The 126451-nt window shown below is 37.9% G+C and overlaps 6 protein-coding genes and 2 long non-coding RNA genes across 31 annotated transcripts in view; 5 read left to right on the top strand and 3 right to left on the bottom strand.

The window, feature by feature from the left end:
* The window catches only part of LOC122061065 (desiccation protectant protein Lea14 homolog), a 1099-nt gene extending 464 nt beyond the window's left edge, over nucleotides 1–635 (bottom strand). Inside the window, exon 1 of the mRNA XM_042624232.1 lies at nucleotides 74–635. Coding sequence (XP_042480166.1) covers nucleotides 74–279 — 206 coding nt within the window. The 5' untranslated portion in view covers nucleotides 280–635. The remainder of the gene's footprint in view (nucleotides 1–73) is intronic.
* Nucleotides 636–8881: 8246 nt separating this feature from the next.
* On the bottom strand, nucleotides 8882–12177 carry LOC122061141 (wall-associated receptor kinase-like 1). 2 transcript variants are annotated; one of them, XM_042624339.1, is made up of 3 exons: nucleotides 11335–12177; nucleotides 10295–11170; nucleotides 8882–10167 (listed from the first exon to the last, which is right to left on the bottom strand). In XM_042624339.1, the coding sequence occupies exons 1-3, from the start codon at nucleotides 11645–11647 to the stop codon at nucleotides 9104–9106; spliced, it is 2253 nt and encodes a 750-aa protein (XP_042480273.1). In that variant the 5' UTR covers nucleotides 11648–12177; the 3' UTR covers nucleotides 8882–9103. The 2 variants fall into 2 exon arrangements, with proteins under 2 accessions (XP_042480273.1, XP_042480274.1); XM_042624340.1 differs by having other exon boundaries at nucleotides 10295–11164.
* A 4313-nt stretch (nucleotides 12178–16490) lies between these two features.
* Nucleotides 16491–75927, top strand: LOC122060946 (suppressor of mec-8 and unc-52 protein homolog 1-like). Of its 11 annotated transcripts, none has more exons than XM_042624066.1 (14): nucleotides 16491–16789; nucleotides 20500–20710; nucleotides 22011–22163; nucleotides 23334–23382; nucleotides 23528–23598; nucleotides 23687–23801; nucleotides 24618–24701; nucleotides 24803–24828; nucleotides 25223–25309; nucleotides 29711–29764; nucleotides 36722–36767; nucleotides 74371–74467; nucleotides 75354–75413; nucleotides 75839–75927. In XM_042624066.1, the coding sequence occupies exons 6-12, from the start codon at nucleotides 23738–23740 to the stop codon at nucleotides 74412–74414; spliced, it is 405 nt and encodes a 134-aa protein (XP_042480000.1). In that variant the 5' UTR covers nucleotides 16491–16789; nucleotides 20500–20710; nucleotides 22011–22163; nucleotides 23334–23382; nucleotides 23528–23598; nucleotides 23687–23737; the 3' UTR covers nucleotides 74415–74467; nucleotides 75354–75413; nucleotides 75839–75927. The 11 variants fall into 11 exon arrangements, with proteins under 11 accessions (XP_042480000.1, XP_042480003.1, XP_042480002.1 ...); XM_042624069.1 differs by having other exon boundaries at nucleotides 16492–16789; nucleotides 74383–74467; XM_042624068.1 differs by having other exon boundaries at nucleotides 16492–16789; nucleotides 74383–74509.
* An 852-nt stretch (nucleotides 75928–76779) lies between these two features.
* LOC122060947 lies at nucleotides 76780–78646 on the top strand. Its single transcript, XR_006134512.1, has 2 exons — nucleotides 76780–76876; nucleotides 78371–78646. It is a non-coding gene; the product is annotated as an uncharacterized LOC122060947 (long non-coding RNA).
* A 5576-nt stretch (nucleotides 78647–84222) lies between these two features.
* LOC122061041 (RING-H2 finger protein ATL39-like) lies at nucleotides 84223–86949 on the top strand. Its single transcript, XM_042624209.1, has 3 exons — nucleotides 84223–84852; nucleotides 85721–85815; nucleotides 86272–86949. Exons 1-3 carry the CDS (start codon nucleotides 84694–84696, stop codon nucleotides 86615–86617), a joined length of 600 nt encoding a protein of 199 aa, XP_042480143.1. The 5' UTR covers nucleotides 84223–84693; the 3' UTR covers nucleotides 86618–86949.
* A 1778-nt stretch (nucleotides 86950–88727) lies between these two features.
* Nucleotides 88728–93068, top strand: LOC122061309 (protein-ribulosamine 3-kinase, chloroplastic). Its single transcript, XM_042624536.1, has 9 exons — nucleotides 88728–89021; nucleotides 89164–89317; nucleotides 89688–89778; nucleotides 89881–89955; nucleotides 90034–90122; nucleotides 90389–90507; nucleotides 91252–91392; nucleotides 92240–92316; nucleotides 92826–93068. Exons 1-9 carry the CDS (start codon nucleotides 88916–88918, stop codon nucleotides 92970–92972), a joined length of 999 nt encoding a protein of 332 aa, XP_042480470.1. The 5' UTR covers nucleotides 88728–88915; the 3' UTR covers nucleotides 92973–93068.
* Nucleotides 93069–93858: 790 nt separating this feature from the next.
* LOC122061179 lies at nucleotides 93859–99712 on the top strand. 6 transcript variants are annotated; one of them, XR_006134581.1, is made up of 6 exons: nucleotides 93859–94124; nucleotides 94224–94290; nucleotides 94380–94462; nucleotides 94583–94653; nucleotides 97388–97513; nucleotides 97615–99712. It is a non-coding gene; the product is annotated as an uncharacterized LOC122061179 (long non-coding RNA). The 6 variants fall into 6 exon arrangements; XR_006134580.1 differs by having other exon boundaries at nucleotides 93863–94124; nucleotides 97388–99050; XR_006134579.1 differs by lacking the exon at nucleotides 97388–97513 and having other exon boundaries at nucleotides 93872–94118; nucleotides 97615–99050.
* An 853-nt stretch (nucleotides 99713–100565) lies between these two features.
* Nucleotides 100566–126451, bottom strand: part of LOC122061177 (beta-ureidopropionase-like) — a 31488-nt gene continuing 5602 nt past the window's right edge. Inside the window, exons 3-10 of one of the 8 annotated variants that reach the window (XM_042624384.1) lie at nucleotides 116980–117045; nucleotides 116813–116872; nucleotides 104642–104752; nucleotides 104440–104551; nucleotides 104275–104315; nucleotides 101753–101843; nucleotides 101439–101663; nucleotides 100566–101100 (exon numbers count right to left, since the gene is read on the bottom strand). In XM_042624384.1, the coding sequence (XP_042480318.1) occupies nucleotides 100972–101100; nucleotides 101439–101663; nucleotides 101753–101843; nucleotides 104275–104315; nucleotides 104440–104551; nucleotides 104642–104736 (693 nt within the window). In that variant the 5' untranslated portion in view covers nucleotides 104737–104752; nucleotides 116813–116872; nucleotides 116980–117045 and the 3' untranslated portion in view covers nucleotides 100566–100971. Of the gene's footprint in view, nucleotides 101101–101438; nucleotides 101664–101752; nucleotides 101852–104274; nucleotides 104316–104439; nucleotides 104552–104641; nucleotides 104753–116812; nucleotides 116873–116979; nucleotides 117046–126451 lie in introns of all 8 variants that reach the window. The other 7 variants (XM_042624385.1, XM_042624386.1, XM_042624383.1 and 4 more) reach the window with 7 other exon arrangements.

Here is a 126451-nt window from a genome sequence, read left to right as displayed (position 1 = left end):
AAAAAAAAAAAAAAAATTGAAAATAGATCGGAATTGAAACATTTTTTGTTGATTAATTAATAATAAGAACTACCTGGTTGCGCTCTTGAGGGAATAAGAGATCTCGCAGATAGGTATTGAGGTACTGTAAGGGTTCATGATGGAGACCTTGGCATTGAATGTGACGGAATCACGGCTGACGTTCTTGAAATCGACGTCGGTGACGGTTGCTTCTGGTTTTTTAATGTTCGCGATCTTCTCTGCTACGAAGTTCTTTGCCTTGTCCAACAGCTCTGCCATTTTGCAGATCTTCTCCTTCTTCTCCTTAAAGCTTCAGACTCTCTCTCTCTCTCCCTAGACGATGATCCAACACTTCGGATCTTATAATCGTATATATATATGATTCCGAGTCCTCTCGAGGTCTATGTTTTTTGGATCGTTAAACGTGGGTTTGTTCTTACTCCACTACGACAAGGATCCTATCCCCACGGTGACGCGAAACGTTTTCACCAATGGGCTGGGTTTGAGAGGGATTTTTAAAATCAAAGGTCTCTTAAATGAGCCCAGGCCCAGCCTGGGGCTGGGATTTGAGGATGTCTCTCCTTTTAGAAAACAGAAAAATGGGTTCTTGAGCATATAGGCTGTGGCTGGTAATCAAGAGAAGAACGAAAAGAAAAGAAAAGTAAAAAGAATCTAGAAAAGAAAGAAAAAAGAAAAGAGAAAAAAAGAAATGAAATAATGAGAAAATAAAAAAAAATATGTATGTTTGGTTATCATTAGAGGAGAAGAAAAAAAAAAAGAAAAGATAATATTTTGTAAAAAATATATATGTTTGATTATCATTAGAAGAAAAGAAAAGAAAAGAAAATATTTTGTATTTTCTCATGTTTTATTATGTTTTTGACAAGATTTTTTTTTTTTTTAATAAAAGAAAACTTCACAACTTTCAAGGGGAATTTTGAAATTCAAAAACTGAATTTTCTCTTGGATCAACATGCCAAGCACAAAGGTTGTGTTTGGTAGCCAATAGAAAAAGAAAAAAGTAAAGAAAAAAGTACACTTTTTCCTTGGGTTAATAATTTTTCTTTGTACTTGGTATGTCTTCACCCTAAAGAAGATTCCCCTTTTCAAATTCAAAATTTCCCTTGGTAATTGTGAAATTTTCTTGTTTCTCCAAAAATTTTCTTGTAAAAAACACAAGAAAATATAAGAAAATATGAAAACAAAATAAGACAAAAAATGAATGATTACACAATGATTTCCCATGTGTCTATCTCTCTCTTAAAATTCAATTTTTTTGAATTTATTCTTTTCTTCTCTTGGTAACCAAACATACATATTCTTTTTATTTTCTCACCATTTCTTTTCTTTTCTTCTCTTTTCTTTTCTAGATTCTTTTTTCTTTTCTTTTCTTCTCTTGGCTACCAAACATAGCCAAAGAGAAATTCTTAACCCAAGAAAAAAGTACAATTTTCTTTTTTGGTCATTTACATCAACATCCCTTCGCATTTGCCTATATTACATCCTCCCCCATCAAATTTTGTTTATGACATTTAAATTCAAAATTTTAACACAGTAAGAGAGGTGTTAGTTTGATATTACAAAAAGACATATTTACCCTCCTCCTCCTCCTTCTTCTAAGATCTTGAATCATCAATCGGCAGATCAGTCTGACCCTAGACTAGTAATGCCTGAATTGGGTAGCGATTTCAATCCCTCTATCTATGAACAACTACCACCGCCACTGCCATCAAATTCTGATATTGCTAGCAGAGTCGTCTTCGAACCAAGATCTGGAATCACAAAGAAACACATCCAAGGACTACTGTCTATTTGTTTGTTCTCCATCCTACTTAGATGAAGGCTGACGATCATTCGCTTTCTCATCAACCATAATCTTTGGTTTGCATTCCAAAACCTTGTTCAACCCACTTCATTTCTTTTCTTCATACTCGCCTGTCCCTCCCACATAATGAGAAGCCCAATTGGAACACAAGGCACACCTTCGTTCTAAAACACCCCCTTCTCGCTCTACTGGAGAAATGCAGATCAATGAAGTCGTTGAAGAAAATGACGAGATAATAGATGTTGGCGTGATTCATGGAGAAGGAGATCAAGCCGTTGCACCAAATCTTCCCAATATTGAAGGGATCTCTCTCAATATAGTAGGGAATCATATTGGTATGATTCATGGAGAAAGAAATCAAACCAATGCACCCAATCTTCTCCATATTGAAGGGAATCCTCCTAATATAGTAGAGAATCAGGCACTTACTTGTGATAGCCGTATTTGGAGAGATACAAACTATACACATTGCTGCCCTCCCGATTTATTCTTATCTCAACCATTGTACAAAGCTCTATTTAAGGATAAAGAGTCGTCCTCAAACAAGTTAAGTTGAGAAGAGGAATTTCCCCATGGATTAGGCTTCCTTCTCTGGGAAGACCGAACCATGTATTTCTAAGTCTCTATGTGTGTGTGCTTGTGTCTACTTCTTGTGTGAGTGAATGTGAGATTGAACATGGTATCAGAGCAAGATCATCCTGGTTTATGATTTGTGACCAGAAGAGTGAAGTGAACCTGCTACGATCCAGTGCTTCGTCTAATCTCAGTTAAGTCTCCTTCTTCTTTTCTTTTTTTGTTCTCATGGCTGATTTATCGGAAAAATCAGAAAAGTTCCCTAAGTCAGTTGACGGTACTAAAGCTCCAACTGAGACCAATAATCGGCTCACTTCCATTACCCTTAATGGTCGAAATTATTTGCCTTGGGCTCGGGCTGTAACAATAGCCCTTATTGGCCGGTCAAAACTTGGCTATGTTAATGGCAAGATTACATCGCCTGATCCCTCTGACCCAAAATTTGCTGAATGGGAAGTCAGTGATAACCTCGTTATGAGTTGGATTTTTAACTCCATGGAACCCCAAGTATATGAAATTTTTGCGTACTCTGAAACGTCAAAAATATTATGGGATTCCTTGAAGGAGATGTATGGTCATGTCGAGAATGCTTCTCGAGTTTTTGAATTGCAACAAGATATTTCCAAAATGGAACAAGCTTCTGAACAATCTTTTACCGATCATCTCGGTAATCTCAAACGCAAGTGGGACGAGTTGAGGCAATATCGTCCGCTTGCAGCTACTATCGATGTGTACACCAAACGTGAGGAACAAGACCATATTTTCCAACTTTTAGCTAGTCTTCGATCTGAATATGAAGACTTAAAAAGGCAAATTTTGATGACTAGCACTCTACCCTCATTCGCATCCGTTTGCTCCATCATTCAACGTGAAGAAACACGGCGTTGTGTTATGAACTCCAGTCCTAAAACTGGAGCAGATTTTTCTGAAAATTCTGCTAACCTTGGATTTTCTCAAGGAAAGAAAGGAGGGCGTGGTGGTAAGAAAGGAGGATCTCGTTACCATTGTGAGCACTGTGCTCGAGATGGTCATACGAAAGATCGGTGTTGGGTCCTTAATCCTCACCTCCGTCCCAATAAAGAGAAAAATCTTGAAGCCAAAGAGGGAGTTGAAGCCAATATGGCATCTCATGCTGTGTCACCAGAACTACTTGGACAGTTGGCTCTGCAGTTACAGACCTTCCTTAAGACAAGTAATGGATCAGCTACAACACATGTTGGTTCTACCCCTTCAAACTCTGGTAATGTTCTTACCTTCAATGCAAAATCTAAAGATTTCTTTATAGTTGATTCAGGGGCCACACATCATATGTGTTGTACCTCACATGCTTTATCCCACATAAGTAATAACCATGGATACTCTCCCATTACTGTGGCCAATGGAACCCACGTTCCAGTTCAGGGCTTGGGTAAGATTAATGTATTCTCTACATTAAGTGATGGATTGCTTGTGCCTGCACTATCTTCTAATCTTTTGTCTGTGAGCAGATTGACTAAAGACTTGAACTGTGATGTAATATTTTCTTCCCAAAAGGTGACCTTTCAGGACAGAGTATCAAAGAAGAAGATTGGTGAAGGTCGCTGTCAAAATGGGTTATATATTCTTGATTTTCCTGGAACAGCTCTTGTGGCAAGACAAAATAAAGAAACCACGGCAAGACTCTGGCATTGGAGATTGGGTCATCCATCCGACCGTGTTTTACACTCCTTGAATTCTTCCCTTTCCCTTAATTCCAATAATTGTGATATCTGTCATTATTCAAAGTAAAGTAGATTGCCTTTCTTTTATAGTTCTATCATTTCTGATAAGTTGTTTGGTTTAGTTCATTCGGATGTATGGGGGAGGGCTCCAGGGGATTCTCATGACGGGTTTAAATACTTTGTCACATTTATTGAGGATAAAACCCGGACAACATGGTTATATCTGCTTACTTCTAAAAGTGAAGTCTTCCATGTTTTCAAAGAATTCGGATGTATGGGGGAGGGCTCCAGGGGATTCTCATGACGGGTTTAAATACTTTGTCACATTTATTGAGGATAAAACCCGGACAACATGGTTATATCTGCTTACTTCTAAAAGTGAAGTCTTCCATGTTTTCAAAGAATTCGGATGTATGGGGGAGGGCTCCAGGGGATTCTCATGACGGGTTTAAATACTTTGTCACATTTATTGAGGATAAAACCCGGACAACATGGTTATATCTGCTTACTTCTAAAAGTGAAGTCTTCCATGTTTTCAAAGAATTTTATCATATGGTACACACACAATATGATACTCACATTCAAGTGCTTCGCACTGATAATGGAACAGAGTATACCAATGGACCATTTGAGGCCTTCCTTAAAGACCAAGGTATTATTCACCAAACCTCTTGTGTTGGAACCCCTCAGCAAAATGGCATAGCTGAAAGAAAAAATCGCAATTTGCTTGAGGTTACTCGGGCTCTCTTGTTCCATGCCAATGCTCCAAATAATTACTGGTCTGATGCAATACTTACAAGCTGTTATCTGATTAACAGGCTTCCTAGCAAAGTTCTCAATTTTAAATCTCCTATGGAAGTTCTTCTAGGCCGGCAGATTAACATTTCTCATCTTCGAATTTTTGGTAGTATATGCTACGTACATTCTCAAAATGGTGGGAAATTGGATCGTCGTGCTCACAAATGCATTTTTTTGGGATACTCTTCTCTTAAGAAGGGATATAAATATTTTGATCCTACCACTCAAAAAGTGTTCATCTCTCGTGATGTTCAGTTTGATGAAACCACTATGTTTTTTCCTGACAGGGATCAATTTCAGGGGGAGAATAGTGATTAGGACTACAACCAATTAGATGTGGAATTTGCTCCTGTGCCAGTTGCAATAGAACAACCCGATACTCCTCCAAGGGATGCAACACATGAAATTATTGCACCTACTAATCAAGGCACTATGGAAATCGAGGAAGAAATAACTATCTCTCCAGCATCTATGGCTCTTGTTCGAAGATCCACTCGGGTGCTAAGGCCATCTGTTAGACTGCAAGATTTCTCTACCTATCATACCGCCTATTACCCAATACAGGCGTCCCTTTGCTATGATAATATAGCACCCGAATTCAGAGCATTTCTAACTAAAGTTGATGCTCACAAGGAACCTAGTAGCTTTGTTGAAGCTAAAACCTCACCTGCATGGGTCATGGCTATGGATGAGGAGCTCAAAGCTTTTGATCAAAATCATACTTGGAACATTGTTCGTCTTCCCAAGGGAAAGCGCTCTGTAGGGTGTCGATGGGTATATAAAATCAAACATAAAAGTGATGGAACAGTAGAGAGATACAAGGAGAGGTTGGTCGCCAAAGGATATACCCAAACCTATGGGATTGACTACACGGAAACATTTGCTCCTGTAGTCAAAATGAACACCGGTCGTGTTCTAATGTCCGTCACTGTTAATTATGGTTGGACTCTTTTCCAAATGGACGATAAAAATGCGTTCTTACAAGGTGACCTGGAAGAAGAAGTTTACATGGATATTCCTCCAGGTCATGCTCTTGAGAATCAAGAAGGATTGGCTTGTAAGCTTAACAAAGCCATCTATGGCCTTAAGCAATCCCCTCGTGCCTGGTATGGGAAACTAAGCTCAGCTCTCATAACTAATGGTTTTAAAAAGGGTGAATCTGACTCCAACTTATTTGTTAAGAGGAATGAAAAAGGAACTGTTGTTGTTCTTGTGTACGTCGATGACATTGTCATCACTGGTAGCAACCTTCAAGGAATAGCCCAACTCAAGCAGGATTTAAATAAAAAATTTGACATTAAGGATTTGGGAAGACTTAGATACTTCCTTGGCATTGAAATTGCCCAATCAAGTAAGGGGCTATTTATGTCTCAAAGGAAGTATACCTTAGATCTTCTAAAAGAAACCGGAAAACTTGGAGCTAAACCGGTTAACTCTCCCATGAATTACAATAGCAAATTTGACAACAAAGATACCCCTCTCTCTGATAGTGGTCGTTTTCAAAGGCTTGTAGGTCGGTTAATTTACCTAACTATTACCAGGCCTGATATTACATATGTTGTGAGCTATGCAAGTCAATTTATGCACTCTCCCACTGAGGGACATATGGATCTTGTTGATGGCATCTTACGATATTTGAAATCATGTCCTGGCAGAGGAATATGGATGAAAGAAAATGGACATAGTGAAATTATTGGGTATGCTGATGCAGACTGGGCAGGGTGTCATATGGATAGAAGATCGACCACTGGTTTTTGTACATTTGTTGGAGGCAATCTTGTTACGTGGAAAAGTAAAAAGCAGACTGTGGTAGCTCGCTCAAGTGTTGAAGCCGAATATAGAGCAATGGCATCTACCGCTAGTGAACTGGTTTGGTTACGTCTTTTAATTCAAGAGCTTGGTCTAAATGGTGTTCAAAAACCTATGAAGTTATTCTGTGATAATCAAGCGGCCATACACATCGCTTCCAACCCAGTCTTTCATGAAAGAACAAAGCACATAGAAGTTGATTGTTATTTTGTGCGGGAAAAGGTTCAAGCTAAGATAATCGAGACTCCATACATTTCAAGTAAAAATCAGCTCGCAGATATGTTCACCAAAGCTCTATTTGGTGGATTATTTCAAGACATGTTATCCAAGTTGACCTTAGAAGACATCTTCGCCCCAACTTGGAGTGGGAGTGTTGGCGTGATTCATGGAGAAGGAGATCAAGCCGTTGCACCAAATCTTCCCAATATTAAAAGGAATTCTCTCAATATAGTAGGGAATCATGTTGGTATGATTCATGTTGGTATGATTCATGGAGAAAGAAATCAAACTGATGCACCCAATCTTCTCAATATTGAAGGGAATCCTCCCAATATAGTAGAGAATCAGGCGTTTACTTGTGATAGCTGTATTTGGAGAGATATAAACTGTACACATTACCGTCCTCCCGATTTATCCTTATCTCAACCATTGTACAAAGCCCTATTTAAGGATAAAGAGTCCTCCTCAAACAAGTTAAGTTGAGAAGAGGAATTTCCCCATGGATTAGGCTTCCTTCTCTGGGAAGACCGAACCATGTATTTCTAAGTCTCTATGTGTGTGTGCTTGTGTTTACCTCTTGTGTGAGTGAATGTGAGATTGAACATTCTCGATGGTCTTCTGCTCGCCGCCACCCGGGCGGGAGTAATCGGGTATCCGACTAACATGACAGTGAATCAGTTTGTCCAGCTCTGCACTTGGATGAAGTCGCCCGCAGGACAGCTCGCTCTGGCAAATGTTCACCGCCAGATTAAAGCTCAGAAGAGGGCCACTGTTGCTCAGACTCCAGAAGATGCTACTTTAGCACAGGTAGCGAGTCTTATGTTGCAGGTCTTATGTTGCAGGACTATGCCACAGAGGTCAAGGTGAACATGATTATCTTCGAGAACCGCATTGCAGATCCCAGGGCTCGAATTTGTCGGGTGGAACTGGAGCGAGATCAGGTGCTCCGTGATGTTGCTGCTGAGTATATTCCTGTGTCTGACTTTGAAGAGCCTGTCGTGACTCAGATTGGCAACTTAGCGTACCAGATGTATGTTGAGGACGCTCAGGCGAAGAACCAAATTCCCGCTCCTAAGGAGTATGGTCTCCAGTTCACGTGCGAGAAATTCAGTGGCCTGGTGCGTGAACACGCGCTTCTCAATTTCTGTCAAGTGCAACAGAATAGAAATCTCCTACTGCAATACCTCCGTCATAAGATTATGCACTTTGATCAGACAATGAACCGTAGGCAGGCCCAGACTTTTCGGAACTACTTGGTGGCCCTTGGTGGTGAGCCGGTTGCGTATGTTTCCCATCCAGCAGAGGATGAAGATGATGGAGATAATCCCGGTGGGGAGACCACACAGACCGGGGATGACGTCCAGGACATTACCACTCTTGTCAATCCTCCCCCCCCCCTTGCCCCTGCAGGAGAAACAGCAGTTGGGGATCAAGGTCAAGAGGGGGCTGTCCCGCAACGTGGAACTCGCAGTGGGCGTGGGAAGCGATCAGCTCCTGTCCCTCAGAATCTCAATGTTCGTAACCTTCGGTCCCGAAAAGGTAAGGGCCTTGCCGGTGGCCCGCAACAAGTTTGAGGCTGGTGTCCGGAGAATCATTGGAGGCGGGAAAATTAAAGGATGGGCTGAAGCTTCCCTTATTTACAGAGGTGGTGGAAACTCCAGTGATGCTCTCCGGTTGCTGTCTCAGGCGAGATGCGATATGCCTGGTAGATTCCTGTCTGATTGTGGGATTTTTTAGCGTAACTACTAAAAATGAGGAAGTGGTTCAAAATTACAAATCTACCATTTGATGGAATTTTGTGGTAATTCTTAGTAGTACTTTAAAACCTTGAGCCACTTTCGTTACTGTGCGGATAGCTTCAGTCTTCAGCCACTTACCAACTCATTGTAGCTTGTGAATAGATAACATTCACCAGAAATCGTGACAAGATAATAGATCATTAGTTTTTGGATGGAAATACAGAGAAATAACAGTGTTGAATAGAAATAATCATATTATCAAATACTAATTTGAAAATGGAATTCCTTGAAAGGAAAGAAGACTAATAAGGATTGTCATGAACACCAGCAGTTGCTAAACCAGTAATTATTCCAAGAATCATAAATGAATCCTGTTTCATCAACTGGGTAGCTAAATGCATCTTCTTCAAAGATCAAGCACCTGTCCTGGTTTACAAATTTCACCGATCTGGATGTCCGTGAAAGCTTCTTAATCCTTCAAGAACTGCAGCTGCTTCTTTCATGCCCGGCCTTTTCTTTCCATTCACTTTCACACATTTCTTTGCAAGTTTGGAAACAGCCAAAAGCTGTTCCATGTGCCCTTCCTGGATAACTCTGGCTTCCAAAACTTCAAATAAACGATTCTCCTTCATTGATGATACGAAATGCATAATTAAACTTCTCTCTTCTTGGTCACCATTAAAAAAAATGGCCTTTTGTGCAGTCAAGATCTCCAGAAGAACCACTCCAAAGCTATAAACATCGCTTTTCTCTGTAAATTGCCCAGTATGAAAATACTCTGGATCCAAGTAGCCAAAGGTCCCTTGCACAAGTGTAGTTAAATGAGTTTTTTCAAAGGGTACTGTCCTTGAAATTCCAAAGTCAGCAACTTTAGCCCTATAGTTTCCATCGAGGAGGATATTGGTAGACTTGATGTCTCGATGATAGATAGGATTAGAAGCAGCAGAGTGCAAGTAGGCAAGTGCTCCAGCAATTTCTGTAGCAATTCTTAAGCGATTCTCCCATGAAAGAGACGATGCTTGACCTTCGTCATGGAGATGGTAGGAGAGGGTTCCATTTAAGACAAACTCATAAACTAGTAAAGGTACTTGGGTCTCTAGGCAACAGCCAAACAACTTCACTATGTTTCTATGGTTGATTTGTGAAAGAATGACAACTTCATTAATGAATTGATCAATTTGGCTATCATCCACTATTTTGGACTTTTTTATGGCTACTATCTTCCCATCTGATAGCATCCCTTTGTAAACTGTACCAAAGCCACCATTGCCAAGGATTCGACTTTGATTGAAGTTATCTGTTGCCCTTTCTAGTTCTTCAATAGGAAAGATTTTGATATTTTCAACACTATAGTCATGTGAAGAGATCTCTTGCTGTAATAGTAAACCACCATTTTTCTTGAAAAACTTCTGCTTTAGTCGGATTTGCTGTCTTTTCACAAATTGGGTGTACGACCAGAGACTGATAGCAATCAGAGTTATCAAAGTCAATGCTATTCCAATACCTGCAGCAAGAGTCACAAAAAACCACAATTATTCATAGAAGAAAAGGTATGTCTTCCTATCATAAGCACAATCTTTGATGCCTAGAATGTATAATTCTGCAAATGTTTATTAGGTTAGAATCCATACCTGAAATTAGAATCACAACAACAGAAGTCCCTGGTTTACTTCCTTTGCATCCATTATGCAGGTAAGGATTCCCTTGGAAGCCTTCTGAGCAATGACATTTGAATCCGTGGCCATCATCGGAGTCAACACAGTTGGTGTTCTTGCCACATCCATCACCCAAAGCTCTTCCTTTGCGAGCTTCTTCACATGTGACATTTTCTATCACCCAATCCAGCACTGCTGGAATACGGTAGCTAGCAGAATTGAGCTCCTTCATATTACTGGATAGGTCAAACTGATTGTACTCAGAGAAGTTTCTATCTGCAAGAAAAGCTATGCTGCAGGAATTGGATGCCCCAGAGGTGTCCAAGTGTAAGACTTTTACATCATACATATTAAGTCTGCTTGGAATGGGTTTTTTGCAGCATGTGTGACCTGCACAATAAGTACTAGGACTCATAGGATCCAGGGTTCTGTTGCAAAGCAACATACAGCCGTCTGTGTCTGTGTCTGTGTCATTTTTGCCATTGCGGCGGGCAAAGGAGGCAGAGATATCACATCCGACAGCAGTGAAATAGTTGTAGGTGGTGGAGAAGGTAAAGGGGAAATCTACACTGATGGATAAGTCTTTGTTACTATGCCCGCGGCATGTTGAAGCCACCGAATTATAGACCACACGGACACTGAAATCAGGCAAGAATTCCAGAACTTTGAGATCTAAGTATTGCAGGAAGGGCACCGCAGGATTAGAATTAGAATGGTTGCATAGGATACTGTACGTCTTGTTATAATAACAATAATCCCCGATGCCAAACGGGTACGGTATGCTGACGTTCCCACACCTCTCCTGGCAGCCTGGTTTTGCCATTGATGTAGATCCTATGCTTATGCCTGGAGCTTATAATCCAAGAACAATTCAAACTTATCATTGGGTACAAGAACACAATGGATCCTTAACATCTTTTTAACTAATTTACAATATAATGCCCTATGAACACTAGTATCAATCAACAACTAGCGAAATGAAGGATGAAACACATTCTGCAATTTTAAAGGATTACCTTCACTGGCAGGGACAAAGGATGGATTCGGAGACTTGTTTGTTGCAGGCTCAGTTTTAAGAGGAACCATAATGGGCGTTAAGGAGAATATCGTTTGGTCAGCCATCAAGTCGTTCGCCGCATTTATGCTCTGTTCATCAGTGCCGAACATCTTAGCAATGGAAGAAACAGAGTCACCCCATGTAATCAGATAAGTGAGCAAGAACTTCACACCACTGGAAGTCTGGTTCCTGGTGGGGCAGGCACATCTCAATGGGACTAATAGTGATAATCCCACCGAAAGATTTCGACTGTCGTAAGGATTCTGATTCATCAGGGCTTGGCAAGTGGTGAGGGCGTTGTAAGTGTTGTTAGCCACGGTAAAATATGTCTCAAGCTTATCTTCCAACCTGTAGGAGGCGTTATGCTGATAGAACTCACCTGAACATGAACAATTTGCAGGAACTATAATGAGGGTGTCTGTAGGGATCTTGTATACCTCAGAGATGTTATTACTTTGGGCAATCAGTGTTGGATCAGCATTCAAGAGGTAGGCGATGGAGTTGCAGTATCATAAGGATAGAGTGACCGGAAGGTGAGATAGGAGATGCAAGATCTTTGAGGACCATTACAGAGATTCCCACCGGTAACAGAGTCATTGTTGTAGTTGTAGCAGTCCAATTGTTTGTTATTAAGGTAACTTTGTTGAGCTCGAGAGAGAAGAACTAGCGACAATAATAACAAAAAGAAGTAAGAGAAACTAGAGAGTAAAGGGAGCTCCATGGATTTGGAACTTGAGCTTCTTCTGCAGATGGACTATAGAAGAATCATGTTCTCTCTCTCTCTCTCTCTCTCTCTCTTTGTACTGCGTTTTGATACATGGAATTGAGGATTGGGTATATGGAAGATGGGTCCATCGTTGCTTGGTTAAAACAATGAAATATTTCTTGAAATTGCCATTCTGGGATGCTTTTACACTGATTTGAACCCTACACTGACCACGCGCTTTTTCAGGTAAAGGAATACGTGTTTTAAACTCTAGCTGAAGGAAAAGACAAACAAAAATTTCAATACAAAAACTGATCACAACACGTTTTCTTCGAAATTTTTCCTTTCCGAAGCCGACATTCATTCAGAACTGGGAAGGATCGTGGAAGGAAGAAAGGCTACGGATAACCATCATTGATGAGATCCCTCTATTCTCTGGTCAAGTATCAATACCACGTGTTTGTTTAGGTAGAAAAATACATGTTTTAAACTCTAGCTGAAGAAAAAAACGAAAGAAAAATTTCAATACAAAGATTGGTCATAGCATGTTTTCTTTGAAATCTTTCATGTCCGAATCAAACATTCATGGAAAAAAATCGTATGTTTTTCTTCATTCCTATTTTTCTTGTTATGCTACCTACTGAAGACGACATGTGGTATTACTTTAAGCGAACGGTCAAGATTGTAATAACCCTCACCCTATCGAATTAATCTGGACCGTTGATGATAAATTGAACACGTGTCATCTTTTGCAATTAGCAAAACACAATAAAAACAGGGATGAGAAAAACAGACGATTTTTATCAGACATTCATTCGGAACTGAGAAGGATCATGGAAGGAAGAAATGCTACGGATAACCATCAATGATGAGATCCCTCCATTCTCTGGTCAAGTATCAATACCACGCGTTTTTTCAGGTAGAGAAATACGTGTTTTAAACTCTAGCTGAAGGAAAAAACAAAAGAAAAATTTCAATACAAAGACTGATCATAACACGTTTTCTTCGAAGTCTTTCCTGTCCAAACCAAACATTCATTCAGAACTGAGAAGGATCGTGGAAGGAAGAAAGGCTACGGATAACCATCATTGATGAGATCCCTCCATTCTCTGGTCAATTATCAATATAGAGAAGATTAAGTTTTGCTAAAATCACAAAAGTTCAACCGACACCTCACAGCGGCCGATTGACTGCATGAAGTGAGGTTTAGGCTGCGTTTGGCAGTCATCCAAAAAAACGTTTCTGGTAATTTTTTGTTTTATCGGAACAAGAAAATGGAATCTTCTGTTTAGTACTCATGATTCGTTTTCTTGTTTTTTTTTAAACAAATCGGGTAAAAAAAATGGTAGAAATGAGAAATGTATCATGTTCCAACATTTGAGTTTCGTTTCAACAACGGATTTTTGACACAAAAATGGAAAATTCTAATTTTGACACAAAATGTTGTTTCTATAACATACTGACTATCAAACACAGCTTTAACAAATTTTTTTTTTTCATCTAGTGTAAAAGAAGTTAGTAATTGGATAAAGTAAAAAATTAGAGAACATTATCTGATATTGTTGCATACACCAGACACATGGGAAAGTAGAATAAGGGCATTAGCGTCTTTTCACAGTCTAGTTCCATTTTCTCATGTATCTAACACAACACTGTCAGGTAGCCTTTTATTTTTTTCCTAAAATTAAAATAGTGATTAATATTGAAGTAATTGTAAATTAGTCGTGACGATTCAAGGTTTTTATTTTATTTTTTTAAGGGAGGGGAGGCTCGCAAATATTACAGTTAGAATAAAAAACCAATTAGATAATCCTTGAAAATGAAAGAAATAATGGCTGAAATCAATTCAACATATTGAATCCGATTTTTTAAACCTTTATCAACTTGGCCAAATTCCCATGTGAAGGAGTTAGCTGGTAGAATGTAAACCCTTGTTTCTGAAACCCACCCCCACCCCCACCCCCAAAAAAAAGAGGAAAAGAAAAAATGTAAACCCTATTTATTTACCATCGAGTGAATGTTAATTTTTACCCCAAAGAAAAGAGTGAATGTTACTTATGTTTTACTGTCCAGCTCCAACAATTTTCTTTTTGCAAATATCAATTTATTCAAAATGTCGAGCCAAAAAGGCTAATACAAAATTCCAAAGGTCCTCAGTAAAGGATGACTTCACAAACACCCTTTTGGGGAAAAGAGGGTGCCCATTTAGCAATAGTGTGAGCCATCCCATTTTCATCCATACCAATAAACACAAAAGTTACAAAAAGAAAAAGAAATTTAAAAAAGCAAAATGTCCTCGACAGTAGTAGAGATATTAAGGGGGGTGTAGAAGGAGAGGAGATACAATTGATCAACACCTAACACTCGGAGTAGATCACCACACTAGGGAGCCCAATTTGGATGGCCGAAGAGAGAGCAAAACGAACAACCAAAGCTTCAACCACTATTGGCGGCATAAGCACAAAATGGTTTGAGGTCATGAGATAAACCTGCTTTAGTGGACCCGAGATAATAATTCTCACACCCAACGCTTTAGGCTGGTTACTAGTAGCTACATCCGAGAAAATAGAAAGGCACCAGATCCAACGTCTCATGCCCACCTTAATTTAAGGGAAAAAAAAAAAAGGGTGGAGGGTGGAGGGTGGGGGGTGGGGGGAGGTGTTGGAAATATGTCCACTAAAACATATGAAAAAAACAAGGTACATATGGCGTAGTAAACATCCAGAGATAGGGATGCGCATAAAAGACTAAACTAACCCCCACACCTAGGGCGTTGAAGATGTTGGCACGTGCCCTCTTATTGGTCTTACACACTAGTGTTTCCTACGCCATCATGATAATGTTCTTTTGCCCCATTAGTAGTGATTAAATATAATAATTTGCATGATTTTATTATCGGGCCTTTGTAGCCTTTAGGCTTTAGTCTAACATTGTTCATAACAAGAGACAATATTAGAAAGTTTATTCATATGATTGTCTCATTGTGTACCAATGAATGAGATTATAGGACACTGGTGTGAGAGTACAATTGGTGTGTATATACATTGAACCAAATCATATGAGATTTTTACATGTGTTACTATCTGTTGATTTTGAATGAAAATTTCATATGTAATTATGGTCGTTCCCTAACCTGAGATGTATTTATTGATGCTGATATGCATTATGAATTTTGATGCATCAATGGTTGATGTCTCGTTGATTATATATATCCCTATATTAGATTCACAATGTTTGATCATAATCGAAAGAGATACCTAATGTGGAATCCACTGTCCTAATTTAGATAATATCAAAGAGAGTAATATTTCGTAATTGATTAGATACAACTCCTGTATTAGTGGCATCTTGATAAAATTATTTGTAATTTATTGAAAATTAATTAATTTTTTTTTACAAACATTTTTTAGAACGTTTAAAAAGTTCAATCAGCATTTCAAAAATCTATGAAATTAAATTTACGGTAGATTTCTACCCAAGAAAAAAATAGCTTTGTAGTAATTCACACGTGTTCTATTGTCTATCATGTGACATTGCATCACAGAGACCGATGCGTAATTAATTACTTACTTTGAAAAAACGAAAAAATGGTTAATATCTAAGGACCGCAAAGTGTGAGAAGGGCTCCGTGTTGATACTGATATGATACGGTCAATTTGATACCGATACTAGAACCATGACTCCGAGTCTCCGACACTGCGGTACCAATCATAGTTTGGAGTTTGGGCTTTGGGGGAGTTAAATGAACCCATACTTGGGCTGGGCCACTATGCCTTCTTCTCATCATAATAACGGCATTCGAGAAAAACCAAGTCGAAGCAGACCCTGGAAATTAAGGATGTCAATATATAATCAAAACCGTTTATTGGAATCGAAATCGATCGATTATAATAGAATCGAACTGCACTGTAGTAAATTGATTTGATTTTGGCTTTATAGGCCATAATTCTGGTTCGGAACCAAACCAAACAAAAAAACCGATGATTAACCGGCACCTAGTATTAAAGATTTAAAGTGTTTTGGATTTCGATGGGTGTCCACAAAAAAAATGGGAGAAAAAAAGAACCAAAGTATTAACGAGAAGGGAGCTTCACTTTCACACAATGACACTTGTTGATTTTCTAATTTATATGATCATAGTTAATTAATTATAATATACGTAATCTTTTATATAGAAAATATATTGTCTTTTGTAAAATAAATGTATATTGTCTTAGCTCTTTAGGAAATTGAATATATATAGGATTCACACTATTTGTAGGATGCAAACCATTTTCTAAAATAACTCTATTAACTCAATGTAAATCGGTTGTGAACCGAATAATGAAAACTGATTAAAAATTGCTAAAATCAAAACCAAATGAAAACGATTCTGATTTCACTTTATTCTTATCCGGTGCGATCTTGATTTCACCTTATCGAAATGTAAATCCAACCGCGACAGAATCGAATAACCAAAACCGCACCGTTTGACACCCTACTGCAAATGGAAATAGCTTTCGGATAGCGGCTCCTGCATTAGGTCGCCCTCGGACTGTAAACCTTGCAGTTTAAGCTCCAAATCTACATTCATTATCTATTTCAGTTGTGTTAGGGTTTAGTTAATGGAAAAATGGAGCTGCTGAGGTTCTTGAGGGCTTGCGGGTGGTCTTCTTCTTGAATTCTCAGCAACAGCGACGATGTCTACCCTAGAAATCGAAGCTCGAGAGTACGCTTTCTGCTTAAACCCTAAACCCTCTACCAAATGAGTCCTTTTCCCATTTACTTTGTAGCTAATGCTTTGGGAAGTTATGCAGAATTGCATTATGTTACAGAGCTTTTACTTGTAAAACTAGCGAACTATTTTCCCATTGGTTAATTTTTCTGCGTGAATTGAATTGAATTGAATTCAGTATAGTTGCAATAATTGAATCATGGCTATCGTGGATGAGGTGAATTCAATTTTAAAGAAACAGAACGAGGAAAAAAATACTCTCCCACACGCCGTTGTGAGGAGTTAATTGATGTACTTTAGAGTATGTAGGTTATATTGTTAGGATTACGATGCATTGCTTGGTTAAGCTTACATCAAGTTTGATAATCAAAATGCATATATACACTAAGTTGAACGCGCAGCTCCTCTCCAGTCACATGAAAGCAGGGATTAGGATTTAGTTCTCGGGAAGTGGATATGATACTGATCCTGATTGGCCTGTGTCGGTCGATTTTACCCTTAATTTTCATAAAAATTGGGTGTTTATACTTATTTACCCTTGATCTGATACCGATACCAATACCTGATCCAGGATCAGCCAATACGGATGCAATCCGGCAGATACCACTAAACTGATACCGATACTTGGAACCCTGCCCTGAACTGATACTTAGAACCCTGCTTGAAAGTCCCGTGAAACAAAACAGCTGTGGCTGGAGCTGCTTGCTTTGGTTAACAAGTTCTTTCAAGTGATCAGAGAGGATCCATGGCCCTAAGTTGAAGGCTAATTCTTAATGCACCCTGTCATTCAATCCTTATCAGTAAGAATATTTATTGGATGTCTTCTAGTGACGCTGAGATACATACATGAAACTAGTATTTCTGTGGCTAAAAAAATTCAAAGAAGATAAGAGAGGTTCTTGAATATTTCAAAAGAGGTTTGGTTCATTTAGCTGTTGTTGGTTATGCTTCATTGTCTACTATTTGTTTTTGTTTCTGAATTTGCTTGTGTTCACACATTCAATGAACCCAACTTCGCAAGCACTAATTGAACCTTTATTTTCACTTCATTGCATTTGACCTTAGACATGGCTTCACCATTTCCCATATCTAATAATGGCTCCGATTATAAGTGGTGGTCTTGAGTACTTCGTTAGTCATAAACATTCTTTTAGCTTAAGGTAATATTTTTACTATTTTAGTGAGTGGTTGAGCCTGGAGCCCGATTTTAAATATTTACACTCTCGTTTAGTTATGAATCATGGATTGGAGTATATACAAGCCTAGATGTTATTAGAGTAATAGACATACATTCACTGCCACATGGCAAGACATACTTTTTGAGTAACCTTTCTCTTATGTTTTTATGAATTGGTCATACAGTGGTCAAATTCTTTGTTGTAATGCGCCTCCCACATGCTTTTTAAATGAAAATAGTATGATAAAGGGTGCTCATATTTCTGACGTCATTGAGTAGGCTTCATTTATGAATTCTTGGGGTGGGGGCCTATAGATTTGATGGCCTACCACATCTTCTTTGTTTGTACCGCTGGTGGGATTTAGATGTCTAGATTCACTATGAACTATATTGATATAGCCATCTGGGAGAAAGAAAGTATCCTCCCCTCCCCTCCGCCCATGCACACACAAAAAGAGAGAGATTTTACCTAGTTGCTTTTCTCTACACTTGTAATATATTTCAATGATGTTTACTTTACTTCAATCAACTGATTTCTAAAAGGCTGCGTTTGGTAACATTTCTGTTCCAGAAACGACGTTTCATGTCAAAACTAGAATTTTCCGTTTCTGTGTTAAAAAATCGTTTTTTGCCTGAAAAATGGTGTTTGGTAAACATGTTTCAGAAACGGTTTTACCGAGACATGGATGAGGGAGAGAGAGGGAATCAAATATAATTGTCACGACGCCAAGGCGAACCAAGGCGGTGGAGGGCTATCTAAGCGCTTAGGTGAGAAGGCGCCCGCTTTAAGGCGAACAAGGCAACTAAGTATTATTTTTCATTTTTCCTATTTTCTAACATTATTTAGTAAGCTGTGTATACCTTGTATCATAAAAAATTAACATTAAGCCACATCAAGTCATTAAAAATCAACATTTAGCCATATTAAATCATAAAAAATAATACTAAGTCACATTAAGTTATAAAAAATAACATTTAGAGAAATGCTCTTGTTTTATAATAGGTTTGACTAGTCAAATGATTTTATTTTTATATGAGACTTTTTATATTAGGTATAATATAAAACTAGCTTTCCAACAACTCTAAGATTATTTAATCTGAGTTGTAATGATGAAGTTATGCTCTGGTCAAACTTATTTTAAGTGTGCGAATGCTGTTAAAATTGTCTAAATGAAAATAATTTTATGGACATAAAAAAAAAATATTATTTTATTAGACTTTTGGTTTTTAGCAATGTTTTAACATTATAGGATTTATAAAATTTTCATAATTTAGAAAACCCTCAGCATTTAAAAGTTGAAAATCACCCATATAACCAAAATCCAAATTTTGTTCTTGGATTGGGGGGTTGACTTTTCTATCATTTTGGAATTTGATTTTTAAACTATTTTTATTGGATTCAAATAGGGGGTATTTGCTTATTTATGAATAGTATCTTAAGTTTCATTTACTTAAATGATATTTGGCATAAATAAGTGCCAAAACACAAGGCGACATGCAGTGCAACAAGGCGACTATCGCCTAGGCCCCAGGCAAACTGCCTAGATGCCAAGTTGTCGCCTTGACAACTATGGAATCAAATGATTTTTTTTTCACAGAAAGAGTTTCTCAGTCCGATCTCATATAGACATGGATGAGGGAGACTAGTGATCAACAATGTTGAGAGAGAGCAGGGATAGAGCGAGAGTTCTTCACGGATTCTTCACCACTCAAGATCTTCAGTGTTTCAAGGAGACAGAGAAGGTTTTGGTTCTTCAGGGTTTCAAGGAGACAAAGAAAGTTTTGGGCTTGGGGAAATTATTGAGGACAGATGAAGTTTTCCAAATGGAATGTTTCTCATTTCCCATTTTTCCTTTTCTCTTACCCGGTTCGTTAAAAAAAAAAAAAAAAAAAAGAAAAAATGAACCGTGGACACCAAACGGAAGATTCCATTTTCTTGTTCCCGTTAAACGAAAAAACGCTAGAAATGTTTCTTTGGATGACTACCAAACACAGTCTAAGAATCAACCTTTATAGCTATAGGTGTATCTTTCAGTTGGTCATGCGTGTAGGAGTTACTAATTCTCTCTTTCTCTCTCTTTTTTGGTGGGGGGGGGGGAGGGTTCACAGCCGACAAAATAATTGTAGAGATCTTGCTAATCATCATTGCAAAGTCATTTTTTTGGTAGTTGATCAACACATGACTATGGATTGCAACTTCATTACAAATATGAATTTCGGGAGGAGGAACGCTAGATAGCGTTCCCCACGCCTTCACACAGCCCCTGTTTTCAGGGGGCAGGGGGCATCTTTTCACAGCCCCTCTGAAGACAAGGGCTGTGTGTGGGTGTGGGTACACTAGATGGACAGAGTTCTTTCTCCCATGAACTTCGATAATTGTCGCGAGATTTCGTTTTTTCCTTTATACAGTTGACTCTGTTGTACATCATTCACTACTGAGGTGTGAGTACCTTGTCAATTTGTATCTAAGTTCAATACTGTTGGGGTGGCAAAAACATATTGTTTGATCCATAATATTTTGTTGCAGTGTGATTAAGATCGTGCTTCAGTTTTGCAAAGAAAACTCTCTGCACCAGACTTTTCAGACACTGCAGAATGAATGCCAGGTTTCTTTGAATACAGTTGACAGCCTAGAAACATTTGTTGCTGACATCAATAGTGGAAGATGGGATGCAATACTGCCTCAGGTGGCACAGCTTAAGCTTCCTAGGAAGAAACTTGAGGACTTGTATGAGCAGGTACTGACTTTATTGCTTAACAACATAAAGTTAATGTTTTGGTGCTATAGAGCAGTTGGTACTTAATAGTTAATGTCCTAACCGGTATGACAAGTAGGCAGTACTTTTAAATGGCCAACACAAAAATTTATTGAAAGTTGAAGTATTCAAAATATGGCACCAAATTGGAGTTCCCAAATATTGAATTGTGCAAGAGTTTTTAATTATTGTGTTATACAGTCTAATTTCTGCTAATGATGTGGTTGGGATCAATAAGTCCATGACACATATTCCTCTTGAATTGCTCTTGATAATTATATGATTCCATCTTGGTAGACATAGGCTCTCACACTAAAAATATTTAACTGGTTTACATTGCTCTCAGTTCTTAGTTATATTTATGGATCTTATCGGGTACTTGTAACTCTGCTAACTGTCAGGGTTAAGTTTTGGAACATGTCAACATTTATATTGTACACAATTTGAAATCTGAAATAGTTAAGGCTGCGTTTGGTAACGTTTCTGTTCCAGAAACAACGCTTTGTGTCAAAAACGGAAATTTCAGTTTCTGTGTCAAAATGTCGTTTTTTGTCGTTCCGTCAATTCTTGTTTCTAGTTTTTTTTTTTCCAGAAACAACGCTTTGTGTCAAAAACGGAAATTTCAATTTCTGTGTCAAAATGTCGTTTTTTGTCATTCCGTCAATTCTTGTTTCTAGTTTTTTTTTTCTTCACTTTTTGTTAAAAAAAAAAAAAAAAAAAAAAAAAAAAAAAAAACATATTATAAATGCACCAAACACTTTATTCAGTTTTTTCGTTCCCATAGAAAGAAAAAGCTCCAGAAATGTTTTTCTGGAACATTACCAAACGCAGCCTAATTGGGTGCTTGAAAAAACCTTGTTGGAGTTACGGAATAGATTTTATGCTTTTATAATGGTAGATTCTTAACAAGTTATGCTTAAATTTAGAAATTAGTATTACAGAACGTGCCTCTTTGTTCACAAAATGAACTAAATTCCACCCAACCAAAATTTATTATTTTTTGTTGCTTTATAAGTTCTATTGAAATTATTTTGTAAGAATAGGGATATAAATCCTGAATTGATTTCGATGACTTGTGAGCCTTAAGGTTTTCCGGCTCAGGATTTTTCTTTTGTGTGTGAATCTATATGCTTTCTAGTTTCTACCTTTCCCTTTACAGGCTTTGTTACTTATTAAACAACAGAAAGAAGAGAAAGTATAGGAAGAAATTTTTATGGATAGAGTTTTATTTGCTGTGCTATTTATTTGGGATGGTCTTTATACCAACCCTTCGGTTCTGCAGATTGTTTTGGAAATGATTGAGCTTCGGGAGTTGGATACTGCTCGTGCAATATTGAGACAAACTCAGGCGATGGGTGTAATGAAACAGGAGCAGCCTGAAAGATATTTGAGACTTGAGCATCTCTTAGTTCGTACATATTTTGATCTACATGAGGTCGGTGAGCTTATTTCAATTATAATATTTTTGCATATTTCATTCTTTTAAATTATCTTCTTTTTCTTATGAATAACAAAATATTTTTGCTAAAAAAGAACCATAAACACAAACCTTTTCTTGCAAGAGTGGCACCCACAAGGCCACAACTATGTCTGAAAACAGAAAATACAATAAAAGGAAATGAACACCAGACTATTGGCAATCTGGGCATGAAAGTCCAATAATAAATTCTCTACCCAACTGTCATTTTTTATTGAGATTGTTGGCCAACTACTAACTGACTAAGCCATCGAATTACATCTTCAAGTTAGAACCCATGGTTGTAATGTCCTGATGAGATGTGAGAATTTTCAAGGTTCATTGAGATGCCTTAATTCATTTCAAATACACGGGATGCCTCCCTGTCAATCATTTACTTGATCAAAGCCCTAGTCGTATGATCCCTCATGATGCTGGTAAAAGCTTGGCTCTAGTAGAATCCTCATTCCTTCTGTGCATGAGTATGCATCCTACGACCTACCCATTTAATTCTCTTTATCTGCGCTTCTTGTCCCCAATGGCCCTGGGTTACTTTATGAGCATCCATCAAATTCAATTTAACCATATCAACTAAGGGCCATCTATTGTGGCAATAATAGTAAAAACTTGGGCTGCCAACATGAAAATGCATGTTTTGAGTCTTTGGGCAGCCAATTTGTGTATAAAATGCTGAAGATTAGGAGTGACTCCGGTCCACTACTGAGTCTCTGGGAAACTGGGACTTGCACTGGGTTGCAGCCCATTAAGTGGGGGCGTGGGACAAAATCTTCTGTGCTGCAGGTCATGAGATGCTGGTGCTGGTGATGGCAGTGTGAGTCTTGGAAATTTCTCTTGCCATGATTTTATTAAGCTAAAAAATAAAAAATAAAAAAAAATCATAAACGAATGCATATTGTGCCAGGCCTAGTGCAGCATGTGCCTTTTTTTTTTTTTTTTTTGGCCATGTCGAGGGGTCATGTGGCTGATCTCAACTGTTGGTTAGATGAGGTGCAACCCCGATTGGCTACATGTCCAATTTGGTGGTCCTATTTGACCATGTGAGCCAATAACTTTGAATTCAACTTTTAGAATTGCGTGTAGGGTTAAGGATTATCTGCTTCGTATTGAAACATATTCATTTTGTGACAGGCTTATCAAGATTCAACCAAGGAGAAGCACTGTGCGCAAATTGCTCAAGGTTTTCTTAACAGGGCCCTTTGTGTTGGTTTTGCCTTTTTCTCTGTCGATGATTATTGTTTGATGATATGAAACTGTGATAGATTTCTTACAATCATAAGGACATGTTCTTGACTGTTGGAATTTGTCATGATTTGCCACATCAGCAAATACAGGTAAGTCCATGTGGTAGAGGAATCCATACCGCTCTCACCGGTCAAGTCCCTGACTAAAACAGGTAGAGGAAGTACCTAAAATGCAGTCTTGTAATTTATTACACTTTGAAGTCACATATCAATTATTCCCAGTGCCTGTGTTTGTTTCAGGATGAAATTTGACCAGTTGGATGTGAGCCTCTTTTACATGGACCCTCCCACATGCATCCTATCTGTCAATTGGCAATATATCATAACCTTGTGACAAATCAAATGTCACCAACAGGTTTTTACATTTATATTTAGCTGTTTCTTACAGTATCAATTCCTAATATAGATTCCCCCCCCCCTCTCTTGAATTCTGGGTTTAATAGCAAATTTATGTGAGTGCATTTACTATTCTTGTTTTAAATTTGCAGCCAGGTTTTCTCTCCCCTTCAATGGCCCATCTTTTACTTTACTTTGTCGAGACCTTTTTGTTAGTGATAATACATTAGCTTGAGCCTCGTGCACTGGGTACGCCCTAGTGATCATAATGCAGTGATGAGATTTGTGTTCTCATCTGTTTGTTTCCCCCTACATTTTTTCTGTTCCCTTTTCCATGAGTACCTGATGATTTCTTTATTAGTAGGCATTACTGTGTGTACTTCATACTGGTGCAAATGCAGTGTGGTTAGGCCAAAAGGTTCCACCACTAGATCCCCATAGCAAATGTTGGCGGTATATTGGTAACTGTCTATTCTGTTGTAAATTTTAATAGTCACAAAATGTTTGATAAATAGTCCAGGGAAATATATTTAATTGGATTTTTGCAATGACCTCAGCTGGTCTACTTACGGCCTACCACTATCCTTGGGAATTCTAATGATAGACTCCACTGTTGGAGCATGTATTATGTTACTGGAAACAGGGGTCATTTAGGGGATGTCTCTCATAATTTTAGAAATATTTATCTTTTACCACTGACCTTAAGGCTGGTGCATTGTTTCAGAGACAGTTCAAATAATTAAGCATTAATCTTAATGGTTATGTTGTATGTTGATCATGTATGCATTTTTATGTATAGTTTTGTAAATGAATTGTGGTTCTTTGCATTTTCCAGCTTTTGCAGCTGAAGTTACTGTTGTGCCACCTTCGCGATTAATGGCTCTTAATAGTCAGGCTCTGAAGTGGCAGCAGCACCAAGGTTACTGCTTTTTACGTGGACCAGGATATCTCTGGTAGATACGTTGGCGAACACTCAAAACACATTTGCTTATATTGATGTATCTTATTATGGTTTTTCAGGTCTGCTGCCCCCAGGAACTATCAAGGCATGTTCTAGATTTATCTTCCGTTGCTTCAAAATCGTTGCATCTGTCGACCTTGGCATACTAACCCGTCATATGGATGGACCACATGATCCAAATATGTTTGCATATTAAATTTGTTTCTGGTTGATCTGATTGACCAATTTGGATGGTTCCATTCTGGTCCTTGTAATTATATCAGTTAATTTCTTTATTTCTTATTATACTATTGGTTTAGTGTATAATAAAGGATTAAAGGCTTAACATCCATGTACTCTTTACTTTGTTCATTATCTGTGAACCTTAATCTTGTTTCTTTCTGCACTGTTGGATCACATATACTTGGTGGTGATGAGCTTTCATTAGAGTACATTTTTATTTATTTTTATTTTTTTATTTATATTTGTTTCCTTTGCAGTTTGGAAAGAAAAGTCATCCAGAATGTGCTCGTTTCTCTCCTGATGGGCAATGTCTTGTTTCTTGCTCAGTTGATGGATTTATTGAGGTATTATTATTGATGGAGCTAATACACTCTCTTTTTCTATTGATTTGGGGATTTGGATTTGGATTTGGATTTGGATTTGGGAATTAAAATTCAGAATCAGGTGTTGAAGTTGGAAATGGAAATTGAAATAGGTGTTTTGTTGACTGTTATGTAGTCTGAAGAGGGAATTGGCTAATCTTAATCAACAAAGGATGATAACAATAATAAGGAAGAATGCTCCTTTCTTCAGCATGCTGGGGAAGTTTTTGCCTGTTCAGGGATGATTAATTTATTTAGACTGTTGTATTGATAGGTTAGTCTTTGGATTGACTGACATATCAAATTTAGGGGTCTGACTTTGTTGTATGCCCTGCCATATATTGAATTCTACCCCTTGTATTTTTAGCAGTCCAATTTTTTTCCCGAAGTTTATTTTTCAACCAATTTACAGAACTTTTCTAACACATGAAAAAGAGTCCAATCAGGCTGAAACGTGGCGAACGACCAGAAGAGGTTATATGCATAGTTGTCACAGCGTCTAGGCGACCCAAGGTGGTAGAGGGGGCTTGGATGCCAGGCAACACCAACAAGGTGCCCGCCTAGGTGACTAAGGCAACCAAGGCACCTGGACGCCTAGGCGTCATTTTGACAACTATGGTTACATGGACAAGTTGTCAATTAATTTTTGAATGTCGACCAAAATAAAGGCATCTATCCGCACTTGACAAAGGAAAAATTCTCAAGTAGTAGTAGTAGTAGTAGTAAATAATGATAATAATTATAAATTATAATTCAGTTCAAGGTTCTAGAAGCAAAAAACTAAAACTGTCCAGGATTGATGTGGAATTGATAAGATACATTAGTTGGACAGAATAGAGGTATAATAAGTACTAGAGAAGAAACATAGTGAATGCAGTTAAGGGTGTCCAATCGGGCCTATTGGGCTTCTGAAGACTTTATTTTGGCCCATGGTTGGGTTCTATGGGTCTTGAGACTTTTTATTTTTGGGTTTACTGACATAGTAGCTTAAGTTATAAGCCCATAAAGTGGGGGTAAAGTTACTACTTAGTACATGAAATTATTAGTTATTGCTCGAGTTAGTTTAGGATACTTATAACTTAATATCTTTAAAGAGTTATGTTTTAAGTCTATATACTTTAAGTTGGTACAAGAGAGTGATTAAGAGTCCTCTTATGAGTTAATTTAGGTATTTTAGGTCTTTATATATGTATTACCCCCATCAATTGCAGATGATTCAAGTTTAAGAATTTGAGTTTTATTTAGAGTTTTGGAGATGTTGAGCTTGGTATACAAGATTGGTATCCCAGGCCTGATTTCTTCTCTTCTTCTCCTCTGTTGATTACAAGGTTAGTTTCTGCAATTCTCTTCTCTCTTCATATCAATTTCTAGTTCTCATTCTATTATTAGCTTAAAAAATCCTATCTTTTACTGGTTTCTTGAATTCCTTTGCCAACTAGGAATTTTTTAACTACAAATCTAACCATATGGATTTCAAGTTTGCTTGCAAATTTTGCAATTGGTTTCTATTCAGAACCTTATGATTTCAAAATTCAAACTTGAAATTAATTTCTTGTTTTCCTATTACAAGTCTGATTTCAGTTTAATCGATTTTCAAATCCCATCTTTGATCTCAGATTCCAACTATCATCAAGCTTATTATTTGGTACTGAAATCAATCTCTAATCTGTCTTGTCTGAACCTTTTACCAATTCTCAGATTGGGAATTCCTTCTTCAAGTAGGAATATTCAGATCCTGAGAATTTTTTATCATTTGGATCAAGTCTGAATTGTGATATTATATTCTCCCATCCAATTAGAGCCTTTTGACCTCAAGTTTTGCTGAATCTGATCCCTTGATTCTCTGTTATTAAAATTCTTTGTAAATCTGGCTTTATTCCTTACATGTGATCCTGTCGCAAGCTGATCTATTGGATCTCACTGTTTCAAGATCAGCACTGCATTACATAGCACATAGATGGAAGGAATAAGAAGCAAATTAAAAAATTTGTGAGTTGAGGTAAGAATAAGGAGAATAAAGAAGAAGAGAGAGCAAAGATCACACTTGAGAAGAGATGATAACGCAGTTTTGGTACAACAATAGGACCCGTTTTGATAGTACATGTTATGGGCTTGTGTTTTAAATGTTTTTATTTGGAATGGGTTCAACTATAAGGCCCAAAAATTAGGTCCATAGGGGGTAAACGAAATTATTATTTTAATTCGGTAGTTAGTATTAGTAGTGGGGCTCAATAGTTATTAGTTAGGAAGTTATCTTGTTAGATAAAGTTTATTCTATTGGTGAGACCCAATTTGGAGGAGATAAAGTTATTTTGAGTCATCTTAGGACTATTTCCAAAGCATATACATATGGAAGAGTTTCCTGTTCAGTTGGATCTTATATTTCTTTTGTTGTTAGTTATTTGGTTAGTCAGGGACTCTTCCAACAACGCCAACAATTGGGGAGAGAGAAAGTTAAGAGTCCGTCTTTGAAATGGAAGGAGATGGAGAAGAAAGAAGAGAACCATAAAGATCAATCGTGGTAGGGTTATTTCTCTTTCTTATGCCCATCACCAGCAGATCTCTTACCAGTTGACGAATGAGACAATGACAGACAAAATAGTCGAAAATAGCTCATGGAAGATAATTGTACTAATTGCAGCCTTTCGTTCACTCCACTTTCAGACAGTTCTTTTTGAAGTAAACTGAATGACTGTCTCAGATCTGCATCAACTAGTGGGGTATTCAGATCTCAGGTTGGAGCAAGAGAAGAAGGAGAAGGATAAGGAGAAGGAGAAGGAGAAGAAAGAAGAGAACTAGAAAGTTCAATCATGGGGAGGAGAGAGAGAGAGAGAGGGGCAAAACCTCACTTCAAAACAAAATAAATCAATCCCATTAATCAAGTCATGGGGGCTGTCTAAGCATTGCATCTATTTATATCTGTAAATATAATAGAAAAAAAAGGACGTTGACTCTCTCTCCAATCATTGCTCACTGTTGGAGGAGTCCCCAACTGACCAAATAACTTGATAAAAAAAGAAATAGAAGACCTAACTGAACAACAAACTCTTCACGCTAATGCTTTGGGGGAAGTCCTAAGCTGGTTCAAAACTAATCTTATCTCCTTCAAACCGTGTCTCATAAAATATGATATACTTTATCTAACAAGATAACTTCCTAACTAATAGCTATTGGGCCCTATTGTAATATTGACTACTGCATTAAAACAATAGATTTCGTGTATCCCTATGGACCTAAATTTTGGGCCTTATAATTGAGTCTATTACAAATACAAACATTTACAAGCCCATTACAAAGTACTATCAGAACGGGCTTCAATGTTGCACTGCATTAGATGAGCAAAGCTATAAGAGGGACAAGGAGGAGGGAGATCAAATCTGGGATACTGAAAATCCTGTGTGTCTCAGCTTGACAACTTTAAAACTCTTGAGAAAACTTTGATTTCTTTTATCAAATCATGGGGGTGTGTACAAATAGACATATGTATAACCTGTAGATTCCCAACTAGATCCATAAAAGGACTCATAATCACTTTATTATACTGAGTCACTAACTTAATTTGGTAGACCCAAACAGAACTCCATACTCGCTAATGAGTATTATATCTAACCTAAACTCTAAGTAACCCCTAATCTCCTGAATTGACTTCATCCCTACTTTAAAGGCATATAATTAAGACCCAATACAACAAATAACCCATAATCAAGTATCCCAAGATCCATAGAACCCATCCATGGCCCAAAATAAGGTCTTTGTAGGCCCAAGTGGGTGATCTAGACTGCACCAAGTAATAGTGATAATGAAAAAAAAAAAGGGCGTATCTGGTGCACTAGGCTCCAACATGTGCAAGGCCCTAGGAGAGGGGGGGGCCAAGAACTACGCAACCTTACACCGAGAATGTCGAGAAGCTGTTTTGACCGCTTGACCACCAGGTCACAGCATTTGTACCTTTCTGTTGGACCAAGCGTGCCCCTTACCAAATAATAGCGGTAATAAAGAATAATAATTACTTATTATATGATGTTATTAGTTTTTTATTGTCCTATTAGGCTTTTACTAGTTTATAATGTTATTTTTAGCTTATAAAACATGTCATTATAGTTATTTATATCATTTACATTCTGCAAGCCAAGGAATTCCATAAATGCCTCCCCACATGTGTTTCCTTTTTCCAGAATCCTAATTTTTTCTTACAATCCAATTACTGGTATTCTGATGGAAGTCCAAATCCATTCCATGCCTGACAAACAGAGGAATCTTAGACATGGAATTGAATCTCCCATTTTCGTTCCCTAGTTTTGCTGAAGCAAATTACAGCCTTGTTGTCAATTGATTATTTATTGATTATCATTTTATGCCCATTTGTTTTTGTATGCACTCCAGGTTTGGGACCCTATTAGTGGGAAGCTCAAGAAGGATCTTCAATACCTGGCTGATGTGAGTCTTCCTTTAAGCTTGTGGTATCCTATATCAAGATTCCTCACAAGTTAAAGTTATAGAAATTCTCATCAGTGTCAAATTAATAATAAAATCATCACTCATAATTTTCCTTTGCGAACAATTTTACCACTTTGGGCATGAACCTTCTGGATTTTTTGTTTGAAGATAAATTATAATGTAACATTGTAATGTTGCAAAATTGTATGCTTAGTGATAGATTGTTGCCTTACTCATCAGGTTGGGAGGAAGCTATAATTTCTTTGTGGTTGTGTGTTTCAAGCATTGTCATACCTCTAGGCCAAATTTGATTGGGTGTTCTCGAATTTCCTGTAGTTCTAGTGAAGGAAATTTCAAGCCTCATAAACTTGTTAGTAGATGTGTATTGTTTAATTCTCTACACACACACATACGCTTTGAACGATGGTTTATTACTTTCATTAATTGTTGTTCTCGAACAACTTGGATATATTTGATACGTCATAAAAGTGAGGCTTTTCAATGCTTTTAGTTTTTTCACAGCGTGGTTCAGACATATTTTCAAGTAACAGTTAAGGTCCTTTGAAGTGATAATGATAGGGAATATATTGATGGTGCCTTTCAAGCGTATCTTGGTGATAAGGGAATCCTACACTAGACTAGTTGTAATGTAGGATTAGATTGGACACCCAACTAGACCCAAATCTGCAGGAACTTTTAGACCAGAGAACAACCAAAACCAGTAGCAAACTTATAGCAGAAAATCAGACTTTGACCGCAAACCAGAATTGATAAACGATCTCAATGAACAGTAACCAGAAGCGAAATAAATCAGCAGCAGTCTTAGGATTAAACCAGAAATTTTAATAACAATATAACATCTCCAGTAGGTTCAGATCACAGATGCTAATAGTCCAAAATGACACAGTAACACAGAACAGAAAACAGAATCTAAATCTGGGCAGATTTGACAATCGGCCAGAACTGCTTGACAGTTCACTTCAGCAGATCCAGTGGTCTGATTGACCCCAAAATTGGATCGATCCTCCCTCTGGATAGGATTATCCTTCGATCAGAATATGGAGGCCATCGGATGGCTGGTTCTCCAAAAACAGGTAGGCCGATAGGAAGGAAAACAGAGAAGTTTAACCCAGAAATCTGCAGAGAAGTTAGATCACTTACCTGAACTGCTGGAGAAGAGATTTAATAAGAAAACCAGATAATAAAAAACCCACTTGGACTTCTCGCCGCAGAGTGTTGATCAGATCACACACCAATCCCTAACCCTTGATCAAACACAAAGGTACAACCATGGAACAACCCAACGGCAGTAGCATGAGAACTTTTTTTTAATTGTCAAAATCGTGGCTCATAAAAGAGCCCTCTTCTTTATTTATAATGATGGGGAGGGTTTATAAATAATAGCAACTCAAAGTTACTAAATCTGAGTTATTAAGAACTGATTATAAGAAGTTACTAAAAATTGGAAATTGGAATCTAATGAAAATAGAAACTAACCTTAAATAGAAATTAGAAACTAACAATGACTTGAAATTAGAAACTAACTTAGGACTTCAAATTAGAAACTAAATAAGAAACTATTAAGCTACTAATAATCCTCATCAGCAGCCCAAATCGTGGGCTGACTTGGACCAGATTTGGGTTGACCCAGTCAGCCACTTGGGTCGACCTTGGTCTTGGTTCTTCTTGTGTAAACCCTTGTCGGTACTGCATCAAGTTGTGTTGACACACCTAATCAGAATGGTTTGGTTGAACGAAAGAATCACCATATCTTGAAAGCCTGCTCCCTGATGTTTGAGATGCAAGTTTCTCCTCACTATTGGAGTGAGGCGGTCCGCACTACTGCCTACTTGATCAATCGGATGCTTTCTCAAGTGTTGTAGTTTCGGTCTACCCTCACCGTTCTTCAGGGCAACTTTGCATTTATTGTGCCTCCCAAGGTGTTTGATTGTGTATGTTATGCGCGCAAGCACTGCCCACATGGGAAATTTGATTCTTGAAGTCTAATGTGCATCTTCTTGGGTACTCTGCCATTCAGAAGGGATACAGGTGCTATCATCCACTGACTCGTCGCTGGTTTGTGATTATGGATGTGATATTCCAAGAGTCTGCTGCTTATTATGATGCGCCACCTCTTTAAGGGGACAGTCGGATCATTGGGATGATGTGCCGCCTGTTGTTCCGTGGTTCAGGGGGAGGAGCCTACATTTACTCAGGAGAAGTCTGGTGATGGGGATATGTTGTCGACTTTAAAGTTTATACTCGTCGCGAGCAACGCAAGCAACAACAACCCGCCACAGTACCAACTCTACTTGGCCAACCATTGAATGCCCTTGATTCTGGTCCCTCTGTCAGTTCCTTCTGGTAATGATCCATCTCTTAACTTACCTATGGCTGTTCGTAAAGAACCTAGAACTTGTGCTCAACATCCTACTTCTAAGTTTGTTTCTTACTCTTCTTTGTCTTCTTCCTATTGTACCTTTGTGTCTACGTTGTCTTTTGTGTCTCTTCCTCAGAATGGTAGGAAGCTTTGGTTGATGCAAGATGGAAAGCTGCTATAGTTGAAGAAATGCAGACACTTAGAAAAATGGTACATTAGACCTTGTTAGTCTTCCTCATAAGAAGACTGTTGGTTGCAAATGGGTCTTTGTTGTGAAGTAGAAGACTGATGGTACAATAGATCGTTACAAAGCTAGACTTGTTGCCAGAGGCTTTAGTTAGACATACGGGATAGATTATTAGAAGACCTTTGCTCCTGTAGCAAAGATGAATATTGTTCAAATTATACTCTCTTGTGTTGCAAACATTGGATGGGAATTGCAACAGCTCGATATGAAGAACGCCTTTCTTCACTAAAATAAAAGAAGAGTACATGGACCATGGTTTAAAGTATCAGTACGTATCGTACTGTATCGACCGATACATATCTGTATCTGCCCTTCCTTACTGAACGTATCCGTATCGGCTCTTACCGATACGATACATGGAATTTTTATAATCCTTTTGTATTGATATGTATCCTACGATACTACCAATACACATCGATACTGTATAAAAAATTAAAAATCGAGGTGAAATGTACGTTTCGGTATGTATCGGTGCATATTGGTATGTATCGGTACGTATCGGTGTGTATTGATATGTATCAACTGATACGGTGTGTTATGGTCATATAATGAGCAACATGGGTCATTTAAAAAAAAAAACATAATTTTTTGAGGGGTTTTTGTTCCAAAGTTGCTACCAGCCATTTCTTTCTAACTAAAGTGGAAATCAGGGTTGGGAACAAGGATTTTACATTTCTAGGACAACTACAAATCTTGGATTTTTAGTGCGATACTTTCAATTTAGTGTTTATGCATAATACATGTTATATATAGCTTTTTTTAACTTTTTTTTATGCAAAAGTGTATAAAAAAGTATTTCCAATCCATTTGTGTGTATCCTTAGTGTATCTTTACGTATCTCTGATACGATACCCTCCGATACGTATAAAATTTTGGCCGACCGATGCTGATACTTTAGTCTTTGACATGGTCATCCCTCTTGGATTTGGTTTTAGTCAAACAAAGGGTAAGATTTGTAAACTCAAGAGAGCTTTGTATGGTCTCATATAGTCTCCTTGGGCCTGGTTTGGTCGCTTCCACAAGGCCATGATATTTGTGGGGTATACTCACAGCAATGCTAATCACATCTTCAAGAAATTTGGTGACAAGATTGCAATTCTTATTTTGTATGTGGATGACATAGTTGTAATAGGGGATGACCAAATGAAATTTCTCGTCTCAAGAAGTTTCTGGACACCGAATTTGAGATTAAAGACTTAAGTAGCTTCGTTATTTTCTTGGTGAAGAAGTGGCTCGGCCTAACCAAAGGTATTTTTCTCTGTCAATGGAAGTACACTCAAGATTTATAATCTAGAGTTGGCATGGTATAGTGGAAACCTTCTGAAACACTTGTGGAGGCTAATACTCACCTTTACAGTAAAGTGGGTGATCCAGTTGATTAGGGTAGTTATCAACACCTGGTTGGGTGTCTTTTTTATCTCGACCACACTCGACTAGACATTGACATTGTTGTTAGTCTGGTGAGCCAATTAATGCATGATCCTTATTCCTCTCATATTGGATGCAGTCCACCCAAGGTTCGAAATCTCGTTTTGTTTCGACGGTTCTGAAACCACCAAAATACTGAAATCTCGGCGAGTTGGGTATTTTTTTTTTACTCGGTTCACTATTTTGGTGGTCAAACGGTCATATTATGACCTAAAACATGGTGGGGAGCTTGTTTAAAGGTTAATAAACATGCTTAGAACTTAAATTTACAAAAATATTAGAACATGACGGTGTTTTAGAGTTGCACCCTTGTTTGGCAGCAACCGTCAAACTGTTCTGGAGATTTTATGAAATATTGCTAGAATAAGATATATTATGATTGTAAAACAAGTAAATAATGCATCTAAGCCATGATCAAAAAATACCTCAACATTAATTAACTAATATCTAGATTACTAGAGTAATATACTATGCTACTCCCTAACTTCCAATTCTCAACTAAAGTCATCCACTGAGCATCTTACTCTTAAATCTCAAAGTCCCAAATGGCAATATCCCAAGTTCCAAACATATTAGTTATACAACACTATTCATAATGACTGTCTACTGGAAAAAACTATGACGACCTGGCTGGATTACACACCCAGTACGATGGAGTCGACGTGGATTACATAAAATTATATTTTAATTTTAGAAAATATTTTAATGACATAATACAATAAAATCAGATATGGTATACCATAACAAGCATCATGTACGCTTCGAAACTCTTTAATGTTAATCTCATATTATAACATAACAAACATCATGTACGCTTCAAAACACTTTAATATTAATCTCATATGTTTCTTTTATTTTTAAAATCAAAAACAGAATATTTTTCCCTATTTTTTAAAATTATTTTTTAATTATTAATCTATTTTTCATATTTTTCAAAAATTAAAATAAATATTTATTGACTGGAAAAAATTTCACTCCAATAGAGTCGTAGATCAGCCATTGGTGAGTAACATAGATATAATTGAGTTCCATCAAAGCTATATTAACCATACAAAAATACATTTTATGTTGATAAAAGATTTATTTTTTAAACCAGAAAAATAAAAAATATTTATGAACTATGGAAAAAATATTGACTCTGTGAGGTCAAAGATCGACCTCTAGTGTTTGACATGTAAAAAATCTAGCACTATCCAACATGTATTTATGCTACTAGTTAAAAATGGTTTTGGGAAAAGTGGTTTATCTTTTCAAAGCTTGAAATGTGTAGATCTTTAACTTGGAGTGATCTTCAAGACAATAGATGTGATGATGTGGCAAATTAGTGGACAATGGAGTGATTTTATGTTCAAATGTGAGGAGCTGAAATTTCGCCGAGACAGTCGAGTTGGAGTCTAAATTTCGACTTCTAACGAGATTGAGTATTTATAAGCCTTGGTTGGTATCATTTCGATATCTCTCTGAAATGGTACCGAAATTTTGGCCAAGATACCGAAATTTTGATCGAGATGATTACCTTTGTGTAATTTGTAGCACATCTCGACTTGGTAAAAAAAAAAAAAACAGTGATTTTATGTTCAAATGCGAGGAGCTGAAATTTCGCCGAGATAGTCGAGTTGGAGTCTAAATTTCGACTTCTAACGAGATTGAGTATTTATAAGCCTTGGTTGGTATCATTTCGATATCTCTCCGAAATGGTACCGAAATTTTGGCCAAGATACCGAAATTTTGATCGAAATGATTACCTTTGTGTAATTTGTAGCACATCTTGACTTGGTAAAAAAAAAACCCCCCCCCCTAAAATTTCCAAGATCTGAGATTTTGAACCATGAGTCCACCACATTCTTCGCTGCTTGAAATCCTCTCTAGGAAAGGGATCTCATTTGCTCCTTATGGTCATCTTTAGGTTGAGGCTTTGACAAAAGGTGATTGGGCTGGCTCTCCTGATGATCGTAGGTCTGCCACTGGTTATGATACTTTTGTTAGGGGGAACTTAGTCACATGGTGTAGCAAGAAGTAATTTGTGGTGGCTAGGTCAAGTGTTGAAGCTGGGTTCGGAGCAATGGGTCTGGGAATTTGTTAGCTACTGTGGGCCTATGGCTCAAGAGTCTTCTTGGAGATCTTGGTGTGCCGATCACTCTTCCAATGAAGCTCTATTGTGATAGCAAATATGCTATTATCATCGTTCACAACCCTGTTCAACATGATTGTACTAAACATGTTGAAATTGATCGGCATTTCATTAAGGAGAAGCTTGAGCCCAGACTTTTTTGTGTCCCATTTGTGAAATATACAGACAAGTTGGCTGACGTTTTTACAAAGGGTCTTAGTAGGAAACTTTTTCATTTTCTTGTGTCCAAGTTGGGCATGTGCGACATCACAACATCAACTTGAGGGGGAGTGTTGCAATATGGGTGTAACTGTATAAGGGTAATCTTGTCTTTGTACTCATACTTTTTATAAATAAGGCTAGGCCTGTGTGAGATCAGAACCCTAGAGCCACCACCGCCTTCCCCCTATCCATGGTACCAATGAAAGAAAAAACCCAAGAGAAAAAAAAGGGATACATGTTTTCGGCACATAACCAAACAGGTTGTGCCAATTATTATTTGGTCCTACGGAATGAACGGTTTAATGTCTTGTTTGCCAATAATTTATAAGCACAAGAACAACTACAAAAAAATGTCCTATAAGTAAATCCATTTTGTGAATTTGCAGTATAATTAGAATTGAGCACTTGTGCATTTACTTATACACTCCTAACTTATGAAGGATTCTTTTATGATGCATGATGAAGCTGTCCTTTGTGTTGACTTTAGTATGCATTTACTTATATACTCCTAACTTATGCAGGATTCTTTATAATGTATGATGAAGCTGTCCTTTGTGTTGACTTTAGTAGGGATTAGGAAATGCTTGCCTCTGGATCACAAGATGGAAAGATGAAGGTAAGTTCTAATTTTCCAATCTTGATTGTAAAGTAGGTCTTATATCTGTATTTATGCATTAAACCATGATTTTTTTTGTTGTCATTAATACATCCACATGCCATTGTCAGAAGTAAAATGGTGTGCTAAACTTTCTCATTCTCTCGAAATATCCATCTGAATGTTTCATGGTTCTCTGTTATATAAATGTTCACTTGCAATTTCTATTTTTTTAGCCAAATTATCTGATTGTGCATGTAATGGATTCCCCATAGGGATAGTTGTTTACAACAGTGTTACCAGACTGTCTAAATGATTTTAGCTGATGGACTTGGCTAATTGCTTAGGCTCTCCTTATTTATCACTGAATGATCTTTCTATGCTGAAAATTTAAGTGTAGCAATAAATAGGAATTTCTTTTCGAATCATATTAGAAAACATGATCAACCATTTGCTAGGATAGGGATTTGAATTAATTAAATTCCATCTCATGGAGTGGGAGAATTATTACCTCAAGTGTCACAAGTGCAACACCTCCTTGGGATGGTAGTTCTTTTCCAATACTATGGCCAAGACACGTAGCAGTCTCCAGTATGTTGATGCAGATTTTTCATCAAACTAGGCTTGTTTTATTAGGAATAAGTCTAGGGTTGGGTTGTATATGTGTTGGGCCTTCAGTCCATATGGTTTGAAGTGCAATGGACCCACTTTTATAGGTCTGAAAGAGGGGCTTTAAGGTTGCGTACGGGATTACTAGTTTGTTTGCTTTTTCATTAGTTTCCTTTTTAATTGGATTTGATTTAAGTTATATTTGTTTCCTTAGTCAAGTTATTAGTTGAGTCAAATTATTTGTTGAGTCAAGTCATTAGAAGTTAGTTTCCCTTTTCAGCTAGTTTTTAATATTGCCCCTCGCAGACCTTGCAGTAGCGGGAGCCTCGTGCACTGGGTTGCTCTTTTTTTAGTAAGTATTGTATTAGGAAACTAAATTAAGGTTTTTTTTTTAGGAACCTTTTATTTTGCAATTCCCTCTCTCATCAACATTATAAATAAAGAAGAGGAGGCTCCTAAAGCTAGAACGATTTTGATAAACAAATTAATGGCTGCTGCTATTGTCTTCCCCATGGAGATATGTCTTTTGTTTGATCAAGGCTGATGGAATTGGTGTTTGATCCAATTGACTTTCTGCGGTGTGAAGTTCGAGAGGTTCTTCTTCAAGCTATCTTCTTGTTCTTCTTCTCTCAACCATCCAAGGAGTTACATATCAGTCCAAGCACTATAGGTACTTAAAACTATTCCTTCCCTCAGTTCTGCCCAGAAATTCAGAAGCTTCTATTTTGGTTGCTGGTTACCTGAAGCAGTTTCAGAAATCAGAATTGGCTGAAACTTGGATTGAGTCACCCTCCCATCTGTACAATCAATCAACCAAAAGATCTGATCATTTTGACCAGCTATTGGTGAGATAATTAAAATCTCCCAAAAACCCTGTTATAGTGATCTATTCTGTCCAGGACAAAAATTGGTAGAGTTGCTTGTGATCATATGGTTACCTTTGATATTGGCCTATGAAATATGAAGAAATAGGCCTAATACATCCTCTGTTAAGCCTCCAATTTCAGGTTCCTAACCTGATCAGAAAAGAACTTCCTGTAGAGATCGATTGGCTGCACTGTTTTCTATTTGGCCAACTTTTCTAAACCAGGACTATTGTGCACTGTTGGAATGGTTATTGGTTGTTCTTTGACAAGTATCCCGCAGTTTGGGATTAGGTTGGCCTTCTCAATCCTAATTCTACATTATAGGTTCAACTCTTTGAACTAACACAGATTTCCTATTTTCTTATAGAGAGAAAATAATATTTATTTTATTTTATTTTATTTTTTTTAATATAAAAGCTAATGATGACACCTCATGTTGATGTGTCCATAAAATATGATGAGTAATACAATGTTACTCTCTCACCAACTTACGTCTTCGGCCAAGGATTATCAAACTGATTTAGCTTATCTTTTATCAACATTTATTATTAATTATTATTATTATATATATTTTTAATAATCAATAAATTTCGCTCTTATAAATAATGAAATCACTTTACGCACAATCTTCAGCCATCAGTACTGGGAAGAGGTATGATCCCAATAGAAAAAATCCACTACAATTACCGATCATATAATGTCAATAATTATCAGTTAAAGACATATCAACAAGTACAATATAAGTGAATATAATATTTATTCTTCCCAAAGTTGTGGTAGTCAAGTATCGATCCAATCTCTCCACTCAACAATATCACATGACAAACCTCTAGGCATGGAAATAAAACTGTCATGGCCCAGGTTTGTCGGAATGTCGCACAAAGAAGCTGGACTTCCGATTAGGTAATGTTTTAAATTAAATATTAATATGTATTAATAATTTAGAAAATCTTTGTAAAAATTTTACAAAATGTGACACTGGATCCTGAATTTCATCCAATCATGTCCATATACTCTCTCTTGGTATTCCCCAACTAAATGGGAGTGAATCCCGTGTCGAGCGTCTCTTTTGTCCACAGCCAAACACCATGAATCCAATGTACTGATATATAGTCTGAAGGACATCAATCATTGATACACCCAAATCCATAATACCTACCTCCAACGATAAGGACCTCTCAGGTTTAGAGACCAATCAAAAGCTACCAAAAAGAATCTTGTCTTTCAACAATTGACAATATTCCATTCAAGATTCTTATTTGATCAAATTCAATGTACGCACAATATGTACACTCCTATTAGTGTCCTTGAATCAACGTTTATGAGCAGACACAATATGATGACCATATGAACAGAATGCCCAGGTCTGCCCCTAACATAGTTTTTAAGGTGCTAATGCGGTTTAGAGATGGTAAGGCAGTGCTCGGCCTTTCGTGAAGTGGCACCTTATGGGTTTTTTTTTTTTTAAACACATTTTAAAATTACATGATGAATATTCCAAATATAGATTTTTATTGATAAGTGAATGATTTTGTTAACACTTGAGATGTATGGGATCATCTCGACTCCACCAAAAATATCCAAAACAAACAAAACAAAAACACGATTCACAGACAGGGTTTGGATTTTGTCAAGGGTTCTAAGAAAGGGCTTTGAGAAGGAATCAAGGAACAAGAAAGAACCACTGACCTAGGCGACCATTTTGCTCTGGCAGCGATGAGTTTGCTGTGGCAGCGGTGAGCTTCATTCTTCTTTGACAAGAGTAGAAATATAGTGGATGACCTTAGGGCTTAGACACTCATTTTGGCATCATAAAGGTAAGTATAATAAATACTTGTATTTTTTATGTCTTATTTTCTTTGTATTTATAATTTTGTTTCATAATTATGTATTTATATTATATGTTAATATGTTATGATGATTGTTGATTGATGAAGATGAACTTAGTTTATTCACTTTATTGATTTGTTTTCTTGATAAATTTCTTACATTGGTATGAAGATAAACCTTTAATATTTATTTAACATATGAATAATAGGATTCAACTAAGATTTGAGCCAAATAAATTGGTTTTATAAAAAAATTACACATGAACGCTTTAGTCAATAAGGCGACGCTTTATACCCGCCTTATCGTTAAGGCACTCCGAAAGACCTCAAACGCCTCCGTCGCCTTACCGCCTTAAAAACTATGGCCCCTAGTCATGAAAAAAATTTTAAGGTGAAAACCTATGGACAACCACAGCCCGCCAATGTCATGCAATCATAATTACAAATATACAATTTATTTATAGATTTGATGGACACATTCCCAACAGTATAGACATTTATTGTTACCTTTGAAAGGACTACTAACTTCACAATTTGATGCTTCTTTGTGGCATTAGCTACAAGTTTGATGATTTGAATATTAGCAATATTATTGCTGTATAGTGCTATCAAGTTGAACTTAGGTCATGCAGATGCATTAGTTTAATATCACCTGGAATTTACCTGGTTTGATGCTATACATGTGCAGACACATTCAAATCACATAAATAGTAAATAACAAAAATTGTGCTGTTAGTAATTATTAAAAAGAATTGAAATTTGTTGTGTTCATGATTGAATAATGAAATTTCAAGTCTCTAAGCTTTTAGTAACTCCAGAGTTGGCTGACTGGTTTATACATCTGACATAGTTTTTAAGGCGCTGGTGCGACAAAGGCCTTTGAGGGCCTGTCGGAGCGCCTTGTAATAAAGCGGGCATAAAGCGTCACCTTATTGACTAAAGCGTTCTTGTGTACTTTTTTTTATAAAACCAATCTATTTGACTCAAATACTAGTTGAATCCTATTATTCATATGTTAAATAAATATTAAAGGTTCATATTTATACCAATGTAAGATATTCATTAAGAAAACAAATCAATAAAGTGAATAAACTAAGTTCATCTTCATCAATCATCAATCATCAATCATCAATCATCAATCATCAATATTCAATCATCAATCATCAATATTCAATCATCAATCATCATAACATATTAACATATAATATAAATACATAATTATGAAACAAAATTATAAATATAAAGAAAAGAAGACATAAATATACAAATATTTATTATACATTTATACTTACCTCTATGATGCCATAATGAGTGCCTAAACCCTAAGGTCATCCACTATATTTCTACTCCTGTCAAAGAAGTAATTAAGAACTTAGAATTAAAATACATCGAAAGTAAAATCGAGATTCCAAATTAAATGGATGAGAAGTGACTAACCTGGGGATTCTTAATCATTCTAAAAAACTTAAACTTCAATGAAGCTAAAACATAAAATAAACTAAAATGCTAAGAATTTAGTAAACAATGAAAGTTAAATACTTAAAAGTTCAAGGACTCAAAAAACTTTAAAGTTTAAAGACTCAAAATACGTCAAAGTTCTAAGACTCAAAGACTTTCAATCCAAATCAGTAATTAAATTAAAATCTTCTTCTTCATCTGCATTCTGTTGCTGGCTTGCATCATTTGGAGCTATGCCATAATCATTCTCAATGCTTTCATCATCACGAATATCCTCTTCACTCATCTCATCCACTTCTTCATCTGACGAATCCTCAGGCTCAACCCTCCTACCACGCCGGGTATAGCAAAGATTGGTTCCACTGGTAGATGCTGGAGCCCTCCTTGGTCTATTGTGGCCTTGATATGATGAAGATGCTCCAAGTGCTCTATCAACATCTCTCCAAGTGATATCATTCTCAGGATGCACTAATTCATCATCTGATTCACCAATCATCCACTCACTACTCCAATTAAGATCATCGAGCAACAACGGATTGTAGTTTCTACATTGTTCTTTTCTTTCTTAGAACCTTGCTTGAAGTCGGCGATTATATTGAATGTAGACAAGATCATTTATGCACTGATGCTCTAACCTATTCCTCTTCTTGGTGTGAATTTGAAAAGCATTAATAATATGAGGTTATCTACTTATCTTCAATAAAACCATATTAAGTGAAGTACATGTACTATTATACTCAGAACTCAATAGTCAATACTCACAAATTCAAATGTGCTCCAATTGCGCTCACAACCAGAAGATGAGCAACAAAGACCAAGTATGCGCAATGCAAGCTTTGAAAGGTCAGGAGCAGTACTTTCATGTCGAGACCACTAAGAGATTATAAATATATAATATAAAAAAATAAGTTAAGTAAAAAATCAACATACAAAGTTCTAAACTAATTAGAACTTTAAAAGGAAATATATTTACTAGGATTCAACTTGTCCCTTTGTCTAATCGCCATGTCCTTTGCAAAACTTCCTTGAACAGTGGTATACTTGTCAATCTGGACAATGATCTTATCTTGCAAGGTCTCATCAGGCACCAACCTTACAAGAACATCATTGAAGGCATCACTTGCTTTTTAGGCTAAGTCCAACTTATTATCAGGATTATCTGCTATTGCCTTAAAGAACTTGTTTGGATTGAGGAAAAAGGCAGCTAAATATATCGATCCATTCATCATAGTCTCACAACGGTGATCAACAATCGCTATGATTTTCTTCCATTTCCTTTCATCGTCTCCAAAATTTTTTTTGATGTTCTTCTTTGCCACTTGTATTTCCATATATACTTCAGGCATAGCAGGCAACTCATCACCATCTACAATCCTCAAGAGTTGAAGAAGAGGCTGTGATGCTCTTATACAATCCATCACACCATTCCAGAATATTGTAGCAAACACAGTCTCAAAAGCTTTCTTCCTTGCCTTTGTAGATGCAAGCTTAGAACGGGACCATTCATCATCAACAAATAATTTTTTCAAAGATTCTCTGTGCTTGTATAAGCTTTGGAGTGTTAAAAAGGAAGAGGCAAATCTAGTCACTCCAGCCCTCACTAAGTCTCCTCCTGTTTTTTGCCTTATGGCTTCAAGAAGACGAGTGTGCCTGTAGATGAATGCAATCAATTTCCTGCCCTTCGATATAACAGACATATAAGAGCGTAATTTGCTTACTTCCTCCATTATAACGTCTATGCAATGAGCTACACATGGACTCAAATAACCTCTTCCTTTTCTCCATTAGTAGTCGACCCGCTGCAACATAGTTGGCAGCATTATCAGAGATTACTTGAACCACATTATCTTCACCAATCTCTTCAACCTTACTATCAAGTAGCTTAAATAACATTTTAGCTGTTTGTGATTGGCTAGATGCACCCATAGACTCAAAAAAAAAAGTCCCCTTCGGACAGTTGACAAGAAAATTAATTAGGTGCCTTCCTCTCTTGTCTGTCCACCCATCTGACATGAGTGTGCACCCATGTTTCCTCAAATATCCTTGATACTTCACCTTTAACTTATCAATTTTATCATTTTCAGACTTCAATAGAGGCCCCCTATAGTCATGAATTGAAGGGGGCTTGAAACCTGGTCCATATTGACCAATTGCCTCTACCAATTCCTCAAAACTCCTTAACTTCAAAGCATTAAATGGAACACCACTCTCATAAGCCCACCTTGCAAAGTAAGAACGAAGTTTATCTCTTTCTTCTTCTCCTCTTACTCGGTTCTCCATTGTTGTCTGATATGAACCTTTATCCCGCCTATCTGCAACCACTTCTTCAGGAGTCCTCCTCACATGCTTATCCATGGGACCCCTTACTTGTTGTTTGGATTGTGTTTGAATGATAGCTTTATTTCTTCTTGAAGTTGTCCCAGAGCTAGGGATAGGAAATGAGACCCCCAAATCGGATACTATATTCTGTTGTGGTCCCGTTATTTCTGTAGGTCCATCACTAACATCCAAATCATCCAAACAATCAAGGTTCCTCTTCCTCTGGTTTTTCAATATTGCATCTCTCATCTCTTTAGCAATTGCTTCAGTTGTTTTCACACACTTAGCTACATCTCCATAGCCACCAATAAGATGTTGCTTCAATCGTTTTATTCCTCCCTTGACATCCTTCCCATAAAGCGTACACTTAATCCAGTTTCTGTCTGATACGTCAGGCCAATACCCATATTTCCATCCAGGATCATTTGATTTAGCTCTCCTTTTCGGATCCTTGCTTGGATCAATCGTTGATTGTGCAGTAGCAGCAGTACTTGTATTTTCACCCCCACTGCTACCACCAATTGTTTCCATAGATGAGTGGATTCAACTTGTCTCTTTATCTAAGACTGTAATGTTAACAGGTAATCAGAATAAGAAGATTGTAATCAGACTGTAATGTCTCCAAAATTATTTTAATAAATATGTTAAGCCCTAATGTTATTAAAAAAAAAAAAAAAAAAACTAATCATACGCAGAAGGAAGAAGCAGGGAGAAGAAAGAAGAAAAGAGAAACAAAAACATGCACAAATCAGAAATTTAAAATACAAACTAAAACATACCTGGAGAAGAATCGAAGGAGAAGGAGAAGCCGGGGGTTGCCGAAGGAGAAGGAGATGCCGCCGGAGAAGAATCGAAGGAGCCGGCTGTCGCCAGATGTCGCTAGATGTCTCCGAAGTCTGTCGGAGGAGAAGGAGAAGTCGTCGGAGAATGATCGTCGGACGTTGGGGCTTGGGGTTTTGAGTTTTGGAGGCAAAGTAGCAGACTGAGAGAGAATAAGGCATGATTTTGACTGGTTTTGGTTTTTTTTTTTTATTTAATTTTATGGTAAGGGTTTTTATTTTTTATATGATTTTTGATCCAATGCATCACATGTGCATCAGACTTTATACAGCTCCCAATGAGAATATGTAATTTGGAATCTTCAGCAAAACAATTAAAATTTTTTTTTTTTTTAATATCGAGTACATAAGGCGACTGCCTTATACACTAAGGAGCTATAAGGCGTCACTTTTCAGCGACTTAGTGTATAAGGCGGTCGCCTTTCACACACCTCGTGAGTCGGCGGACTGCCTTACTACCAAAGGGCTGCATCAGGACCTAGCGTTACCAGCGCCTTAAAACCTATGACATCTAATAATCAGTTGGTTCTGTTGTTGAACATATCTTCCTGTTTATACAATGCTATGATCTTGCCCCTTTTCTGGTGTACCTACTGGCCTTCCTTCCTCAAAATTCTTCTTGTTTGTATTTCTTCTACCCCTCGGTTTTCCTGATATAATTCCTAAAGGTTCTATTTTGTTTCTGGGTAAAATGCAGGGAAAGAAAAAATTGGGTTCATCTTAGTTTCTTTATGCACCAGAAATTTTCCTTTTACATAATTTTTAGGGTAATTTATAGCGCCACCCCTTGGAGAGTGCTAGTATTATAGGAACACCCCATCTCTTTCACCAAATTAGACTCAGACCCCCTCTCGTCAGTCACTGTTACAGAATATACCAAGAATGCTGACATCAACAATTCATTTTTTTTTAAATACCATTCTGCCCTTAAAAATAATGAAATACCGAAATTTCCCTTACCTTTGATAGTTTGATACTAAACCCTTGTAGTCCCCAAATCGATTTCACCACAACCCTTCCGGCGATGGCGACTACAGCTGAAGAACATTCCCTTCCGGCGATTTCATCACAACCCTTCCTCTGTTTTGAATCCCATTAAGAGCACTAGCGGAGCTATTGCTACTTACAGTGACATAGTCTTTTCAACACCAAACACACTGGATCTTGAGACCATCTTTTTCTTATAAAATTAGCAACAATATAATCACATTGGGGATGGGAATTTTCGATTGACCACTGGATTTTGGTGTTAGAGATTGGGAGGAGGTTTTGGTGTTTTCGTGGAAAAATTTCAGAATGATCGTCATCCTCACGGGTTCATGCCCACCTCAATGGCTCATTCACGTTTCCCAGATCTGAGAAGAAAAGAGAGTTGGATTAGGGAAATATAAACAACATCGGCTGGGCTTGTCACCAAAACAGGGCAAGCTCAATGAGTAAATGAATGCTCCGCTCTTGAAGCTCTTGAAGGTGGACTGCTCCGAATGCAATGAGAAGATCATTGTTGAGGAGGGCGATGTCCCTCTTCTCCTGAAACTCTTGACGGAAGGCACCTCTCCCGATGCCCAAATTGCCGTTGCTACTGCCTTGCTCAACCTTGCAACCAACCATGATAGGGTCCAGGCCATCGCCAGAGAGCAGGGGATTTCAGTGATTGTGCAGGCTCTCTTTGATTTCATCATGATGGTTTAGATATGGAGAATGAGAATCCGAAGGTGAAGCTCCATTGCTTTTCATGGTTTGGGGATGAAGATGATGGAGGTTCTTTTTTTGGTGCTGGCGTGGCTTTATATCCAGGGCGTTGGGGGCGGATGAAGAAGGCGATTTCGTGGTTCGATTAGAAGTTGGATTCTATCATCAATAAACGGCTCGAGAGAGAGAAAGAGGGAGCTAGCGACGTGAAGAGATTGACAATAGCCCAGTAGAACCTCAGAAAAGGTCAGGTTGCTCTTGATAAAGAAGTGTTTTACTCATAAGGGCTAAAGTGTCATTTCACAGCATCACTTAACAGAGACTGACGGTAGGGGGTTTGAGTCAAATTTGGTGAAAGAGAGGGGGTGTCCCTCTAATATTGGCATTCTCCAGGGGGTGGCATTGTAAATTACCCTAATTTTTACCTCAAAACAAATGGAGCTGAATGAAAAAAGAAAAGAAATTATACATGGAGTTGAAACATTTTAACTCCTGATTCAAAACTTGCTATTATCCTGGAATAACTAGGTCACTCCCCTACATTCATGCAACTCTGGTCAACAGGCTGCAACTTTCATGGGATTACTAGGTTTCTTGTTTTTGCATTCTATTGTGAGCTCAAGTTTTTTAGTTTTATCTGAAGGTGCTCTAGCCTCCTTAAAAAGACCTGTTTTATTCTGACCAAATTTAAGTTAGTATATTTTAATGTTAGTTGGAAATTTTGACTGTAACAAGTAGATATTTTGTAAATCATGTATGTTGTCTACTAATCTTGTACTAACTACATGTTCTATTGTAAGGGAAAATACCCTTTTTTGCTCTTTTTCTCTCTTTTTTCTGCTTTATCCTTCCTTCTCACCTCTGGTCTGCCTTGCAGGGGGTGAATGGATTGAATGGTCTCTAAAACATGATCTGGCGACTATTGGGGGGATGGGAAAAGCATGATGTTTGGAGTCGCCATCTAGGATTCAGGGCCTAGAACCCTATGGTAGAGCCCAATTTCGATCGAGGGATCGAGCTTGAATAGGGGGTTGGATTCCTGTGAAAGGAACCCCCGAATTTGATTTCATACTTTGGTCTGTTTCAGAGATGGGGGTCCGTGTCAGGTTATGAGTGTGGGAAGGTGTTAGGCACCCACCTTGTCCGGAATTTCCTGTCTTTCTACCAGAAGCTTGGATTTCAAATATTCTCCCCTGAGAATTTTAATAGTCTGACCTAGCACAGAAGTTCTATTACATGAAAATAACGCAAACATATATACATAAACTTGCTTGAAATAATAAAATTTACATAAAATAGTGAAAAATGCAATTATCTTATCTACATGCACGTGCAATGCTCTATGACAGGAAAATCATAATCGTTATTTCATGTGAGGAACACATGCGGTAACATATGAAATGATTAAACGAATTACATTTAATGAACATATACTAAAATTAATACATGAAATTATAACAGTAAATCATTATTTTATGCAATAAACACAAAATAATATATACAGAAATGAAGCGAATGAAATTATAATATAGTATCTACATGATAATTACCGATGAAAATAGTGAATTTTTCGATAATTTTCCTCGACTCAGGGGCAACGATTCAATTTTCTTTTCTCTTTCTTGGAGATATTAAAAACTTCTGGCACCTAGGTAAGAAAGTTGACAGGGCTTTTTTACTAGGATGTGACTATGGATTTTGATTTCCGGGAATCTGAATAGGGCTCCTGTACTATATTTCTAGAATCGAAATCAACTCTGGAAATTTGGGCAGGGCTTTAGTGCCGTATGTATAGGGTTAGAATCAGCTCGGGAGTTTTGGGTAGAGCTTCCGTGCCGTAATAAAAGTGTTGAATTTAAATAAAAAGAATTTGAACAAGAGTTCAGTACTAACATGATATGGACAACCTCAACCTGGGCTTCCGGAAATAAGACAGTCAACTTCAGCTAACTTAGTAAGCTAGGCTCAGGATTCTTACACTTTTTTTTTCTCTCTTTTGGAACAATGTTTTCTTTAGGGATTTTTCTCAGGGATTTTTCTCTCTGTTGTTATCCGACGAGTTTTTACAGTGACCCAAGGGTCACCATTTATAGGAGAGGAGGGGTAGGGGTGTAAAAAGGAATAAGGCCGTGAGAGGGGGGCCAAATCCTTGTAAGCCCCCCACAAATCCGTGTAAGGGCTTACACGGATTTGTAAACCCTTACATAATCCGTGCAAGGCCTTACACGGATTGTGTAAGTGCTTACACGACCCCCCTCGTGTCACCCCGTTTGTGTAGGTAACAGGGCACGTGTCACCTTGTTATACTCTGTGGCACCCCATTTACGCCTCTAGACACTCCCATATACTGGGCGGCTACTTCTAGCTTGGGCAGCAGTAGGCTTTGGTGGAGTTCTTGTCACGTAAATAACAGTGGTTAGGTCGGTAAGTTTTGGTTTGGATAGGGATTGATCTGGTCCGGTTTAAGTTTATGGTTTGGTTTAATTTTAAGGTTTGGTTTAAGGTTGGATTTAAGTTTAAGGTTTGATTTAGTTTTGGGTTTGGGTTTAGGATTTGGTTTGGATTAGGGTTTAGGGTTTGGTTTAGATTAGGGTTTAGGGTTTGGTTTATTTTGGTTTAACTGGTTCAAAGTTCAAGTAGGTATTATGGCACACCTAGGTATTCGTTTTTTTCATACAAGGTATCAATGAGACCGTATTTTCGAATACTTTCCATTGATACGGGAATCGAGCACCTGCCATGCCCGATTGTCGTATTCTAGCAAAAGGTATTAATGCATCATTTAAAAATATCCGATTTGACCGATCACAAGTTTTGGGATAATCTGGATTTGTGCCGAAAATTCAACTTTTCGAAAGAGAAAATGTCTCGTCATTGCCCATAATTCATCATTGCTGAGGGGGGACAAAATTTGGTGTCTACAGAATGCCCCTCTTTGGCCGATAGCCAAAGGGCAAAGAAAAGAACAACAAAATTGTCACCCTAGAGCGTATACTGCCGATATCCTGCTCAGGGATAGCGGAGGTGCAATACAACAGGCGAGCGATTAGACTCGGATGGTAAAATTTGATGAAAACAAGAAATAAATATGACAGTATATCCGATTGACTAGTATCGGTATATCATACCACTAGAACTGGATCATACATCAAATGTCCTGGGTTTGGCTGAGAATGCAAGTATGAGGGAATTATCTCAAAGTGCAATCATTTTCTAATAAGGAAGGGAATACATACCTGAGAGACAACTCACTAGAGAAATTGTATGGATATCGTTATTATAATAATGTACCTTAGCCCTTCTGATCAAATTGACCTCTTTGTAACATTTCTTGATACTTCCGATCTTACTGATATCTTAACATGAAAATTGGCATTGAGATTAATATTTTTCAATATTATTATGGAAACGAGGATGAGATTGGCACTTTCTGACGCTGTTGTGGAGATGACATTCTTATTATATCATCCGGTCAATATAATCGGCACTTTCTGGCGTTGATGCGGAAAAAGATTTTCATATGCATCTTGGCACTGAAACGTCATTCTTATAATGACATCTTGGTCAAGGAATTGGCACTTTCTGGCGTTGTTATGGAGATGATACTCTTATTATATCATCTTTACAATGTAATTGACATTTTTTTAGCACTGTTTGTAGAAATGATGCTCTTATCGCGTCACTTAAACATTGAAGTTACACTTATGGCACTGTCAGAGAAATGTCATTCTTGTAATGGCATTTTGGTATTGGAATCGGCATTTTCTGGCGCTGTTGTGGAAATGTTATTCTTATAATGGCATTTTGAAATAAAACTGGCACTTTCTGGTGCTGTTGTGGAAATGATGTTTTTACTGAAGTTATACTTATGACATTTGTTAGAGAAATGTCATTCTTATACTTATGCATTTTTTTTTTAAGACATGTAGGGTTACACTAGAGTCAGATTGATGTTTGAAAAATTCGAAAATCTAGATTTGATTGTTGCGCTGTAAGAAAAGAATTGGTGAAGAATAAATCTTTTTTGCATTGAAATTTTATTACTTTTTTTTTATTCATTTTTGAATTTCTGTTCTAACTTCCTGGAGTTCATTTGATGATTTGATTTGTTAAACATGCAGAGTTACACGTTTTTTTTTTTTTATCTAATGATTCGATTTGTTAAACTTGTAGGGTTACACTTTTTTTATTTTTTTATGATTTGATTTGTTAAACATACAGGGTTACACGTTTTTTCTTATTATTATTATTTTTCTGATTTGATGATTTGATTTGTTAAACATGTAGGGTTACACGTTTTATTATTATTATTATTATTATTATTATTATTATTATTATTATTATTTTTGATTTATTGATTTGATTTGTCAAACATGCAAGGTTACACATTATTATTATTATTATTTTTTAATTTGATGATTTGATTTGTTAAACATGCAGGGTTACACGTTTTTTTATTTATTTGTTAAACATGCAGGGTTACATGTACCTACCAAATCCACCCCTGCCAGACCAACCCAAACCAGACCAAACCCTAAACCCTGAACCAAACCAAACCAAACTAGACCAAACCCTAAACCCTAAACCAAACCAATCCAAATCAGACCAAACCCTAAATGCTAAACCCTGAACCCTGAACCAAACCAACCCAAACCAGACCAAACCCTAAACTCTAAACCCTGAACCAAACCAAACCAACCCAAACCAGACCAAACCCTAAACCCTAAACCTTAAACCAAACCAACCCAAACTAGGCCAAATCCTAAACCCTGAACCAAACCAACCCAAATCAGACCAAACTCTAATAAAAAAAAAAAAAGTGTAACCCTGCATGTTTAACAAATAAAAAAAAAATATGTGTAACCCTGCATGTTTAACAAATCAAATCATCAAATAAAAAAAATAAAAAAATACGTTTAACCCTGCATGTTTAACGAATCAGATAATCAAATAAAAAAAAAAATGTAACCCTGCATGTTTAACAAATCAAATCATCAAATGAACTCCGAGAAGTTAAAATAGAAATTCAAAAATGAATAAAACAAAAGTAGTAAAATTTCAATGCAAAAAAATATTTATTCTTCACCAATTTTTTTCTGACGACGCGACAATCAAATCTGGATTCTCGATTTTTTCAAACATCAATCTGACTTTGGTGTAACCCTGCATGTCCAAAAAAAAAATAAAAAAAAATTATGTATGAGTTAGTATAAGAATGACATTTCTCCAACAAATGTCATAAGTATAACTTCAGTAAAAACATCATTTCCACAATAGCGCCAGAAAGTGCCGATTCCAATACCAAAATGTCATTACAAGAATGACATTTGACAGTGCCATAAGTGTAACTTCAGTGTTTACGTGATGCGAAAAGAGCATCATTTCTACAAACAGTGCCAGAAAGTGCCAATTGCATTGTAAAGATGATATAATAAGAATATCATCTCCATAACAGCGCCAGAAAGTGCCAAACCCTAAACCCGACTAAAACCCGAACCTAAACCTAAACCCGAACCCGTACCCGAACCCAAAACTAAATCAAACCTTAAACTTAAATCCAACCTTAAATCAAACCTTAAAATTAAACCAAACCATAAACTTAAACCGGACCAGACCAATCCCTATCCAAACCAAAATGTACCGACCTACCTACCCACTGTTTTCCCTTACAGTGGCGACTCTATTGGGGACTATCAAACTTTCTATACCAGAAGCTTACAATGAACGTTAGAATTTTCTCCCTCTTATCATCATTGTATGCAAACATGTTTGTATATTGCTTGCTAACTGCATCATGCATCGTGTTCGAAGTGAAATCAGTTGACGAGGGTACTCCTTGTCGTGCCCGCACTCTCGGGGAGGTCAGTGCACGATATACTAAGTACTCTGAGATCAAATGATGCCCACTTCCTACATAAGAGTGCTCGAAGTGAAATTGGTTGACGAGGATGGTCGATATTTCGAATCCCTCAGTGTGGTAGAACATGTCGGGCCATTATGAGATTAACTAATGGCCACTTTCTGCACTACACTTGTGCATGCACTCACTCACGGATACACCTACCCCTGTGGTTAGCCAAATGAACCCATGTAATGTCATGGACAATCACCGGCGAAGTCAAACCCCTTGATACATTACCATCTGGTATATCAAAGGAACCACGTACCCATGATTCACTTTCAGTGATAGGTATATCGATTCTTTCAAGGGTAACCTTGTTCTATCTTACAGCCTTACCCATTGCATCGCATCGCATCGCATCGCATTGCGTCATATAGGAACTAGACCATTAAACAACTAAGGTATGCTACAAACTGACTCAGTAATTGTTTACGGTTCAAGTTAGAACCCTTTTAGCTTATTTCACGTAGGGTGAGATTTTTCCTGTGTTTGTTTAAACCTGATGTGTTCTTTGACAATTGGGAATTGAGAAATGCAACTATATCGGTTTTGGTTCATGCAACCGTGCCTATGGGGTGATTCCCGCTTCACCACATTATATTAGCACGTGTTCCAAACTGATAATGTTCTATTGAACCAATCCCAGAGTCAGGAATAATTAGGTATTTCCATGCTACGGGGAGAAACAAAATACCTATGTGAAATCAGCTGCGAGACTGTTCTTGCGTGGACCAACTTGTTTATTTTTCCACACTATAATGCGTATAAATTGGGCCCTAAAAAAAAAAAATTTGTGTGAATACCAACTGAAATTGGGCCAAAGTTAGACACTTATTATTGAGGGGGAGTAATTTTCTGTGCGCATCATAAAAAAAAAATAAAAAATATATATATATATATAATAAAAATCTAAAATTTAAATCTCTTGGTTTAGGTTAGGCACGATTCCGCGTAAAAAAAATTCCCCGCTATCCGTGTGGACCGGTTAAGATAATCGTTGATCCGAGTCAGCCCTGAGAAGTCCTTATCAACGGTGGAACTTATTGTTCAACTCACTCCACTAAGTTCACCTAGCTCAGCATCGTTTGAACAGTTGGCGAATATGGATCCGGCTAGTGAAGTCCACACGGTGGAATTTAGTGTTTGGGTTGGTTTGGTTTGGTTTGGTTTAGGGTTTGGTCTGATTTGGCAGGTACGTGTAACCAGACCAAACCAACCCAAACATGCCGAGTTGCCTATGTATCCCTTGTGGGGATGATTCTAGGCTGACTTCACTGGGGATGTTAGTCAGCATCGTTTAGGGTTTAGGGTATGGTTAAAGAATGTGGATGATTCTAGGCTGTTGGAAGACACAAATCTTCAGGTTCTTAGCCAGATTCACTGCATGGAATTATGCCATAACTTGATGAAGGAAGTTCCCAAGCATTGGGATTGTAACCTGCACGTGTTCAAATTTGGGTCAGTAAAAATTTGTCCAACTCTGGAAGAATTCAGAGCCTGCTTGCTCTCTCCACCCGAAAGGAAACTTCTCTATCCTACTCTACAAGAAGACTACACTCAAGATATCCAAGAGTTTTTCGGATGGAACAGAAAGGAAATGAAGAAGTTCATGGTTTTCCAGAAAATAGACATCTTTGAAGTAGCCAAAGCTTTTTCTCGATATAGACATTTGGAGGAAATGGATCAGTGGTGCAGAGGTAATGTCTATCTATTCTGCATGATAACACGATACTTGTTGTGTTATCCTGGACGTGGAGCTGTTCCGGCCATCGTCAAAATAGTGTTACAACTTCGAGAAGGTTGCGGCATTGTTCCTACAATCCTGGCTAAAACACTTAAAGGGCTGTGGACTAGATGGTCATTTTTGGGAAATTTGGTACAAATTATTATATGGGGTGTCTTGCTGCTTTCCAACTTTGGTTGACTGAGAAGCTACAACTATTAAGGCCTTTCCAACATGATAAGCTGACAACCATCCAGTACCAGACAAGGAGGGAAATTCCAGAATTCCACTTAAATTACTAGTTGGCAGGAGTACCTTCAAGAGAAAACTGAAGATAATATCAGATGGACCTGTTAGTGGTCACCAATTGAGAATCCTATTATGAATACCCGAGTGTGCAATTATGTTTGGCTGATGGGTTTGACTCATACGTCATTTTATCTACCTACTCATCTGCGGCGGCAATATCAGTTACCCCAAACAGATCCAGGAGAAGTGAACTTTTATCCACTGGAAGAGCTATCCACTAGTGTCATAGATCTGCTGGCAGATTTGTGGCAAAGGCAGCTAGTGTAAGATCTTTTAGAAGAAAAAGTTCCAAACACTTAAGTGAAGACAGTTGAAGATCTAGGTTTTTGGTTTATTGTATTTCCATGTAATCGTTTTTTCGTTTGTTGTAAACCTGAGCTTGGAGTTGAAATAAATTTAGTCTTTTCTATCTACCTTCACATAGTGGTGGGAATAAAAAAGAGGGGAATCGTGCATAGCCTAAACAGAGGAAATAACATTGCTATAACAAAACACCATGATACATACTAACATATTGCATGATACATACTAGTGCGTAGCCTAAATAGAGGAAATAACATTGCTGTAACAAAACACTATCATCCATTGCATCCTTGCATGATACATACTAACATATGTACAAACATTATATGTATATATATATATATATGAAAATCCTCTATTGAAATCTTGATTGTCTTTCTAAATGCTCAGATAAAGTCCTTATATTTTCATCCCTCATGTCAAAATTTAAATCCACCCCTAAACCATTCATACCAGCTTCATTAGTAGCTGAAGGAGTACAAGTGGCGTCAGTGCTTACTCTAGAATGGGCTAACTGTTCTTCCAAAAGGATCACTTTCCTTTGAAGATTGGTGATCTCAGTTTGTTGATCTCGGCAAGTTATAGATAAATTGGTATATGCATCGCTAAGACTGCTGACAGTCCTACGGATCAATTCATAGTGCTCCGAATCTAGCTGTTAAATATATATATATATATATAAGGAGGACAAAAGGTGCATACATAATCAAAGGCGAGCGGAAGACCCAGTTCCTGGTCAGGAGTCCTTGGGGCCTGCAAATGAATCAAATAAGAAAAGCGCGCATCCATGACATTATTGCCAGGAAAAGCAAAGATGAATGTCCTAGAATCCGTATGATGATGGCCTGAACAAGCAGAAGGTGTACTCAAAGAGGCGTGTGAATGCAAGACACTAGGAGGAATGCTGGGGGCGGAAGCCTCGCTGCTAGAAGCTGTAGGACGAATAGGATACTGTTGAAGATTTGTGAAGTCAATAAAAAAAAAAAAAAAAAAGAATTTGTGAAGTTAATAAATAATAATAATAATAAAAATTCTTACCAAAGGCCCTCGAAGGGTAAGGGGTTTACAAACTGTTTCTCTCACGAGATATTCTTGATAAGGAATTGATTCATTAAAAAACTTAATGGCTTCTCGTTCAACCTTTACTTCTTCCAACAATGTACCTTCAAGGATCCCTGGATTATGCATCAATGCTGGAGGATTAACAGGAGTTACTGGCGCACCAACCGACCATTGTTTAGGCACTCTCTCTCCAAGATACCAAACCCGGCCTCTGGGTCCTTAAAAAAGAAACTTACGTGTGGTTAAGTAGGTAGCTTCGCTAAACAATGTCACATCAGGAAATTTTGCACTTGCACATAAATTCCAACTTACACATATAATAGAAATTTATTAAAATAATAATAATAATAATAATAATAAGAGAAGATAGGAGAAGATTTATTCTTGAGACAAGTTGTTCAATTCATCTCAAAGAAAGGACATGGCCTTCGGTTCTGGATTCCCTTTCGCATTTTTTCCATGCCAACGAGAAGCAATTGGGAAGGAATCTGGCTTACATTTCAACAGTTGAGAGATTCGGAAACCCAAGTACTCGTAAGCTCAAACTTGATCAAATGAGGGAGGGGTAAAAAAAAACACACACACACACCTGAAGTACAAAGGCAGAACCTTTGAGATTTGGATTTCCACTGGCCAGAGAATCCAACATCGAGATGAAATGAGCATAGCCAAGCTCACCCCAGTTATATCGGCAAGCTTCACTGAAATCCTAAAAAAAGTAGGCATACCGGAGATCAATCCTATCTACGCTGTCACTTATGAAGGTTTGATAAAGTAAATATACCAGAAAAGATCTTGCCAATTGATCTTGGAGTCCAGAGAGAGAGTTATCACTCACTTTGATTTTGTCCCATTTATCCCTCTACTGTGAGGAAAGTAACAACTGTTCCATAACCCGAAAACCTAGAAGGGAACTAATCCCTTTAGCATCAAAAGGATAATTGTCTACAGAAATAGTAGTTCCCCCAAATTTGACGCCTATGAAAGCATGGTAATCTAGGGGGTAACTATTAATTCACTTGGTGGAAAGTGGAAAGTGTGAGTGCTTGGCCACCATCTCTCAGCCAAGGCACGGGTCAAAGAAAAGTCCAAATCATGCGTGTCCAAAAGAGCAGCAAAGCCAAAACTAGCCTACTTGATTCTTTCCTTGACACTGGAACACAGTGTTATGTTCCATTCATACGCTTGGCGAGGCAACCCATATTTTTTATTTGAGGGTTCTGGCTGGTGCCAAAAAATTAAAAAAGTCCAAATTAATTCATGTATAAGATACCTTTGACGTACTATATCTAAAAGAGATAAGTGGAGATAAGTGAAATAATAAACTTACCTTTGCCCAAGTTCCCCATGCACTATTACATATATGGCGGCCAGTATCTTTCAGAATGGAACCTAGATACCACGAAGCTCACTTTTGGGTAATTCGGATCACCCGAAGGATGACCATATTTCCGATACCAAGTGCGCTTTTTCCCACTTGAAGACATAAGGGGTTTGTTTGAAAGGTTGGAGGGGTCGATTTGCAATTTCAAAAGTCGAAAGGACTTTGCTTAATTTCCAAAAACCAGAAGGGTTTATTTGAAATTTTTGAATATTTGAAGGGTCTGTGTAATTTCAAAAGTTGGAAGGACCTTAGGTGAAATTTTTAAAAGTCAGAAGGGTTTATTTGAAATTCTTGAATATTTGAAGGGGTCTGTGTAATTTCAAAAGTCAAAAGTCGGAAGGACCTTGAAATTTCTAAAGTTGGAAGGTTTCAACTGAAAATACCAACAATTGAAGGGGCCTATTGATAATTACTAAGTACTGGAGGGACTTGGTAGCAATTTTGAGAATTAAACGGTAGACGGATCGAGAAAGAAGAAAACAGAGGGTTGATCGTTTCAAGAAAAAGAGATCCGGAATACTTTACCATTTGCCATGCTCAGTTCGCAAGCTTTTTCTTCTTCTCTACCCCACCCACATCGGATGATATGAATAACGAAGTAAAAATCATACCCATACGAGCAAAACAGCAAATCAAGATGAGGCAAAAAAAAAAAAGAGGGTGGGCTCGAGTGATCAGTAGTTCAAGATGAGACAACTGTATATAAATGAGTTCTGTGTAAGGCTCTATTTATAATCAGAGGAGCACCGGACCTTTTCCAAAGCCAAATCCGTATAATGCTCTCACGGATTTGGTAGGTACGTGTAACCCTGCATGTTTAAAAAAAAAAAAAAAAATGTATCCTTATATCTTTAACAAATCAAATTATCAAATAAAAAAATAATAATAATAAAAAAACGTGTAACCCTGCATGTTTGACAAATCAAATCATCAAATAAAAAATAATGAAAATAAAAATAAAACGTGTAGCCCTGCATGTTTAACAAATCAAATCATCAAATAAAAAAAAAAACGTGTAACCCTGCATGTTTAACAAATCAAATCATCAAATGAACTCCGGGAAGTTAGAATAGAAATTCAAAAATGAATAAAAAAAATAGTAAAATTTCAATACAAAAGAAGATTTATTCTTCACCAATTCTTTTCTTACAACACGACAATCAAATTTGGATTCTCGATTTTTTCAAACATCAATCTAACTCTGGTGTAACCTTACATGTCAAAAAAAAAAAAATATGCATAAGTATAGGAATGACATTTCTCCAATAAATGTCATAAGTATAACTTCAGTAAAAACATCATTTCCACAACAGCTCCAGAAAGTGTCAGTTTTATTTCAAAATACTATTATAAGAATAACATTTCCACAACAGTGCCAGAAAGTGCCGATTCCAATACCAAAATGTCATTACAAGAATGACATTTCTCTGACAGTGCCATAAGTGTGACTTCAGTTTTTAAGTGATGCGAAAAGAGCGTCATTTCTACAAACAGTGCCATTAAGTGCCAATTGCATTGTAAAGATGATATAATAAGAATATCATCTCCATAACAGTGCCAGAAGGTGCCAATTCCTTGACCAAGATGCCATTATAAGAATGACGTTTCAGTGCCAAGATGCATATGAAAATTCTTTTCCCGCAGCAGCGCCAGAAAGTGTCGATTGCATTGACCGGATGATATAATAAGAATATCATCTCCACAACAGTGCCAGAAAGTGCCAATTTCATCCTCGTTTCCTTAATAATAGTGGAAAATATTAATCTCCATGCCAATTTTCATGTTAAGATATTAGTAAGATCGGAAGTATCAAGAAATGTTACAAAGAGGTCAATCTGATCAGAAGGGCTAAGGTACGTTATAAGAACGATATCCTTACAATTTCTCTAGTGAGTTGTCTCTCAGGTATGTATTCCCTTCCTCATTAGAAAATGATTGCACTTTGAGATAATTCCCTCATACTTGTATTCTTGGCCAAGTCCAGGACATTTCATGTATGATCCAGTTATAGTGGTATGATATACCGATACTAGTCAATCGGATATACTGTCATATTAATTTCTTGTTTTCATCAAATTTTACCATCCGAGTCTAATCGCTCGCCTGTTGCATTGCACCTCCGCTGTCCTTGAGCAGGGTATCGACAGTACATGCTTTAGGGTGACAATTTTGTTGTTTTTTTCTTTGCCCTTCGGTTGTTGCACAGTCTCGGCTAAAGAGGGGCATTCTGTAGACACCAAATTTTGTCCCCCCTCGGCAATGATGAATTATGGGCAATGAGGAGACATATTTTCTCTTTCGAAAAGAAGTTGAATTTTCGGCACTAGTCCAGATTATCCCAGAACTTGTGATTGGTCAAACCGGATATTTTTAAATGATGCATTAATACCTTATGCTAGAATACGACAATTGAGCCTGGTAGGTGCTCGATTCCCGTGTTATTGGAAAGTATTCGAAAAAACGCTCTCATTGATATCTTGTATGAAAAAAACGGATACCTAGGTGTGCCATAATGCCTACTTGAACTTTGAACCAATTAAACCAGAATAAACCAAACCCTGAACCCTATTCTAAACCAAACCCTAAACCCGACTAAAACCCGAACCTAAACCCGAACCCAAAACTAAATCAAACCTTAAACTTAAAACCAACCTCAAATCAAACCTTAAAATTAAACCAGACCATAAACTTAAATCTGACTAGACCAATCCCTATCCAAACCAAAACTTACCGACTTACCTACTGTTATTTACGTGATAAGAACTCCACCAAAGCCTACTGCCACCCAAGCTAGAAGTAGCCACCCAGTCTATGGGAGCATCTGGAGGCGTAAACGGGGTGCCACGGAGTATAACAAGGTGACACGTGCCCTGTTACCTACACAAACGGGGTGACACAAGGGGGGTCGTGTAAGCATTTACACAATCCGTGTAAGGCCTTACACAGATTGTGTAAGGGTTTACAAATCCGTGTAAGCCCTTACACGGATTTGTGGGGGGCTTACACGGATTTGGCCCCCCTCTCACAGCCTTATTCCTTTTTACACCCCTACCCCTCTCTTATAAATAGTGACTCCTGGGTTATTGTAAAAGCTCGGCGAAAAACAACAGAGAGAAAAATCCCTAAAGAAAACATTGTTCCAAAAGAGAGAAAAAAAAGTGTAAGAATCAGGAGCTTAGCTTACTAAGTTAGCTGAAGTTGAATGTCTCGTTTCTGGAAGCCCAGGTTGAGGTTGTCCATATCAGGTTAGTACTGAACTCCTGTTCAAATTCTTTTTATTTAAATTCAAGTTCTTTTTATTTAAATTCAACACTTTTATTATGGCGCGGAAGCTTTGCCCAAAATTCCCGAGTTGATTCCAACCTTAGAAATGCGGTGTGGAAGCTTTGCCCAAAAATCCCGAGCTGATTCCAACCCTAGAAATACGTCGCGGAAGCTCTGCCTAAAATTCCCGAGCTAATTCCAACCCTAGAAATACAGCACGAAAGTTCTGCCCAAATTTTCAGAGTTGATTCCGATTCTAGAAATATAGTACGGGAGCCTTATTCGGATTCCCGGAAATCAAAATCCGTAGTCACACCCTAGCAAAGAAGCCCTGTCAATTTTTTTACCCAGGTGCCGGAAGTTTTAAATTTCCCTAAAAAAAAGAAAAGAAAATTGAATTGTTGCCCCCGAGTCGAGGAAAATTATCGAAAATTTTACTATTTTCATCGGTAATTATCATGTAGATACTATATTGTAATTTCATTTGCTTCATTTCTGTATATATTATTTTATGTATTTATTGCATGAAATAATGATTTACTGTTATAATTTCATGTATTAATTTTAGTATCTGTTCATTAAATGTAATTCGTTTCATCATGTCATATGTTACCGTATGTGTTCCTCACATGAAATAACGATTATGATTTTCCTGTCATAGAGCATTGCACGTGTATGTAGATAAGATAATTGCATTTTTCATTATTTTATGTAAATTTTATTATTTCATGTGAAATTCTTTCAAGCAAGTTTATGTATATATGTTTGTGTTATTTCATGTAATAGAACTTCTTTGCTAGCTTAGACTGTTAAAATTCTCGGGGGAGAATATTCGAAATCCAAGCTTCTGATAGAAAGCTCGGAATTTTCGGGCAAGGTGGGTGCCTAACACCTTCCCACACGCAACCTGACACGGACCCCCATCTCTGAAACAGACCAAAGTATGAAGTCAAATTCAGGGGTTCTTTCCTTTCATAGGAATCCAACCCCTATTCGAGCTCGATCCCTCGATCGAAATTGGGCTCTGTCATAGGGTTCTAGGCCCTGAATCCTAGATGGCGACTCCAAACATCATTCTTTCCCCATTCCCCCAATAGTCGCCAGATCATGTTTTGGAGACCATTCAATCCATTCACCCCCTGCGAGGCAGACCAGAGGTGAGAAGGAAGGTTAGAGCGGAAAAAAGAGAGAAAAAGAGAAAAAAGGGTATTTTCCCTTACAGTGGCGACTTCATTGGGGATGATTTTAGGCTGTTGACACAAAACGTGTTACACTTATGGCCCTTTTTTTTTTCAATGCCCTATGAAATATTTTTTTTAGGAGTTTGGTACAGATGAGACCGTACTCGAACATGCCGAGTTGCCTACGTATCCCTTGTGAGGAATCAGGTCAAACGTAGTTCAAGTAGTTACCCTGAATTTAAACATCATATTTTTTCTTGACAAGACTTTCTTTACTGTGAATGGACCACTCCAATTTGGTCGGAATTTTCCCCGAAGATCTTGTGTAGGTGCTCTTTGTTCTCTGAGAACCAAATCTCCAACTTCAATGTTGCGAGGACGAACATTTTTATTAAATGCTCTTGCCATTCTCAACTGATACTTTTTTAAATTGTCCATGGCTTTCATTCTTTTTTCATCCAACAAATTGAGTTTATCATATTTAGCCTGTACCCATTCTCCTTCTGGTAGCTTGCTTTCTATGTGGACTCGAAGAGAGGGGACTTGTATCTCAATTGGCAACACAACTTCCATTCCGTATACAAAGGAATACGGAGTTGCCCTGTAGAAGTTCGAATCGACGTTCTATATGCCCATAGTGCATACGGTAAGTGATTCGCCCAATCTCTATGTGTATCTGCCATCTTCTGGAGAATTACCTTCATATTCTTATTAGCTGCTTCCACTACACCATTTGTTTGTGGACAATAAGTGGTGGATTTATGCTGTCTGATCCCAAACTTGGTGCAAAGTTTATCGACTTGCCTTAAAAAATGAGTGCCTTGGTCAGATATCAGTGGTGGATCCCATGTCGACAAATGATGTTCTCTTTAATAAACTTGGCCACCTTTGCAACAGTGAGGACTGAAAATGACTGTGCTTCTACCCATTTGGTGAAATGGTCAATTGCTACCAATATGAACTCATGACCATTTGATGCTTTGGGAGTAATTTTTCCTATAACATCAATACCCCATGTAGAGAATGGCCAAGGGGAACTGAGCGAATGCAATTCTGTTGGCGGAGTATGTATGATATTGGCAAATATCTCACATTTGTGGCATTTCCGAATGAAATCTACACAGTCTGCCTCCATTGTGCGCCAATAATATCCTAATTTCAGGATTTTCTTGGCTAGCATTCTTGCATTCATATGAGGCCCACAGATACCTTGATGTATTTCTTCTATCACAGTCTGCGCCTGTTCTTCATCCACACACAATAGATGAATTCCATCGAACGATCTTTTGTATAGCAAATCGTCTTGCAATGTGAATTGGGTGGCAGATTTTTTGAGAAACTTCTTTTCCCCTGATGTTGCTTCCATAGGATATTTCCCTTCACTGATGAAGTCCACAATAGGAGCAAACCAAGATCTTTCATCTGTTATCAAGGCATTCACTGAGCCGTGATAGATGGGCTTTACCTTTCTTTCAACCAGAAAAGGTCTTACTTGGGCCATAGGACTACACTCAACCATTGATGCTGATGTTGCAAGAGCATCGGCGAACCGGTTGCTATCTCTCTGGAAATATTCGAAAGAGATTTCTTCAAAGTGTTAGAGATCTCTAGATATTCTTGATAAGGCTTCAATTTCTCATCTCTGGTCTTCCATTTCCCTTGAGTTTGGCAGATTACAATGGATGAGTCACCAAACACTTGGATCATTTTTACCCCAATTGTCAGAGCTATCTCCAGGCCGATTGCACATGTTTCATATTTAGCAATATTATTAGTGCATGGAAAATCAAGTCGAAAAGATGAAGGCAAATATAGCTCGTCGGGTGTTATTAATAACACTCCTGCCCCATACCCTCTTTGATTGGTTGCTCCGTCAAAATATAATTGTCGTGTGTTAACAGAGTTTCTTTATTCAATTACCATGATTTCCTCATCTGGAAAAGCATTGTCTAATGATCTTCCATCTTTTGTGGGATGTGCAGACAAGTGATCCGCAATTGCTCTGCCTTTGATAGACTTTTGATTGACATATGTAATGTCAAATTCTGAGAGTAATAGCAACCACCTTGCCATTCTACCAATGAGTGCAAGCTTTTCGAATAAATACTTGATAGGATCCATTCTGGAAATCAAGTGAATTGGATATGCCACCATATAGTGTCGCAACCTTCTTGTTGCCTAAATAAGAGTTGTGCAAGTCTTTTCTAATGATGTATACCGAACTTCATACTCCAAGAATTTCTTGCTCAAATAGTAGATAGCCTGTTCTACTCCTTTTACCTTATCTTTCTGAGCTAACATGGACCCCATCAAGAATTGTCCTACTGACAGATATAACAGAAGTGGTTTCCCCTTTATTAGTGGCATAAGAACCGGTGGATTTAACAAGTATTCCTTGACTTTGTCGAAGGCTTCTTAACATTGGGAATTCCACCGTGTGGGCCGCTCCTTCTTCAACAACTTGAACACTGGTTCACAGATAGTGGTCAATTGGGATATGAAATGGCTAATGTATTGGATGTGACCAAGGAATCCTCGTATTTCCTTCTCAGTCTGAGGTGCAGGCATGTCCCAGATTGCTTTAATCTTGATAGGGTCCACTTCTATACCTCTTTCATTTACGAGAAAGCCTAATAATTTTCCTGCCTTCGCGCCGAACACACTTCTGAGGGTTCAACCGTAATTGAAATTTCTTGATTCTTTAAAAAAACTTCCTTAGTGCTAGGATATGCCCCTGTCTGTCGATAGACTTGACAATTATATCATCGACGTAGACTTTCACTTCCTTGTGAATCATATCATGCAAAATAGTGGTAGCGGCCCTTTGATATGTGGCTCCCGCATTCTTTAGACCAAATGGAATTACCTTATAGCAATAGGTCCCCCAAGGGGTGATGAAAGCAGTCTTTTCCATACCTTTAGGATGCATGCTGATCTGGTTGTATCCCAAAAACCCATCCATGAATGGCAGCAAAGCATGGCCTACCTTACTATCAACCAATACATCAATATGAGGCAAAGGAAAGTCATCTTTAGGACTGACTTTATTCAAATCTCTGAAATCCACACACATTCTGAATTTTCCATCTTTCTTTGGAACTGGAACAATATTGGCCAACAACGAGGGTACTTTCTGACTTTTCCATCTTTCTATTGCTTAAATTACTTCTCTAATCTTTTCACTCCATTCAGGCCGCATTCTTCTAGCCTTTTGTTTGATAGGCCTCGCATCTGGATACGTAGGGAGTCGATGTTGCACTATTTTTGGGTCAATGCCAGGCATGTCTTCATAGGATTAAGCGAAAACCTCTGCAAATTCTTTTAACAGACTGGCCATTTGTGAAGTTTCTTCTTCATTCAAGGTTGCACTAATTTTAATTTCTTTAGGGCATTGATCGGATCCTAAGTTAATGAGTCGAGTGTCCTCACTCATAGGTTTAGCTCTTTTTTCTTTAGATTGTTTTAACAATTCATGATATTCATTAGTTATTTTGTTAAGATCATCATCAGAAAGAGACAAATCATACTCGAAATCAGAATTTTCATTGATAGCTGGAAAGACTACAGACTCAACATACTGAAAGTGCGGAATTTCATTAACATAAGGAAATTCAGAAAAAGCACAAGTAAAAGGAAACTCGATAATAGAAAGGGAATCTTCAGTGTACTTTGTGGTGATTTTAGAACCGATTGGACCCTGAGTCTTAGTGAGCTTGAAGTCATATCCTGCACTGGTCCAGTTGAGCAGTGGTCCGCAGGTTGGATGAATTAGTAGATATGGCATTGGTCCCTCCTCTATCTCTTCAATGGCAATAACGTTTACCTTAAGGGTTTTATTGACACCAACACTTTCACCTTCTTCATGGAGTTGAAGATGCCCCAGTTTCTCTTGGCAGAAGAGTTCAGATTCGGCCTACCTACTCTTGGCACTTTTTGTGGTAAAAACAAGTTGATCAATCTCATGATCTGTAAACCCGAATTTTCTGAGGGATGCACCTCGCCCCAAGCTACTCAGCCCTCGCTCCAGAAAATCTAACTTCTCAAGCCTTTTATGTGAGGCAATCCCCTTTCCACGGTCATACGGTTGACCTCCATCTCTGATGTAACCATTGCAGTTGCTTCTAGCACAGTAAGGCCAGATATTCATCCTTTTAGCTCTTCTCTTTCTAGCATATGAACTGCTCCCACAAAAAGAGCGATATTGCCCCTTTCTCAGCTCCTCCAGATACATCTTCTGTAGGCAAGAACAGATGTGAGCTCGTATCTCGATTGGAAGATTGAGACGCTAGGTAGCTCTTAATTTATGCTGCCAAACTTCTTTCAGTGTAAGACGAGGCTTGAGAATTTGTGATGATCGAATCAGGGATGCAGGGTTAATTGGAGATTCTTCTTCAGTTGTGGCAATCACATCTATCTCAAAGATGTCACTGATACCATTGTCTTGACTATCCTCCTTAAATGGTAGACGTTCCAGCTCATAGGTGATCTAATCAATTTGATCTTGATGGATGACTTCAAACTCAGAATCTGCTTTCTTAGGTTGAAAGTCAAGATCCTCACAACTGGGAAAACCTTTTGCTGCCTTTACAAAGTACCTCTCTAAGGTAGGATAATTTGCAACCCTTTTCTTGCAAGAGGATTCCTTTCTTACCATTACAAGCATCTTTTGATTCTCAAACCCTTGATAGGCTCTTGCTCCGCCTCGGCCCCTCCTTATATCTTCTAACATCTTTTGTTCTTCCTTTTGAGAAAACCCTAAACCACGCATTCCTGCAGCGTGAGGGAATTCAAGTAACCTCGTGGGTCCTTGCTGGTATTTTTCCAATCCCATTCCAGGAAAATAATGCATCTACTTCATCATTCGACCAACAGTGGTATTCCACATGCCCTCATAGGATATTAGAACGTTTTCCTTCATTGGATCTTTAACAACAGAAGCACAAACTTTTTCTAGTTCAAAGCCACTCAGACGCACCTCTTGTTCTTGAGTTTTTCCAACTTCAATGTTAGCCAATGTGTTGACTAATTGAGGATCTCCAGAAATAGTAATAACCTTCTCATCATAGATAAATTTTACTTTTTGGTGTAGAGTAGATGACACTGCCCCTGCTTTATGAAGCCACGAATGACCCAGAAGCATGTTGAAGGAGGCTGGGATATCTATCACTTGGAACTCAACACAGAACTCAGCTGGCCCTATTATCACCATTGTTGTGAGAATTCCGACAACATTTCTTCTGGTGTTTTCGTAAGCCTTAATGATCTGAGCCGAGGGTTTGAATTGATTTAGATTAAAGCCTATACATGTGGCAGCTCTCAAGGGTAGAACATTCAGATCTGATCCATTGTCAATAAGGACCTGAGGCACTGTATTCATATTGCATTTGACGGTGATGGACAGAGCTCTGGTATGCTTGATACCTTCTGGAGGTAAGTCTATATTAGAGAACATTAATACCTGAACAGCATACGTGGCTTCCACAATCTGAGATAATCACGACGGATCCATCTCTATGGGTACTTGCACACTGGTGAGGGATTTCACTACAGCTTCCCTATGGGCAGGAGATGCCATTAAAAACCCCCAAATGGAAACATTGGCCTGCACCTTCTTCAACTGGCTTAATACTTGATTCTCAGGTTGTGGCTGCCTGCTACACTGCCCTATCTCCGTGACAGTTGGTTGTTTCACTATCAACCCCTTGGCTTTGTAGTCTGTCCCACTTCTAGTGGCCATCACTTTCTTGGATCTTTCAGGCCTCTTTTTGATGAGAATATTATAGGGGTATTTACTCTCATCTTCCTTGTTTATATCACCAATCATGCCTACCATAGGTTCTTCAATCCCTTCTTCATATGCAGGTAGTGGACTTGGAGGACCCCCCGAAATGTCGATAGCTTGAGCTTTAACTATTTGAATAATGTTATTCAAATGTTGAATGAGCCCTTTGACAAATGGTTCATCCTCGAAATTAACCTTAAGATTTTCACAGACTTCTTTGTCAATTTCTTGCCGGACTGCCACTTTCCTCAACATTTTCTCAGTTACTAACATATCTTCACACATTTGATTCAGTAAGCAAAGCACATTGTCGTAGAAGGGATTCTCTTCTTCACTTTCCTCTTCAAACTCAATTTTAAAATATGCACTTTCTGACTTTTGATTATCTTCATTTTCTTCACCAAAATCTTCCTCTAGATCTTCATTTTCTGATTGTTGACCTTCTTCTTCATCTTCGTCTTCTTCAACAAGATCTCCTTCTAGATCTTCATTACCTGATTCTTGATCACCTTCTATATCCTCATCCTCGTCTTCTTCCTCCTCTGAATCATCGTTAGAGGGAAAGATTGGGCAAATGATATCTGTTGGATCCACATCGGGCCCATTTCCCCTAATAGCATTCACTGTCTCACAAATTTCTTCAGTATCACTGTCACTCTCTCCACTTATATGGATTAAGTGACGCTCATCCCTGTCTTCTTCTTCCTCTGAATCATCATTAGAAGGAAAAATTGGGAGAATGATATCTGTTGGATCCACATCGGACACATTTCTTCTAATATCATTCACTGTTTCAATATCACTGTCATCAGTCACTCTCTCCACCTATATGGATTAGGTGTATTTCATCTGAGATCATTTCTCCAATAGTCAATGCCGCCATTGCCTTGATCATGTCTGGCGTGACATCTTCTATTGTTGGTACAATGAGAGTTGTAGGGTCAATCTGGGACTCTTCTTCCCTATCTATGAGATTCACCGATCCGGTAGAGGAGTGAGTGGGAGTATCTGGATCCATTAACATATCAGTCCAAGAAGTTCCATTCGGCCAATCTACCTCCGAACACTGATGTTGGATCCCTTCTTCTAACCATCCATTCATAGGAAAGTATTATGGCGGTGGTGGATAAGGATAAGGGTTATATGGAATTGGCAAGTAGCAAGGTTCTGGGTGAAATGGCGGCAAAGACGGGGCAATAACTGGTGATGGTAATCCTTCCCAAGTTTGGGACACAATAGTCTGGTGTCGGATGGTAAGATGGAGATGGAGGATGTGATGCCAGGTGATAGGAAGGTGATGGAAGGTATGATATTGGGTGATATGAAGGTGATGGAGGATGTGGGTGATAGGAAGATGATGGAAGATGTGGGTGATAGAAAGATGATGGAAGGTATGATGCTGGGTGATATGAAGGTGATGAAGGATAGGATGTTGGGTGATATGAAGGTGATCCTATCTGAGGAAGTGTAAAATTGCAGGCGGGAGACTTTTATCTTCCCAGGAACGAATTTTTTCATTTCTCTTCCGATTCTCTTCTTCTTTTGCTTCTGAATGCTTGGCTTTGAGCAAGGCTTGGTAAGCTCGGGTAGTAAGACGCCCTCTCTTTGGTGAGGGTTGAATCCTTTGAGTAGGATCATTCTCATTTGAATCACTTTGTATCATTCCAACTGTTTCGTGATTCGGAAGGGGATTGGTAGTCACATTGGCTGGCTCTTCAATTCCAGTTCAATTTGCCCTGATTCAATCAAATCTTGTACTGCATGCTTCAGGGTGATACATTGGTTGGTGAGATGACTTTTGATTATGGAAAGAACAGTATTCATTGTCCTTGTACCAAGGAGGTGGAGGATCGCTGATTGGACGAGTGAGGCCTTTTTTCAATTTCTTACAACACAGATAAGGGCATCCCCAAATCTGAGAATTGCCTCCTCTGTATTGAACCTTTTTTGAGCTGGAAGACTTGGCTTAATGATAACTAGAGCAGGCTTAAGAGTTACTGCATGCACCGCAGGCTGTTGGTTGGTGCTTGCGGTAGTTACAATGTTCAATTCTGTATTACGTCCTTTACTATACCTTGTATTCTTACTCTGCTCTGAGGAACCCTGGGGACTATTCCGGTGTTACACTTCTCTAGATTCGGTTTTCAACTCTTCTCCCTAATGCTAGCAATGCTGAGAATGTCTCGATGTGCTGACTGTATAACACATCATAATAGGGATTTGCCAAGTTACCTAGAATCATTTCAACTTACTCTTTTTCAGTAGGTCGAGATGTCATCATAGCTGCCTTATCTCGAAACCTTAAGAGAAACTCTGTGAAACCCTCACCTGGAGTTTGTCGAACAGTTTCTAACTCTCGTCGAGTTATATCTAGTTCAGTGTTGTAAGAGTACTGCTTGGTGAATGCTTTCATAATCATTGACCAATTCTTAGTCTGGGAAGGGTCCAACTGAGTTAACCAACGAAGAGCTGGGCCTGAAAGAGTAAGCAAAAATGCTTGCCCCATTTGTTCTTCAATAAATCCTTATGATCTGGAAATATTAATGAAGACCTTCAAGTGTGCCCTGGAGTCACCCTTGCCATCAAACTTATCAGTGTTCCATTTAAATTTCTCTGAAATGCGAGCTCTGGGAAAGAGGATCATCTTATTAGTTTCTGTGGCTTGAGCATCTACGGCCTTCCCCTTCTGCAGCAACTTTTCAAGTCTTTCTAATTATTCCCTCATCTTTCTTTCCCTTTCAGTTTCCAGGGGTTCAGTTGGAAGATCTGGTCGGATTTCCTCTTTATCATCTTCGACCACAAGCCTCGGTATGGTACGAGGTGCATTGGATCCCATCTTGGTCCATTCCTGTTCTCCTGGGGTTAAAATAGGTTCAGTTTGTTGTTGAGGCTGCTTGGCATTAGAAAACTGGTTGAATAAATGACGCAATTCTTCCAACTCTAACTGCATTATATCCACTCTCCTTTTCTCTTGGGCATCTGGTTGACTTCCACTAGCCAGATCCATATTCGCCAACTGTTCAGACGATGTTGAGCTAGGTGAACTTGATGGAGTGAGTTGAACAATAAGTTACACCGTTGGTAAGGACTTCTCAGGGCTGACTTGGATCAAACGATTATCTTGACGGGTCCACACAGACAGTGGGGAATTTTTTTAACGCGGAATCATGCCTGACCTAAACCAAGAGATTTACATTTTAGATTTTTATTTTTATTTTTATTATATATATATATATATATATTTTTTTTTATGATGCACACACAAAATTACTCCCCCTCAATAACAAGTGTCTAACTTTGGCCCAATTTCAGTTGGTATTCACACATATTTTTTTTAGGGCCCAATTTAAACACAAATTATGGTGTGGGAAAACAAACAAGTTGGTCCACGCAAGAACAATCTCGCAACTGATTTCACATAGGTATTTTGTTTCTCCCCGTAGCATGGGAATACCTAATTATTCCTGGCTCTGGGATTGGTTCTATGGAACATTATCAGTTTGGAACTTGTGCTAATATAATGTGGTGAAGCGGGAATCACCCCACAGGCACGGTTGCATGAACCAAAACTTATATAGTTGCATCTCTCAATTCCCAATTGTCAAAGAACACATCAAGTTTAAACATTTACAGGAAAAATCTCACCCTAGGTGAAACTAGCTAAAAGGGTTCTAACTTGAACCGCAAACAATTACTGAGTCAGTTTGTGGTGTGCCCTAGTTGTTTAATGGTCTAGTTCCTATATGATGCGATGCAATGGGTAAGGCTGTAGGACAGAACAAGGTCACCCTTGATAGAACCGATATACCTATCACTGAAAGTGAATCATGGGTACGTGGTTCCTTTGATATACCAGATGGTACTATATCAAGGGGTGTGACTTCGCCGGTGATTGTCCATGACATTACATGGGTTCAGTCAGCTAACCACAGGGGTAGGTGTATCCGTGAGTGAGTGTGTGCACAAGTGTAGTGCAGAAAGTGGCCATTAGTTAATCTCATAATGGCCCGACATGTTCGACCACCCTGAGGGTTTCAAAATATTGACCATCCTCGTCAACCAATTTCACTTCGAGCACTCTTATGTAGGAAGTGGGCATCATTTGATCTCAGAGTACTTAGTATATCGTGCACTGACCTCCCTGAGGGTGCGGGCACGACATAGAGTACCCTTATCAACTGATTTCACTTCGAACATGATGCATGATGCAGTTAGCAAGCAAGATACAAACATGTTTGCATACAATGATGATGAGGGGGAGAAAATTCTAACATTCATTGTAAGCTTCTGGTATAAAAAGTTTGACAGTCCCTAGTGGAGTCACCACTGTAAGGGAAAATACCCTTTTTTGCTCTTTTTTTCTCTTTTTTCCACTCTATCCTTCCTTCTCACCTCTGGTCTGCCTCGCAAGGGGTGAATGGATTGAATGGTCTCCAAAACATGGTCTAACGACTATTTGGGGGATGGGAAAAGCATGATGTTTGGAGTCGCCATCTAGGATCAAGGCCTAGAACCCTATGGTGGAGCCCAATTTCGATCGAGGGATCGAGCTCAAATAGGGGGTTGGATTCCCGTGAAAGGAAGGAACCCCTGAATTTGACTTCATACTTTGGTCTGTTTCAGAGAGGGGGGTCCATGTCAGGTTACGAGTGTAGGAAGGTGTTAGGCACCCACCTCGCCTGGAATTTTCGGTTTTTTACCATAAGCTTGGATTTCGAATATTCTCCCCTGAGAATTTTAACAGTCTAAGCTAGCACAAAAGTTCTAATACATGAAATAATGTAAACATATATACATAAACTTGCTTGAAAGAATTTCACATGAAATAATAAAATTTACATAAAATAATGAAAAATGCAATTATCTTATCTACATCCACGTGCAATGCTCTATGACAGGAAAATCATAATCGTTATTTCATGTGAGGAACACATGCGGTAACATATGAAATGATGAAATGAATTACATTTAATGAACATATACTAAAATTAATACATGAAATTATAATAGTAAATTATTATTTTATGCAATAAACACATAAACCAATATATATAAAAATGAAGCAAATGAAATTACAATATAGTATCTACATGATAATTACCGATGAAAATAGTGAATTTTTTGATAATTTTCCTCAACTTAGGGGCAACGATTCAATATTCTTTTCTCTTTCTTGAGGAAATTAAAAACTTCCGGCACCTGGGTAAGAAAGTTGATAGGGCTTGTTTGCTAGGGTGTGACTACGGATTTTGATTTCTGGGAATCTGAATAGGGCTCTCGTACTATATTTCTAGAATCGGAATCAACTCTGGAAATTTGGGCAAGGCTTTCGTGTCGTATTTCTAAGGTTGGAATCAACTCGCGAATTTTGGGCAGAGCTTCTGCGCCGTATTTCTAGGGTTGGAATCAGCTTGGGAATTTTGGGTAGTGTTTCCTCGTCGCATTTCTAGGGTTGGAATCAGCTCGGGAATTTTGGGCAGAGCTTCCGCGCCGTAATAAAAGTGTTGAATTTAAATAAAAAGAACTTGAATTTAAATAAAAAGAATTTGAATAGGAGTTCAGTACTAACCTGATATGGATAACCTCAACCTGGGCTTTCGGAAATGAGACAGTCAACTTCAGCTAACTTAGTAAGCTAGGCTCAGGATTCTTACACTTTTTTTTTCTCTTTTGGAACAATGTTTTCTTCAGGGATTTTTCTCTCTATTGTTTTCCGCCGGGCTTTTACAGTGACCCAGGGGTCACTATTTATAAGAGGGGTAGGGGTGTAAAAAGGAATGAGGCCGTGAGAGGGGGGCCAAATCCGTGTAAAGGCTTACACGGATTTGTAAACCTAAGCACAATCCGTGTAAGGCCTTACACGGATTGTGTAAGTACTTACACGCCCCCCCTCGTGTCACCCCGTTTGTGTAAGTAACAGGGCACGTGTCACCTTGTTATACTCCGTGGCATCCTGTTTACGCCTCCAGACACTCCCATAGACTGGGTGGCTACTTCTAGCTTAGGCGGCAATAGGATTTGGTGGAGTTCTTATCACGTAAATAATAGTGGGTAGGTCGGTAAGTTTTGGTTTGGATAGGGATTGGTCTGGTCCGGTTTAAGTTTATGGTTTGGTTTAATTTTAAGGTTTGATTTAAGGTTGGATTTAGTTTTGGGTTCGGGTTTTAGTCGGGTTTAGGGTTTGGTTTAAGTTAGGGTTTAGGGTTTGGTTTAGATTAGGGTTTAGGGTTTGGTTTAGGTTAGGGTTTAAGGTTTGGGTTGGTTTAGGGTTTGGTCTGGTTTAGGTTGGTTTGGTTTGGTTCAGGGTTTGGTCTGGTTTGGGTTGGGTTGGTTTGGTTTGGTTCAGGGTTTAGGGTTTGGTTTGTTCTGGTTTAACTAGTTCAAAGTTCAAGTAGGCATTACGGCACACCTAGGTATTCGTTTTTTTCATACAAGGTATCAATGAGACCGTATTTTCGAATACTTTCCATTGATACGGGAATTGAGCACTTGCCATGCTCGATTGTCGTATTCTAGCAAAAGGTATTAATGCATCATTTAAAAATATCCGGTTTGACTGATCGCAAGTTCTGGGATAATCTGGACTTGTGCCGAAAATTCAACTTCTTTTCGAAAGAGAAAATATGTCTCCTCATTGCCCATAATTCATCATTGCCGAGGGGGGACAAAATTTGGTGTTTACATCTATGTTTCAGGTTTGGTGTTTAAGAACAGGTCAATGCTTGCGTCGCCTAGAGCTAGCACATTCTCAGGGTGTAACAAGTCTTATCTTTTCTCGAGATGGAAGCCAGCTATTAAGTACTTCCTTTGATAGCACTGCAAGGTTTTTCTAGAATTCTTGGGCAATTCCGATTCCATAAATTTTAATTTTTGAAACAGAGGCTATAGTGTTTCAAATTGCGTATTACACTGTGAGATATTATTTGGCTATTGACTACCTTCAGTTTCCTGCCTTTTTGTCCATTTAATATAAATTACTTGTTTGCAGCATGTGTTGTTTGTTGTTTTGATTGCAATGATTCCACTTAATATTAATGATACTGGTAACTGGAAAAGCATATACTTCTTGTTGAATGCTAAAATTGAATATAATTATCTGCAGTATTTGATGCAGAATTCATGGCCTCAAGTCTGGGAAGTTGTTGAAAGAATTTCGTGGCCACGCATCATACGTGAATGATGCGATTTTTACGAGTGATGTAAGTTGTGTTATTACTGCCTCAAGTGATTGGACAGTCAAGGTAACTAGTGCTTCCAGTAGAAGTTGGGTTATTATATGAACGTTATTTTTTTAACTTTTTTTTTTTTTAATGATCGGCCATTTTCTTACTGTCATGAGGTCATTTTTCTTGTTGTGGTAGACCCAGATGGGCATGGGGGGTCCATTTGATAGGGCACCCTATGCCCATGTCAGTGGTCAAATTCCAGCCTAAAACAAGCACAGTAAGTGGTTCAAAAGTGGGGGTGCAAGTTTGGCTCAGCGAGCCTGACAGGGCCTGTGCTTCGCTTTTCAGCCTGTGGATTGGGCCAAGATGTCCAGGCTCAGTGTCGGAGCCAGGCCAGAGCTGAGGCCTTGGTATGAGCCTGGCTTGGCCATGTGTGTGTGTATATAATAATTATACATAATTATATCGTACATGGGGCTGCCGGGGTCAATTAGGGCCAACCTGGCCCAGCTCAGCCCAACCATGGTCACTTTTGAATAGGGGTACAACTGGGCCTGGGCTGAGTTAAGTGGACCTAGGGTTGGTCTGGGGTAGTGGGGTTTAAGAATACCCAGCATAGCCTGGCCAGTTGCACCCCTATTCAGAAGTAAGTGGCATTTCTGTAGTTTTTCCACTTTGAACTTTCTCTTTAAGGCTCATTCCTACTTGTTTTGGGTTGAGACTTGACCGATAAGATTGGGTGCGGTCCTCCATCACATGGCCCCACCCAGGGTTCTGATGTGGTAAGTTTTGATGGATACAAATTGTTATGATCGATCTTTTCTCATATAAGGACCCTTATAAGGTTTTTGTTCTCTTGCTTTCCAAGGTCCTTTACTTTCTCTGTGTACAATGAATGATTACATTGTGCCTTTTGCAGGTCTAGGATGTAAAGACCTCAGGCTGTTTACAGACATTCAAACCACCACCTCCATTACGGGTATTTTTCCTGTTACTCTTTTCCTTAAAATTATCCACGTTGGGCTTTGCAACTGTTCCAAAATAGTAGTCCACTTCAGGCATTTAATGTATTAGTTTGATTGCTTTCCCATTTTTGCCTTTGACACACTATTGACTACTCCGAGTAGTTCTACTTCCCATGTAAATGAAGGTCAACATGAAATCCGTGTTGTAGATGAATGGGTAAACTAGGAAATTAAATTAAGAAAAGTGGGAAGTTAAAGAGTATCAATTACCATCATTTCAAATGTGTAATTTTTCAAAGTGAACTATTTCATAGGAATAGAGGAAGTATAAAGTATGCATTTCCTTGAAGTGCTTTTCCTGCCAGGTTGCTTGTATTCATTTCTGCCTTGATTAGTTCCTTGCGGCTAACTGTCAATACTTTTTTCATTTTATTGTTAGGGAGGTGATGCATCTGTGAATTCTATCCATCTTTTCCCAAAAAATACAGATCACATCATAGTCTGTAACAAGACATCATCAATATACCTCATGACACTACAGGGGCAGGTACCCACTCTCTATCGATAGAATATAGACACTTTGGGTTTCTTCTTCTCTCTTTTCTTTTTTATTATTTTTTTTAGAAATGTGTTATTTTCTACAGGGCTTATGTTGCTATTTGCAACTCGTGCATATACACTTTAGATTGTTTGAAGGCCCTTAGTTACATTATCACAATAACTAGCACTTCTAAGGCACTTATCTTTCTTAAACACAGATAATGAAAATTAGTATTCTTGGCAGTTGGCACAAAATTCTGGTCTTACATTTTCATAGTAAATTTCATCTGCGTCCTACAGAGGCTGCAGAGGATTTTGTACAGTTAACTGATGTCTATGTTTTATTGGTTTTAAATTAATCTATTTACACAAGGATCTGTCCTAAATCTTATTTAACCATGTGGAATTTGATGTAGAGGACATTTTATCGACAATATGCCTTCTTATCGTTAATATAATTGGGAATGAGTCCTCATAAATCTTTTGAGTAGGAGCAAAGTGAGGTAAGCATGACTCTTGGGAGGAAGAAACTTTTATTCTTATGCCTAAAAGCAGCATGTTGCTGATAAGATACAGAAAAGATGACTACTATGCAGCTTTTGGAAACTTGTGGTACACTGTTTGTAAAGTAGAGTTGTCATCAATTTATTATACATGGAAGGATGGAAATTTCATCCTCCCATCCTAGCATAATTTTGCCTTGGGTAATTATCTTGGATGTTTGGTATGTTCTGTAGTTAACACTCTTCAGTAAATTTTTCCCTTTCATCAACCTTTTAATTGCGTTTTTTGGCATCTCAAATCCTCATGATGGTTTTGTGTATGCTTTGGTGCAGGTTGTGAAGAGCTTCTCATCTGGTAAGAGGGAAGGTGGAGATTTTGTTGCAGCCTGCATGTCGCCAAATGCAGAATGGATTTACTGTGTTGGTGAAGATAGGTATTAACTAAAAGATGCCACTTCTAGACTTGGCATTGCATTCTGTATTTCCTATTTTGTTTAAGGCTTGTGGCAAACTGTCATTGTTAACTCGAGACTGTCAAGTTCTGCGTGATACTTAAGGAAATATTTGTAGTGTGGCTGCATCACCTTGGATGTTCCGTTCCATCATGGAAGTGGAACAGTATCTGTCTTCCAACCCAGTCTTTCTTAATTCACGAACACATCCAGGTTTCTTCTACTTGCTGCCTTTGTTGGAATATTTCTGAAGATAATAATCGTCTCTTCTTCTGTTGCCCCTTTGCTTCTTCCATTTGGAAGCGTGTTCTATGATTTAGTTGGCCTTCCAAGAGGTCTGTCCATTCCTTTAGGCGTGAATGGATATGGGTTGACACGACTTTTGCGGGTAGCAATATTTGTGACACTGTAGGGAAACTTGCTTTTTGGCCACCATATATCACATTTGGATGGAGCAGAACCTTAGAAGATGGAGTACCAACTCTAGATCCTTCAATATGATTTGGAATTCCAGCTTCAACGTCAGTTCCAAGCTTTCTTTGCTACCCCATAACCCTGTAAGGGATTCCCTAAGGAACAAGCTTATTGTTGTCTCCTGGTGTCTGCCCTCTTCCATTTTGCTTCCCTCGTAGTTGTTGGCTATTCTTGCCTCCGCCCCCCCCACCTCCCTTTTTTTTTTCCCTCATTGTGTAGCTTGGCTGTGTAGCTCTGCTCTCTCCCCCACCTCTTCTTCTCTCCACTTTTGTTTCCTTTGGTTCTCTTGAGAGGAAGAGGGAAAAAAATGAAGATTTCATGTAGTACTTTTGATCGAAAAATCAATCTGATTTATTTCATACCCTTCGCTCGATGAGATTAATATATTATTTATTCATCCAAAAAAAAAAATCTGCTACATGGTATGACAATTGGAGCTTAAATTTCTTTCAGGGGTAGGCTGCAGCCTCCCCTGTTCATGTGTCAAATTTGGGACCAGACAGACTTTGCGACATGCTAATGCAGGCTCAATCCAAAAATCGGTCCTATTTTAATTTCTATGGGGTATATGGGTTTTTAATTCATTGGGCATTATTAGTAATGGGCTGAATTACGAGTCCCAAAAGTGGGAGTTTTAAAGGGGTGTATGAAAATAGACATTTAATTAGTAGTGGGTCTATTAGGTAAGCAAAATTTGACACCTGACTAGTACAGGGTGTTCGATGTGGCCATTGGTATGCAACATGGCTGAATTCAGGGGTTAAGTATTGCCTTCACTATTTACGTTGTTGTGTTGCATTGATTTTTTGTTGTGTATACCTCTACATTTATTTTCCTTTATAAACTAACATGTTTCGACTTAATAATATTATACTGCTCCTTGGACTCATTTTTATATTATTTTGGAACTGTTAAAAACAATTTTGCCATTCTTTTCTGTCACACATGGTTATTGTTTCTTGTATGCTGCAGCAGAATCACATTTCCTTTTGTACATTTCAGGAATATGTATTGCTTCAGCCATCAATCTGGTAAACTGGAGCATCTAATGAAGGTTAGCATCAATAAGTAGAGGCAGTGCTTTTATTTTCAAGAAAAGTTTAGGCAAGTAGGATGTGACTGAATTTATGTCTTATGTCAGCATGACTATACTTGGGTCATAAGTCATGACCACCAGATCAATATGATTTAACTTTTAAATTAGAATACACGGGATTTCCCCTGTGACCGATATCATTATAATTTCTCAAATAATAATAGTTGTGTAATGTACTGTCATGCTCTTTATGGCTGCTTCTCCCATTACTTGTGAGTCTTCTGATCAGCTTGGGCCATATCTGGTAAGATATTAGGCTATGTTGCATAGCTTTTTTTTTTTTTTTTGAGTTAAAATATGTGTAGTTCGGAACTGCTTATCCTTTGCCACATGTAGAGATAATATTGAAATGGCTTTTGGTATTTGATTTTTTTTTTCTCACGTCTCTCGCATTATATTTAAAATTCCTGTCACACAGTCTAAATGCTAATGTCCCTGTCATCCTTGTTGAATCCTTGTCGTTACTACACTGGATGCTCCATTTAGATGGTCTTATGCATGTATACATGGATTTATAAACTTTCCTTTCATCTCTAGCCAAGAGAAATAAATCCCATTAGAAAGACGAAACCATTTTTCTTGCACATTATTTTTATTTTTTATTCACGCAGGAAAAAAAAAAACCCTTAAAACCAAGCGCTACTTTGTGCACCACCATTGCATCCGCTTGTGCGTGTGCATGTGTGTTCAAGCATATTGAGTGCATGGATCATAGCTATTTTGTGCATGTTTACATAATCGGTTATATTGATTCTTGAGCACAAACCTAGTGATGGCATTAAGTTATTTTCTTATTATTGAAAGGTACATGAAAAGGACGTGATCGGTGTCTCTCACCATCCTCACCGCAACGCTGTTATTACATACAGTGAAGACTGCACCATGAAGATGTGGAAACCATGAAACTTTGCTCACCATTTTTTCATTTTGTAAAACAGATTCAGTTCTTTAGACTTTATCAATCATTAGTATTTAGCTTATCATTCCCTTCATGGATTGCGCTATCTGTTCATCAGTATACACTAATAGGCAAATTATATTCTTGCTTTTCAATTTTCTAGGGAGGGAATTTCATTTTCCCAAGGGCAAATATGTCAGAGTAATAACTACTGTAGTTCTTTTTGCACCTCCTCTTAGGGGAAGAAATGAAAAGTATTGTTCTAAGGAAGCCACTGAGTGCGGCATTCTAGTTAGAAGATTAAGCAAACTGTTGGCTAGACAATTCATCATTGCTGTCGGCATTCTTGACCATATAAGGTATATTAATTTGAATATGTAAGCGCGCATTATGCGATACAGAGCTGTGCACGGTTGCCAAGAACATTGAGGACGAAAGAGATTGACAACACCTCTTGCCCAACTAGGTAAGACAACTAATCTCTGGTAGTCGCTGTACATCTATGGGATGCAAGGATTAAAGAATCGGTATCAGTTGCCGTATCGATCGGTCAAAATTAAGATACGTATCGGAGGGTATCGTATCGTATCGGAGATACATTAAGATACGCTAAAGATACACACATAAATGGATAGGAAACATTTTTTTAAACACTTTTGCATAAAGAATTTGTTAAAAAAAGCTATTGATAACATGTATTATGCATAAACACTAAATTGAGGGTATCGTACTAAGAATTCAAGGTCTGTAGTTGTCCCATAAATGTAAAATCCTTGTTCCCAACCTTGATTTCCACTTTAGTTAGAGAGAAATATGGCTGACAGCAACTTTGGAACAAAAACCCTTCAAAAAATCGTTTTTTTCTGAAAAATTACCCATATTGGCCATTATATGACCGTAGCGCCGATACGTATCGATATACACCGATACGTACTGATATATATATCGATACTCACCGATACGTGCTGATATATACCGATACATACCGATACATTTTACCTCAATTTTATATTTTTCATAGAGTCGTATCGAGGCATGTCGTATCGTATCGATGTGTATTAGTGGTGTATTGATGCATATCGGTATGTATTGTAGGATATATATCGATACGAAATGATTTAAAAATTCAATGTATCGTGTCGGTGTGTATCGTATCGATCGACTAAATTTAAGATACGTATCGGAGGGTATCGTATCGGTATCGGAGATACTTAAAACCATGATGGGATGTAATATTGAGAGATGGGGGTGGGGAAGGATGTGATAATGTGAAAGTTGCAGGTGCAATACATTGATAACTCAGTAGGGACAGGTGACGGTTGTACTCACAATGAAATCATCTAGAATTGCCCTACTAAGTTAAATTTCAGTTTACCTCTCACATGCTCCCAACTCAGAGGTTCTTTCCCCTCTTTTGGGAGAGGGATTAACACATTGCCTGTTTATATTGGAATCTTATACATTAGCCAGTGGCACGGAGTAAAAATGAAATTTCCATGGGATGCCGGTTCCTCTCCTGGACCATGGAACCTCCTGTAACAATTTCACACCATGACCTCCTGCAATAAGTTCCACGTGAGATTGTTGCAGGAGGTCATGGTCCAGGAAATGACTCGGTTTCTTATTGTGGGTGTCGAAACAGCATGGGGTGAGCGTGGCCCTTGGGGGGCTGCATTATTGATGAGGAGAGAGAGCAAGTATATATTGACAGCATGTACTTTGTTTTCCAATCTTTAAATCATGCTTGCGTACATTTAAAATCGAGGGTTATCGTCATAAAAAAAAGTCGTGGATTGTATGTGCCCTAGCACCAAATGTATATTCGATGACTCAAGAGTACCACCCCTAAGAAAAGGTTATGGACATGACCATACAACTAAAACAAAAAATTTTGCATGCCACCTAATTTTGGTGAATCAAATCATGGTATTTAGAATCGATTGAATCACCCACCCCTTATGTAATTATTTTTAATAATAGAATAACTAACTATAAATCCAGTAAATATGAGAATTTCTTGTTGGTCCATCCATCATGGAATCCATTGATTGCAAGTTGAGGATAAATTATACTCAAGGTCTTTTAATCACATGTCAATTTTCAGCTAAATTAAAATTTAACAAAAATAGCAAAATAAAGCTTCGGAATCCGTGAATACCTAAACACTACAAACACCAAGACAGGATATAGTAAATGCTAATATTGGAATTCATGCCAATATCCCTACTAGACCATGCCTTACGTTTCCCAATTATATATTTTTATATTTATTCACCCAAAAAAAAAAAAAAAAAATCGGGAATCCAAGAATACCTAAACACTACAAACACCAAGATAGGTTATAGTAAATGCTAATATTGGAATTCATGCCAATATCCCTACTAGACCATGCCTTACGTTTTCCCAATTATATATTTTTATGCTATTATATTTATATTAATTTAATCCTTTCTTTTTATCTTTATGCTATTATATTTAACTTTATTGTTTGTATTGCTAAATGCATGTTTTCATACATGGATAGCTTCTGTCAACCTTTTTCCCATAAGAAGAGTGTCTAAATGACACATCTATTCTATAGGTGTATTTAAAACTTGATACATTCTTTTCATTATCACTTGTCTTATTCTCTAAGTTTTTTGAAAGTCAAGGGTAAAAAATGACTTCAAATACATTTTAAAATAACTCATCCTTATATCATTATCAAAAGTTGTCATTATCTTGAATGACAATATTTATCACCATAAGAAAGAAAAAACATTGTCTTACACCAGAAGGACAAAAAAAGTTAGATTATAAAGTATGTGCCATCATAATGGGTATCAATAAGATAGTCCCGCAAAAGCAATAAAAAATTATTGAAAACTTACAACCCCTCAAGGAAGTTTTTGAGTAATTGTCATACTGGTGTTTCGCTTTCATACTCAAATTTGGTAGAAAGGATGTCAATATCATCAATAATGCTTCATCTGATTAGATGTGAAGAAAAATTACAAACGAAAATTTCCCCACAACTTCCACTCTGTATGGTGCTGTAAAGTAAAATTATAGCAATTCTTTCACCTTCTATGTTCTCTATGATACGTCCAACATATTTTTGTGTCATTTCACTGCAACTCTACTTTAATCAATGTCCTATGTTGATTTTTTTTCTTATAATATTCTTATGCCATTTTTATTGATAGGAAAAGAAAAAGATTTCACTAAAAGAAATAGAGCATTTACATCAGAAGTTGAAGCAATGTTTTTGTGACACAGAGCACTCAATGAAAGGGTGTGCATGAAATGGTTGGCCTTAGAAAATGTCCAGTCCATATGGAAAAAAGAGATACTTTTGTACTTTGCATAAATCTTCAAAAACACCACTATAGAGTACTAAGGCCACGGAAAGCCAGATAGGTATGGAATAAGTTGAAGTAGCTAGGTATGGAATAAGTTGAAGTAGCTCCTTTTCAGTGAACCATACTTCAGTGATTTTCCACCCTATTTGTGAGGCCAAGTTTAGTCCTTCCACGATGTTGTAGGCCTCTGTTTCCACTAGTTGATTATCGTGAATGATTCCTCTCATGAGATAAAAAAAAAAGCGTCATTGGTTAGTAGCATCTGCACAAACCAAAATAGGAAATGAAAAAAATTGGAGACTTGGATATCCTTCTAATGAGAGGTCTTGGTCTTCTGTACAAGAGGAAATAAAGTGATCATTCCACATGTTAGTATAAGTTTTGAGATCAGAAATTCAGTGCTTACATTTTTAATAAAACATTCAAAATATTGCAGTTGTTATTATTATTAATTCTTATTTGGTTAATGTGATGCCAAATAAAGAAAATAGTAATAGTAACAACATTGAAGCACCAATTATTAATTATTTGAACCTGACTAGGGTTTGGAAAAAAAAAAGAAGAAGGTGTTTCATCACTGCAATGAAAGATGATCCTGGGATGCCATTTTATTTTGATATATAAATGTTATATATAATCGGTGATTTGGATCGGAATTGGCCGTGATCAAATCAGTCAATTCCCATCGATTGTAATCAGTTTTTGGCCATTTTTGGTCGATTATGATCGATTCCAACCAATTTGAATTGGAATCTACAGTGATACCTGATTCAGTGATTTGAAACATTGGACTGCACTTGGATCATACTTGGAACTTGGAGGTATCAAATTGAAAGATATGCAAAGTAAAAAAATAGGGCAAGAGAACACTACCTCTTGGTGTAGGTACATGCTAGCGGACATGGCCAGTGGGAGGGCACATTTGAGCATCTTCAGGGTGGGGCAATATAATCTTTTTTCACCCATTGTGTCTAGGTGTAGACACATGCTGGGAGGTAGCATTCTTTAAAAAAAAAAAAAATAATAATAATAATAATAATATCAGGGAGATGATTCCTTAAAGGATAGTGTGGCTTCTGCACTAGCGTAGGGATCAATGGAAACACATATAGAAGCATCAATAACGACGAGATTTTAACCTTTCATGTGGAGCAAGGTGGTCATAATAATAATAGGCCAAAAAAATGCTACCTGTAGGCATAGACATGCATGGTCAATGAGAGGGCACACTCGAATATCTTCAGCGTAAAGCAATGGAATCTTTTCGTACCAATTATGTCTAAGCGTAGATAAACACGATCTTTTCCACCATGTATTTACATACATTCTCATTAATCCTCACACTGATGTAGAACACACGCTCTCTTAAGAAACCCTCTCCCTATTAATAACCACCGCCAAGATTATTCTTGTTCAGTTTTCCCCTTTTAGGTGATCCATCAAGAATCTCCGAAATTCTTACTAACCGTATTTGTTTACGTTACTTTTTGGCCAAAAAGTTTTCTTTTGTGGGTGAGTCCTGCCGCCAACTGTGAGCTCAGAATTCTCCATGACCTTCTACCCTTTTCACTTTCTCCAGTATTACAAAATCCAAATTGGCGGGTCCCTCGTGACCACTCCAAATCGAATCTGATTCCAAGAGCAAGAAAACGAACTGTCTCATCCTTCCCTTCCCCTCTATTACCATTCCTCTCCGTTACCCTTCTTATCCACTCCTTACATTCCCAGCTCCTCCTTGGGCTAAATCTTTTGAGTCGATCTAAAGCATTCCTGATGGGTATTTTGTCTTATCTTTCGTTCTCCAATCCTTGATTCCAAAACTTTCGATTCATCGTAGAGTTTTTTTTTTTTTTTTTTTGGATTTTTTGGATAGGTTGAGTTGATCCTTGCCAACATCGAAGAGTTTTGATATGGGTTGTTATAGTGTGTTTTTCTCCTCCTTGAATCTTCTCCTTGGGTTGGATCTTTGGATGTGCGTTTAGGCTTAGCGATGCTGGGTTCAGGTATGAATCTGACTACGATTGTGATCGGGTTTGGGATGAGCGCGACGTTTATTGTGTTTGTGTGCACGAGACTAATGTGTGGGAGGATCCGTTCGCTGGAGTCCAGACCAGTGTTCGAACTGGACGCCGTGACTGATCTTGAACAGGTATGTTGGATTCTGCATCCTGGGTTTGATTACTTACGGTTGTAATTTTGGACTTTGATTTGGGTATCTTCTTTTTTAGATGTTAATTTCGTATTTTAGAAACATGTTCTGTGCTCTGTTTGCTGTGGGATCTTGCGGGGTAGTGGTTTCCTCTGCATGTCATGTGTTTGTTAGTGGGATCCAGTGGGAACTCTGGGCAATCTTATTCTATTCTCATTGGTAGTGGATGTTATCCCGTTCGCAAATACTGTATGGGATTTGGACTGTTTAAACCAGTTTTTATGTCCTTGTCCAAGTCATAGAAGTGTTCCCAGACACCCTGGATCCAACATTGATACGGTATTGAGAATTGCATCAGAAACTGTTCCTATTTTCTGGATGATCTAAGACATAAATGGAGCTAAAAATGAATCTGCAGTGGTGAATGTTTGGCTGCGAAGTTTCTTTTCCTTCACCCAAAAAGAGTTGCCTTATAACTTGGGCAATTATTTTTCTTTGAACAAGCACTTAAGTGGCCTCTGGGAGATGGAAATGTAAACACCCACTAATCAGTTCAAAATGCTTCCACCTTTAAATGGACACTGAATGGTTAAATTTCATTACTAACAACCTCCATGCCAGTAGTAAGCAAGAAAATGGCACAACTGTCAGATGGCTCCTTTACTGTCAATTTATGCTCAATATATTACATTGAAGCCATTTGTCAACTAGTATGCAGATATAGTCAATCTTTGGAAGAACTAAGTTACCATTCTCGTATCCTTGGGTTTCACCCGATTACTAAATCACATTGTTCTCTTTTATTCTCCTATTGAAATTGTTTATGTTTTGAGGTCTGAGGGTTTTATATTTTGGCATTTGGTGACAGTCGGAGCAAAGGATGAATGGCCTTGAACCAGTTGTAGTTGCAGCAATTCCTACAATGAAGTTCAATAGTGATGCTTTCCGTTTTGAAGATGCACAGTAAGTCTAGTTTGTCAACCTCAATCTCACCCCCACCCCCCTGTTACTTCTTTTCTGATCAGAATATGTTAATTATTGATCCATGGCACTGGGACGTAAATGCTCATATTGTGTCTTAGATCATTTCTCAAACAGCATCATTATGAATGAGTTATGTTATGTGTTGGACATTTCAGTTAAGGTTGGAAAATTTGAAGGTGAAAAAGAGTGATAAAGCTGCAGACCTCAATTTTAACTAGTATGTCCTTCCCATATAGATGCAAGTTTAAGTGAAGTAACTATACATTCAAGTTTGTTTATGAGAAAACTACAAAAGTAAACTTCTAAAAACCATTTTAATCATCATTCGTCATGAAGACATAGTGAGGGTATAACATCCTGGACATTCATTTCATTTTCTTTGCTAAGTTTCCTTTCTATCATATATGACTAGTCATCATCTTTTGGCTTCTGCAGGTGTTCAATATGTTTAGGCGAGTACCAAGAAAAAGAAGTTCTGCGAATTATGCCCAAATGCAGCCACAATTTTCACCTCTCCTGCATTGATGTGTGGCTACAAAAGCAATCAACCTGTCCAGTTTGCCGTGTCCCATTACAAGAATCTATTGGAGAAAAAAATGTGAGACCACCAATGTTTGGTACAGTCCTACACTCCGTGGATGGTCCAGAGATCGCGAGTGACCAATGGCAGCTACCTGGCACCGTACATTCAGAGGGGAATGGAAGTATCCAGGGCCACCATGAATCTGTACCTGGAAACTTGGAAAGTACCGTAGCAGAAGAAATAGAAACAAGGAGTTAATGTAAAACAAGAAGAAAAAGGAAATCAGGCTGGATTTTTTTCAGGAAGCGAAATATACATTTGCTTCTTGTTAAAAGGTGTTCATGTACAAAATTTATACCATGGCCAGGGTTGTTTCTTGAGCCTGATCTGTTGGTGACTTGTCGGGACATATGACAGATCTGGGTCTAGAAATGTGGAAAATTTCCATGGCAAATGTGAGCATGGTTCAGATCTCTCATGCCTTATGGGTGCTGGTGGAATTCTTAATGTGGTATGTAGAAAATACCCTTAGTGTTTGTACACTGACATTCTTTTACGGTCAAGTAGTAATTTACATTACTGTTTAAAAAGCATGGCAACTACACACTTTGAACTAGTAGTAGTTGTTCACCTTGAAACTTCCTGACATGCTCTTTTGAAGCCAAGCTCTTAAAAACATATTCCTGTGCTTCACCAAGAAGGGGATTTTGACCAATTCCGCTCCGATTCTGAACTCTTGGAAGGGACAGAGCTCATTAAGCTGAACGCTATGGCTAACTTCCCACTATGTAAGATCAAAGATTGTTCTTTCTCGTCCATCCTCTGTGTCAAAGAAAACTTCTGTAGTTCCCTTTGCATGGTCTCCAACCAACTTGACCAGCTGATACTTTTTTCCCACCATCTTATGTATCTCCTCTGTTTGAGTGTATGATCTATATAGTATGTTGAATTGGTGAATCGTTCTATTCAACTCTATGGACTTAAAAATCAAATTGAAATCAGCAGAATCGTTTGACCTCCTGGACCCATTTTGGAATGGGTTGACCATGAATATAACTATATTTTCATTTTTTATCTTTTTTTGTATTTTCCTTTAGTCAATAATTAGCAGAAAATCAATGAAAATTAACTCTTGTAGTTAGATCTACACAACTTTTGAATTAAATTAAAAGAAAAAAATGAGAAAATGTTTGTAAGGTTTTGTTGATACCCAACTGATTCCAATCCATTTCAAATCAGAATTGATCAATCTCAATCCAACCCAATTGATTGCAATGATAAGGAACTCTCAGGTAAGGATTATTGCAATCTACCATTGAGAATCTTGCTCTAGACACAATTGAGAGTAATTCATTCGAAATTTTTATGTGATCTAGTTTAATATACACACAAGTAATGTGACAGCGATGAATTGTCCCTACATGTGGATGATTTTTAAGCTAAAACTGAAAGACAACCTCAGCTCATAATTATCATAGAAACGTAACCCAAGAAATGATGCAGAAAATAATGGAAAGACAAGAACAAGTAATACACAGATTTACAAGGTTCGGCAAAATTGCTTACATCCTTAGTGAGATGAGATTCTGCTTCACTATCAATTGAGAATAGGGTTATAACATTCATCCTCACATTTTTAGAATTGCTTACAGAGAATGTAAACCTAGCTACAGATATATAGCGAAACCCCCTAATACTAGAAAGTACAAAATTACCCTCATTAAACGGGTCCCAAATAAAAGACATCGTACTCAAACATATTAAACCATTTCTTATCGATTTGATGATCACACTTCCAACAAGTCTACACACTCTGGTATCCTATCATTCAAAGATCTCCATTGTGAATTCCAAATCCAATACATATTGAGGGTTGCATTACCTACTCGAAGGTGTTTATCTAGTCCAAGCTCTTTTGAGTAGTGTCAAACATATGCTACCATCAAGAGCGTACCGTGAGAATTGAACAGGTGGTGAGCCTAAGTGCAAAAAGCTATAATACCAGCCTAGATGAACGATTTAGACCTCATCGAGTCACTTATCTGGTATAAAGTTGACAAGTAGGTCAAGAGTAGACCGACCGACCGACCGACCTACTCTACTAAAAGAGCATCAACTACTGAGCGGATGGTCAAACACCAGCATGAGGAAAGCGGCGTAGATGTCCTGTCGTGTGGTAATCCAAACAACTAAACTATCGCTTGGTATAAATAGTTTGACAACCAGACCACTCGATCCAAGTCACTCAGCAATCAGACCACTCGACCCACGGTAGCCTAAAACGATTTTTGCCGCAACAAATAGTAATGGAGCAATCTTCCATCACCATTGAATATCAATTGGTTGTGTCATTTGTGAGAATGTGACCATGCTTAGTTTTAGGGCCGGGGAATTAAACCGAAAGTCGCACACGTGAGGTACGATTTCCACGAATTAAGGGGAAAAAAAGAGGCAAAAATAATTGCCAGCTGTTTGGCGTCGTGGAACTCAGGAACAAATTCGTCATCAAGCTTGAACTTGGGTGAGGCTGACGGGAGGCGCGGAGGAAGAGAGATAATGGTGCCACAGGTGGGAGCCCTCTCCTTCACTTCTTGTTTCCCTTCAACTCGTCTTCATCGTCGTCTCCCTTCCAGCAGACGCCACCCCAATAAACCATTTACCAGTAAGTAATAGCTCACTTGCGATTCACGGTTCACTTCTTGGTTCCCCATGCCTGCCCCTCTCCCTTCTTCTGCAATGGAAGCCATGGAAGAGTACGTATGCCCATAAAATGGTATAGTCTAATTTCTTGATTTTGTTTACAGTGGCAGCGAAAAGTGATGATCCAGTCCGTGAATGGATTCTTACAGAAGGAAAAGCAACGGAAATTAAAAGGATCAGTCCCATCGGCGGTGGATGCATCAATCTTGCTACCCGATATGACACTGATGCTGGTTCCTTTTTTGTTAAGACAAACAGGTATAAGCATAGTACCTAAATGTTCTGAAAGATGAATACTTGAATTACGTTTTACCGTAAGCTGTTTATGATGTCTGGTTAATTATTCTGTTCTTCACTTGTAATTTGTGTTTTGCTTTGTTCCAGATTCCATTAGGATGGACTGAACTAGTTTCCCCCCTCCCCCAGAAAAAAAAAATCTACGTACTAGAGTAAAACAACCTCCCAGATGCATAAAGAACTTGAAATGGTTTTGTTATTTTATGCTACTGTATAGCCTCTGCAGAGTGACCCTTTTTATGAAAATATCATTTTGGCTAAAAATGCAACTCTTTACCAGTAGAACAAGAGAAAAAAATTAATATCCCTTTGTGTTATAACAATGATCCAGGAGTATTGGGCCATCAATGTTTGAGGGAGAAGCTCTTGGTTTAAGGGCTATGTATGAAACCAAAACAATCCGTGTGCCTCAGCCATTTAAGGTATGGAGCTCCCTAATTTATACCTGCTTTTTTTGTCGTTCATAACAGCAATGTGTCTGAGATGATAACAAATGTAAACTAATATGTTTTCAAGCTTTGTAGGTTGGAGCATTACCACAAGGCGGTTCCTATATCATTATGGAATTCGTTGAATTTGGTTCATCCAGAGGCGAGCAGGTGATACTGACGAATTGTCCTCCCCTTGTATAGGTAGTAATGATATGCCATTTAATTTATTCAGACTATCTTTCTCAGTCACTTTTAGGAAGAAAGCTTGCTGAAATGCATAAAGCTGGGAAACCTGCTGAGGGATTTGGTTTTCCTGTGGAGAATACCATTGGCAGGTGATCTTATTGCACCAATCTCAAATTTCTTTTTTCACCCGTGTGTGCGTGTGTTTCCTTGGGCATATTCTCTGCCATACAAAGTTATGTTACTCAAATCTGTTGTTATCCATGCACATCCATTCCATGAAGTTCATTGCGAGGAATGCCACTAGATAGTCAAAGAGTATCTGTTATTGTCGGTTTTCTTATAATTTTTTGGGCGAGTTTCTAAGCATGATCTTGGCCTCACAGTGCTAATGAATTCAAATGTATTTCTGAGTCAGCACTCCACAGATAAACACTTGGTCATCGGATTGGATTGAGTTTTATGCAGAGCATAGATTGGGTTATCAGCTAAAGTTGGCACGAAAACAATATGGTGACTCCACCATTCTTGAAAAAGGTATGCAGGTTCTTTAATGTTTTTTATCGGATGAGTTAATTAGCCGTCTGCATTCAAGCGGGAAGAACTTATTGAACAAAATCGATGTTTATAGTTATCTGACAAATAGAAATATGACTGCTTAGGTTTACTTCCCTTATATAATTTTTTTTAAAACTTTTGAACATCATGAATTCACAATGTTATCCACTCTCATTTTTATTGCCTATGATCATAACGGATAAATGGTCTGTGCATAGTTATGTAAGTGATTTGCCTCTAAGTTGGCTTCTATTTCTCTGTGGATGCATTGAGAGTAAATGTACATATCTGACCGAATTATTGATGTTGAGCTGCTCATGGTCATTGATGGATGGAGTAAGTGAAAATCATGACAAGCCTATAAAGAGCGGATAAGACGATGATTTTTTGAAGAGTAGACTGATATGAACTGTGTTCGTTACATATGAGTTCATTTTCTTTTTATAATTTACAAAATGATGAACATTCCAAATATACGGAGACAATGATTTATGTCTTGGCGTAAACCATGCCAACATGTAGGCAGCAACAAGCAGGTTACATAACATTAAATTGGAGATTTATTGTTAAGTAAGTACCTTGCTCCTATTTTCAACATGTTGGGAGTTCCTCCAATTACATAAATCATCTTGCGCCTGCAAAATTAAGGATTTTGCATGAAAATATGTTTTTTTTTCAAGATTTTTTTCTTTTGCTTAATCTCTGGATCTTCTTATTTAACAGGCCAAAGACTGATGAAGAATATGGGACAGTTGTTCGAAGGTGTTGTAATTGAACCTTGCTTGCTTCATGGTGACTTATGGAGTGGGAATATCAGCTCTGACAAGAATGGCGAGCCTGTTATACTAGACCCAGCATGTTATTGTATGTTTAAGTTGGTTCAGATTTCTATATCATTTGGTATTTAGATACATCTCAAGTATTTATGTCTTCTAATATTTTGAGATCTACCTATGTTTATTAGGACCACAAGTCTGCTGGTTTTTCTTCGTGATGCAATGCTTGAAAAATAAAATGAGATTTAGGGTGTCTTAGTCCTTTAGTTTCAAAGGGGAAAAGTGGGAATTTTTAAGTTTATTTTGTGTGCATTTTAGTATGCTGCTCATCTTTACTAGGGAGCATCCCTCCTGTATCCTTGTTACTATGTATTTGTTTTAAAATTTCAAAAAGGCTTAGTTGAGTTGGATTAAGCTCTGTATTTGGGAAAACTGACTTATCCAGATATAGTCAGCCATATATTCATTTTTTGGACATGCGAATTGAGATTATGGTTTGAATGTTTGATTGAATAAAGTGATGTTTCCTGTTGGGAGAAAAAGGAAGAGTTTTCTCAGGGTTGGTTTCTGAGAAAAGAACTACTGAGGCAGCAGAGAAAGTGATTCTGAGGGAATATATGGGTAGAGGCCACAAGGTAGGGGTAATGAAACATCAACAATGAGGTTTGAGGAGTTGCAGATATATTAATATAAAACTAGTGGAGTTGGCTGGGGATTTTTGGAAGACGTGTAGTAGTGGGAAGAGGAAGACATGCTGAATTCGGGATGTTTATATGTTGCGAACAAAACACATTGTTCCTTGAAACTGTTTCTGAGCATTTGTGTCTGTTATCATGTTTTTATTTAATATGTTAAAAGCATGATTTTATTTTGAAGAAAAGAAAAAAAGAATTAGTCTAATTACTTTGTTACTCCTATTATTTGTCCCTCCCCAGATGGACATAATGAGGCAGAATTCGGAATGTCATGGTGTGCTGGGTTTGGAGCATCTTTCTACAATTCCTATTTCGAGGTATCCTCATTTCTATCATTCTCTGCTAGCAGAATCTAAATTGCAAGAAAGATAATGTTAAATGAAAGGAAAACAGGAAGGTGCTCCTTGCTTCCATCCATATTGGTTAATATCAGTTTCTTTTATTCCATGTGTTCATTTCTATACTTTGAAGTTCAAACTGTCATACATTTAAAGTCGGAGAGAAAAGTCATAATAGATCTTTCTAAAGCTAATGTGATATCCTGTACTTCTTTATTCAGGATTATGTTAGAATTCTAAATTGGATTTCTGGTTAATGCATTGGTTGAATAATTGAGATGAAGGTCATAATCCTCCTCTACTTTTATTCACAGAATGATAAATTTCTTAAAAATCTATTGAAAATAAAAATCCTGAAAAGTTCAAAAAATTTGAGAATTCATGGAATGAGAAGAACCTGAACATGAACTGAAAAACCCTATCTTGCATTTTTGTTCTGAGAACTTCCATTTGATTTGTTACTACATTCCTCTCACTGTTTTTTGCAGGTGATGCCTAAGCAGCCAGGATTTGAGAAAAGGAGAGACCTTTATATGTTGTATCATTATTTGAACCATTACAATTTATTCGGTTCGGGTTACCGATCATCTGCCATGTCTATAATAGATGACTATCTCCGGATTTTAAAATCATAAACTTTGGCATTATATCTGTAGCCCTCTTGTATATGTATCATTTTATGTCTCATCCAGAAACCCTAGAAGGCAAAAAAAAGAAGATTTTTTCAGTAACAGGTCAATTTGCTTTCCATTTGATTTCTTGGTTTGTTCTGTAGCTTAAAAGATCACCTTAGTTGCTCAGTGGAATCGTGGGATAGGATTAATGTAGCACACCTACTCACCCAACGAGCTCAACATTCAACCCGAACTGGTTGGACCGACTGGTTCAAACTGAACCCTTATTGAATGGTTTTGGAATTGAGTCTTCAGTTGGAACCGAAACCAGCTGAATCGAATACCCAATTGAAATCAGATGGAACTGATAAAAACTTATTTTTTGTTTTGCCATTATATTAGAAATATATGGGAAACTAAAAACTAATATCAATTCGATAATGGACCAATAAGAGTCTATTAAGTCAACCCGATAAAAAAATGAAAACCGAATTGCATCAAAACTGAAATGGAATTTCACACTGAGGCTGCGTTTGGTAGTCATTTAGTTCCAAAAAAGGACATTTTGTGTCGAAAATAGAATTTTCAATTTCTAAGTCAAAATGTCAATTTAGAACAAAAAATGGTGTTTGGTGAACATGGTTCAGGAACCGTTATCTTAATTGTTCCCTTTTGTTGTATTTAGAACGAAATCAAAAGGATGAAACCTTCTGTCATTTTGAGTTTCTAGTGTTTTTTTTTTTTTCTCTTTTTGTTTCAAAAAATCGAAAAAATATCAAGTTGACATCAAACGTTTTATTGCTTTTTTTTTTTGTTCTCATAGAACAGAAAAACGTCAAAAATGTTGGATAATCAAACGCAACCTAATTATTAATTATTAATGGTTCGATTTCAGTTTGAACCAGTGCAGGCCAAGAATTTACTTATAGCACCCGAAACTAAACCAAACCGGCCGTTTTAAAGAGTGGTTTCGGATCCAGGATAGGTCGGACTAGGCCAGTTCTGCCCTAACCCTTGAAATGTAGTCACGAGTCACGATGATTGGATTGGAGAGGAATGAGTTCTTCGATCCTTCACCACCGGATTCTGAAGAGCTTCATGCCTTACAGTTGAGGACATCCTCGTCGATCGAATCGTTACCAGACGGCTGCTTGCTCAAGATCTCATGTAAAGGTCGATTTCCAATTGGAATTTCACAATTAGACTCTTCTCTTTCTTCTTCAACTTATCCATCTCTTTTTCTTCTTTTTGTTGGAATTTCTTCGAGTTTAGAGATGGTGGAAGGTGAGCTCTGCAGTTTGTTGGATTGGATGGGGAGAAGAGATCTGCAGGATTCAATGTAAGAGAAAAAGTTTAAATGAACATAATGCGGAGTATTTTTTAGGTTACATTTTCATTGATTTACAGGTTTTCTTACGTCTTCTGTAGCTTGTTTGTAGGGGTTGAAGATCAATATGATAATAACGGAATACTGTGGAATGTACTGATATGAATTGCTGAAGAAAATCAAGGTTCGATTTTGGTTTGCAGATATTTCTACCATTTCTGACTTATCAGATTTCCGAAAGAGAGAGAAAGAGATGCATAATTCTTATCAGTTTCTGATTTTATTTTCATATATTTTCAAGCAGGAATCTTCGACCTTCAGAGAGATTCTAATGGTGATTATGTCGTTGGAAAAGTTCTTGGCACGAATCGACAGGTATGCTTCCCTTCTGTAAAATTAAATCTTTGAATTTCACTATTTTTTTGTTGATTAATTAATGGGATAACTCAAGATTGATATTCTGTGGTATATAAATAGTTGTTTGGAAGAAGCTGAGGAATTCATCCCTGGCCCAGGGCTCCCTGAATCTTCTGATGGAGTTTAGGTTTGGTGCTTGTGCTATTTCTGGTCGATGAGTCTCCATCTTAACGATTCTTCCCCTTTTAAGAATTTGTTTTCGTGATCCTTGGTTACCTCCTTCTCCACCACCTCTTCCCCCTCCGCCTCCGCCTCCGCCTCCGCCTCCCACCTCCCACCCCCCCACCTCCACCCGCATCCTAACTCCTACAACCCTCTCTGATCATTTGCTTGTATCGGCCGATATGTTTCTGTATCACCAATACCCATACAGATCAGAAGTATCATCAACAGCTACTCTTTTGTGAATTATACCCTATACAGCCTGATCTGTATCTTATTGGTATGGCGGTGATGATTCGGCCATTGATACACTATGGGCAATACCTTTAATCAGTCGTTCTGAGGATTCAAATCAGATCCTCGTATGATTCTCGTACGGTGCTTAATCCACACTTGGATTCCATTCAAAATAAAATCAAATTGAAAGAAAGTGAGATTAAGTGGAGTCCAAGTGTGGATCAAACACCGTACGAGAATCATTCTCGTACGAGGACTTGATCCGGACTCTCTTTTAGACTGCCTTCAGGGTTTCCAAAAATGGAATTAGGTATCAAATCACTTAAGCTGCGTTTGGTAGTCATTCAGCTCTAGAAACGATTTTTTGTGTCAAAAATAAAATTTTTAGTTTTTGTGTCAAAATGTCGTTTTAAAACAAAAAAATGGTGTTTGGTGAACCTCTTTCAGGAATGATTACTCTAGTTGTTCACTTTTTTTTTTTTTTTAAAACGAAACTGAAATGATGGAACAAGATTTTGTCATTCCATCATTTTGCATTTCTAGCGTTTTTTTTCCTTTTTCACTCCAAAAAAATTGAAAAACACTAAATGGACATCAAACCCTTTTTTTTTTTAGAAAGGACAGACGCCAGAAACGTCTTTCTGAATGACTATCAAATGCAGCCTTAGAGGAAATTGGCAAAAAACAGAGTAGAATCGGCAAGAATGGACCGAAATTAGGTGGATCGGTCTTGTCCTATTCCGATCCAAATCATCCGATTCACCAATCTGATTCCTTATATATAAAACCGGGATAAAAATCCTCTGCAATACCTTGCAATACCACCTGTAGAGCGCGATACCTGGTGTTGTTGATGTGAACGGACAATATGAAGAGAGAGGTTTGTATGATATCATGTTCCAGTTTATGTTCGATTAAAACGATCTGAACAAAAAAAAAAACACAAACCCGACCAGATCGTACGAATGATCATTTTGAATTTCAAAATTGTTAAAACCCTACCAATTCATCTGGGTTTTCTTATTTCTTCTCCTTCCTCTCTCTGCGGGCTCTGATTAAAGGAATGAGAACAGATTCTTGTCTGCGGCACATCTCGAGTAATTGTTGCCAGCGTTTTCTGAAGATTACTTTCCCCAAATTTCCAAAGAAAGCAAAGACTCTAAATTCTCCCCCATTAACAAGCATTGTCCTCTGTGTTTCTTCAATATCTCTGATGACTTTCTCATTGAATTTTTCTCCCAAGCACATGAAGACCAGCAAGCAAAACAGGGCGTATTGGAAATGATCCATCACTCGCACCGGCTCCCTAGATTCGACATGATCTTTGAACCTTTCAGTTAACATCTCCCAGACCCATTTGCGCGCTTGAGCAAAGGATTTAACTTGAGAAGGGTGGAGGATCTCGGAGGTGAGACTTCGGCGGAGGAGCTGCCACAGAGGGAGAGAAGAAGAAGAGAGAACGAGAGTGAAGAAGAAACGAGGAAGTGAAAGAGAAGAGAAGGGTTAATAGCGATCTAGGTTTTCAGCGATTTTGAAAATTCAAAATAATCATCCGTACGATCTAGGTTGGGTTTTTTCTTCTTTTTTTTTTTCAAATCGGTTTAATCGAACATAAACAGGTATAGGGTATCAGACAAACCTTTCTCTTCATCTCGACCGTCCACGTTAGCGACGCCAAGTGTTGCGCTTTGCAATTGCAAGATGCAGGTATTGTGGAGGATTTTTATCCTAAAACCGTCACTGTTACTGCTGCCACCACCACCACCACCTCCTTGTCCTCTTGATTGGGCTTCACGATGATTGGACAAAGATTGCTTTTTTGTCTGCATTTAATCATGGGTCTTCATTCAGCTTGAATTTCAAAAGAATTATTAAATAATGGGAGAAGGATTATGTTAGTCTCATATATTGGTGTGATATATGTTAGAGGAAGGAAGAAATATCTCTTTTAAAGGGTGTTGTAATGTACAATAGAGAGCTTACGGTATTAATGATGAGAGAGGAGAGAGATTATGTGAGAGGGTGTATATTTTGATGTATGCCTACCATTCTTTCTCTTAAATTATTTATAGGAATTAGATGGGTATATGTTCGCACAATATACATCCTCTCACAGTTTCTCCCTCCTCTCTCCTTATTAATGATGTGAGCCCTTTATTGAAGAACTGACACCCATTGGCTCTCCTTCCTCTTTGTCAGTGTGATGCCTAGGTATTGGTTGCCCATCCCTCTCCCAATATTCATTTATCTTTTTGGGGTAACTTGTTATTCTTACTTTTTTTTTTTTGGGTAGAAATGCAATATTCTTACTTTGCATGGGAAAACTAAAGTGGATTACACAACCTTTTGACACTCTTGAGGTGCTATGGAGGTTTTCGAGAAATAAAGGAAAAAAAATTCTCAGAGCTGCAAAGGGAGGGTATGTTAGCACAAACACACGCGCGCTTGTGAAATGATCTCTTTGGCCTCTTATGTAAGAAACCATTATGTCGCAACTCATTGGTGTGCTCCTTTATGCAGCTTGCTCAAACAAAACTTCTCTTAGAAGGGAAAAAGAAAATCTTCATGGCACCTAGGGGGTATCATCACCAACTTCCAGTTTTCCATTCCAAGTAAGAATACTATGCTAGATTCAGCAACAAGGTAAAAGAGTAATTTAATATCTTGTTTGAAATACATGCTAAATGAAGTGAAATACACACCAATTAAAGATCATAGGTGAAACAAATGTAATCTTTGTCTCACATCATGAAATCCAATAGGAGGTGGAGAAAGGGGAAATTGGTGAGGTGGCAACGACCACCATGGTTGTGGATAAAAGTGTAATCTTTTAATTGATTACAAGATTATTCTAAGAGACCTTTGAAGGAAGCTTGAAGATAAGATTTGTATAAAGACTTCTTGTTTTCAAACTTTTGATCTTTCAAGATGCTCTCAAGAATCATTAGAATTTCTCTGTTCTCAAGCTTTGTTCAAGTGATTGGAAGAAGAATGGCAACTAACAAGTGTTGGACTATCATTGAAGTTTTGCAGGAGCTTACTTCATCTTATTCCACAGCCTTCTAACAGCACTTGGCCACTTCTTTCCTTATTTGTTTTTTGAGAAATATATTCTAATTTCAGCTTGATTCCATATTTGTATAAATGCATAGACTATAATCCTGCTATGAGGTGTATATGGAAATTCGCTAATAGTGCTAGTTTAGGGATATTATATTCCTTTTGTGATCATGATGTAATGATGAACCCTTTACCTTAATATTTAAGCCATATTCTCATTAAAAGAAAAAAAAGAATGATTGGAAGAAGAGCCTTCTATTTACTTCATCTTCTATTTATAAAAAAATGAAGTTACTTTTGTTTTTCTGTCTTCTTTGTTTATGATTATTATTTGGATTATTTGCCATTAATGTTCTTTGTTGTAACATTTTTCCAGATAATATTGTTGTGTCCTGCTGCTTCTTTGACTGGGAGAATTTCCCATTGATCTCTCTTTGTGCTAGTGATGCTGTTGAAAATTACTTTGGAAATGAGGGGTGTTTTTTGTCGTCTTTGATTGTTGATCTGAAATTGAGGAGATGGTAAAGATGAAAATCTCTTTGGGTTTTAATGATTTCATCTGATAATATTGTCTCTGCAAGATCCATCGAGATGAAGACTCATAGGCAAAGTGGATTTAATTTGTTCACTCTTCCGAGGTGGAGGAAAATAACCTTAGTCCAAAATGATAATCGATGGCTAACTCTGCCAACTATTGCCATGATGCCAATGTGTGGATGGCTTTCTTACAAGATTTTTTATGGAAGCACTATTTTTTGGTTTCAAAAACAGGTTCATCTTCTGCCATCCGAACCAGAACCAAATTTTTTTTTTTCCTCATTGGTTTGACTTGCAGGTGGATTGACAAGTTCAATGGCTACTGGATTAGACAACTAGACTTGTCTAATCATTTTGTATCTGATGATGTTTCTGCTGTAAATCAGCCCCCCGATGATGGCTTATGCTGTATCCAAAGTTCAGGGAGAGTAATAAGCTGAAAAAAAAAAAATTAAAAGCAAAACAGATAACACATTTCACAGAACGAGCTTGTTGAATGGTAAATCTCTTAGCTGCCATTGTCAGAAACTTGTTGCAGATTTCAGGTGGCTATAATACCAAGAAGCCAAGAAAGAAATAAAACACCCTTGCCTTCTGCCTATTGAGTTGTAACTTAAATATCAGAATCCAGCGTAATTTGGTTTTAGACATTTTGAAGCAAGAGTCTCTGTATTTGAGTTGTTTAAAGGACATAACAGAAGGTCATGGCCGTATGACTGCGTACCATCACCATTTGCGGCTCTTGAGATCATGGTGGGCAACGTACCAGAATCCCTGAGAAGCATCCAATAATATTAACAATAACTGAGTTGTGGCCATCAGTGGTTAGGGGGTGTTTTGTTCGGTAAATCAAATGGTGTATGTATCAGATATGGATGTTAATCTTTCGATGGACATTGTGTTTCTTGCTGAAAAATCGTTTGGTTGCCTCAAGTCTAGAACATGTTTCTTATTGGAAAACTGTTGGTTACCTTAAATCTGTATAGTGATTCATAATGTAAAACTGTTTGGTTATCTTAAATCTGTGCAATGATTCTTACTATAAAATTGTTTGGTGTTACCCTAATCTTATGCAGTGATTCTTCATATAAAATTGTTTAGTTAAACATAAGGGTGGTGAAGTGAAAATTTGTAACATTTTTTATTATTTTTTATTCATTTCTAAAATTTAGAGGAATTGTTTTTCTCTTCTTCCATCTTTGATTCACAACTAAGAGTGTATGAGGTTTATAAACATTTCGGATTGCAAAGAACCCTGAGTATGATCTTGTTAACATTTCAGGTTATAATTAGATTAAAAATGATCTAGTTTCAAAAAATATTAATCAGAATCACTAACCCATTAATGGCTTTGAACTTCAAGATTAGCAATGTATGGCGTGTTTAACTAGTAATGTGTTAAGGTTTGTCCTCTCTTCACAATGCATGGCGTGTATAACTAGCAATGTATACATCATTTCTGTGGCAACTTTGGGCATTCATTTCTCTAGGTGGACGTCTCTCTTTTGAATGGTATAAGGTTTCCGTAAGTGAAATTCTCTTACCTAACTAGTTGGAAAATTTTCAATGCCATTGCGCACACAAATTTTGTGACAATGATTTTCAATGCCATTGCATACAAAAATTTTGTGACTGATTTGTTTTGGGCTCACTCGTTTTTTGACAGTTTTCCCTGACCATGCGATGAAGTTCACTTTGCAATCTATGGGTCATAGTTCCAACCTTCTCCCACAACCCCCAATCGTGTGACCCTAAAAGCACGTAGTGAACGGATTCCCATTCACTTTGGCCTTAGACATATCGATATCCAACCCTCAAGGGATTTACATCGCTTTTATTTTCAAGATTTCCAAGTTACTTTTGGTTGTTTGGAGTGTACTAAAGTCTTGCTTCCATTGACCAAAGACATTTTAAAACCATCTTACAGTTTCTAATATCCATCTTATTTCTACCTTCATCTATACAGAGGCTTTCTATTGACCATGGATATCTTTCAATTCATCTTAGAGGTGTCAAATATCAACCTTAATTTCTACCAGCATCATTAGAAGGGTTCTTCTTGAACAGGGGATCAACAACTACTTAGGGCTCAAAGTCATGCTTCACATACCGAGCAAGCATCTCTGCATACATGTCATACCGGCCAGTCATTCGAAATCTCCACTTGTCTTTCAGCTGCCTACAGAGATTGAGGTCCACGTCTGATATCATTAACCCATCTCTATAACACAATGGTGATGGTGTGCAAGAAGTATCTAGAGCTGAAAAATGGCTTGACCCCTAGAAATGTCCGAAATCTAAATGCTGAGGCTTACCATCACCCGAAGTGAATGAATTGGGGAAGGTCTCAATTCCAACACGATTGATAGATGCCACAAAATAACTGTTTGCTATAGCAACATTTCGGGCCTGAAAAATCACATCAGTGACAAGTAACTTTAAATTAACAACAATATCCTGCAATAACTAGAAGCATGGTTTCAAAAATCAAAATCAAATCGGTTTATTCACATTGAAATCAACCATGAGTGAATTCGGAATTTTGGGACTAATTCCAATCCCATCCAGGTTGGAATTGGCAATGACCAATTCAATCCCGAATTCAGAGTTTAAAATCCATGATCAGAAGGAAAAACCGGTGAAAGCACTATAGTTTCTGCAACAATCTCTGATATTAACAGCAATCTTCAAAAGGGAACCTATATTGGCTTGAAATACAAAACAGTAGTTTAGAAGAATACACGAACCTCAATAGGCCACATTGGTTCACTGAGTTCTCCCACAGTAGCAGATGGATTAAAGACAATCTCAGCACCATTCAAACCAAATGCCAACCAATTCAAAGGATGGTCCCTTCCATAACAGATATTAATAGCAATCTTCCCAAAAGTTGTTTCGAACACAGGATGGCCTGTGTTCCCTTCCATGTAATATGTGCTCTCATTGAAATCCCCAACTCTAGGTATATGATTCTGATAGAAATCAGTGTCATTACATGATTCTGATAGAAATCCGTGTCATTACATGTATAATACAGTGAAAAATGACATTATTTCCACACCAAACACTGAATGTAGCGTTTAGCTTCATGGCTCATCCATTCTTCCTTGGCGGCAAAAGCCTTGACAACACGGTACACATCTTCACGTTGACTGATCACCTTGCATAAAATTAAAGAACATTAGTCTATTCACACAGACAAATGAATCATAAGTGTACCTGTTCTTTCACAAAAATTAGGTAAGAACAACCATTGAAAGAGAGGGGGTGGGGAGGAACCGGAATGTAAGATGTTAATTCACTTAAGAAAAATATAAGCGAGAAATAAACAGAAGTGTACTTTTCTGGACTGGATGATTCAAAACTTATCCTAAAGGTCCTCAGACAGAACAAAAAACAAGGAATAAGTAAATCAATAAAAGTTCATCAGATTCAAAAAAACAAGTAAGGTCGTAAGGGATCTTATAGTTACTATGACTGTGCAATGAAAAGTGAAAGAATAAACAGGAATAAAGGAAAATCAAGCTCCCCACTACAAAAACTAGCACAAAGAGAAAGAAAACATGTCCATATGATTCACCAAGCTACATTTCAGCAAAATTGTGTCTATGATCCACAAATCAAATCAGAAGTCACAATTGAAATGCTTTAGAAGGACCCATGACCACACCAAAAACACCAAGAATATGTAAGGTGATGTAGGAGCGTGGATTGCAGGTGACATTACAATTATTTTGTGCATGGAGGAAAATTACATGCAACATGATAATCCAACAGGAGGCATTGAGAATTTAAGGTAGTATTGATTTCATTCAAATACAAACATACACACATAATAAGAGAGAGATGGTTGACTATTGAAGGAAAGCTTGGGTAGTTACGGTTTTATTCATTAGTAATTATTATAAATGTGTACATAATGGGAGAGAAATGATTTTGGTAGACATAATTGAAAGTGTTTCAACCTCACAGTTCTGATTATGTAATAGTCAATAATGTGAATAATACAAAGATTCAGTGCAACCTTTCTAGTCTGGACACATGCCTGCACTAGTTTTAAGAATGCAAAGATGAAAAAACTAGAATAAGAAAAATAAATAAATCAACAGGTTTCACCTGCACATCTGAAAACACAATAGAGAGTCGTAGAGAGAGAGAGAGAGAGAGAGAGAGAGAGAGCGGTAAGTTCTAGTTTTAAAAACCTAACCCTACAACTCCATGAAATCGAAATAAAGAGCTTTTGATTTTAAAAACCTAAGCCTAAAACTCGATGAAATCGAGAGAGAGAGAGAGAGAGGGGGCTTACCAGTCGCCAACGGCAGACTCTCAGTGAGAGTGTCGCGGTTTGAGAGGCCGCAGATCGCAGGTCACAGGATGTGGTTTGAGAGGTCACAGATTGAGATGTTGGCTTTCGTAGAGAATGTCTTTCCGTTTTCTCCTTTTATACTAGATGGTAAAAAGTTTATTCAAATCTGAGTTTAAGTATTGAGATAAACTCAGATTTGAAACACATCTTTTGTAATATGGTCATTCATGGGAAGTAGGGTGCTCACTTATGAGGGTCACCCTAGTGGAACCAAACTCCAAAAATTAAGAATTATCATTCTAAAGAATGTCATCCCAAAGATTTACCGAACCAAACACCCCCTTAAACTTTTGTAACTAGCTTGTACTGCGCATTTCTTTGCTGGTGATACTCCAAAACGTAGTTATTCTAAAGTTAACTGAGTTGTGGCCAACGTTAACAAAATGTAGAAATAAAGACAACTAAGGCTTGTACAAAAAACAAAACCATTTAGCATTCATTCTAGGGGTGTCAAAAAAGTCTGGTCAGCCTGAACTTGCCCTGAGCCCAAAGATGGCCTGGGCTAAGATTTCAGTCCATAGGGTGGGCTAGGGTTGAGAATTTCAGGCTCGAGGCTGGGTTGGGTTGGGCCTCAGTTGAGGTCTCAACCCAACCCAACCCAACCCAACCCAACCTTGCATATTAAATATACAATAATATAAATATGTTTTTGTTGGCTTTACGGTACCAATACTTGATCCTTGATTCTCAAGATGGAAAATCTTTATTAAGGCAACCAAAGGTATTCGTAATAATATAAATATGTTAATAATTATAAATGAATACTAATAGAAAAATATTTGCAAAAAGCTTTTCGTTTTCCACAACCTACATATATATATATATATATATATATGAAAACTTTGGTCTTGGGCATCTACAATGCATCAAGATTAAGCAATCAAGTAACTAACAATACTGGGCTGGGCTGGATTGGGTTAAGCCGAGCCCAATTAGGGTCCATCAGGGCTGGGCTGGGTTGGGCTAAACTCAACAGGGTTGGCCTTGGCCTAAGATATCCCAGCCCGACCTAGGGTTGCTTAGGGCTTGGGTGGAGTTAAGAGACCTTAGGGTTGGGCTCCAATCCGGTCCATTGACACCCCAAATTCATTCACATTCTAGCTATGGAATCGAAATAGTTCTGCCAGATTTAGAGCATATGCACTCAGAATTGCTATGCCAAAACTCCTAAATGAAACCAGTCCATTCTTTGTGTCTGTGTGTTCGGGGGAATTAACCTTTTCTCAACTTGAACATGCAACCAGCAGACCTTGAGCTCCTGAACACATAAGATAATTAGGCTTATCAAAATCCTCATTCAAATAAACTCCATAAGATTTTCTCTTTCATCATTGCAATTTTCCTCCCAATCAGAACTGTAAAGGGTATAGCTTGTACACTACCTCAGGGTGCTGGATGAACTTTGTCCTTTCAAGGAAGCCCAAGTCAACTTTCACAATCAGATTATTCAATCTCACAAAATCTTGTCCTTTCAAGGAAGCTCCACTGGATTGACTGGATGTACATAACAAAATATGAAAGGTGAATTATAAGAATCCAGATAATTTTAAAGGGAGAAAATATGTACAATGGCAGCATGGTTACAGGAGCTGGAAGACCCAAACTTCCAAGGGCTTTTTCAATCTCAAGGAGTGTGCATCTGTGCTGAAGTGATCTCTGCAGCATCTTACGCTTCCCATTTAATGCATGACTGACCTAAACAAAATTAGTGTGTTCACATGTTACAAGAAAGAAATGGTACACAAACGGAGAAATGTTCTCAGAAGTCCTGACTTCCAACCACAATGTAACAGCATAGTAACCTGAAAGTGGACATAATATTTGGAAAAGAACGATGGTCTCATAGTAGCTCAAGAAAATTACACAACCCAAATCTTTGGAAAGTTACTTTCTACTACTACCTGTCAACCCGAAAACAACAATAACAACTCATCTTTATCCCAACTAAATGACTAAATTATGAGAAATAATTTTCTACAGGAAAATATTGAAACCTTCTAAAGAAAAAAAAAAAAAAAAAAGGAAAAAAGACATCACTACCTGTGCTATTTCAGTAATTTCGTCATACTTTTGCAAAAAAAATAAGCATGACAGTCATTTGGTCAAACAGAAATATAAAAATTATACAAAGACAACTTAGAGCCTTATCCCAAATAAATGGGCCGGCTACATGATCCTTTCTCTCCAATAATCTCTGTTTGAAGTTATACTTGATATAAGGCCTAAACCATGCATGTCTTTCCTCATCACTTCTCCTAGGGTCATTTTAGATCAACCCCTAGCTCCTGTAGTTCCTTCAATCTAAATCAAATCACTCTTCCATACTAGAGCATCCAAAGGCCTCCATTGAACATGGTTGTGCCAAGTCAAATGACTTTCTCGTATCTTATCATATATTGGATATACACCCAAATCAATTCTAATATGATCATTCCTTACATTATCCTTCCTAGGTTTGCCACACATCCATCTCAACATCTTTATCTATGTCACACTAAGTTTATCTACATGATGCTTCTCAACTATCCAACAATCCACACCATACATCATAGCCAGTCGTATGATGGTCGTATAAAAATTCCATTTTAAGTTTTAAAAGAATACGCCGATCACACAATCCTTTGGACGCACCTCTCCACTTCATCCATCCTATTTTAATTCTCTATTAAACATCATCTATATCCCCTTCTTTATTTAATGATTGAGCATAGATACCTAAAATAATCACTTTGTCGAATCTTCTTCTCATCAATTTTCACTTCCTCATTATACATCCTAGTGTAACTATGGTTACACACCATTTACTCTATTTTCGTTCTACTTATCTTAAAACCTTTTAATTCCAAAGTTGATCTCCATAACTCCAACTTGCATTAATCCCTGCTTTTGTCTCATCCACCAAAAGAATATCACCAACAGAAAGCATACACAAAGGAACTTCATCTTGAATGTTTATGTTTAAATCATTCAATGAAAAGCACAAACAAATAAGTGCTTAAAGCTGATCTTGATGTAATCCAATTGTGATTGAAAATTCATTACCTTGATCCCCCCATAGTTCTTAACTAGTCACCACACCATTATATATATATATATTTACTTGAATTTTTTTTTCTATAGTACTTGCCAGATTAGCTCTCTAGGGACTTTTTCGTAAGCTTTTCTAGGTCAATAAAGAGCATATGAAAATCCTTCTTACAATCTCTAAATCTTTTCATAAGTCTCCTAAGTAAATGGCTTGTTTCGTGGATCTTCTTTGTGCTTAACCAAATTGGTTCTCAATCATAGTAGTTTCTTGTCTTAGGTGGGTTTTAATAACCCTCTCCCGTAATTTTATAATATGAGTATATGACTCATTATTTCACCATGGGTTTTACCAAATTCTCATTTTAGGAAAATGATCACCAAGGATTTTATTAAATTCTCATTTTAGGAAAGGATCACCATGGGTTTTATCATATTCTCAAATTAGGAAAGGAATCACCTTGGATTTTATCAGATTTTCCCATTTTAGGAATAAAATCACCATGGATTTTATCAAATTCTCATTTTTGGAAAACAATCACCAAGGATTTTCTTAGATTTCCTCATTTTAGGAAAGGATAACCATGGGTTTTATCACATTCTCATTTTAGGAAAACAATCACCAAGGATTTTATCACATTCTCAATTTAGGAAAGGAATAACAATGGATTTTATCAGATTTCCTCATTTTAGGGGAAAAAATAACAATGGATTTTATAAAATTCTCATTTTAGGAAAGGATAATCACAGATTTTATCAAATTTTCACATTTTACCCTATGGATTTTATCAAATTCTCACTTTAGGAAAGGATGTTCTCATTTTAGGAAACGAAACACCATGGATTTTATCAAATTCTCATTTTAGGAAAGGAATCACCATGGATTTTGAGGAGCTATATAGGAATCAAAGATTTTGAATTGAAACACAATCCATAGGTGTTCTTTCTATTGTTGGCTGAAGTCAAGATTCTTGCCTTGTACTAGCATTCTTTAGTTTCTGGTATTGTTTACTCTCTATTCTAATATTTAAGATTCAACAACAGTAACAATAATAACTCAGCCTTATCCCAACTAAATGGGGTCAGGTATATGGATCATTTCCCTCCAATCAGATCTATTTGACGTCATACTCGGTTACATAGATCCTTATCCTCCGATCAGCTCTGTTCGGCGTCATACATAGTTTTTAAGGCGGTAAAGCGACGGAGGCGTTTGAGGGTCTTTCGGAGCACCTTAGTGATAAGGCGAGCATAATGCGTCGCCTTATTGACTAAAGCGTTCCTGTGTAATTTTTTTTATAAAACCAATCTATTTGGCTCAAATCCTAATTGAATCCTATTACTCATATGTTAAATAAATATTAAAGGTTCATATTCATACCAATGTAAGATATTCATCAAGAAAACAAATCAATAAAGTGAATAAACTAAGTTCATCTTCATCAATCATCAATCACCAATCATCAATCATCATAACGTATTAACATATAATATAAATACATAATTATGAAACAAAATTATAAATATAAAGAAAAGAAGACAAAAAATACAAGTATTTACTATACTCACCTCTATGATGCCAAAATGAGTGCCTAAGCCCTAAGGTCATCCACTATATTTCTACTCCTGTCAAAGAAGAATGAAGCTCACCGCTACCGGAACAAGCTCACCGTTGTCGGAGCAAAATGGTCGCCTGGATAAGTGGTTCTTCCTTGTTCCTTGATTCCTTCTCAAAGCCCTTTCTTAAAACCCTTGACAAAATCTAAACCCTATTTGTGAATCGGGTTTTTGTTTTATTTGTTTTGGTTATTTTTGGTGGATAAAGTTTATCCCATACATCTCAAGTGTTAACAAAACCATACATCTACCGATAAAAAAATCTATATTTGGAATCTTCATTAAGTAATTTTAAAATGTTCAAAAAAAAAAAAAAAAAAAACCCCCATAAGGCCCCACTTCACATAAGACGGAGCACTGCCTTACCATCTCTAGACCGCATCAACGCCTTAAAAACTATGGCGTCATACTTGATACAATGTCATTTTAGGTCTGCCCCTAACTCTTTTTAGATCCTTCAATTTGAATCAAACCATTCCTCCACACTGGAGCATCCAAAGGCCTCTGTTGAACATGGCAATGCCACCTCAAACGACTTTCTTATCATGTATCAAAGCTACTTCCAAACCAGCTCTAATATGATCATTCATTACTTTATCATTTCTAATTTTACCATTCACGCATCTCAACATCCTCGTCTCTGCTCACTAAGTATATCTACATGATGCTTCTTAACTGCCCAACGTTCCGCACCATACATCATAACCGGCTATATGACTGTCCTATAAAGTTTTTCTCGAGGTTTAAAGGAATACGTCATTCACACAACACTCCAGATGCAGCTCTCCACTTCCACCATCCTATTTTAATTATTTTGTGAAACATTATCCTCTATATCACCTTTATTTATGATTTGAGCCCAAATATCTAAGATAATCATTTTGTGGAACCTCCCTCTCATCAATTTTCACCACCCCATTATCCGTCCTTGTGTAATTAAAGGTAAGTTACACACCATATATGCCGCCTTTATTCTACTTTTCTTAAAACCTTTTGATTCCAAGGTTGACCTTCATAACTCCAACTTGGTGTTAATTTATGCTTTTGTCTCATCCACCAAAACAATATCATCAGGAAAAAAACACACCAAGGAACCTCATCTTGAATGTCTCTAGTTAATTCAACCATGATAAGTGCAAACAATTAGGTGCTTAAAGTTGATCCTTGATGTAACCCAACTGTTATTGTGAATTCACTACATTGAACACCCCTCAATTCTTACACTAGTCACCACACCATCATACATTATCTTTAATTATGTCCACATAACCACATATTTACTTGAAACACTTTTCTCTAGTACTTGCCAAATTAACTATCTAGGGAATTTGTCATAAGATTTTTCTAGGTCAATAAAAACCATATGGAGATCCTTCTAGAAAAGTCTCCTAAGTAAATAGCTTTTGTCGTGGATCTTCCCGGCATAAAACCAAATTGGTTCCTCGTAATAATAGTTTCTTTTCTTAGGTGGGTTTCAATAACCCTCTCCTATAGTTTCATAGTATAAATATAGTATTTAAGATTTATAACGGCTTATTTTCTTGAAGATCTTGCATGCTGGCTTCCTTATAAAGAGACAGTTTCACGGTGATTATGTTTGTTGCTTCACGATTTGGACTGGTTCACGTGTTCTGAGCATAGTAGTGTTCTGGGTATAATGAATGATTCGGTAAAAAGGCCAAATCCAAACTGGTTTTGAAAATTCAGTAGAAGTCGCAATTTTTTTTACCTTGCATATAATTCGGGAAACAAATATCTATATAATTCCCAAATTCAAAATTTTCACCTATGGTTCTGGGCATTCTGCATTCTCCTATGAAATTCTTGAACTGAGGAACTAGTCCTAGGCCTACACATAAAATTCTCATAGATCTCTATTAGTTTCTTTGACTTAAAGATTCTCCAAGCGCTTGAATCTAATTTTAATTTTTTTTTTAACTCTGGTAAGAAACTCTAAGGTCCCCCCCCCCTCTGGGCAGATTGGTGTTTAACCAAGAATTAAATTCTCTAGTGAAACTTCCAATCCCCCTCAGCCACAACCTATAAATTGGGGCAATAACCATTCTCTTCCAATTGGCCAACACTATAAAGCTAATAGCCATTTCAGTTGTTTCCTCTATTTTATATCTTAGGCATATTTTTGTTTCAGACCCAATTAACAGTTGTTGGAAACTATGCAACAATTTTTTCAGTGGGGGTCAATCTTGTTGTGAAGGTTCGAGAAGTTGATTTTGACAAAAACCAAAATATTTCAGGTTTCAACCAAAACCTGGTTAAAACCCTGCATGTTTTGGTGGTAAGATTCGTTTGACCATTTTGATCATCAAATGGACATATTTTTCCCCGAAACTTCAGGGAGCCCCAAATTAAGCATCTCTATAAATATAGAACCCTTAGATTGTTTAAAATCATACCCAAAATCAGGGTTTAAAGTATTGGTTAGTATCATATCATATCTGTATATTTAAAAGGCTTACATATGATAGGTTTAAAGTTTTTGTCCGTATTGTATCTCTATCGGTGGGTATCGATACGATGCGCAATACCGATTACCGATACTATAAACCTTGCTCAAAATACTAGTTTGGTTTCGTACCCTAGGTTGGTAGTGTATGATACGCTTTGTTGTGTAGTGTCTCAAATATAACTTGTGCTATACGTACTATTACACATAAAACTCAATGAAACAACCATGGTTCTAAGGGCCCGTTTGATAACGTTTCAAGAAACGTGTTTCTGTCGTTTCTGTGTCCAAAAACGGTAGAAATGGAACAAAAAGTGTTTGATAAAACTGTTTCATTTCACTTGTTTTCAGAAATAGAAATTGAAATTTCTACATATTAATGGTTCAAAAAACGACCCAGGCAAAACAAGTAGAACTTGCACTTGTTTCGCTTGTTTCGCTTGTTTCTAGAAATGACTCATGGCCATTCTTTCGCTGGTTACTATCGACTTCTAGAAACATGACTTGTCAAAACACCTTCAATTCCGTTTCTATTTCTAGAAATGGAAATTTATGTTTTTGCCGTTTCTTGAAACAGAATTGGCAGAAACATTATCAAATGGGCCCTAAATCTTAGCCATCTCGGCTGAAATTTTGGAAGTTTCGGCCATCTCAGTGGACCCTAAGACGGAACTTGGTTTGTGCAAAATTTTGGAAAAATACCTTGTTTCGGCTGCAAAAACCTGAGGTTTAGTTCTTTGGAAACAACTAAGGCACCGTTTGATAATGTTTCTGTTGTTTCTGTGTCTAGAAACAGCAGAAACAGTTTTCACGTTTCCAGAAACAAAAATGGATTTTTTGGTGTTTGATAAACCTGTTTCTCAAAACGTTTTTTGCAAACATAATGCCACTAAAAACCCAATAGTATCATCGGATGCCCAAAAGGGAGAGAGGTTCGGTTGCTTCTTTTTAGGTTTGAATAGTTGAGAGATTTATCAGGCACAACAACCTTTTTTTTCCTCTCAAATTCGTTTCTAGAAACGACGAAACAAGTCTGACTTGTTTGTCAAAGTCGTTTCTAGAATTGTAAATAGGCATAAATTTTGATTTATGTTTCTAGAAACGGGTGAAACATAACAACTTTATCAAATGCTTTTTAGGTTGTTTCTCCGTTTCTGGCAACAAGAAAACGCAGAAACGGCAGAAACGGAACGTTGTCAAACGGTGCCTAAGGCATTACAAATGGAGAAATATTGATGCAGTTAGGTGTAGGAAATTTTGGAAGCAATTGGGTGATTTTTGTTTCCTTAATTTTTAGTGTAGGGTGTGGTAAATTTAGTAGGAGATTTTATTTCAATTGCTATTTAGGGTAGTTTCTAATTTATTTATTTAGTTTCCAGTTTTACACTTTGCTTCCCTTTATATTGATGTAACCCAATGAAGAATTCAGAATTCAGAATTTTGGAGAATTAAAACTTCATATTTTTTTGGGTGAGAACCATGAATATGGCTGCCGGTGATTCTTTTCTTCTCCCTTTCTAATAATTTCTCTGTCTCTTCTTCTTCTTCTTCTTCTTCTTCTTCTTCTTCTTCTTCTTCTTCTTCTTTTTTCTGGTTTGTTTCCCTACCCTGTTTTTGGCGATTGTTGCTGTCTCCTTGAAGCTGATCGATTTCCGTCATGCATGGGTTTTTTGGACTGAGATTTTGAGTGAAGGTAACTCTCTCCTAGGCGATACAAATCCTAGGTCATCTCCTTCGAGGCTTGGTTCTGCTGTTAAGAAATTCAACCCAGAATCATATCTGAGCTCTTGCCATCGCAATATCCAGTTGCAGGTTCGAAGACCCCATCTAATCTAGAATATCAAGAGCCCCTGGTGCTGCAAACACAACTTCCTTGTGCTGCGATTCTCCATTCCAGGCCCTAGGTCAATCCAAGCTGGTGTGGAAGAGTTCCAGTAAAACCGTAGAGGCTGTCTCCCCTTTCTGGTTGTCGTGAGATTGAAGAACACCACTTAAGCTAGGTTTATTTCCTTATTCCTGTTAAATCCCAGAATTCCCCCTATCTTTTGTTTCTATTTCCCACTTTCTTTTATTCTAATTTTATTTCTAAATCTACACCTCCCTAAGTAGTACGTTGCTTCTTCCTTTGATATTTTCTCTTCTATTGAAGTAATCATCTATTTACCAGATTGCCCTTTGTTAGGAATTTGATGTTATTTACAGAATCGCCATTATATTGATTTTTTGAGTTAATTCACCCCTAAATGAGTTCATAAGTAAACCGTTTTCTAACTTTAGAAACCTGGTTCGCATCAAGTGGTATCAGAGCAAATTTCCTGCCTTCTCTAACCATGACAGGTCACATCACCAATGTTGAGTTTCACAAGTTGTATCATGAGGTACTTGAGAACCAAAAGGAAACTAATGCTAGGGTTGAGAAGAATGAGGCCAAATATGACAAGTTCATGGACGAGACTCAAGGTACACTCGCTAAGATTCTTGCCTTTATACAAAAGTCTGAAACACGAGTCGATGAAGGACCATCTACACCTCCTCAGTTTAATGCCCTACGGATTGAAGATACACCTCACCAAGTGCAACGTGATCCTGTTATACCCCAAGATGTTACTCCGCAATTTTCTAACAGAGATTATGGCATCAAAGTTGAGGTTCCAGACTTCAGTGGTGAAGAGGGACTTGAGGAATTTCTTAATTGGCTTACCAAAGTTGAGAGGATTTTGGCATATAAGTCTCTTCCAGATGTGAAGAAGTGTGAACTCATCGTCACCAAGTTTATGGGGTATGCATGTTCATGGTGGGATGATGTACTGCATGCAAGGTTTGTCAGAAGACTTGGACCCGTTATCAATTGGGAGGTCATGAGGCACATCCTGACTGAAAAATTTGTTCCTCTTAAGTATGAGAAGGTAATGTTCCATAAACTACTTAACCTGCAAGAAGGTAACAAGGATGTGGATTCCTACACCCTTGAGTTCCACAAGTTGTCTTCAAGGTGTAGACTCCAAAAAACAGACCAACAACGAGTGATGCGATATATCAGTGGGCTAAAAATTGAGATTTGACTTGAGTTAGCTAACACTGATTTTAAGTCTGTTGATGTGGCAGCGACTCATGCCAAGACAGCTGAAGAGAAGTCCATTTATTAGAAGAGTATGCTCAAGACTTCTTCAGTTTATAGACCTCCACCACGTATGGAGGAAAATAAGCTTGAAGCTCGCAGAGCTGAAGAAAAAAGGTCAGAGTTCAACAAGGACAGTGATGGTTTGAAGAACATCTGATGCCATAGTTGTGGCGAAAAGGGTCACTACTCCAACAAGTGTCCCAACAGAACTCATTCTGTGAATGCAGCAGAGAAGTAGTCAATTGAGAATAGTGAAGAATCTTATTTATATCCTTATCCCCTCGAGGACGATGATATTGTCAATGATGAAGATGAGGATGTAGAAGCTCATTCAGCTAGCCCGTCATCCTTTTCAAATAGACTAGTTGATAAAGCTCCTCTCTTCAAACAGAAGGGAACTCTTCTGCATGGTTCTGAATCTACTGATGTTCATATAGTTGTTGATACCGGGGCAAAAGCAAACTTCATATCTGCTGAATTTGTTCAAGCACACAACCTTCCACAGAAACAGCTTTTCAAGAAGATTCACGTGCAAGGTTTTGGACCCACAGCTCGAGAAGAAGCCACTACAGTTGTTCGAGTACATTTACAATTTGCGCCATTACAGTACCATGTAACTTGCTTGGCCACCCCATTGGCGCACTGTGACATTCTTTTAGGACGACCTTGGCAGCGACATTCTCTATGATGGTGCACAGAACACCATCAAGGTGAAGCAAGGAGGTTGTATGTACTTAATGAGGCCACACGCATTATTAGACATGCCACGTCATCGACTGACTCCTGCTCCAGTGACACGTCAACCTACTCTTTCTCGTCTTGGTATTATGTTTCCATCTTCTACTTCGAGATACGTGCCACCTCATCAGCGAGCAACTTACAAGGGTATCTTAGGAGCATGACCTAACTCGATGGAATCGAGTTCTTTTAAGACCGAGAGTTGATGTAGTTAGGCGTGGGAAATTTTGGGAGTAATTGGGTGATTTTTGTTTCCTTAATTTTTAGTGTAGGGTGTGGTAAATTTAGTAGGAGATTTTATTTCAATTGCTATTTAGGATAGTTTCTAATTTATTTAGTTTCCAATTTTACACTTTTCTTCCCTTTATATTGATGTAACCCAATGAAGAATTCAGAATTTTGGAGAATTAGAACTTGATTTTTTTGGGTGAGAACTATGAATATGGCTTCCGGTGATTCTTTTCTTCTCCCTTTCTAATAATTTCTCTCTCTCTTATCTTCCCTTCTCTTCTTCTTCCTTACATCTTCCTGTGTTATTCTTCTCCTCCTTCTTCTTCTTCTTTATTTTTTTTTTCTGATTTGTTTCCCGCAATCGTTGTTGTCTCCTTGAAGCTGATCGATCTCCCTCATGCATGGGTTTTTTGGACTGAGATTTTGAGTGAAGGTAACTCTCTCCTAGACGATACAAATCCTAGGTCATCTCCTTCGAGGCTTGGTTCTGTTGTGAAGAAATTCAACCCAGAATCAGATCTGAGCTCTTGCCATCACAATATCCAGTTGCAGGTTCGAAGACCCCATCTAATCTGGAATATCGAGAGCCCCTGGTGCTGCAAACACAACTTCCTTGTGCTGCGATTCTCCATTCCAGGCCCTAGGTCGATCCAAGCTGGTGTGGAAGAGTTCTAGTAAAACCGTAGAGGCTGTCTCCCCTTTCTGGTTGTCGTGAGGTTGAAGAACACCACTTGAGCTAGGTTTATTTCCTTATTCCTGTTAAATCCCAGAATTCCCCCTATCTTTTGTTTCTATTTCCCACTTTCTTTTATTCTAATTTTATTTCTAAATCTACCCCTCCCTAACTAGTACTTTGCTTCTTCCTTTGATATTTTCTCTTCTATTGAAGTAATCATCCATTTACCAGATCGCCCTTTGTTAGGAATTTGATGTTATTTACAGAATCGCCATTATATTGATTTTTTGAGTTAATTCACCCCTAAATGGGTCCATAAGCAAATCGTTTTCTGATTTTAGAAACCTGGTTCGCATCATATATTAATATTGGGAAAATTACAACCACACCCCTATACTTTCCTGCATTTACTCAAACTCCCCCTCAATTCTTTTCTGATTCCACTAGAAAAGCAAATTTCCACCCTCTTTGTCCCGGATAATTCAAGAACACAAAAATACCCTGAATCCCCTTCCCTCTCCTCCAGTAGCTCACCCCACCCCACCTTCTTCCTCGACCACCGCTGCTACCTTCCAATCCCTCCCCACCCTCCCCTACTTACCTTCTTCACTGTTCTCTATTTCTAGGTTGCCTCTCTCGCTCTCAGAATCCAAGAGTTTGCTACTCATCATAAAAGTGCATCGATTCAAAATTGAGACACTTCCAGGAGGAGGTAAAAGGCTTACTCAGAGCCATGACATAAGAACCTCAGCTGATGGATGGTAACACAAGGCAAGCAAGAAAGTTTTGCAAGCTAAGGAAACAATGTTTGAAATTCTTAAAAGACTGGAAACCTAATCAATTGAATGCGGAATAGCCAATTTCCAATTCCCCCTGTTCTAACTACAGGTAAAGGTAAACAATAGCACCGCCAGAAAAGAATATTAACAAGTTTACCCTTTATTAAACCTTAAAAAGAAAAAAAGGAGAAGAACTTAGGGCCCGTTTGGTATCGTTTCTGTTCCAAAAACGCTGTTTCGTGTCAAAAACGGAAATTTCAGTTTCTGCGTCAAAACGCAGTTTTTAAACGAAAAAATGGTGTTTCAAAATTTCAGATTTTTATCGGGAATTTTTTTTTTTTTGTAAAATGGAACGAAACTGGGAAGAAGAAACTCCAAAATCCAATCTCGTTTTTTCAGTTTTTTTTTTCACTTTTTGTTCCAAAAAAACAGAAACGAACCATAAGTGCACCAAACAGAAGATTCCATTTTTTCGTTCCAATAGAATGAAAAAACTCCAGAAACGTTTTTTTAGAACGATACCAAACGGAGCCTTACTCCTTTTTGAATCTGCTAGTCGAACAATAGAATTTCCGAAGGATAAAGTTACTCTTCTTGTGACCTGCATCATGCACAATCTTGCTGATGAAAATCCCAGTTTGATCCATTGTTCTTTGCAGTCCGACGCTGCAGATTCACTCCAAAGCTTAGGGTTTAAAAAATGTCTGGTTTGATTATGGGGGTTTAGAGTTGGATGATTGGGTCACAACTCACAAGCATATGAAGTGCACTGGTGTTGCAGACGAGGCCTACAGATTCATTGGACTTTTACTCAAAAGAGTGAGAGTTCTCACACTCACAAACCAACCCTCCTCTGCTGGTTTTCTTTGTGATCGTGAGGTAGAAGACGACTTGATGTCCTTGTTTTATTTGACACCATATTCCCTTCTTTTCCCAAGACACCCCTCCCCTTCATCCTCCATCCTACTTCTATCCTTTATTTATGATAATGCCTAGTCCACCCCTGGTCATTAATTAGCAATTCCTTTCGTACCCCTGCCCACATTTATCTACTATACAACCCCTTTAAGATTCTGTTTATTTACCAAATTTCCATTATTCTTACCTTTTGAAATGTTGATCGCATGGATGGGCCCATAGCAATCCCAAAGCAGGGTTCTGGAACCTGGGATTGCATCAAGACATTTTTAATAGTTACAAGTATCAGAGCAACAGACAGATGTGCTTACGGTGTTCTATACTTTTTATATTTTTTAGGAAATCCAACAATACCTTACTAAAAGTTCACAAAATTATTGATGGATCGATACTCTCCGCCAACCGTACAGTTGTTTCATCCTGAAATGATTCACAAATTCAACATATGGAACAAACTCATTCCATGATGGATTGAGAATATCCATCTGCTATTATAAGATGAATAGTCACCCCAACAGAAAGTGCATTCCAAAGTAAGATATGAGTTCAATTTGTCTTGAATCTTCCTACAGTGAAATAGGGGAAAGTATTGTATATGCACCAAAAATAACGATGAAAGGAGATATCTATTGTAGATGACTGAGAAATGCAAAAATTTGAAAATTTTGATGTGACCATAATGCATGACATAATGTTTGCTTATGACGTCTGAGGTTGCTATCATTGTTATGTAATAGAGAACCATGCTAGCCGAGGAATTCAAGCAACAAAAGGGGAAGGTAAAGAAAAAATAAAGAGAAGACGGTATGAAAAGGCATTAGCATAAGATTGCCTTGCTTGCTTATGTTGACATAGCATCCTGCATGATGTAAGGTAGACTACAGATGTAATCAACCCCAGTAAGGACTAGTGATAGGCTCCAAACATTAGGCAAACAATAGGCTCAGATATGGACAGCAATTATAATTGAGAAATAAATCCCAGATTAGGTCAAAACTTGAATAAATCATAAGTTATAAAATAGGGCTTAGTTGAACCTGAAATTTAGGTTAATTTGAGGTCTTATATACGCAAACAAACCATCAAAATTTAGTCAAATTCTGCTGGCTGGATAGAGAGTTATACTGGTGGTATGGAAAAGGAAACTTTTGGCAGATTTCGAGTAGCAGCAGCAGCAGTCCTCAAATGGCTTCAATCATCTGTGTTGAGTTTAGCGCTAGGCGCTAATCCTAAACCGCGACAGGGCCGATAGGGGCATTTATGTCCTATTGGCCCCATATCTCTGTGATTAGGTTTTTCATCTTTATGGGGGTATTTTTGTAATTTTCTTCAGCACCATTTAATATAAGTTTTGAGGCATAACCTGCGATCAAACTATTCTGGTCTGATCGCAAGTCACTCCTCTCTTTTGGGAGTCTCTTTCGATTGCACCTCTCTCTCTCTTCTCTCCTCTTTTCTTCGTCTCTTCTTTCCTCTATTTCTCTGTATTGATTACAGGTTTCCGGGATAGTAACAAGGAATCAGAGCCTCTGTGATCAAGCCTAGGATTTATACATTCCTCTTTGTTGACTTCATTCTTCCGCTAACCTCTCTGGTGTGCAGCCGCCTACTGCTGCATTTACTATGGCTTAAATCACATGGGTGTTAGATAATGTCCCTTTGCTCATTTTATTAATTGACAATTGAAGACTGATTTTTGACAGGGTTTTTTATACCTCATCAATTTTTGCTCCATGCTATGTAACCCTAAACTCTATACCCTAAACCCTAAAGCCTACAGGTGATTGTTTGTTTAGTGATGACTATAGAGAGATCAGGTCTTAATAATATGGCTCTTTAATAGAATCCCCCATTCTATGGTACTATATAGATTTGCATATAGGTGATTGTTTGTTTGCCTCTATATCAACAATATTTTCTTTTCTTTTCTTTTTTTGGTTCCTCATGGCTGAGACCAAAACTACCACTGCTACATCTTCCTCGGACAATGTCAATATCCAAATTACCTCTATCAAGCTCAAAGAAAGTTCGAATTACCTACTTTGGGCTCAGTCTGTGAAGGTTTATCTTATGGCCAAGGATAAGCTTCAGTATACTACTTTTGAACCTCCTCCATCATCTGACAAGGGCTATAATGAATGGATAAAGGAGAATGCCTTGATTTTAATCTAGTTGTGGAATAATATAGAACCAGAAGTTGCTGCAAATGTCATGTTTCACTCTACTGCAAAGGGAGTATGGAATAACTTGAAGGAAACATACTCTCAGGAAAAGAACATGACCCGTATTTATGATGTTTATGAGAAGCTATTCCAATTTCGCCAGTCTTATAGATCTCTTCCAGAGTACTATAGTGCTTTCAGGGGAATGGTTGAAGAACTCAATGTTTTTCAGCCATTGGCCACATACATTGACAAATTGAAGGCTCAGCGTAATGAGTTTTTTGTTTCCAAATTTTTGGCTGGGTTGAATAATGATTTGAAGGCAATGAAGGGACATCTACTTGCAGGCGATACTGTTCCTACTTTGAATGACACTTATTCGCGACTGCAGCGTATTACTTCATCAACTAAGCCTGATCAGTCTTCCAAAGACAATTCTGCCTTCCTTGCCAACCATGGACATGGTCGCGGTCTCGGTCGTGGTCGTGGTCGTGGTCGTGGTCGTGGTCGTGGGGGAGGTCATGGGTCGGCTGGTCGAGGTTTTAGTGGATAGCCGTTTGATCGTGCATCTCGCCATTGCAATTACTGTGGGAAGTCCAACCATACTGTTGAGACTTGTTGGGCAGAGCATGGCAAGCCAGAGTGAGCCACCCAGTTAGCCAATCATGCAATGTCAGACGATGGTACTGACACAGTGTCTTCCACTGATACTAAGCCGATAACTTCCTCAGGAGATTTGTTTACCAGTCTGTGCAATGACATCAATCAGTTGCTCCAGCGCTTGCACACTCTCGAGGCATCCTCTAATACATCCCCTGGTGGGTCTACATCCACTGCCACCCTAGCTCATGCAGGTACCTCAGCCCTTCTTACCACTACTTCTACCCCCTGGATCATTGATTCAGGTGCTTCTGCCCATATGACTAGTAAGTCATCACTTTTTAAAACCTTTTCTTCTAGTACCAATTCTACATTTGTTATTCTTGCCAAAGGTGCTTCCACACTGGTTCTAGGCTATGGTACTATCTCACCTACATCCTCACTGAATTTATCTTTTGTGTTACATGGACCACAACTTCCATTAAGTATTCTCTCTGTGAGCCAGTTAACTAGTTCATTAAATTGCTCAGTAACCTTCTTTCCCTCTTACTGTGTTTTTTAGGATCTTCACACAAGGAAGACAATTGGTGGAGGGCGTGAAAAAGATGGTTTATATTATCTCAACTATGGCTCTCCTGCTTCTTTTGTTGCTACTACTGTTGTTGGGGATGTGACTCCTTTCCAATGATACTGTCGTTTAGGACATTTGTCTTTGTCTAGGTTGAGACTTTTATTTCCTAATTTTAAGTTTGTGCTTAGGTTCGAATGTGAGGCCTGTGAGTTGGGAAAACATCACCGTGTGTCCTTCCCATCTCGCTCTATGTCTCGTAGTCCATCTTTATTTTCTTTAGTCCATTCTGATGTATGGGGTCCTTGCAGAGTCAGTAATAGATTTGGTTTTCCCTATTTTGTGACATTTATGGATGATCATTCTCGTCTTACATGGTTGTACATGTTAAAGGACAGATCTGAATTTTAATGTGTTCCAGAAATTTTATAATGAAAGAAAAACTCAGTTTGGCATTTTAATTAAGATTTTTCGATCTGATAATGCTTTAGAATATGCCCAAAATGATATTTCTGATTTTTATGCCAACCGTGGAATGATACACCAAACTAGTTGTGCCTATACCCCACAGCAAAATGGGGTAGCAGAGCGCAAGAACTAGCATCTCCTCGAGGTAGCTCGAGCTATTATGATACATATGCATGTTCCTAAACATTTTTGGTGTGATGGGGTTTTAACTGCATGTCACTTGATTAATTGCATGCCTTCTTCAGTTCTCTCAGATAGGTCTCCTTTTTCTATTATGTTTCCTACCTTGTCGAGTTTTCCTATTCCTCTCCGAGTCTTTGGGTGTGTGTGTTTTGTCCATAATTTGCATGCACAAGTAAATAAATTATCTCCTCGGTTTACTAAGTGCATTTTTTTGGGTTATTCACGTACTCAGAAAGGGTACAAGTGCTATGATCCTATTACTCACAGGAACTTTGTTAGTGCCGATGTGACTTTTTTTTAAGGCACATCATTTTTTTCTCCTCAGGTGTCTCAGTCTGGTATGGAGTGGACTTCTTCATCTCCTCCACCCATTCCTTCTCTCATTCCCTTACCTGATGTTCCTAGTGCTAGTGACTCACCTCCTCTATAGGTTTATCAGCGCAAGAAGAAGGTTGGACAGCCAAGTGTAGATACCAATACTCCAGATGATTCACTTCCTCCATTGCCGCCTTCCTCTGGTGAAGCTCCTCCTCTACCTGATGACTTACCAATTGCTCAAAGGAAAGGTACACGCTCTTGCACTAAAAAATCTATGATTGTGTATCCTATTGATAACTTTGTTTCCTTGTCTCATCTTCCCTCGACCATCTATGGTATTGCCCTGTCACTTTCTACTAACCCTATTCCCTGCACCCATAATGATGCCCTACGTATCCCTGGATGGAAAATTGCCATAGATGCGAAAATGGATGCTCTCTTGAGTCGTGGTACCTGGAGTCTGGTAGATTTACCTCCTGGTAAGGATTTGGTGAAGTGTCGCTGGGTGTACACTGTTAAGTATCACTCTGATGGCTTTGTTGAGCGGTTAAAAGCCCGTCTAGTTGCCAAGAGGTATACTCAGACATATGGGGTTGATTATTTTGAGACATTCTCCCCGGTTGCTAGATTAGACTCTGTTCGTCTACTTATTTCTCTTGTTGTCAATTTTGATTGGCCCTTATTTCAATTGGACATCAAGAATGCTTTCTTGTATGGTGACCTACAGGAAGATGTGTATATGGAGCAACCTCCTAGTTATGTTGCTCAGGGGGAGAATAAAGGTTGTGTGTGTCGCTTATACAAGGCTATCTATGGACTTAAACAGTCCCCTCGACCATGGTTTGACAAGTTCAATACTACCATAGTAACTTGGATTTTCTCAGTGTTATTCTGATCATTCTGTCTTTGTTCGTCGTAGAGGTGTTAAACTGGTGGTATTGGTAGTTTATATTGATGATATTATTCTTACTGGTAATGATGAGGCAGTAATTTCTGAAGTGAAGGCTTATCTACAGCAACACTTTCAGACCAAGGACTTGGGCCAACTTCACTATTTTCTTGGAATTGAAGTGATCCGATGCAAGAAAGGAATCAATCTGCCTCAAAGGAAATGTGTTGGACTTTTTATCTAACACTGGTATGCTTGCATCCAGACCTGTTGATATCCCTATGGATCCTCACCAAAAGTTTGGGGTTAATGATGGTGAACCTCTCCAGGATATGCATCAGTATAGGAGTTTGATTGGCCAGCTGATTTATCTTACTGTGACTCGTCCTGACATCTCCTATGTTGTTGGAGTCCTTAGTCAGTTTATGCAGTCTCCTCAGAAAGCACATTGGGACACGGTTGTTCGTGTTCTTCGCTATCTAAATGGTGCTCCTGGAAAAGAGTTGATCTATCGTCCTAATCGGCATATGGAACTAGTTGGCTATTCTGACGCTGATTGAGCTGGCTCTGCTAGCGAGTGTAAGTCCAGTACGGATTATTGCACGTTTGTTAGAGGTAATCTGGTTACATGGCGTAGTAAGAAGCAGACTACCATTGCCCGGTCTAGTGCAAAAGCAGAATACAGAGTTATGGCTCATACCAGTGCTGAGTTGATGTGGCTACGGTCTTTACTCTTAGAGTTGGGGTTTCCAGTAACCAAGCCTATGAAGATGTATTGTGACAACCAAGTTGCGGTGTACATTGCTAGCAATCCAATCTTCCACGAGAGGACCAAGCACATCGAGGTGGACTGCCACTTAATTCGTGATGCTGTTTTAAAAAAGCTGATTGAGACTCCATTTGTTCCTTCATCAGATCAGTTGGCTGACATGTTCACTAAGTCTCTGTTTGCTCCTAGTTTTCACAATGGTTGTACCAAGCTGAGCATGGGTGATGTATGCCCCAACTTGAGGGGGAGTGTTGAGTTTAGCGCTAGGCACTAATCCTAAATAGCGAAAGGGCCGAGAGGGGCATTTATGTCATATTGGCCCCATATCTCTGTGATTAGGTTTTTCTTCTTTATGAGGGTATTTTTGTACTTTTCTTCAGCACCATTTAATATAAGTTTTGAGGCATAACCTGCAATCAAACTATTCTGGTCTGATCGCAGGTCACTCATCTCTTTTGGGAGTCTCTTTCGATTGCACCTCTCTCTCTTCTCTCCTCTCCTCTTTTCTTCTCTTCTTTCCTCTATTTCTCTATTTTGATTACAGGTTTCTGGGATTGTAACATTCTGGTTGAAGGTCACTCGACCCACAGCTATCTCAGCTATTGAAACAAACCTTTCTCAGGTCAAACTTACAAACACACATTCATAAACTTCATTAATTCAACTGTGAGAATTCTTACAACTGAGGGCTTATTTATAGAATAGGAAACTAGAGAAGAAATAGAAAGTACTGAAAAAGGAAATTGATGGGGACATCAAGACATATAACCAAAGGAAGAAGAAGACCTAACCTTCTTTGTGGTTGGAGGATTAGAAGAAGGAAGAAGAAAGAAGAACAATAAAGAAAGGCTCGATCCAGCCTTCCCAGAGCTGGATCGAGTCCTCTCCTTCCAAAATTTGCCAAGATTGTGTGGCCCCCACCAAATATGATAGTTTAGTAATTTTATTTCCTAGGATTTTGTTTATTTGAGTCTTTAAGCTAATTAGGAAACTAAGTAATTATTCTATTGATTTCTTTTTAGGAAGTTTCTTTGTTGATGAAATAGCATTCCTAGAATAATCTTTTCTTTTCAGTAAGTAGTCCCTTATTTATGTAAGGCCATTGGCCACGGTTCTAATGAATGAATGTGAATTGAAAAACAGCCAATGAGCAAACCCCCCACCCCTCTCATGATTCTCTCTCTCTTTCAATCTCATCTTTCTCACTCTCTTTCTCGCCTTTTCTCTCTTTATTCTCTCGGTTCTCTCTTCTCTCTTCTCTCGCCTCCCTCTCTCTCTTCCAATTCCCTTTTACTGCCACTGTTTATTGTCTACTGCTGTTGAATGTTTTCTGTTGCTGCTACTGTTTACTGTCTACTACTGTTGGATGTTCTCTGCTGCTGCTGTTAATCTCTGTTTGTGCTGCTGTTATTCTCTGTTACTACTGCTGCACTATTGCAGCCTCTGTTTGCAACAACTGAAGGTCATACTATGTGGATAGATCATCACCTGGGCTGCTTCTGATCTCCTTTCAATGAACGGATTACTGTTGGACACCATCTTCAAATCTGGGATGTCTTCTTTATTCTCAGACCTGGGCAGCAGATAAGTATAGAATAAACCCCCCCATTCCCCCCCATTATCCCCTCATTATTTACTCTGTTACTTCCATTAAAACCCACCCCTCTTTTAGCCATTGTTTAACCTTTTATTTACCACATTGTTTGCCTTAAGTATTGTTGGTCTTCTTATTACTAGTATAACTGATCTTAGAGCATATAGCATGGGGTTTCTATCTACTTTTTATGCTTAATAAACTAGTTTGATTGTTGCCATGTTCCCTACAACATGTTTCCCCTTGAAGCTTGAGTGAGTTTATGTGTTTTTCTTCCTAGATTATTATTGCTTTTTGCTACTTTGTCTAATAGTCTCATTCTATGTTGCATGTTAAATCTTGTTTGCTGACTTTCTTTTGTCCTGTTTACCCAAATCCCTTGAGTTAACCTTACCTAGTTAGTTAATCTTGTAGGAAACCTAGTCACCTAGGAACCCCCTACATCAGAAATTAATCAAAAAATGAAATAAATCAATTAGGAAACAAGTACTTCTATCCTAAGCTAACTTGCTTGCTAAGACAAATAAAATTGAAAGTAAAGAGATTTTCTAGAAGAACCTTGCTAATACAGTCCATATGGGGTTCACAACACTATTCACGCAAACAGTGTTCATGGGTACTATTCACGTGAACACTATTTATTTATTTATTGAATCTAATCCTCTTCTTCGTCATACGTTGATCTACATCACTGCAATCCCATACTATATGGGTTTGAATCTTTATAAGTAGAAGTTTTTAGGTGAAAGAACGAGTAATTACATTAAACCACCTGTGGACAATTCATAAATAAAACACTTTGATGGAGGACCAGGAGGAATAAGGAAGAATTCCCTGAGATGGGTAGTCACAGGTGAGAGGGAGAAGTCGCACTAAGAAAGGGGGGAGAAGAATCATGCACACAGCCCTCAGACTCTCAACACTCAAAACTCAATTTATCATTCTATTCTTTGTTCTCTAATTGAGCATTACGTGCATTTAAATAAAAAAAAAAAAAAAAAAAAAAAAATCAACATTAAAAGGAAACCTACTCTAAATTGGAAACACAAATTAATTGGAAACTAAATCCTAATAGCTATCTCCTACCTAAGTTACCAAAATAAAAGATTGCAGGAGAAGAAAATAAAATCCTAAGAGATCCTACTGGTCAAAGACTCAAAATGGGTCCGGTTCTCCGCTCGTTGGATACCCAGATGGGTATGGACCGCTCCCTGGGTGCATATCTACATCAAATCCCCCGATGTAAAGAAAAACTTGTCCACGAGTTTTGTAGAACGGGAGAATCAACACCAATCGATCAGCATTCATCCTTGCCTGTATGAAATCACCATCGAAACCACGATCGAATTCTATAAAATCCACGACGCGAAGTTCTTTGGTGAAGTAATGACTCGGAAAAATAAAATCGATCGGTTCACTAAATAGATCAACCGATTTAAAATTTTCCACAAGTGGATAGTCAACTTCCAATAGTGTCATCTCATCTTCTAGTTGGTTTACCTGTTGTTCAACGGCTGAGATCACATAGTTGAAGGTAGAGTATACTTGGGTTTTGATGTCTGCGAGCTTCTCTATGAGCAATTGCATTTGTTGATGGACATCCAATAAAAGATTCCGATCAATCGGTCAGCCTTGCTTTTCTTCTTTTTTTAGGGATGGAAGAAGTGTAAATATAGAAAGTTCAATTTAAGTCACAAAGGAAGTCACGTGTGGGGCAGCGGTAGAATTTGAATTAAATAAGAATATAGGATAGAGAGGGATAAAAGACAATAGGAAGGAGTAGTATGGGAAATAAACAAAAAGAATTAAAGAGGAGTAATATTGGTGATTCAAAAGAATTAAAAGAAAAAAAAGGAACTGAAAGGAGATCGTAAGGTTGGGGGTTTCACCGTAAACCGAAGCAGCCCTTCTCTTTGTTGGAGCCGGAACAGGGGAAATCGATGGAGAGGAGTCGTGAACCAGGTATGTCTCTCTCTCTTCTCGTCTTCTCTTCTCTTCTCATTTCCTCTCCTTCTACTTCTTCTGTTTCAGTTCTTTCTTCTTCTCGTCTTCTATTCTTCTTCTTCTTCTTCTATTTTCTATTCCTTCTTCTCTTCTTCTTCTATTTTGCTCTTTCTCGGTTCTCTTTTTTTTTTTTTTTTTTTCCCACTTGATAAGAGGTTGGTGGGGGATTCTGCCGGCTTCTCTGTTAGACTCTTCTTCTACTGCTGCTATCTTTGTCCATGGTCTTCCTTATCTTCTTCTTTTTCTTCTGTTGTGTCTTCTTTTTTTTTTT

Source organism: Macadamia integrifolia, chromosome 14, assembly GCF_013358625.1.
Source record: "Macadamia integrifolia cultivar HAES 741 chromosome 14, SCU_Mint_v3, whole genome shotgun sequence".
NCBI lineage: Eukaryota > Viridiplantae > Streptophyta > Magnoliopsida > Proteales > Proteaceae > Macadamia > Macadamia integrifolia.
The sequence above is the reverse complement of the archived record's forward strand: the minus strand, read 5'-3'. Positions and strand labels throughout refer to the sequence as shown.

Coding starts and splice junctions, on each gene's coding strand:
- LOC122061141 (XM_042624339.1), bottom strand. CDS start 11,647: ATGAATCAGAATCCTTACGACAGTCGAAATCTTTCGGTGGGATTATCA. Junction 11,171..11,334: donor CTTTGTCCCTGCCAGTGAAG/GTAATCCTTTAA, acceptor TTGGATTATAAG/CTCCAGGCATAAGCATAGGA. Junction 10,168..10,294: donor TGTTGTGATTCTAATTTCAG/GTATGGATTCTA, acceptor CTCTTGCTGCAG/GTATTGGAATAGCATTGACT.
- LOC122060946 (XM_042624062.1), top strand. CDS start 16,761: ATGTCTACCCTAGAAATCGAAGCTCGAGA. Junction 16,790..20,499: donor CTAGAAATCGAAGCTCGAGA/GTACGCTTTCTG, acceptor ATTTTGTTGCAG/TGTGATTAAGATCGTGCTTC. Junction 22,164..23,333: donor CATATTTTGATCTACATGAG/GTCGGTGAGCTT, acceptor ATTTTGTGACAG/GCTTATCAAGATTCAACCAA.
- LOC122061309 (XM_042624536.1), top strand. CDS start 88,916: ATGGTGCCACAGGTGGGAGCCCTCTCCTTCACTTCTTGTTTCCCTTCA. Junction 89,318..89,687: donor TTTTTTGTTAAGACAAACAG/GTATAAGCATAG, acceptor ACAATGATCCAG/GAGTATTGGGCCATCAATGT. Junction 89,779..89,880: donor GTGTGCCTCAGCCATTTAAG/GTATGGAGCTCC, acceptor CAAGCTTTGTAG/GTTGGAGCATTACCACAAGG.
- LOC122061041 (XM_042624209.1), top strand. CDS start 84,694: ATGCTGGGTTCAGGTATGAATCTGACTACGATTGTGATCGGGTTTGGG. Junction 84,853..85,720: donor CCGTGACTGATCTTGAACAG/GTATGTTGGATT, acceptor ATTTGGTGACAG/TCGGAGCAAAGGATGAATGG. Junction 85,816..86,271: donor TTCCGTTTTGAAGATGCACA/GTAAGTCTAGTT, acceptor TGGCTTCTGCAG/GTGTTCAATATGTTTAGGCG.